The 143271-nt window shown below is 32.7% G+C and overlaps 14 protein-coding genes across 19 annotated transcripts in view; 10 read left to right on the top strand and 4 right to left on the bottom strand.

Moving 5' to 3' along the window:
• Positions 1-11988, top strand: part of LOC144545768 (P-loop containing nucleoside triphosphate hydrolases superfamily protein) — a 19163-nt gene extending 7175 nt beyond the window's left edge. The window contains exons 19-45 of one of the 2 annotated variants that reach the window (XM_078294326.1): positions 133-222; positions 472-621; positions 828-941; positions 1249-1335; positions 2067-2246; positions 2558-2644; positions 2863-2949; positions 3143-3229; positions 3729-3905; positions 4215-4301; positions 4489-4575; positions 4754-4840; positions 5303-5506; positions 6046-6153; positions 6807-7013; positions 7368-7457; positions 8016-8153; positions 8352-8417; positions 8692-8763; positions 8912-9031; positions 9273-9344; positions 9511-9630; positions 9930-10001; positions 10139-10258; positions 10566-10637; positions 11344-11608; positions 11917-11988. In XM_078294326.1, coding sequence (XP_078150452.1) covers positions 133-222; positions 472-621; positions 828-941; positions 1249-1335; positions 2067-2246; positions 2558-2644; positions 2863-2949; positions 3143-3229; positions 3729-3905; positions 4215-4301; positions 4489-4575; positions 4754-4840; positions 5303-5506; positions 6046-6153; positions 6807-7013; positions 7368-7457; positions 8016-8153; positions 8352-8417; positions 8692-8763; positions 8912-9031; positions 9273-9344; positions 9511-9630; positions 9930-10001; positions 10139-10258; positions 10566-10637; positions 11344-11604 — 3042 coding nt within the window. In that variant the 3' untranslated portion in view covers positions 11605-11608; positions 11917-11988. The remainder of the gene's footprint in view (positions 1-132; positions 223-471; positions 622-827; positions 942-1248; positions 1336-2066; positions 2247-2557; positions 2645-2862; positions 2950-3142; positions 3230-3728; positions 3906-4214; positions 4302-4488; positions 4576-4753; positions 4841-5302; positions 5507-6045; positions 6154-6806; positions 7014-7367; positions 7458-8015; positions 8154-8351; positions 8418-8691; positions 8764-8911; positions 9032-9272; positions 9345-9510; positions 9631-9929; positions 10002-10138; positions 10259-10565; positions 10638-11343; positions 11609-11916) is intronic. The other variant, XM_078294327.1, reaches the window with a different exon arrangement.
• Positions 11989-12740: 752 nt separating this feature from the next.
• On the bottom strand, positions 12741-14945 carry LOC144546011 (LIM domain-containing protein HDR3-like). The gene is made up of 8 exons (XM_078294563.1): positions 14817-14945; positions 14618-14738; positions 14420-14503; positions 13974-14306; positions 13830-13892; positions 13594-13709; positions 13440-13498; positions 12741-13234 (listed from the first exon to the last, which is right to left on the bottom strand). The coding sequence occupies exons 1-8, from the start codon at positions 14885-14887 to the stop codon at positions 12915-12917; spliced, it is 1167 nt and encodes a 388-aa protein (XP_078150689.1). The 5' UTR covers positions 14888-14945; the 3' UTR covers positions 12741-12914.
• An 8-nt stretch (positions 14946-14953) lies between these two features.
• LOC144546013 (LIM domain-containing protein HDR3-like) lies at positions 14954-16214 on the bottom strand. Its single transcript, XM_078294564.1, has 3 exons — positions 16154-16214; positions 15223-15371; positions 14954-15098 (listed from the first exon to the last, which is right to left on the bottom strand). The coding sequence occupies exons 1-3, from the start codon at positions 16188-16190 to the stop codon at positions 14991-14993; spliced, it is 294 nt and encodes a 97-aa protein (XP_078150690.1). The 5' UTR covers positions 16191-16214; the 3' UTR covers positions 14954-14990.
• An 8019-nt stretch (positions 16215-24233) lies between these two features.
• LOC144545737 (Tetratricopeptide repeat (TPR)-like superfamily protein) lies at positions 24234-26046 on the top strand. The gene has a single exon (XM_078294285.1). The coding sequence runs from the start codon at positions 24388-24390 to the stop codon at positions 25804-25806; it is 1419 nt and encodes a 472-aa protein (XP_078150411.1). The 5' UTR covers positions 24234-24387; the 3' UTR covers positions 25807-26046.
• Positions 26047-49132: 23086 nt separating this feature from the next.
• LOC144545966 (phototropic-responsive NPH3 family protein NPY1-like) lies at positions 49133-53683 on the top strand. Its single transcript, XM_078294517.1, has 4 exons — positions 49133-49604; positions 50744-50813; positions 51465-52634; positions 52872-53683. Exons 1-4 carry the CDS (start codon positions 49543-49545, stop codon positions 53397-53399), a joined length of 1830 nt encoding a protein of 609 aa, XP_078150643.1. The 5' UTR covers positions 49133-49542; the 3' UTR covers positions 53400-53683.
• A 1859-nt stretch (positions 53684-55542) lies between these two features.
• LOC144545962 (ubiquitin-NEDD8-like protein RUB1) lies at positions 55543-57940 on the bottom strand. The gene is made up of 3 exons (XM_078294510.1): positions 57719-57940; positions 56738-56997; positions 55543-55841 (listed from the first exon to the last, which is right to left on the bottom strand). The coding sequence occupies exons 1-3, from the start codon at positions 57809-57811 to the stop codon at positions 55733-55735; spliced, it is 462 nt and encodes a 153-aa protein (XP_078150636.1). The 5' UTR covers positions 57812-57940; the 3' UTR covers positions 55543-55732.
• Positions 57941-64797: 6857 nt separating this feature from the next.
• Positions 64798-68870, top strand: LOC144545961 (putative disease resistance RPP13-like protein 3). The gene is made up of 4 exons (XM_078294509.1): positions 64798-64834; positions 64979-65618; positions 66348-67142; positions 67464-68870. Exons 2-4 carry the CDS (start codon positions 65008-65010, stop codon positions 67978-67980), a joined length of 1923 nt encoding a protein of 640 aa, XP_078150635.1. The 5' UTR covers positions 64798-64834; positions 64979-65007; the 3' UTR covers positions 67981-68870.
• Positions 68871-69023: 153 nt separating this feature from the next.
• On the top strand, positions 69024-89349 carry LOC144545964 (cryptochrome DASH, chloroplastic/mitochondrial-like). Of its 3 annotated transcripts, XM_078294512.1 has the most exons (6): positions 69024-69427; positions 69571-69714; positions 70259-70478; positions 70932-71069; positions 71791-71857; positions 72035-72314. In XM_078294512.1, exons 3-5 carry the CDS (start codon positions 70410-70412, stop codon positions 71812-71814), a joined length of 231 nt encoding a protein of 76 aa, XP_078150638.1. In that variant the 5' UTR covers positions 69024-69427; positions 69571-69714; positions 70259-70409; the 3' UTR covers positions 71815-71857; positions 72035-72314. The 3 variants fall into 3 exon arrangements, with proteins under 3 accessions (XP_078150638.1, XP_078150640.1, XP_078150641.1); XM_078294514.1 differs by lacking the exons at positions 71791-71857; positions 72035-72314 and adding an exon at positions 89298-89349; XM_078294515.1 differs by lacking the exons at positions 69024-69427; positions 69571-69714 and having other exon boundaries at positions 69724-70478.
• LOC144545442 (putative disease resistance protein RGA4) lies at positions 76277-81321 on the top strand. The gene is made up of 3 exons (XM_078294020.1): positions 76277-77740; positions 77782-79764; positions 80828-81321. The coding sequence occupies exons 1-3, from the start codon at positions 76277-76279 to the stop codon at positions 80834-80836; spliced, it is 3456 nt and encodes a 1151-aa protein (XP_078150146.1). The 3' UTR covers positions 80837-81321.
• Positions 89350-90697: 1348 nt separating the features above from the next.
• LOC144545960 (putative disease resistance protein RGA4) lies at positions 90698-126244 on the top strand. Of its 2 annotated transcripts, XM_078294506.1 has the most exons (11): positions 90698-94428; positions 94641-95450; positions 95524-95637; positions 95816-95917; positions 96280-96599; positions 96935-97004; positions 97462-97875; positions 98075-98318; positions 98746-99151; positions 99273-99769; positions 99817-99893. In XM_078294506.1, the coding sequence occupies exons 1-2, from the start codon at positions 90808-90810 to the stop codon at positions 94686-94688; spliced, it is 3669 nt and encodes a 1222-aa protein (XP_078150632.1). In that variant the 5' UTR covers positions 90698-90807; the 3' UTR covers positions 94689-95450; positions 95524-95637; positions 95816-95917; positions 96280-96599; positions 96935-97004; positions 97462-97875; positions 98075-98318; positions 98746-99151; positions 99273-99769; positions 99817-99893. The 2 variants fall into 2 exon arrangements, with proteins under 2 accessions (XP_078150632.1, XP_078150633.1); XM_078294507.1 differs by lacking the exons at positions 95816-95917; positions 96280-96599; positions 96935-97004; ... (3 more) ...; positions 99273-99769; positions 99817-99893 and adding exons at positions 125122-125230; positions 125320-125413; positions 125639-125876; positions 126003-126244 and having other exon boundaries at positions 95566-95637.
• Positions 105446-111298, top strand: LOC144545959 (disease resistance protein RGA2-like). 2 transcript variants are annotated; one of them, XR_013508649.1, is made up of 4 exons: positions 105448-109161; positions 109795-110016; positions 110421-110766; positions 110890-111028. XR_013508649.1 is itself a non-coding variant. In XM_078294505.1 (3 exons), exons 1-2 carry the CDS (start codon positions 105586-105588, stop codon positions 111051-111053), a joined length of 3774 nt encoding a protein of 1257 aa, XP_078150631.1. In that variant the 5' UTR covers positions 105446-105585; the 3' UTR covers positions 111106-111298. The 2 variants fall into 2 exon arrangements, 1 of the variants encoding a protein (XP_078150631.1); XM_078294505.1 differs by lacking the exons at positions 109795-110016; positions 110421-110766 and adding an exon at positions 111106-111298 and having other exon boundaries at positions 105446-109195; positions 110890-111053.
• LOC144545965 (disease resistance protein RGA2-like) lies at positions 120316-124732 on the top strand. Its single transcript, XM_078294516.1, has 2 exons — positions 120316-124046; positions 124265-124732. Exons 1-2 carry the CDS (start codon positions 120417-120419, stop codon positions 124370-124372), a joined length of 3738 nt encoding a protein of 1245 aa, XP_078150642.1. The 5' UTR covers positions 120316-120416; the 3' UTR covers positions 124373-124732.
• Positions 126245-133522: 7278 nt separating the features above from the next.
• LOC144545963 (ubiquitin-NEDD8-like protein RUB1) lies at positions 133523-137039 on the bottom strand. The gene is made up of 4 exons (XM_078294511.1): positions 136947-137039; positions 135783-136042; positions 134889-134989; positions 133523-133542 (listed from the first exon to the last, which is right to left on the bottom strand). Exons 1-4 carry the CDS (start codon positions 137037-137039, stop codon positions 133523-133525), a joined length of 474 nt encoding a protein of 157 aa, XP_078150637.1.
• A 441-nt stretch (positions 137040-137480) lies between these two features.
• On the top strand, positions 137481-139742 carry LOC144545499 (vacuolar protein sorting-associated protein 36-like). The gene is given in 9 exon segments (XM_078294068.1): positions 137481-137486; positions 137598-137744; positions 137945-138148; positions 138619-138664; positions 138667-138711; positions 139019-139076; positions 139198-139267; positions 139378-139513; positions 139654-139742. Coding segments are annotated over 9 exon segments (801 nt in total).
• Positions 139743-143271: the final 3529 nt, after the last annotated feature.

Raw genomic sequence — 143271 nt, 5'->3', positions numbered from 1 at the left:
TTGGATTCAGCTTCATTTAATGGATTTGGAAGCTCTCAAGCTTCTTTTCTATTACAATTTGCAAATATATCCTTTTGCATTGCTGTGCTTCCTTAGTCTTTGAGAATAAATTTTTGTTGTTGTTTGATATAGATGCAGCAAGAAGTAGTTAAGGCACATGAGGAGGCTAGGATTGCTCAAGAAAAAGTTTCTTTGGCAAAATCATTTGAAGAAACCTCACTAGTATAATTTCTCTTTTACCTTCTTCTATAACACATACCCTCTATAACACATACCCATATAGTTGCAGATGCAATTTTGAAAATTTTCTCTGTTGTTACCAACTTACCAATGTGGTCTTGATTTAGTGATCTGTGCAATTATCTTACTTATATTTTTTGGGTTTTTTAGTATGCTTTCATGTGGTAACATCTACACAACTTGAGAAAACAATGATTTATTCTGAAAACTGGCTCTACCATAACTTTTCAGGAAAATGTGGGTCCCATCCACGTTGAAGTATTAGAAGCAGTTCAAGGGCTAGAGTTACTTGTGGGTCAATCGAAACACTCAACAGATGGTCTGGTCTCCTTTGTTGAGGAGCTTTTCCAGAATTTCTCCACCTTGTCAAAGATGCTGCAGGTACTAATAGATGTATATGTCTTTGTAAAATTCGTAACATATATGCTCCCCTTTATCTTTTCTGCACGATTCTCAAAGCATGATAATACTGGTTCCCCTGCATTTTGAGATATCTCAGAGGATACAGACTCCTATCTGGTTGGTTTGTTTACTAAAATGTGATTCATAGTTTGTCGTCTAACACTTCTGAATATTATGCTTTTTAGGAGGTCAAATCATCTGCTGATGGAGATATCTTGGAATTCAAAACTGTATTAAGTGAATCTGAGATGCTCACTATACAATTGTCTGGGAAAGCTAAGGACCTTAATTTAGAGAAGGTGATTATTACTGTCATAATTTTTTACCATTTCAGATTCCAAATAGTAGTCTACTGTTGAGGTCAATTTGCAGTCCTTGCACCACTACAGGTCATGATTTGATATGAGTCGGTTGGGTTTTTCTCAATATGGGGTGATCGAATGAGCAGGTTAATTTTGCACAACACCTTTTGATTGGTGTAGACTATCTCTGTGTTTCTGCAGGCACCTTTATGTAGTTTTCTTGGGTCTGGTTTTACCTTCTCTAACTTCATATAGAGATGTCTATTTTCCATATTTTATGATATTTTTTTTCTGTTAAATGCAGAGACTTTTGGAAGGTCAGTTGATTGATTGTCAAAATGAAAATGAAAAGTTAAAGTGTGTTATAAATAGCAGTGAGAAGACCATGGCTGTAAGCTTTTTTTCTTTTGTTAAAAATTCATTTCTTTTTTTTTTTTTTTTTGCTCGAAGAATTTCTTTTGTATCTATGTATTGAAGATGTCCCTCGCTATTTTTTGCGAAGATCTATCTTTTCAGGTTGTTGACTGTATGCTATATACATGATTAATGATTTTCCTCTTGAAATTGTGCAATTAAACTTGCACAAACCTGGTTCAAAACATGTCCAACAAGAGGAGGAAAAGGAAAAATAAGCTAAAAGCTTGATATATCTGTTCAATGAAGCCTCAATTGCTAAAAACCCAGCCACCCAAGTGCAAAAATCTGAATTTTATTTTGGAACTATCATTGTATATATATCTTTCAAATTCTTCGCAGAGCCTATTTTATGTATTCTTTATTGTAAATTTAGTCTAGGAGGTAGTTTCACATAAATGTAACTCGTACAACCCTCCAAGAGGTAAAGATCACCTTTGCATTATCAAGAAATATAGAAATGCCATGCAGAACCTAAAAAGCACAGAGTATCCTGTATGTAGCTTCCCTTTATTTATGACAGATTATATCCACATCTATGGGGAAAAAAGATAATTTAGTCACTTTTTGGGAGACTTCCTTGATTAAGAGGATTATATGGAATGCTTCTTGTTTTGCAATGGATGTGTATTGCAATTTTTGGTGATTTTTAAGGGTATACAAGTTATTTTACTTCTTATCTCTAATTGTTCAAGAAAATGCTGACAGGAGGTGAAAGAACAACATGAATTTGAGAAACAAGAATTGTGTAATCAGCTGGTGATGATGCAGAATGAGATTGCAGTTCTTTCATCCTCTTCTCTCATACGTGAAATTGAGTCTCTTAGTGAATCTGAGATGATTACTATACAGATGTCTGGAAAAGCTAAGGACCTTAATATAGAGAAGGTAATATTATTGTCATAATTATTTACTATTTCAGCTTTCAAATAAAAGTAGTCTACTGTTGACATCAATTTGCAGTCCATGGGTCACTAAAGGTCGTGACACAATATGGGCCGGTCGGGTTTTTCTCAATATGGGGTGGATCTAATTAGCAGGTTAATTTTGCATAGTACCTTTTAGTTGGTGTAGGCTCTATCTTTGTGTGCCTTCAGGCACCCTTATGTAGTTTTGTCGGGTCTGGTTTTACCATCTCTGACTTCATATATAGATGTCTATTTTCCATGTTTTTGATATTTTATTTCTGTCAATTTCAGAGCCACTTGGAAGGTCAGTTGAAGGATTGTCAAAATGAAATTGACAAGTTGAAATGTGATGTAAATAGCCGTGAGAAGACCATGGATGTAAGTTTTTTTTTTCCTAGTTTGTTAAAAATTCATTTCCTTTTCCTTTTTATTGTTTGAAGGATTTTTTGTATCTTTTTCCTTTTATTGGTGTAGGCTATCTTTGTGCACCATCAGGCATCGTTATGTAGTTTTGTTGGTGTCTGGTTTTATAATATCTAAATTCATATAGAGATGTCTTTTCTATGTTTTTGATATTTCCTTTCTGTCAATTGCAGAACCTCTTGCAAGGTCAATTGATTGATTGTCAAAGTCAAATGGAATATTTGAAGTGTGATATAAATATCCGTGAGAAGACCATGGCTGTAAGTTTTGTTTTATTTTGGTAGAAATTCATTTGCTTTTTCTTTTATTATTATAAGAATTTCTTTCTCTTTGATATTAAAGATGTCCCTCCTTGCTATTTTTGTGAAGATCTACTTTGTTAGGTTGTTTGACTGTATGCTATGTGCAATATGCATTGTTAATGATTTGATATTTTTTTTCCATCAATTGCAGAGCCTCTTGAAAGGTCAGTTGATTGATTGTCAAAATGAAATGGAAAAGTTAAAGTGTGATATAAAAGACCGTGAGAAGATCATGGATGTAAGCTTTGTTTTCTTTTGTTAAAAATTCATTTCTTTTTTATTGTTAGAAGAATTTCTCTGTGTTTGGTATTAAAATTGTCCCTCGCTATTTGTATGAAAATCTTTCTCTTTCTTGAAATTATGCAACCCAAGTGTGAAAGTCAGAATTTGTTTTCTTAGAACTATCATTTTGTATATTACTTATTGTATAATTTAGTCTAGAAAGTTGTTTCACATAAATATATCACGTACACCCTGAAAGGGAGATAAAGATCACCTTTGAATTCTGATGAAATAATAAATAGAAATGTCATGCATAGCGTAAAAAGCACATAGTATCCTCTATGTATCTCCCTTTTTTGTGGTTGTTTATTTCCACATCTTTCGTCACTTTTTGTGAGACTCCCTTGATTAAGACGATTTTATAAAATGCTTCTTGTATGAAAATTATTGGTGATTTTTAAGGGCATACAAGTTATTTATTTCCTATCTCTAATTGTTTAAGAAAATGGTAACAGGAGATGAATGAACAACACCAATTAGAGAGAGAAGAATTGTGTAAAAAGCTGGTGCTGATGCAAAATGAGATTGCAGTTCTTTCATCCTCTCTCATTCGCGAAATTGAGTCTCTAAGTGAATCCGAGATGCTAACTATACAATTGTCTGGAAAAGCTAAGGACCTTAATTTTGAGAAGGTAATATTACTGTCATAATTTTTTACCATTTCAGGTTCCAAATAAAATTAGTCTACTATTGTGGTCTATGGGTTGGTCGGGTTTTTCTTAATATGGCGTTGATCAAATTAGCAGGTTAATTTTGCATAATACCTTTTGGTTGGTGTAGACTCTATCATTGTGCATCTTCAGGCACATTTTTGTAGTTTTGTTTGGTCTGGTTTTACCATCTCTAAAAACGAACCTTGAACCCGACTAGACCCAAACCTTATTTCATATAGAGATGTCTATTTTCCATTTTTTCTGATATTTCCTCTCTGTCAATTGCAGAGCCTCTTGGAAGGTCAGTTGATTGATTGTCAAAGAGAAAATGAAAAGTTGAAATGTGATATAAATAGCCGTGAGAAGATCATAGCTGTAAGCTTTGTTTTCTTTTGTTAAAAATTCATTTTTTTATTGTTAGAAGAATTTCTTTGTATTTGGTATTAAAGATGTCAGGTTGTTTGACTGTATGCTATATACATTGTTATGATTTTATATTTTGTTTCTGTGCCTCTGCGAAGGTTTTAAAAAAATATATATATTTTGTTTCTGTCAATTGCAGAGCTTTTTGGAAGGTCAGTTGAATGATAGTCAAACTGAAATTGAAAATTTGAAGTGTGATATAAATATCCGTGAGAAGACCATGGCTGTAAGCTTTGTTTTCTTTTGTTGAAAATTCATTTTTTTGTTGTTGTTAGAATAATTTCTTTGTATTTGGTATTAAATATGTCCGTTGATATTTTTTGTGAAGATCTATCTCATCAGGTTGTTGGACTTTATGCTATATACATTATTAATGATTTCATATTTTGTTCCGTCAATTGCAGAGCCTCTTGAAAGGTCAGTTTATTGGTTGTCAAAGTGAAATGGAAAAGATAAAGTGTGATATAAAAGACCGTGAGAAGACCATGGATGTAAGCTTTGTTTTCTTTTGTTAAATTTTTTTTTTTTTTGTTATTGTAAAAGAATTTCTTTGTATTTGGTATTAAAGATCCACCTCTTTCTTGACATTATGCAACCAGAATTGCACAACCTAGTGGATTATCATTTTATATATTCTTTATTGTATAATTTAGTCTAGGAGGCAGTTTCACATAAATGTATCATGTATAGCCTAAAAACCCTAAAATATATATAAAGATCACCTTTGCATTATGAAGAAATATAGAAATGCCATGCATAGCCTAAAAAACACACAGTATCCTCTATGTAGCTCCCCTTTTTTGTGGCAGTTTAATTCCAAATCTATGGTGAAGAAAGTTATTTTAGTCACTTTTTGTGAGACTCCCTTGCTTAAGAGGATTATATGGAATCCCAATTTTGGGCATACAAGTTATGTACTTCATATTGCTAATTGTTTAAGAAAATGCTAACAGGAGATGAAAGAACAACACGAATTAGAGAAAGAAGAATTGTGTACTCAGCTGGTGATGATGCAAAATGAGATTGCAATTCTTTCATCCTCTTCTCTCATACGAGAAATTGAGTCTCTAAGGAAAGAACTTGACCGTATAAAGACCAGACTCAAGGATACAGAAGCTAAGCTCAAGACCTCCATACATGAGAAAATTAAACTTGAGGTGACGTTACTATTTTTTTGTGTTGTTCTTTATTTTTCTTAGGTTTTATTTTTTTATTTTTGCAACGTATATCCAACAACTTAGCCGTTTGTTCTGTCTAATATTATTGGTGTACTGAATAAAACTAGAATCAAGCAAACAACAGTTTTGGTGGTAGGTTCTTTAGATAACAAGTTATGGAGTGATTTGTTCTTCCTCAAAGAATTGGAGTCAAACTTGGAATTAGTGGTTTTGGTTTCAGCTGCAGATAGATAAAAAAGGAAAATTACGGTTTTAGCTGTAAATTGGAGAAATTCACTGTGTTACCTGCATATGGTGATATTTGGTTTATAAAATCAGAAAGTGACGACAATTCATTTCTTTTGTGTTGATGTTTAAGCACTATTGAGGCTAATAACCCAATATGTTTTCTCTTGGGGTTTAATGTGGTTTAATTGGTGCATTACTGATCTCAACAGCCTGTATTTTATTGATATCAGAATTTTATTAAAGTTGAATCCAAAAAATAGGCGACTTTCTGAATTTGAGTCTATTTTTAGGGCGAGAAAGTGCAGGCCGCAAAAGAAATAAAGGAGCTGACTAACAAAAGGGCACTTCTGGAACGTGATATCAGGAAGCAAGAATCAAAGCACGAATCAAAGCTCACTGTACTCTCTCTCTCTCTTCTCTGCTCCCAACACCCCCCCCCAATAAAATAGAAGCAAAAATAAAAAGAGCACATAGGGAGCTACACAATATTGTAAGGGTAAATAGGTTCTGAATTAGTCCTATTTCCGTGTTGGTCCCAAGTGTTGAAGAATTCCGCTCTGGTTTTGACATTAGTCCAATTATTACAACCTGACTCATTTCACTAAGGCACAGACCAATATTTCTATTTGTTTATGGATGGAAATATGATGGTATTGACAAAACGAGTATATGTTGGTGTTAGGATCAAAATATGAACTTTGATTGGGGACCACAACCGGAATAAATATATTTTGAGGGCCATTTCTGTAATCGGATTGAAACTTGTGTAAATTTTAATGTTATTTAACTCTTTGCATTATTTACTATACTTACACTGGTACCCCTTCTAAACCCTAAATATAATATGTTCCTGAGAATCATGGAAAATTTGAATTCGAGCCTTCCCCCAGTTTCTTCAGATTGTATCCAAGTGACCTTTCTATTCAGCTCTGTTAATTTTGAAAGAAGGTGAAGAATGAATATACGATCTTGTTTGCATATTTTGAATATAATGAAATGAGGCATTGAATGCCCTTAATCCCTACAAATTGTGATCCCTTTATGCTTACAGAGGGAGTACCAGAACCTTCAGATGCATGCAGTTGAAATGGAGAGAGAGCTTGCTTCGTTGGAGGAGACTCTGATGAACACTATAGCAGAAAAAGAAGAGGCACTCACTCGGCTTGATATTGTGACTTCTGAGCTTGAGGAACTTTCTAAAATTATGAGCTCAACAGAATCAGAAATAGGATCATTGAAGGATGAGGTTGCAAACAAGGTATATAGTTATCTGAGTGAGGCTAGAGTACTATGCATAGCGCATAATGGTCTGTACTATGGATCAATATCTATATTTTCAAAGTTCAAACAATCAATCTGAACTGTTCAACACGATCCCCATATGAAAATATACTAGTAGATCCAAATTTACATTTTTTAGAATTTTTTTAGATAGGTAGAAAATCACTTAGTCTAAAGATTCTAGATCATTCAAAAGAGTCTTTACCAGTTATACCGCATCAGAGTACATACTGATATGCTTGGATTGGCTCGGTGATTCTTGGTCTATGCTTGTAGTTCCTAATTTTTACATAAATTATTCTCTTTTGCTAAAAATTCTTTCGTGTTGCAGGCACAGAAGCTAAAAGAGGCAGAATCTTCAATTCAAAGTTTGGAATCTTGTTGTGAGTCGTCACAAAAAGAAAAGGAAGAACTGGAAATGGTACTATTGAACCTATTATTTTTTTCACTCTCAAGTATTTCTTACATTTCATATGGTTGAGGATGTGACCACTTTAAATTGCTTGATGTCCAAAACTGCAAATGCAATTCTTACATTTCAAACTTGCAAGGTCGGTTTGGTAATCTGAATTGAGGTGCTACAGTTCCAAAAAAGGGTTCAGTTAACCTTTTAAAGGGACATGATGATCTGACGATAAAATTATTTGATAATCTTGACAATATTTCTCAAATCGATTCAAAAAATCTTGAAAACTAAATTTGAACTTTATAAGTATGTTTTTGGACATATAGATATTATATCTTTCAAATTTCATGTGATTTGAGTATGGTCTAATTATAAATCAATGATAATTAAACTTATCTTAGTGGTAGTTCTGTGAAGTTAAATATGCACCAAATCTCATTATTGTCTATAGCGATGATATATGTACCATGTAGATATTGTCTAAAGTGTTGGATTTCTTATTTAAACTTTGCTTTTGATGATTGTCTACGATGGATGCTAACCCCTTTTTAAATATTTATTGTATAAATACAGCAACTCACTAACGCCCTTCTAGAAGCAGAAATGCAAAAATCAATGTGCCTATCGAAGGAAAGGACAATTATTCAAGTAATTGAGCAAACAAAGATATCTGGCAAGGAGATTCAGAGATTATCCAAAGATTTGTCGGAGGTATTTTAATGTGAATAAGTTGATGTTCAAAATTAGTAGTAGCACCTCATGTTTTCTGAAAAATGTCTTTCAGGTTTGGGTTATTTTGCATAATGCATAGGGGAGTATTTATAATTTGAGATTGGGATTTTTTTGTACATTTAAAATATTTTCTCCTATAAAAACTTCTTTTGATCCATGGTTTCAATGTTTGTTTAGGCCGAACTTAAACTGGAGGCTTACAGAGAAGAAAATAAGCTTCTAAAGAAGAGTTCTGATGACATGGTGATCCATGCTTCCTTTTCCACTCATTCGCTTGTGCAAATAAGTTATATCTAAATCAGTAACCCTTGGATTTGAAATTAGTCTTTTACTTTCAAATGCTGCATCAGTAAATCTCCAATGGCTTTGTGCCTTTAAATCTGTTTTGCTCGAAAGAAATGAACAGCAAAGACATCAAACAACACTCAAATAGCACGTGGTATCAGAGCCTGAATTATGTTTCTTGCTTATTTAAAGATCATCTTCAAATAAATCTCTGCTCTTTCTTTGTATTTAGATGTCTCAATTAAAAATGGAGAAAGACAACCTCATGGCAAATATCACTGCCCTTGAAGCCAAGATATGTGATGTAAGTATCATTACTGAGTTATACTTTCATATCTTATTTTTTTTCAAATGTTTTTTTAGAATTGGAGGCACACCGGACACATATGAACCCTCTTGTACTGGATGGTTTTAAATTTGATAGGAAGAAAATATACTGGTTTTATTTCTAGGATTTGGAGCGTCAGCTGGCCATTGTGACAAAAGAAAGGGATTCTTTCATGTGTACAAATGAAAAATTGTCCTTGAAAATTAATGAGGCGGAAGTTCTTAGAAGGAATTTTGATCACACAGTAATTTACCTCAAAATCAAAATTCAGTTTAACACAGTTTATCCTCAAAAACAAAATTTTGTGATTGAAGTGAAAACTTGAAGTAAATGAACAGCAAAGACATCAAACAGCACTCAAATAGCACATCTTGAGCATATGGTAGTATTATAATACCTAGACGGTATCAAAGCCCGAAATATGGTTCTTGATTGTTTGATGATCATCATGTTCAAATCAATCTTTGCTCTTTCTTTGTTCTTAGATATCACAATTAGAAAGGGAGAAAGGCAACCTCATGGCAAAGATCACTGCTCTTGAAGCCAAGATATATGATGTAAGTGTCATTACTGAATTATACTTTCATATCCTTTTTTTTAACTGGCAACTTGGCAAATATTACTACTGTTATTTTTAGTACAAGCTGCACTCCCTGAACTTACCATGCTGTATTCCAATTGATGGTTTAAATTTTACTTGAAGAAAATATACTGGTTTTGTAGGATTTGGAGCCTCAGCTGGTCACCGTGACAAAAGAAAAGGATTCTTTGATGGGTACAAAGGAAAAGTTGTGCTTGAAATTAAACGAGGCAGAAAAACTTAGAAGGAATTCTGATCACATGGTAATTTACTTTACTTTTTTTTCATTTTATTAGACACTTATTAACTATGAATTAAGCCCAATCAATTACAGATTACTGTCAGTTACCCTCAATTTAACTATAAAATTAGCATTGTTTGTCCTCAAAAACAAAATTTTGTTATTGAAGAAATGAAAAACTGAAGTAAATGAACAGAAAAGACATCAAACAGCACTCAAATAGCACATGTTATCTAGAGAGTATCTAAGACCAAATTATGGTTCTTGCTTGTTTGATGAGCATCGTCCTCACATAAATCTTTGCTCTTTATTTGTGTTTAGATTTCACAATTAAAAACAGAGAAAGACAACCTCATGGCAAATATCACTGCCCTGGAATCCAAGATACGTGATGTAAGTATCATTATAAATTATATTTTTCATATCTCATGGCAAATATCACTGCCATTAAGTGCTTACTGTATGAATAAATGCACAGCATCAAGGATAAACAATATAAATAGGTAATAATTAAAACTGTCTATTTATAGGATTTGCAGTGTCAGCTTGTTGCAATTACGGAAGAAAAGGATGCTTTGAGGTGTACAAATGAAAAGATGCGCTTGGAAATAAATGAGGGTGAAATTCTTAGGCAAAGTTCTGATCGAATGGTAATTAACTTTCTTTTACTGTCTTTCTAATAGGATATTTACATGCAAATTAAGCCCAGTTAATTGCACTTCTCTAACTAAAAAAATTTGGCCTTTACATTCAATTATGCAATTATGTTGAATCATGCATCAGTTTAACACAAGTTGTCAATTTTTGATTGAAGAAGACTTATGAGAATAATTACACAAACAGGAAAAAATGTCATATGTTACAAATAGATTATGTCCAATACATGTTTCTCTCATAACTTGTCGGTATCAAGCCAAAATTTTGGTCGTTACTTATTGAGGATTTGTATCTCGACAGGTATTGAATGCAAAAATGGAAAGAGATGAATTGGCAACAAGAATTTCTTCCATGGAAGCAAAAATGCTGGATGTAAGTGTTAGTCTATACATTTTTTATTTTTGTGATTTGCATGTTCAACTCTATGTTATAATAGGTACCTAAAACCATTTAGAGTTAATACCCAACCTTTGTGCGTTAACCTGTACCATACATTCGAAGATATTGTATTCTACTTTGAGTGAGGCTATGGTACTATGCATAGCACGGATTGGTCCATACTATGGATCAATATTTTTGTTTTCAAAGTCCAAATAGTCAATCTGAACCATTCAACATGATTTCTTTATGAAAATGTACGTGCAGATTATATTTTGCATTTTTTAGAATATTTTTATTATTTTTTAGATATAAAATCTTTACATCAAGTGATTTTGTACCTATAAAAAATAATAGTAATTTTTTTTTAAAAAAGTAAAAATTGATTCAAAAGTACATTTTCAAATGGAGAACATGTCGGACGGTTCAAATCGATTGTTTGGACTTTGAAAATGAAAATATTGATCCATAGTACATACCAATATGCGCTATGCATAGTACCTTAGCCTCACTTCTACTTTTATTGGTTAGATAAGCAAGTCCCTCACTCGTTTCCCTTTTGTATGAATCAACAAAAATAAGATCGGAAAAGATTCTCTACATCAGTTTATCTTGTTAGCAATTAGATGCACAAATTCGCGAGCTACCATCTGACACATATATATATTATAATTTGTTGTTAAAATCTTATATGGAACAGGATAAATTGAGATACGAGACAGAGCTCACAAACTGTCAGAGTAGATACTGTTCGACACAAGAAAAGCTTGATGAGTACAAAAAGAAATGTGTAATATTAGACAAGAAACACAAGATCATGCATCAAAAGTTCACTGAGGCTTCTGACGAATTAAAAAATAAGCTACGCACGTACGGGCTTGAAATTTTGAAATTAAAGAAAGAACTTGCAAACATCAAAGGCAGCAGTAGTGGTGGTTGTGCAAGCACCAGTGCACAATAACTAGGTACTTTTGGTTGTAGTTTACTTTACACTGTGCATTATTTGCTAGGTTTATTGCACTAAGGTTAATTAGGTTATGCCAATACAGACCAGAAAATTTATAGAACAAAATTTATACTTGCGGGTATGGACCGCTGAGTTTGGTGAGATGAACTGTTGAAAGAAATTGTCTGTTCATTTGATTGAAACATCTCATGGCCTACTTATCAACTTAATCTAACCCAAAATATGAATTTTAGAAGTGAGAACTGACAAGAATATGAATATGGTGTTGTTCATTTTTCATTTTATCTATGTTTCAATATTGAACAGGAAATTCCAGTGATAGAGATTGAAGATGATGAGTGAGAAGTAGATATGTTGAGAGGAACATAACTATTTTGTATAAAATTGATATGATGCTGTAATATAGTAGTAAGTTAAACTAGGGATGCTTAACCTGGTAGAAAGTACCTGAGGGCGTATTTGAGTAGACAGCTAGTTTACAGTCTAATATGCCCTTCATTGAAATTATTATAAGGATAATGTGATTACCTAGCAGACTTTAATGTAAGTTCAAATTCTATGCTTATTTAATGGAACATTCACTTGTTGCATTTTAAAAAAACAAAAACTTGATCTAACCAGCAAAAGAAATGCAATTCAGCCATCTGTGCTATATAGAACAACATCACCGTTTTGAATTAATTCTGCTTGAATGCATGTCAGATGTAGCGGATAAAAAATTATTAAATACTACTAACACAATACTTATTTTGAATAAAAGTTAGAGATCTAGCCACTCAACATTTTAATCTCATTCTGCTTTTTAGTCCTCTCAAGTTGTTCATATTCACCGACCATATTTTTCTTGTTTAGAAAAAAAAATGACAAGGTAAGTTCCAAGTTGGAAAAAAATTGTCCATATATTAATACTTTTGTTTGGAGGAATCCGATTTTTTTTATTAATCGAAAATAAAATAAAAAATCACAATAGGATAATGTTTCTGTTGGAAATCAAAATATAGGTAAAACAGAATCGCTTATTCCGTCTCACGGCAAGGGACAATTTATTCCGTTCTACTAATTCAAATCCATAACCCCGCTAATCTAATTAACTAATCTGAGAAAAACAATTGTTTCTACACATCAAGGTCAACTTTAGTGCTTCAACAACTTATTTCATAACAATACAACAATTTGGCCTCTTTTTCACTCAAGAAAGCCAACAAATAAACTGATTATAACATTTTCTTTGTGCAACACTAAATCTCGATATCATTTTCTTTTCGCATAAATGGTACACTTTTAATACTCGAGGGTATGTTAAATTAAATAGGGCATCGTCCGGTGTAACGAATGCGATCGAGTGTGCGGCGCAGGCCGTATTTGGTGACGGATGCATATGCTGTTCTGAAGCCTTCACCATAAGCAGATGATGTGTCATGTTGGATCTGATGCTTGAAAAATTCCCCGAGTTTCTTCTCCATCGCCGATGTGCCTCCTTTCTCTGACGAGGTCGATGATGATGGAGCAGAACTGGAGGAAGATGCCCCATTATGTGTGTCCGGCACAATTTCAGACTCAAGCCATAGGTAAGATAGCACTTGACATATACCTTCCTCTACTTCTGGGCTTAGATTGTGGTATCCTAATTCACATAAAGGGAATAAAAATCTGAGTTTGTTTCACATTTTCAAAACTAAAAGCAAGTAACTAAACCAAGAGAAGAAACTGTAATTTTTTAGATAGAGGATGCTGGTAAATTAATGAGAATCTTCTTAGTTGAGCACAACATCTATTGATAATCTCTTTGACTAGGTTTGTCCTGATATATTGGTAAATGCAGTAAATACCTTTGAGGCGTAGCCAGCCATGCATAAGTTCGTGAGCAAGAATGGAACCCGTTAGAAGCCTAAATAAAAAGAAAATTCCCGAAGATCTGTCAAATATTTCATGTTTGTGTGATAATCTCAATGGAATAGTAATAATGTTAAACAGTAAACTAACCGGGGAAGGCCATACAAAACTAGAATTGCTGTCACTTCACATCTGCGGGTTAGTTTTTGTGGGTAGGTCCTCATGTCAAGTATTCTATTCCCGCCTATTCTTGGCCGCCTTTGTATCTGTATAATATAAAAGAAAAGGTTAGTGGTGAAAGCTTAAGAAAAAAGTTAATTACAAAAGCTGATATCATATTGTCAATTTTCTTTCAATCTAAACTGTTCTTCAGGCAAATTACTCACACTGCTGACAGTCTGCTCCTCAGAGATACACAATCCCCTTGTTTTAGTTATGTGATGTGTGCCCTAAAGAAGAAAAAATAAAGATTAAGAAAATCACAAAAATAAGTAAAACTTGTAAATTTAATTATGGATAGATTATATTACATCCTTTTCTCCTTCCATGGCATCATTGAGTGCTTGCCTCTCAACCAAAAGCATAGGAATTTGTTGATCTATTCTCATATTCATCCCCTCGTAATAATCTCTTATTGAATGGTACAACGGCTGACAATCGCCTGTATCCATTATTGCCGAGTCGAGGCACTCTAGACACAAACTCCTTCCATCTCCAAGTGCAATGTACTTTATGCTCCTTGACTCCATCCTTTCGCAACTGCAGCAGCGGGGGGTGTTGTCATGCTCGTGCGAAGGACAGTACTTCTGACCCCAAAATGGATGCGCTCTGTACTCTATCAACCCTGTCGTATTTGTTGGTATCTGCCAATAAACCAAACACATCTTCTCTTCATTTCCAAACTTATCATTTCATGTATCATACATTCAGAATCATAAACATGTGTGTTACTCAAGAGAATGGGTATGATTCTTACAAACTGATGGCACACATCGCATTTCGGGTGATGCAGCTCCTTGTAGCACAGTTTGTGGTACGTGTCAATCCCTAACAATGTAAACTGCAACACCAAAGCCACAAGAGGATTTTATATACCCGTCATAAGATAATTGGATTAGAAGAAAAGCATATAAAATACAACATACGATCCTATATTTCATACAAATGAGTATACCTTAGTCTCACGAATTGCATGGCCACACGAAGAGCAGCGGAAACACTGAGTGTGCCAAAAATTACCCATGCAGCTTAGGTAATGGCCATATCCTATTTCTCGTTGACAAGCCGCACACACTCTGTAAAATGCAGTTCTCATTTAAATGACCCGAAATATTAACTTGCCAGTTAAATGAAGGACAAAAAAAAATATGTACCTGTGTCCCCTTGGCAATAATTGTATAGGTGCATTTGGGTAATAAGCCGATGGTCCCAAGCTCTGTTGCATTTCTCTGGCGAGTTCTTCATCAGTTTTCCCTGATGCATTTTGACCTTCAAGTCAAACATATTGAAAAAGATTAGTCCATCACTGTAAGTTTTGAGTTTTAAAACTAAGAACTATGGAGAAAGTATTTGCCTTTGGGATGCTTATTCTCCTCTGCAAGAGAAAGTGCAATGGCACGGTCCAGTTCTTCATTGTCGGCTTTAGACTGATCATCCTGAAAATTTAATTACACGAACCAATTTAAGCATTCCTTGATCTCTTTTGAAATTAATCTTTACTCCAGGATACAAGACAAAGGTGAAAGAGCAATTTCAGGGTAATGAAAGGGAAGAGATTACTCTTGATTTGTTGGGTTCTTGCCAGAGCATGTTTTCTTTGCAAACAAGACGAGGTAGCCGCCTCCCACCGGATTCGGCATGATTCCTTCCTCTGAGTAGTTTGCACAGCCTCTTTATTAAACCAGATCTTCTACTTGAACATGACGTATCTGCCATGAAATCAATTCAGCTCCAAATTGATAAGCCAGAATGAGTTTATCATCCCTCCTAGGTTATATATTTACTTCTTTTTTAAATTTGAAGGGGGAAAAAGGAAAACAGATCATGCAAGTTAACACGGTGATACTCTTAGGTCTTAACAGCAAATTTCATACAATATAATATTTTGGTGACTAAAGTACATCATTCAACCCCAATTTTGTCCATCATCAGCAGCCTACTGGTTTATTGATTGTGAGTTTGAAAAATACAACAATGAGCATGATCCTAATTATTGTGTAATATAATTAATGTTCTGTCTTTCGGATGAAAACAAGAAAATTGAACTTGTGGAAAGCATCTACGACTCGAAGGTGATTGTTTAACATCTTTTGTGGATTATAAATTGCAATATTACCAAAAAATCACATTTAATTGATTGGATTATTGTTCTCTTTTTTCTTTTTTTTTTAAATTCAGATGCGTAAGCAAGTTGCAGAGTGTAATACTTCGTAGGATAATAAGTAATGTAATAATGGGGGAAAGAAAAAAGGAAATTATATATTATACTATATAAATTCTGAATGGCCCTAGCTACAGTAATTCTACAGAGAATGAATCTCAACCGTTCATCTTTCTATACGATTTGAGTTGACCTTTCAAATTCAGTTTTGTGTTGTCATTGCCTCTTGGTAAAACTAATCACAAACTTCAACACTTGGCAGCGGAGCACTAACTGCCTATAGTGGGAACAAAAGGGTAAGAATTGAGAGAGAAGGAAGGAGATACATACCGTGGATGCAGGAAGGGGAGAACGAGGAGGAGGCCATGGGGGCAGTAATTGGAGCTGATCCCACCAATAGGTTAAGGTTGAATTAACGGACCAGGTAGAGCAGGGGGAGAGTGAGCTCGGTGACTCGGCCGGTAGCGTTGCAGGAAATGCCGGACCATCGACAGGGAATGAAATCAGCAAGGTTCCAATCAGAAAGTGCGTCGGGATTGAGCAGTGTGGTTTTCCAGGAGAGCAGGGTCTGGCCTTGGGGGTTGATGGCCGCAGCGGTGGTTAGGTGGGGAATGTGGAGCAAGAGAAAGAGGACTGTTAACGTTGCTGTTGCAGTTGGTTTTGAGAAGAAGATTGTCATGTCATCTCATGGGATCAAGCTCAACTCGAAAATAGGAATTGATGTTGCTTGCTGTTAATTGTATGTCTCAACTTAACTGTCTTTGTGTACTGTGCAAGTGTAATATATTTATTTAATTGTGCTTAATTATGAGTGAGGAAATCTCCTCTTGGCCCTCGCTGGTATATAAATGCCTACTCTAGCAACTTTACTCATTCTATAAATCATGATATAATTGCTAGCATTTCTATATTTGTTTGGTTCTGTACATATATCATATCAGTTTTTTTAAAGGGGAAACAAAACAGAGAAACAACATCATATCATCTCGGTTACTGGTAAGTGATAACTTGTTGTGGTGAAGTTATGGGTTGTTGGTTAGCATATGTTGACAACCATGGCAATAAAAAAATGTATTACAAAAAAGGAAGGTAACAAGTTGAAAGCATAAGAGTAGTTGGCATTGGTAAGTGGTAAGAGGCAGACAGTAGAGATTATTCCCTTAATTTAAGGTAGAATAGAATGGGTTAATGGGACTAATGGCTCCTTCTCTAATTAATATTTTTATTCTTTACCATAGTAGGAATTATCGGTATTGGGATTGGGATCGGTCCTGGCCGATACCGATACGGGATCGGGGTATCGGATCGGTATCGGCTCAGGATCGGGGTTTCTTTTTTCTTTTTCTTTATGATTACGTGAGGATCGGCTCAGGATCGGATCGGGGTAGGCCGATACTGATACGTATCGGCCGATCTGTATCGGTATTGGCCGATATTTCCTACTATGTTCTTTACTTACGCCAGTGAGTTTGCTGTAGAGTTGAATTACTCTGGGGATTGGATGCATGACATTACAATTCTTCTAATAAAATGTACATGCTTCTATAATTATTGCTTATTGATGTTTTGATGAGTAAGCTGCTAAGTATGATTGTTACTTAATGCTGTAATTGATAAAGTCACCTAAACTTACCGAGGAGAGCTTAGTTTAATAAGGAAGAAAATGAAATGAGAGGTATATAATTAAAGGGAAAAGGAGCTGAGGTAACTTTCCTCGCACGGGAGATGACAACAATGAGACAGTATTCATGAGGGTAAAATGTGACTTTTCACGACGGAGTACCATCATTGTTGTGTTTTTTCTATTCGTGACGGTACTTTTCGCGAGGGAGTACCGTCATAAATGTGTTTTTTCTCTCGCGAATACTGTCTACTTTGTTGTTGAGGCGCACACGATACTTGCAGTTGTAGATCTAATTGTCCCTATTTTAAAGCTTTAATTAAATATTAACAGAGTTTAATTTAACATCACCATCTCTTACCACCCTGCACTGCATGTGTTATATGTGTAGTCTTATAGTCTAGGGAGGAAACCACCATTTAGGGGTTAAAAGTTCCTCTTAATTAATTAAAGGAAGCCATTTAAGCCAGTTACATGTACAGATCTAGATCTAACCACTCCCTCCCACCTTCTCAAATTAACTATTAACTATCCAGTTTAATTAAAAATTAAAATTAAAAGGATATCTCTGGTACAACTGTTAAAACAGACCTCCAATTACCTCTTCAATTGTCAAGTTTGATACTCTTTTCAACTCTCAACTCAACAGCACCAATTCTCATGAAAAAAAAAGGACCTGGAAGGTGAGTTGATGGGAATTAATTATGTGTTTTATTTTTAAAATGTATATGTGACTATTGTTGAATATATATTTAGTTTTTGCATTAATACATATTTATTTTGTTTAAAACAAAGTTGATCAAGATCAGTTCGTATTTGCTTGCAATATAGGAGAGATAAGAATAAAAGTAAAAAAGAAAAGAAAAAAAAGATGCAGCTAGAATCGCCAAGTGAAATCTTTAAACCCGTTAACCGCGCGCTATAGAAACCAAGAACTATATTTTATTTTTTAGTATAGTTGTTGCACTCTTGTGTTTTTCTTTGCATGAAATTCTGGTCCCAAAATATAAAAATAAGTGTTTATTTTTTAACTTTGATGAAACACAAGTAATTAACTTACGGATTGGAGCGGAAAATAAAATAATTATATGAAGCAGTGTTAGCTAGTATGCCACGTGTTATCATTTACCAGCTCAGCTCAGCTCAGCTCTCACCAATACAAAAAAATCCAAATCATCACTGCATAACTCAAAAAACCAAAAACAAAATCTCAAGTATATAAATTCAGATGGTTAAGTTTGAAATTTTTGAAATCTGAATTCAAACGATACAATCCATATCTCAAATAGTCTGTGTTTTGACTAGTCAAACATGCTAAACCAAATCAGTTAGAATATAAGATATCTCAGAGGATGCGAATTCATATAATGCAGTGTTGAAGTCCTGAAAAATCTTAGATCAAATGAGATTATAATCTTGTAACTCTCCGTGTTGTGGACAATTAAATAACTCATTGAGCGCTTCTACACACAAGCTGCCCAAAAAAGATAAAGATTAAATCCGAAACATTATTAATGCGAGGAATTGTTGGATTTTTTTTTAATGAAAATCGTTGGATTCGTTTGTTCCGACTTTCTCCATGCCGTGCGGAAAATATTTCACGGAGTAAAAAATTTTGTGATTCGAGAATAATTCGTGTATAATTGAAAATTATATACTGGAAGAAGAAAAAAATTCTCACAAGAGAGTAAACAAAAAAACATGCAAAAAAATTGTGAATAATTTACAAATAATTAGGGGAAAATTTGAGAAACTGAATAATATATGGATTGATTCGTTAACGGTTCAAAACCGAATAACTCGTGGATCTTGTTACCATGGTTCTCACTCATCGGCATAATGACAACTTAATAGTTCGGGAAAGGTTCGGCAGAGTTAAAAATTCATGATTCGGGTATAATTCGGGTATAATTCGGAAATAATTCGTTTTTGTAAACAACAAATCAGTATAATTCGGGTATAATTCGGGAATAATTCGTTTTTGTACACACCAAATAATATACTAAAATACTAAAGTTGTAAAAAAAAAAAATTTCGTTCATTTTAATTTTTTTTTATTAGTTTAAAAATAGAAATTTTTACATAGACATGTTTATTTAATTCTATTCTATAAGTTCTATCAATTTTATAGCTCAGTTTAACAAAAAATCAGCATAGTAAGCAAGAATGGATTTTAGGATTACCGTAATCATTCACCAAAATTTTAAAATAATAAAAATTTAAATACATATTGTTATTATGAAGGATTAGTGAGAAATCATGCCACTGCCAAAAATTTCATATACAGTTTGATCTTATTAAAAGCAGCAAATGATCCAAAGGCTCAGATTTATCCCTTTCACACGAAATCGTACAGCAATTGTAGTCAAAATATATATATTGAGTCCGAACCAAAAATCTTAGTCTCAAAATAAAATACAAAATATATATATCAAACTAAACTTGTATAAAAGTCGCTAGTAATTCAATTATACGCTAATTACAAATTGATCAGTCATATTTCATTTATTGTTGAATTAATATTGATTATCATTTTTGAGGCGTGAATTTCCATAAAAAAATTGGGAACATAAACTGTGAGGAATTCATAAGATGTTGCTTGGTTTTATAGTAATTTGATCAAATATCAAGGGCAAATTTATAAGTAGAGGTGTAAAAACAGGGGCCAGTGCATAGGGAGTTGGAGTAGGCTTGCTTTTTTTGTCTTTTTCTACTTTTCCTGCCGCATCACGCGAATGCTACGCGTTTAATTCGTAAAATTCGCGAATAGTTCGGGAAAAATTCGTTTAGCCGATTAAGACGCGCATTCGTTCGGCTCAGGCTCAAATACGATTTATTCGCAAATCATGTTACTATGCTCATCGGGGCCTTCTCCTAACCTGTTACACACTAGGCTGCAGAGAAGTATTAACAGAAATCCGAATCAATTATCAGGTGAGGTTCAGAAAGCTAATATAGGTGTTTTGTTTAATTATAACCTAATAATGAGATTTAATTGTAAGCTAATGGTTGCATTTGAACCCAAATTGTGTCACTAGATTCACAGAAGGCCATTTTTCATGATTGAAAATTGCAGAATCTGAATTTTTCAGAGTGAGCGATATTATTCTTTTTTAATCTAAAATAAAAAAATATTTTTATTTAACAAGTTTCATATATGATTTGTACTGTGCTTCAAGCTCTTTTGTTTTGAGTTTGATTGTATCTAATTTGAAATACTTAATGTTTGTGATTTTAAGAACATAAATTATATAGTCCTTTGATCTGATAACAATAGAGAATTATTTTCGTGTGAGAGATGGCAGGTTCAAAATTCGAATGAAAAATCTATTATAAATATTTAAAAATAATATTAGATGACTTAATCCCCAACCCTCTCACTTTAAAAAAGAAATCTATAGTGATATTCTCTACAAAGTTTCATATGCATACAAAATAAAAAAGATTTCACATCCTATTACATTTCATAGATAATAATTGCTAACATAATATAAGACAAGACAAAAAAGAAAACATAAAATCAGAATTTGCATCAAAATTCCATCTTGTATATATGTAATGTAACTTCATTAAATTAAGAAATCAACTAACTACACAAAAAATAAATTCATAGTCACCTAAAACACAACAACAAAAGTTTATGATTAAACCATTCATTTACTAAAAAAACACTGAATGAAAACATGATTCCTTCAATAATTAAATGATATTATTAATCAAGCAACTTTTTTGCCACCACTAGGGCCGGGAATGTCGGATTTCGAGGGCTTTGATACGACAGTGAAGTATCCGATGAGACCAACAACGACGAGTCCTCCAATCACCATTCCGGTGGGACCTCCGGGTGCACGGCTACGTCCGTGCAATACCGCTCCTTGAGGCGGCTTAGGATGCGGTTGCTTTGCCATGTCATCAGTCATGTCTCTCTCTCTCTCTCTCCTCCTCTACTCAAGAGATTTTCTTCTTCTTCTTGTTTTTTTAATTGGGGTGTTGGGATTTTTTTTTATGATATATAATTTGTGGCACTTATTTATAGAAATTTTTTAAATCTAAATGATGTTTAAATTTGGGAAAATGTTTTGCTTTGACATGATAATTACCGCTAGTTTCTTGAGGACAATGAACGGCTATCTCAAAATCAAATTTACAACTGATTGAAATGGAATCTAAATTTTCTAAAAATATGAATAACTGCATCATGTCAAACTTAGATGATGACACTGATTTGTTCATGATTATTAGAAAAAGGTCAACATAAATAAAAATAAAAAGGAACTTTATAGGTATGTTAATTAAAATATATTGATAGTTATCAAATGTGTTCATACAATTTAAGTATTGTTTGATAAATGTATCAAGTACTGTTAGTTTCAAACCGTTGTAATTTCACATTACTTGATGTGCAATGAGACATATACCAAATCTGATCATATTTTGTTTGTAGACATGATATATGTGGAATTTTTTTTTTAGTAAAACTAATTTTAAATATTTTACCAGAACAAGCATCATTGATTTATTTTTTATAAAAAAATAGTTCCACCGCTGCAGGATCGGTGTAGACATAAACATGTTTGTAGGATCGGTAGAGCTATTTACTATTGATTTATGTGGTTAGATTGTTCAGATGGGTCATAAAATGCCTCAGCAAACATGCTTGTACCTCCACCGATCCTACGGATCGATAGAGCTGTTTTTTGTAGAATCCAAATTAATGGTGCTTGTTTTATTAAAAATATCAAATTTGGTGCAATTTAAAAAAAAAAAAAAATCATATATGTTAATAGTACAAAGCATGTCTAAAATATTGAATCTTATATTAAATTGTACATGGGCTCAAATTGAGACTGGGCCTGTCCAGCCCAAGAAAAATTTGTGAATTAATCATCCAATAACAAATTTCTTTTTCGTAGTAGCACTAGAAGTCTTCAATGGCAAATGGAATTCTCTGTATCATTTATTTTTTTCTAAGAGAATCATCAAAAAGGAAGGTGAATTAAGATTTCCTAAATTAATTTAAAATTTGAATTCGAATTAGGATCTGAATTAGTCAGAATTCTGATCTGATGGTGTCAATTTCAAATGCAAAATTTGAGTTATTTTAAAGGCATTCTGTTGAACAAACACCTGCTGGAGGGTCTCATAATTTTTTTCACCCTCCACCGTAGCACTGCTTCGGTGGAGCTGCTTTTCAGAAATACAACACCTTGATGTTTCTTTCGTTTAAATTGATTTATTTTTTTCTATTTAAAAAAATAATTATTTTTGCTTCAAATAGTGAACTTTGTCCAAAAAAAAAAGATTGGTTCATAAATTAGGTTATAAATTAACAGGCTGACAATATTGACTAGACAGGAAAGGGACAATTAATGTGCCATAATTGCAAAGCCACAATTCAAGGGACAAGATAGGATCCGGATCCCTACATTAATTAATCAACTAAATTGGGACAAAATTGAATAGTTTCTTGAGTACAAGCCACACGTTGATCCAAATTTATTGCTAACACATGCATATGATAGGTGCAATATTTTTAATCTGATATTGACATCAAAATATTTTGGTAGCCAATTTTTATTTGTAGCATTTTAAACAATTAAAATTAAAAAAAAGTTGCTTGCAATTTTAAAAATCTCAAAATCTAGCAACACGCAGATTCAATCTGCGTGTCACCAGGAACTTGATATGTCACACTGATATGAACTTCAAACTCCTGGTTTGTATCGAAAATGACACGTTAGCTTCTTAAAATGCAAGCATGTCATTGAATACTGCTACTGAGTGTCGATCTTTACCGTCTAACAAAGTAAAAGGTATGTGTGTTACTCAAAAGGGAAATAAATATGTTGTTATTTCAAAGGAATAACATAAACCTGTTATTCCGATCCAAACCGTTGAGATCTGCATATAAAAAACTTTTTTATTTTAAGATCTGTGCATGGAAAAATTTAAACAGTTGGAATAAGAATAAGAGGTTCCTGATTTTTTTCCATTCAAAGGTCTCTTAGCTCATGCGCATACTAGATTTATGTGTCACCTCGTGAGAGAGGTAGACTTACTAGGTTTCAAAAATAATTAAAATTGCAGGAATATTTTTATTTTTTAGTAAAGTTGAAGGTCAAGTCATCCAACTATTTTTAATATCCATAAAAGATCTCCTATCCAAATTTTAAACTTGCGAGCTCTCTATTTTTATTTTAAATTTTATAAAAATGCTACAAATAAAATATTCGGATTTAGGTATAGGGGTGTCAACGGGTACGATATGGGTCGGGTGGAGATATTTTCATACCCGTACCCGTTATGATAACAAAAAAAAATCTTTACCTTTACCCGTATTTTCGAATACGATACGGGTTGGGTAAACGGATAAAAAAGTGCTATTAGCATTTCAATTTGTGTTTTCGATTAAATATTTTTCAAAATAAGACAAAAATAATAATGAATACAACTAATTTGTATTATGAAAATTTAATAAAATACAAAAACTTTATTGTATATCATCTTCATACAAATATATATCTATATATAATTTTTTTTAAAAATTATCTTATACGAAAATGAGTAAGATAATGAAAAAGAATCATTACCCTTATCCGTACCCGATTAGCTAACCGAAAAAAAAATCTTACCCTTATCCGTGTTTTCGGATACAATATGAGTCGGATAAACAAGTAAAAAGGTGCCATTGAAACCCCTATTTAGGTATCTTGCCTTGAAAAGTAGATTTATCTTTTATTGTCCGCAACGATTCCAACACTTACATTTTCTGAGGCTCTATCAGTTTTTTTTTTTTTTTTTTTTTTTTATTTTCTGAGGGCTAATTTGTAAATCTGATTTTTTTGACAACAAACATTAATTTCAAACTATTCCATGGCATACATGCAAAAGTTCCACAAAAAACAGTGTTGCCCTTGCACAGCACAGGTAATGGCGCAGTGCAATGCAAACAAATCAACAAACATCTAGCGTGCATTGCTCCGAACCCTCTTCTCTCCGCCATTGCATCTCTCTTCTCCAAACATGCACCAAATCCCTCTCCATTTTCAAGCAGATACACGCGCACGCTCTCCGCACGTGCATACCCATCTCCCACCCTCTTCTCGCCAGGCACCTTATCTTCTCCTTAGTCTCCCTCTCACCATCCCCGCTTCGCTACGTTCACGCCATTTTCTCTCAGTTAACACACCCCACGGTGTTCATATGTAATACCATGATCCGGGTCTATGCAGAGAGTGCTCACCCTGCTCCTGCTCTTGATGTCCATCGAAAGATGCTCCATGCTGGGGTTTCACCCGACATGCACACGTATCCTTTTCTGTTAAAGGCGTGCGCCAAGCTCATGTCATTGAGAGATGGGGAGGTGGTGCAAGGAAAGGTGGTACGACTTGGGATGGAAAGACTGGTCTTTGTGCAAAATGCCTTGGTGCATTTTTACTGTTCATGTGGTATTCTCGAGAGCGCTTACAAGGTGTTCGAGGGAATTACTGAGAGAACCCTTGTTACATGGAATTCTATAATTAATGGGTTCTCGGCAAATGGCCGAGCTAATGAGGTTTTAGCCTTATATAGGGAAATGATCATTGCGGGTCGGGTTGACCCTAACGGGTTTACCATGGTTGGTTTGTTAACCGCATGTGCCGAGCTAGGTGCGCTTCCGTTAGGTAAAAGAGTGCATGTGTATTTGATAAAATCAGGTTTAAATAGGAACTCATATGTAGGAAATGCGCTTATAGACTTGTATGGGAAATGTGGGTTGTTCGATGAAGCCCACAAGGTGTTTGATGAAATGGGAAGGTATAGAAATGTTGTTTCATGGAATTCTTTAATTGTCGGTTTGGCAGTAAATGGGTACGGCAAACAAGCCCTCGACTTGTTTGCACAAATGGAGAGGGAGGGCTTGGTACCGACTGATATTACCATGATCGGGGTTCTTTATGCATGTAGTCATTGTGGGTTGGTAGATGATGGTTTTATGTATTTCGAACAAATGAAAAGCAGGTACAACATAACACCACAGATCGAACACTTTGGCTGCATGGTTGATTTGTTGGGGCGATCCGGCAAGGTCAATGAAGCATACAATTACATTTTGAAAATGCCGATTGAACCCAGTGCCGTGGTATGGAGAACCTTACTTGGCACATGTACAATGCACAAGAAACTTGAAATGGGCCTGACAGCCTGGGCCCGGTTGGTTGAGGTAGACCCGGGGCATAGTGGAGACTATGTACTTCTTTCCAATCTCTACGCAGCCGTTGGCCAGTGGAGCCAGGTGCACAAGCTAAGAAAAGAGATGCTAAGTGGAGGTGTGAGAAAGAACCCAGGACGCACATGCTCGATGAAATGTCTAAGAGACTGAGCTTGAAGGTTACACAGCTTGTTGAGATCGGTAAAAGGTGTAACTATTAGGGTTGTGAAGAACTTGAAGGTTTGTGCTGATTGTCATAATGCCATTGAAATGATATCGAACGTTTATACACGGGATATTGTTGAGCAAGATCGGAGTCGGTTTCATTACATTAGAGGAGGTTCATGTTCTTGTAATGATTACTGGTAAAAGAGGATCATTTTAATGGATATATGCACTGTTTAACACCTCTTTCTTTTAGGTTTTCCATTTATTTTATTTTCTTACAAAAAAAAGTTGTAAAACAATTATATAAACATCCTCAAAACTTAATGCATCTTCAATAAAATAAAATAAAATAAAATAACATATAGGGTATTTTTAGGGGTGTCAATGGTACCCTTTTAGCTGTTTATGCGACCCGTACCGTATTCGATAAGGCGGGTATGGGTAAGGTTTTTTTTCGTTAGCTTGTTGGGTATGGGCAGTGTTCTAAATAGCGCGCAATAGCGCCGCTATAGCGTTTTTGGAGACCAAATGCTATGCTATGGCATTAAAACACGCTATTTGCGCTACAGACGCTATAGCGGTAATAGCGGTAATAGCGGTCCGCTATAGCGTATAGCGTGTAGCGCAAATAGCGCGCGCTATGCAACATTTGCTGTTTTTTTTTTCAATTTATATGAGCTTTAAAATAAATAAATGGTGAAGATATTGTTTAATTTTGATGAATATTACATTATATCAAATTCAAGTCCGCTATAATAATTTTTTCATTTTGCTCTTGGTTTTTTTTTAACTGATGATAAATCAAATAAATAATTGCTAAATTATGAAAATTTTAGGGACTAACAAGAATTTCTTCAAGGATCATCTGTTTATTTTACTAGAAGTATGATTTTTTTTTCTTTTCAATTTCTAGGTTATTTTGAAATTTAAATAGAAAAAAAGATAAATTATGTTATGATGGTGAAGATATTTTAAATAGAAAAAGATCGATAGTTTATGATATTAGTATTACTATAGATATTTTGAGTCGCAATTTGGACTTTGTATTGGTTCAATATGAATATTATAATTTTTTAATCAATTTGATATTATTTATTGTTCTATGAGACTAAATAATGTTGATATTTAGTACAAATATATAATATAATTTTTATAAAAATAAAAAACGTTATTTGGAATAGCTTTCGCTATAGCGTCGCTATTCGCTATAGCTTTTGTTGGAGGCTCCCCGCTATGATGCGATAAACGCTATTTAGAACCTTGGGTATGGGTAAGGATTTTTTTTCATTAGCTAAATGAGTAAGGGTACAGGTAAAGGCTATTCCGTACACGTTACCCTATAGGGTAATTATATAAAATATAAAAATATGATAATGATTGAGTACTTTTGTGAGTACTATTAGTGAGTACTTTTGTTATTTAGTGTATTGTTTTTGTTGTAAGAAAAATATTAAGCATATTATTTTTATTTGTATGCCTTGTTTCTTAATTAAATAATTAAATTTGTGAGAAGATATATTTTTATTTTTGAATTCTCTTGTTTTATAAAAAATACAATTTAGTTGAAATTGATTGCACATTTATTTTTATTTTTATTAGTAATATCATTGCATATGTGCAAAATAAATGAATTTTGATATTTTATTTGTAAAATATAATAAAACTAATTACTATAGTAGTATTATTTGTTATTCATCCGTTACCGTTTCGTTATCCGGTAATTTTAGCGGGTAAGAATAGGATAGGGTAAGGTCAAATCTTAATGGGTAATAGTAGAGTATGGATAAAGTCATTCTTAGTGGGTATGGATATGAAAATGCTTCCACCCTACCCGTATCGTACCCATTGACACCTCTAGGTATTTTGCTCTAAGCTAATTAAATTATATACAATCAACAACAAAAATACTTGCCTCTGTATCAGGGCATCATATCTTTCAAATAGAGTCATTGGTATGTGTCATTGTCTTTGTACAAAGATTTAAGTCAAGTGGGCCCACTGGACAGTGAAATAACATCTCCCTATGAATAAATTCATGTGAAACATCAAATTTTAAACAAGTGGCATTTATTTGAAGTTTGGATTGATAGGTGGCCTATGAAAGAAGTTGGGCCTGGTAGTAGCCTGAGGAAAATGATAGAAGATTGTGGGCCTAAGTGCAAAAATTGATGTACCACCAAATAAAAAAAAAGAATCAAATCTAATCACCTCTCAACTTTAGTGCGTAAAACAAACACTGCTTTCTGTTTGTTATTGCTATCAAATCATGAAGAGGTAGGTCGCCTAATTAATCCATTCAGGTCATCTTTCCCTTTTGCTGATAACCTTACCTACTGTTTGTGTTTTGCTTATTTCTGCTTCTTCCAATAATAACTGTCATTATCTCTCACCATTTCTGTCTCCAAAAATAAAATAAAAAACTAACAAAAAAAAAAGTAAAAATAAAAATTCCCATGTGATTGAGGTGAGTTGAAATATTAACATATACAGTGGCGTAGTCATAATTTGAGTCATGGATGAGCAGAAATCGGGTTCGGGTATTTTTTCTAAACGGGTTCGGATTCGAATCGCCTCGATAATTATCTTCCTGCCTCCACCCGCCTACCAAATTGCATCTCTGCCTATCGAATCAGTTGTAATTTTTAATAAATTACTAATTGATACCAAAAATACTAAAATAATTACTTGTAATTTCTAAAACAATTTGTATTAATTGAGTGGAGGGGAATCGCTACTCCGAATTGAACCAAGATTTAAAAATACCTTTCTTTCCTAATAAAATTAAACGACTCAAAAACCATTTCTGAAGTCTGAACTGTCAATCGCTACTCCGAATTGTATCCAGAGGTAGGCAAAATCAAATCCAAAAGTAGGCAAGACCCATTGAATAACCTAGTCAAAAGAAACAAAAAAATCTGCCACTGAACATATAGGATATGTAGGAAGGAATCAAATATCTTGCCTACATGGTCTATCTATCCATCTATCTATGATCAGAACAGTCATAATTATAGTATGAGTTTATATATCTTCTCGAACTCTAATACTATTTATATTTCATTTATGACCGTTCAAATTATGAATGAATGAATGGACAGATGGACCTGTTGGCAGAAATTTCCTACCCACATATAAGAATTCATATCCTGTGAGATAACAAAATGTTCAAGTTTGGATTCGGACCGTCCGATCAACATTTAGGTAATCCGGTCTGAGATGGAATGCTCAGGGCCCCTTTAATGTTTGTGCTAGAGCATGCAGATGATTGGACGGTCTAGATACAAACTCAAAATTCCTGTTAGTTCAAGGTGATATGAATTCGGATATGGAGAGTGGGGAACGAAGAGGTCCGGTGAGCATCAGATCAAATTCGGCCTGATGTACAGTCTAAGCCGTTCAATTCGGGTCGAGATTCAGTTTAGATTCATAAGGCGATTTATAATTTTTATTTTCGCATGAATCTAGATGTAAATCGAACAGTTCTAATATCATACCAAATTTGATCTGATGTCCATTGGAGTCTCCCAACTCCCATGCAGAGTGACATGAATTTTACCTGAAAAAAGGTGATTTTGACCTTAAATAATATCTCCTTAATTGCATAATACAGATAGCCTAATAGTAAATGCTTAATGTACAACCACTAGCTTTATGAAAAGGTTCAAGATAAGCTTTGAGCCCTTAGTGTTGTCTTGTTGTCTGTTCTAAAATCAAATCTATGACCTCATCTTTACAAGAATTCAAACACATATATTATTACAAGAGACACATATTGTTTAATTATATAAATATTATATATTGAGACACATATTGTATAAATATTATACTTCAGAAAGGGATCACAGATCATTATATTTATATGAAGTGATTCATCCAAATAAAGTTGGCTATATACAGGACAAGAAACAAATATTAAATGATCAATAATTTGAAAAGACTGGCAAAAGACAAACAAGAAAATGCACCTAATTATTATCCTCCTTTTATTAAATTATATTTAATTAAACTAGATTCCAAGCTAGAAACTAACACCTTGTTTGGATGGAGAGTAGAGGAAGGGAGAGAATGGAAAGAAAATAAAATTTTTCGTCGAATCGTGTTTAGTTGACAAAAATATGTCGGAGATAAAGATACAGAAGGTGAAAGGTTTAATCTTGTATCATTATAATCAATAGAATTGGTTTCCCTCACAATTTGAGATGTAACAGATGAAAATAAATCTTGTTACAAATATTCTTAAAAAAAATAATGCAAATGCGTAACCTTATATCTTACCTATATAATTCTTATACAAGTTTTTTGTCACAATCCTACAACAACCACCGAATTTCTCGTTAACCTTATAAATTTTAATTAACCAAACAAGAAATAAAACGGAAAAGAAAGTTAAATTTATTTTTCCTCATTAATCATCCAAACACAAAAAGATTAAATATGTTAATCTTCTTTTTTATTCCATTCCATTCCCTACTATTCTTCACCTCCCCTTACTTTCTCTACTCTCCATCGATCCAAACTGGGCGTAAGGTGTAGGTTCATGATGAAAGCTTTTAATGAAAATTTAAATATATGGAATCTAGAAAAAGCTAGATATTGTGTCAAATAAATAAATGTATAGAAATAATAAAAGAAATATATATATACTAAACAAAGGAGTATTTTATAACATCACAAGTGAAATTGTCTACTCAAACTAAGAACACTTTCTGTGGGCAAAAACAATTCTCCTTTTGAAACTTGAGTGAATGAATAAATGACCTAACACATCCACCAAGGTTTTATTTTGGTTTTTCAAGGGTATGAAAAGACACAATCATGATCACTATGTTCCATCCAAAAGAGGTCCCAGATTTGTGGAAAGGAATATTACTAAAACATGATCAAATTGTATATTCTTGCAAAAGTAAACAAAGCAATGACTTGCATCTTTCAAGAGGCATATATGTTTGCTTTGTTTGATGCTCTCTTATTAACTATAAAATAGATATCACATCTTTATATCCTTTTAAAAATTTCCGTTTTGGTCATAGAGAGAAGGATAGAAACAAAGAGAAAAAAATGAATATGGACAAGTTTAACAATAGGAAAAGTTAGGTCAAGTGTTCATGTCTTATTAGCTGTATATAGATAACAAATTAAGATAAAAGGTGGTGGTTGGTAGTAATTTGATAGAGATTAAACTCAATAAAGAGACAAGCACAAACCCAAAAGCATGGTAATTAAGCTTCATTGGTTTCATCCAAGTTAGGAAAGGTTGCTAATTAAAACTATATATATTACAAACAATTTAAATTGAAACAATAGCAACAAAAAAAACCTCTTCTTGACAAAACTTGGTTAACCTTCCAAGACACAAAATCAGATATGACGATAATATATAACAAAGTTATATTGAATATATAGTTCCATATAATAATTGCAACCAAAAATTGCTAGGAGAATTATGAATATCTGATGCTTCAAATAATGCATGTTAAAGAGCAATCAATCAACATCTAGGTATGTTTTTTTTCTAATGGTAGATTCTTACTAGTTGCTACTATGAGTATATACTTATCTGCTATCACCTTTTTCTCAAAAAAGTGTATACTTATCTTTCCATATTGACAAGATTCCTTATATATATATATAGTATATGCTTATTCTTTAGAATATAATCATACTAAAGAGTACCACAGTTGCCATTGAAATACTATGATCTAGATTCCTCTTCTTTGAAAAAATATAGGTTCTCATTTATGATAAGAAAGTTGAAAGAGAATCATATCATATACAAAAAGGTAGAACACAAAATCAAAAGGCTTGCTCTCTTTTGCTCATACTTTATCAGCAGGTATGGATAGAGATGAAAACTTGTAATACATTGTGGGATAGAGATGAAAACTAAATTTAATTTATTCTTATTTAATGTGAGAGAGAAATGTGTATGTTTATGTTTAAAAAAGTATGTATATATAAGTGATAGTGTAAATAAAAAAGCAAAAAAATATAAAATAATTTGGAAAAAAAAAAAGATCTGTAACAATGTGGTGTGTGGATGTTAATTAGTGTGGCCGAATTAATATGTCTTCTTCATGAAAGCATATCTGATTGAGACTTAACATAGTGAGTAACATCATAACAATATCTGTAGGAAAATTTGAAAATTTTATAAAAGGTGATAATTATGGTTGGGTTTCATTTTGAGAATATAATATATGTGGGGATTGTAAATTTAGCAAACTGACACTCTGATATATATATGTCATGATTGGGACACAGATTAGACTGATTTGATGCATTACTACAAAGAAATATGAGGATATTTTGAGGGATAATTGAATAAAATTTATGGTGATGGAATATGATGAGGCTTATATATATGTTTTTTTGGTGGATAATTAATTGTGTGTGTATATGTTGCTAGGATATTCAATTCATATAGATAATTATATTTGTTAATACATATGTGATACTCATACTATAAATATTAATCATATCTAGATTTTGTTTAGTAGTTCAAATTTTAAGAACCAGTATTGTAAAAAATATTTGTTTAGGCCGATTAATCGGTTGATTAGTCGTTGGCAGTGATCAAATCATCATGAATTTTTCTGACTAATCGATCGATTATTTCTGATTATGACCGATTATTCTTGATTATTCCCGATTAATCACTTCGCAGTACCTTATCCGTCCGACGACCGCATACCATTATTTAAAACACTGATAATTAAGAACAGTGCTAATACCAGAAATAAATCTATTCTTAGAGTGATCCAAACATAAAATTTAAAAATAAATAAAAAATAAAAAAACCTAACTTCATTCTATTCTTCACGAACCAAACGCACTCACAATGAAAGCCGACTAACAGCCCCACAATTGACCTGTCATGTAAGCAAAACAGGGCTGTGAAAGTAACAGTCCCAAATAGGACATGCCTAAATAAATAATTTCTTTTTAATAATCCGAATATTAATTTGTAAATAAAGAGTTATGATTACGATATTTTTGATGTATTAGAAGGGACCATAACATTGATACGATTCTTCTCTTTAAATTTATATATTTTTATAATCATACCTTAAAATCATGTGAAACTTAAAGAAACCTAAGCATTGCATGGTTCCTTTAGATGCCTTTTCTTATTTTTATTTTTAGATTTTATGTTGTATGATTATAAGAATGAATAAATATTTAAAAATAGTAAGAATCAATCTTTGATCTAGTAGTAAAATGTAACGTTTTTGTGTGGGAGGTTGTGGGTTGAAACCAGTGTTGTAAATAATGGTATGCGGTCGTCGGACAGATATAGTACCGTCAAGTGATTAAAAATAATCAGCCATAATCAGAAATAATCGACCGAGTAGTCAAAAAAAATCTGTCACAATTTGATCGCCGTCAACGATTAATCGGTCGATTAATCAGCCTAAACGGTCACTTGATTGAAACCCAAATGGAGAATTTTTTATGCACATTTAAATGAAAGTTGATACTTAGTGTGTGCTCTAGTCGGGGGTAGAAGTCCCTCATTAAAGGGAGGGGAGCGAGGGGAGACGCGCTCAGCCCGCTACTGCCCGCCTCGTTTACTTGCTCCAAAAACGAGGAGATTGGAGAGGAGAGAAGGGGAGACGGCACTGTGGTAGGGGTAAATCAAGCGTAGAAAGTTACAAAATTCGTACCCCCCGATTCGGAGTGTAGACGGAGTAACACGATCGCGTTCCTCATCCTTCCTCTCCCGTCCCCTTCCTCTGTGCGACAGACTTCTGGAGCACACCCTTAGTAGACTAAAACTCCTATATTTCTATCTCAAAAAATATCTAGAAACAAAAAAAAAAGTTTTTTTCTTAAAACATGTAAAAATAATAATATCAAAATCATATATGTTATTAAAAATAAGTTTTTAAAATACTTGAAATAAAAAAAAATTGGTCAAATATTGCTGCTAGTGGGGACACCACAACCTTGTGCTTCCAGCCTTCCACACGTTGATGAATGGTGTTACCTAAAAGAGGAGAATTAATTGTGAGAGAGAAAGGAATGTCCCTTTTGGCATCCATCCGATTTTGCTTGATGGACCACATGCACTAGGATCTAATCTAGCTAGGGTTTCCTCTGATCAGACCTAAGACACTGTTTTGTGGGCCCATGTTTGGTTTTGTAGTGTCTGGTTAGATTAGACTTTAGAGGCTTGATTTGGAGGTACCCAATGGGGCCCTCTTTGTACAAATGTGGTATAGGCTTTGGTGTTCATGGGCCCAAATCTAAACAACCAAGTTTATTTTGTAAGGTTCTACTGAGCAGATATTATCCAATTTAGTACAGACATAATAATATTTTTATAATATTTTTCTTCATTTTTTTTTATTAATTTAAAAGAAGTTGATTCTGTTTTCATGGATTGGAAGTATGGTGTGTAAAGGAGGGTAGAGTAGGATGAGTTGCCATCAATTAATTGCATGACAAGGGTACATTTGGATGGATATGTTGAAGGTGATGATGAGTTGTATATATCAAGTTTTAAATTAAATTATAGCACTCAAACTGTTTATGTTACTGTATTTGGTCTAAATATTTTGGAAGAATTATGTGGTCATTGTTAGATTGAATGTTTACAAGAGATTAAAAAAAAATTAAGATAAAAATAGAGGATAAACTTCTCACCTTTAAACCTTTAAATATGTACAGTAAATTTTTCATCCAGATGTTGAATATTTAATATTCTGTGTAAATAATATTATTTTTCTAACAATAAATCAAATACTAGTTCTCATTGTAATAAAAATGTTAATCTAATCTTTTTATTTATCCGTATAATATATAATACTCAACTATTTACTCAGACAATTATTTAATCAGACAATGTGTTAACATAATCATAGCACGTCAAATATTTAAGATCAGGAGCAGATCCAAGATTTTCGTCAGAGAGAGACAAAAAAAATAATGAATCAAGTTCAAACTAAGTTCAAATTAAACTGTCGGCACGAACCAAACGAATTAGATCAAAAATTGAACATATTTTGATCAGATGTCTCTCCAAATGCATGAATGATTGAATGAAGATCTACTTTGTGAGTTAGACGACGAAAAAAACACCCTAGCAAATGCTAAAAAAAAAAAAAAAAAAAAAAATCTAGAAACAAAAAAACAAAAATGTTTAGATCCACGTGGATAATGTTGCAATGTAGCCTAGCCATGCCATATAAGATGAGAGAAAAAGGAAGCTGTGCAATCGTCAGGATAGGAGACTGAATGGCCCCATGAAATTGGGACAATTTGGGTGGCATTTAGCGCAGGTGACAAGATAAGGGGACAACTTGGAGGAGGGAAAGAGCCAAAGAATGGGGATGGAATCAAGTATGATCCTGACTGGATCAATTGGAGCTTAGTTCCATCTAAGTTTGTTTGATGGAAATCGAATCAATATCACCTTTTTCAGGCCCCACCTTTTCTTCTTTGCTATTATAGATTTATCCACATGGCTTTTTTACACTTTTATCATAGAATGGTCATATTGCAATTTAACCCTTATAAAAACTATTTCAAGTCTAATGTTCAAACTAGAGGTGTCAAGGCTTGATCCGAGCTAGGTTCTAGCTTAGCTTGTTAATTCTGGACTGAGTTACAGTCGAACGAGGTTGTATATTGGACAAATATGTGTGTTTTTATAATTTGCAAGGATAAATATGTAATTATTGATTTTTGAGTGATAAGTACGTAATATTAAAACTTTTGAGGGAGATATATGAAATTCCTCCTATATTGAGGGATGTACTAATATATTGTCCATATTTAAATGTTATTTTCTTCTACCAAACATAAACTAAGATCATTTTTTTAACTGTGAGATAAAATTATATTCAAATTAAACTTGACAGACTGACAGTACAATATTACAAACTTGCATGGAAGAATAATATTTATTGGAGCCTAATGCTTGTTTAAGTATATATCTTCCAATCAACCACTAACATGTTAATATATATGAATAATATGCAACATATGCATATATATATAGCATTCAGATTCAAATTAAATTATAAAATATTTATAAAAATAGGAAAAAGTTCTAAAAAAAATTCAAGTTAAAATATTAACGACTCAATATTCATGGGCTATTTTTTTTATTCAACATGCATGGCAAGATTTAAAATTAAATTATATATCCACTTTTCTTCTTTCTTCTTTTTTATATTGATCGTCAACATAAAAATTTGTCAAAAATAAAACTAAAATAATGTATTTATTTTTAATTTAGAAAACTTAACAAATTTTGTGCATTTTTAAAAATCGCACCAATTGAAAGTCATCAATTTGAAGCTTTGGATCATTGAATTTTTGAATTGCTTGTCGATTTTCACATTATTCTAAATTAGACACCGAGTGATTCAAACCATAAGAAATCAATCAACAATTTTATACTTTCTTTTTATGTATTGAGAACAGTCCAAGACATGTCACCAGTGTTAAATGTTTACATATTAATTTATTTAATATCTGTTTAATCTTATTATTATTACAAGTTTACAGAATATTATTTAACAATATTGAATATCTATTAACAATGTTCAAGGTTAGGGGTATTCAAACATTTCGGTTTTCAACCGAATCGAGAAATTTCGGTTTAAATGGTTCAGTTTTTCGGTTTAAATGGATCGGTTCGGTTGAATTTTTGAATTATTTTGGTTTAAATAGTTCAGTTCGGTTTAGACTTTTCAAAACCGACTAAACCGAACCAACCAAATTATATTGGTTCAAGTATGATTTATATTTTGTTTGGTTCAATCATTGTTTACTTTTTTCATTTTAGTTTAAATTTTTTTTAACATCTATGTATTTTGTAAAGAATTGAACAACTTATGTACAAACATGTTTAATTTTTATTAATAATGGCACCAATATGTTTACTTCGGTTTGTTCAGTTCGGTTCTTAATCGGTTTGGTTCAATTCTATTTTTAAAAACTGAAAAAAAAAATGGTTTGGTTTTTTTTAGTTCGATTTCAACCTAACGGACCAATTGAACATCCTTGATTAGGTTACTTTATACAATTAACTGTAATAGGACCGACATTTTTATTTTTACTCAATTAAAAAAATAATTTAATAATAATAACCATGATCCAAGAATATTATTAAAACTACCCAACCCGTAGAATTTTTCCACGGTTCCAACCTCTTTTTTTTTTTTTACAAAACAAATTTTTTCTTTTTTTAATTGAAATATTAGAAATATTGAATATATTTCTTTAAAAATAGATGAAATACAATATAATTTAATTTATTAGAAAGATTGTAACAAATAACTCGGATCAATATTTTTCAGGCCGGATTTTTCACGGCTGTAAGAAAAATTAATATATTTCTTTATGTGTTATTGGAAAAAAAATAAAAATACTTAGATTCTGAGTTATTGATGCCGGTTCAAAAGTCACTTCTAGGTAATTCAGAAAATATTGTGATCTTTCTAATACATTTAATTTATAAAAAGTTATATCTATTTTGAGAATTATTTTTGAAAAACAATTATTAAATAAATTAAAGTTTTTATTTTTTTTTCAAAAATAGATACAACTTTTTATAAATTAAATGTATTAGAAAGATCACAATATTTTCTGGATTACCTAGAAGTGACTTTTGAACCGGGATCAATAACTCAGAATCTAAGTATTTTTATTTTTTTCCAATAACACATAAAAAAATATATTAATTTTTCTTACAGCCGTGAAAAATCCGACCTGAAAAATATTGATCCGAATTATTTGTTACAGTCTTTCTAATAAATTAAATTATATTGTATTTCATCTATTTTTAAAGAAATATATTCAACATTTCTAATATTTCAATTCAAAAAATAAAAATTTCTGTTTTGTAATAAAAAGAAAAAAAAAAGAGATTGGAACCGTGAAAAAATTTCACGGGTTGGGTAGTTTTAATAATGTTCTTGAATCATGGTTATTATTATTAAATTATTTATTTAATTGAGTAAAAATAAAAATGTCGGCTAATAGGAAGAACAATTTTTTAAACAAACTTTTGCCCTTTTTTCTATTTTCAAAAGTAGAATGAAGTGAATGAACTGTATTTTGACTATTTTCCTCTTATCCGAATTGGAAGAACACGCAAATGGCGAGACAGGTTCTGACATGTTATTTTTTTCGAAACAGAGTTGACATGGTGACTTGACACGATGACTTGGATGTGTAAACCGGGATCAAAGCCATTTAATGCAAGGTGCCTTGTACAGAGAGCAACCCACCGGTATCAATTCAATTGAAGGGTTGTAATTGTAAAAGTGCCATTAATTCTCTCTCTCCCTCTCCCCCTCTTTCTATTGTCTTCGTATCTTCTGCAACTAATACTAACTATAATATGTGTAGCGGGTCATAACAATCTCACTAAGGTGGATCTAGAATTTTTGTCGGAGAGCAAAAAAATATCAAATCGAGTTTAAACCCATTAATTAATTAAGTACTTGATAAAAAACAATGCTTTAACTTATGCTTTCCAATAAGCTGACTTGTAATTTCTGATTCTTTATAATCTATAATTCTAATTACCAATCATAATTCAAGAAATTTATTTTAATTTTAACTCTAAATTTAATCTAAATTACAAATTAAACATTCAGATGGGGGCAAAAAAAATTCAGGAGGAGAGGCAAAGTCATATCGAAACGTCCCGATCTCACTAAAACTCAACTGCCTCCCCCCTCCCCCCCGGTTCACCTCTGCTCACATTCCCATCAAAATTGTGTATAATTTTGAGGTTATAAACAAGTTGAGCTAGACAAAGCTTGAACTCGGCTTGTGGCATGGACGAAGCCACATTCAATCAAGATTAGGTCGTTTGTCTACTTTTAGATTTGAAAAGCCGATATGAATCTCATATGAATATGGATTGCTAGCTAACCCTGTAAAAGAAATTGTCTACACCTTGACATTTTTGTCTATCTCTAATAAAATTTCTGGCTACGCCCTTGGCTCGTGGTAGAACAAGCTGAGCCGAGCTAGATTTTAGTTGAGTTGATTGCTAGCCAACTCGATCCAGCTCGTTCATGCTGTTAGTTGCACGTGAATCAAAGATTTTTGATGATTTGAGCTACATATAGACTATGAGCAGGGAAAGAGTTTCGTCTTTTTCTTGTAATGAGTTTCATCCTCTTATGATGACACAAATATAGTGAAAAAAATCGAAAAAAAAACTTCTCATTTTTGCAACAAGCTGAGAAATGAACCAAACAAGCACAAGCTGAGTTGAGTCCAGCTTGATGAATCCACTATGTGTCAAGCCAAAATCTAACAAGCTAATTACAAACTTTTTCTAGTTGATCTCGTGGCTCGCACGAGTTACTGTTTTTTTTCAGCTAATTATCAGTAAATTATTACCTAAGATAAAAAAAAAATTATGTTTAGATCTGTATTGTCTAATCAGAATCTGCACGAATATTAAAATAGGTCCGTGCATTCCACTGCAGACCAAATTGATCTGGATTCTAATCAGACGGTTTGGATCTAAAGATAAAAAAAAATTGTTACCTCAGAAGATTTGTACTCATTGTCGATCACATGCCATATATTTCGTGTGTTAATAACTGCACCAGGGAATCTTAGTTTGATTTCCCCCAGACTTGAACAAATCAGAGTGCTAAGCGCATGGTAAGTTGGTAACATGGCATTTATATGCTCTTATATATATATATATATTTGGAGATTTAGTACGAACTCGCCAATCGCACTGTTATGATTTTTAGAGGCGGTGATATTTTATTTATTAGGATCTGATTACTGACCGTTTAGACTGGACTGAAAAGTGCAGGGGCGGAGCCAGACTTTCAAATTATGGGGATCAAGCATATAAATTTTTTCTAGTATAAATGAGATCAATTTCACACTATCTAAAATATTAACCTTTAAATTATATTAAAAATAAGGTATATATATGTAAAAAAAATGAAATTGAATGGGTCAATTGACCCCATTCAATCAAGGTAGATTCGCCTCTGGGAAAGTGTTACATAATTGGCTGTTTCAGAAATTATAAAGGGATGAATCTGATTTAAAATTTGTGATCATTTGTTGATCTCTAATTAAAAGATGTATCTAGCATGTGAACAAGATTGATTTTCCTATTAATAAAGAGAAGGGATCTGATTAGTGTCCGAAAATTTTAAATTTGATAGATGAATTAAATAATAATGAAATTTTAAAAATTCGACATTTTATACAGCAACAACTTGATGTTGTGCACAGAAGTAAAGCTAGCGTCTGCTATGCTCATCAAGCCAATCGGGAAGCTCAAATTGAGTTAAAAGTTAAAAGATGATGCAAAAAATCATAAATGTATGTCCGTTATTTATTATGGTTGCGGCTATGTTAAATATGAAATTATCAGAAATTCATGATTATTTAGTTTATCTATTTTATTTTAATGTCAAATTTAAAAATTTCGGGATTAGTGTTTATGTGATCTAAGATAAGCACGATTTTTGATGCACTACTGTAGATTATGAGGTAGGTAATGACTTCAAATGTGGGTACGATACATATTTGGGGGAATTTCATGTATACCCTTCAAAAACATTAAAATTAAATATTTCTCGATCTTAATTTCATCACATCATATTTAACCTTCTCAAATTTAAAAACTCACTAATTTACTCAATTAATTGTATTTTTAATTAAAACTCATTTTAATTTTATAAAGTAATTGTTTACTCTTTATTAAGAAATTTAAAAAATGTAGGGGGAATTTCACGTATACCCCTCAAAAACTTCAAAATTACGTATTTCCCCCTCTAAAGTTTGAAATTACGTATTTCCCCCTCTAAACTTCAAAAACTCACAAATTTACCCATTTTATTATATTTTATATTAAAACTCATTCTAAAATCTTAAAATACCCATTTTACCCTTTATTAAAAGCATATAAAGCTCATCAAACTCAAATTTAAATCTAAAGGGTTCCTCTACCGTTTGATTATGTGCATCACATTAAGATCTGTGCATAGTGCTTCAATTTCGTGTTGATCTAGCATGCACGGATCTTAAAGCAATATTGATGGGTGCGCATCGCATTAAGATCTGTGCACGTCACATCAATATACGTGCGTGTTCGCATCAAGATTCGTGCTGATCTTGCACATGCTTATTTAAAAGCAGTTTGGACGGTAGAAAAATTGTTCAGATTCAATTTTGAGTTTGATAGGCTTTATATATACTTTTAATAAAAGAGTAAAATAGGTATTTTATAAATTTAAAATAAGTTTTAATATAAAAGACAATAAAATGGGTAAATTTGTGAGTATTTGAAGTTTAGAGGGGGAAATATGTAATTTCAAACTTTAGAGGGGGAAATATGTAATTTTGAAGTTTTTGAGGGGTATACGTGAAATTCCCCCAAAAATGTATAACATGTTTATGAGAAATGTACAGTCTTTTAATTGGTCGATTCGAGAGGAAAATTGTTTATTTTTTTACTAGTGACGTACACATAAGCAAATTTTTTTTGAGGAAACACACAAGTATATGTCTAAATATTATTGTTTATGCGTCACAAATAGATAATTTTTTTTAAGGTTGTCACAAGTGGAGAATTGAGTCATTTGTCCTGAGAAACTGGTAAATTAGAAGACTGGATATTTTTCTTTCAGATGCCATACAATTTTATTTTTTAATAAAGAATAATATATATTTTCCTCCTTCCTTTTCCTCTGCTCTCCATCTAAACAAAGTGTAAAAAAACTTGGTTTATTGTAAAATTGCTCTGTTAGAAAATGGAGAAAATTTTAATCTGGCTAGTGGTAGTTGTACATATAATTTTATATCATAATTAGAAAATCAATCATATTTAATTCATGTATTATTATTTTTTTTTTTTGAAACAAATTTCATGTTTTATTAGTTAATTAATTGATATTGATCCAATCTCAACCTGGTCGGTAAGCAAGTAATTAATGCAATAAAATAAAGGGCAAACATGGCAAATTGGCACCTCTTGTCTCACCATCACCTGATGTGGTACCTTATGACCATTAAATATTGTCAAACCTTGTTCTTTGACTGTTAATATTTCATTAATTTCATGTTATATTGTGTCTCCACTAAGCAGGAACAAACCTGTGAAGGTTCCAATCTCTATTCATACAACCAAGAGATCTTTCTCTCTCTTAACAACTCTACAAAATCAAATAATGATATTGATGAGAAGCTTCAAAATCTATCGGATTGATTTCAAATGACGAATTTAAATTGTTGAATCCGATCTACTTGACGAGTGATGTATATGCATACAAAATATTGATTTCATTTAGTATAAAATCAAGCGGTAAAAAATAGTTAAAAATAAATACATTAAAATAACTTATAAAACTATTTTTCATCACTTTTTTATGTTTAACTTTGAACTAAATAAGTTTGAAATTTTCAAAATTTTGTATCTACAGACAATACTCGTGAATTATGTTGGTTTCATCAGTTTGGATTTGTTGTTTGAAGTCAATCCAATAGATTTTGAGTTATGCTCACCAAATGAGGTGAGCATAACACGCACTAGCTTTGCTCTGATATATCAATACTCTGGCTATATTTGAGAATTTTTTATTTTATTTATTTTTTTTAGCATGAGCTGAGAATCAAAGTTTTTAACTCAACTTAAGTACAAATAATAACTTTGTTTGAGAGTTAGAATATATAATCATAAGAGGATAAAATTATAGGAGGTGAAATAAGAATATAAGATGAAGGGAGGATGGAGATAATCTCTATATTTATTTAATTTTAAAAAGTTATCCTATTTTAATTTGAAGGATTAAAAAAAAAAGCTAATCTCCTCTTCATTTTCTTTGATTCTCTTTAATTTGTTTCTCTAATTAACTCAAGAGCATATACTTAATCACCCAATTAAAAAGTTGACAACATGCTTATAATATAAAAATTGCAACTAAATAATTAAATTAGCATTGTATTCCTTGCTTGGTGTTTGACTAGATTCTCTTTCTCATATAATTAGTATAATAAAGGTACACTGACACTTGTGTAGTTGCAGTGTTATACAATTATACAATACAAGCTACCAAAAGCATGCATGAAGGCTGATGATTCCCACAATCTCAAGCCATAATTGGGAAAAAATAATAATATTATTTATGTAATAACTACGGCTGGTGGGTTCTACTTCCAAGTATCTTTTGCCAAATAGCCCCTAAAAATGTTAAAATTACTCAATTAAAAAGATATATAATTATCAGATTTAAATCAAAATGTAGTACTAATGGTGATGAATTTTGCCTCTCTACTGAGAAACATAGTTGAATTCTTGCATGAGCTATTTAAAAATATGTATGAAAAATTAACTTGAACATTTCAAAATTATATAAAAATATTGGATCTGTCAAGAGCGTAATTAGCATTTTTTTTCAGAAGTAGGTAAAAATATCTAGGGGTAGAAAATACCTTGTACCGGAATAGGCAACAACTCATATTCACATGAATTTATACTTTCCTTTTAAATTCAGAAGTAGGCAAGTGCTTATCCTAATTCAACATAGACCCGTCCCTAGGATCAATGTTGTAATTTGTATAGAAATATGTGAAAAATACTACGCTTTGAATATTTTAGAAGAAATTACACTTATTATGAAGAAATTGCTAGACAAACCGTATAACTATTCTAGAAAATTATACATGAAGTTCTAGTAGCACAAATTATAAATTCGAGAATCAGTCTTTAGTCTAGTTACAAAAAATAATATTTTATATACTTGAAATCCGAATAAAAAATTCTCTGTGAATATTAAGCAGTTAAATGGCTTAATTGACTCTAGCTAACCTGTTCTTGAACAAAAAAAAACACAAATCACAAATCCACCCACAATTTTAAAAGAAATTGCACTTGTAATGACAAAATGGCTAAGCAAACTTAATATAACTATTCTATGCTAGTGGAGAGGAGCGTGCTTCAAGATAAATTCTACGTAGAACTATTGTAGAGGAATTGCACCAATGATCGCTGCATATAAATGTACAACCTTTAATATAATTAAGTTACCTATCATATTATTTGTCAAGTGTTTGAATATTTGATCCTCTCGTTAACATTTAACAATGATAAGCAACACATGGGTCGATCATGCCATCCCATGGTAATTGATGGCACAAGGTTGGTGATTTTTTGTGGCATGGATGTGTAAACATATGTGGCAAAAGATGTATAGATTTAAAAATGTTACACTAAGCATGCATAGATGTGAACTTCTTGTTAAATATGATTAAATAAAGAATGAGGAGGATTTTAAATGTTTTTATTTTTAATATCTTCGTTATGCCTCTATTTTCTAATTTCTTTAATTATAAAAGTATATAATGGAAATGACAGAATAAATATGATATTTTGACTTTATTTTAGTGGGTGCCGACAACTTGCGAACTTAATATCTCGAAGTTGTCGACATTTGTATCTTTTTTCTTTTTGCAAATTGTTTATGACAATCAAAACAAATTTTTTTATATCTTATGTTTTTGCAAGTACAAATTGTCATAAATTATATCTAATAATTTTATTTTGATATTTTAGTTATTAAAATTTTAAAATAATAATATAATGGTGACATAAAAAATTAAATCGTTTGAATATTTCTTAGCATATGTTCTGCTATATTATTTTCTCATTAATATATAGCTTAATCGACTAAAAATTATGATAATCAAACTTTATGTTAGCATTTTGACTAAAACTTGTTTTGAACTGTTCTTCCATCTTTAAAAAAAAAAAAAAAAAAACTTTTTGGCTCCTAGAAATTTAAAAGCATCTCATATTACCTTATTCACTCTTTCTATATTGTTATCTTCATCATAATCATCTGTTGGGGTTTCCACGCGGTGCTTACCGGAAACCCGTTTAGGCTTAAGTTGCGGAATGACCGTAGAACAAAAATTTCTACGGCCAACTTAAGCTCAGGATTAAACGGGGTATGTCAGGAAACTTTCCAAGGCGGTCCACCTTCAGTATTCCTTTGGCATCAAAACCCAATTTAATCCTTTTACAGATCTACTCCATGATTGATTTCTAAAACTTTAATCTACTTACAAATTAAATAGATTAATATAACATATTTATACCTTGTTTCCAAATCACAGTTGGAATGCAGACCGAGCGAGTAGAGCCTCACCAGGGAAGGAATCGACTCGGAACGGAGCATCAGACGTCTGATGCCTCTATCGGTTATCCACCAGGACTAACCGGAGAGCGGTTTATTTCTTCTGCCAGAAATACCGTAAACCGCGGAATTCTGCAAAAACACTATTCACGGGGAAAAGACGAAAACCCGTAAACACGAATTTTCGGTTGCTCAGTTTCATCAATATGTAAAACTGACATACCGCTAAATTCGGTAAAACACTATTCATCGATCCCGTAAATATACTCCACAACAACCCGCAAGATTATACGTCAAGTACGTATAACTTTCTTTTCTCAACCGAAATACTATTTGGGAGAGAAACCGAGAAAGAGAGAAAATACCGATTCGTTTCTGCACGAAAAGATACATGTGAATGTGCATATGTATATATGTGAATATCTCTTTCTCTCTCTACCCCTCCACCCCTATTTATAGTGTTTAGATTCGGTTGCAAAAGACCAAAATGCCCTCCAAGTTCGGCCTATTTACAAGATATGCCATTGACACCTCATCCTTTTATATGTGAAATGACCAAAATACCCCTTCCACACCCTTCCACATTCTTCTCCATGCTTCTACACATGCAAGGTGGCATAGGTGTGAAATGACCATTTTGCCCTTGTGGATAGGATTGATGACATGTCATCTGGATAGGATCAATGACGTGTCATGCGGATAAGCACGAATCTGAAAAGACCCGAATGCCCTCGGCCCGAACACAAATAATATTCGTATAATTATTCTGAACAATTATATATATATTTTTCTTTCGGTTATTTGTTTCGGTATCGATGACGTGTCATCTGGATAGGATCGATGACGTGTCATGCGGATAAGGACGAATCTGAAAAGACTCGAATGCCCTCGGCCCGAACACAAATAATATTTGTATAATTATTCTGAATAATTATATATATTTTTCTTGCGGTTATTTGTTGTTTCGATAATTTATACAATGTGTCCTGCACATTTATAAATTAACCGGTTAACTTTTATACAACGTGTCATACACGTTTATAAATTAACCAATGTTTTTGCTTGTTATTTTTACATAACATTTATAATTTAATTATAACACGTATAATTAATTATAACCATCTTAATATTAATTATAATCAATTTATAATTAATCAGTAAGATTCTCCGAGTAGCTCCTATATGGTGTGACCTAATAGGATCTGTGTTATGTTGGTAAACAGAGTTAAAACTGTTTTAACTTCTGTTAGTCATGGGTGGCATCTGGCAACACATCATGACCATCCAATTACACAGATGATGCTGTACTGTACAATATCACGATCCAGTAAACAATTTACTTGTGTCTGTTCTTCTGTCTCATAGCTATCAGATTAGTTTCAAGGTAGATGTGTGTCATCCTTGCTAACTTAATCTTTTCTTGATCTTGAGCAGATTATCAAATATAATTACTCTTGTAATTATACCGCTAGCAGATAATCTTACTCTATCAAGGGGCCCAGTGATGCTATAGCTCGTATAGAGATACGAGGGACAAATAGTATTCTTGGTAAACTATCACTTCCTGAGCTAAGCTATACATATGGAAAAGCTACCGTTATGACTGCTTTTTACGGACAGCGGTGGATAACAATCACACATACATATTTCTCAGTGGGAACGATAAATACCTCATACTGTAGAACGTGACACTGAATGAAAACATAAATGACACGAACACAATTCTATTTAATGTTTCATTCGGGGTCTGTCAAATACCATGTTTCTAAAACATGTATCTATGTGATTAAAATGACATCTCGTGTCAGGTGGTTTGTAAAACTTAACCATCTTTTAATCCACATACTAACCTTATCGCGGTAATTAGTGTTCCTGCTAATTACCTTGGTCAGTGACCTTTTAAGAGTATATATCATCTATATTATGGAGTTTCACAATTTCAGTCATGAACTCGAAATGATCCATAAATTCAATAATACTCAAGGCAACAAAATGCTATATAAATAAACATTCAATTCATGAACAAAGCTTTATGATAAATTATCGTATTATTGACTTCTAGATTATTACAAACTAACATCATCATGATCATGATGGTTTCTCATGAGTCATCTTTTTTGGGTAATATTATATTAATATATTATTATAAAGGGTTCTAAAGCTACATACTTGAATGCATTTTAAATTTCCAACTTTTTGAATAAACTCTTGTTGAACATAAAAGTTTGAGAAGAAAAGAAAAGAAAAGCTAGATTCCATGTTCTTTTTCTTAACTATAGTTTTGGTCAAGCACATTCATAGACCATAGTGTGTGGCCACAAATTTCAAAAGGTGCAAACTTTTTGTGAGGTTCCCCAAATTACATAAGAATGTCAAAACATGATCTCATCCAAATTCAATTCAAATTTGTCTAGAAACCATTTGTGGATATATATATATATATATATATATTTCTGATAACACATGCAAAAACTTGTGACACACGGTGAGTTGGGTTATGGATAAATGGATCATGATCTTCCAAGTAGATTATTTGATAGTACCATAGATATTTTTTGGTGAAATTTTGTTTATATATATATTTTTTTAATTTTGAAGTTTTGTATTTATATCAATAAAATTATTATATTATATTATCTAAATATTTAATTTTTTTTCATAGGTATCCTTCTCAAATTTTAAATTACATATTCCCTGTCAAATATTAAGAATTTCATATTTATCTTTACAAGTACATAAAATACAAAGGTCTTATTATATTTAAGTACATAAATTTTAAATGTTAAATATAAAATTTTGTATTACGATATTTGTACAATTTGTAAATATATTGATATAATTATCAAATTGACTCTGAAAATTTGATTGATCGTCCACATAACATATACTATTTTTAGATAATAATATTGGAAATTATCAAAGAAGCAATCATAACTATTTTATATAAAGCAAGTGCAGAACTCTCTAAAATTTATATACATTATAAAACATTGTCTTGAATATTATTCATTTGAATGCAGAAAAACACTATTTTATTAAAAGAAAAATCTACTCTTTGTTCCTACATTTTATGTGAATAATGTGCCACTCTTATTCCACCATTTTTTCTTAAATATTATTAGCCATTAAAATAAAATAAAAACAAAAAAAGGCAAAAGAAAAAATGTTGTTTTAAAATATATATATATATATATATTATAGGCCGCAATAACGTTGGATAGTTGAATACAGTTCAAGTCATAAACTCATAATAGGCACCTGTCTAGAGTTCGGATTTATTGTGCCAAAGCTGGTGTACATGACCATATGGTATATCTCTGACATATAACAATTTACATAAAGTTCTCCCAATTGATGACTCGCCACACACAATGACAATATGCATTCGTCACAACGGACTCAAATTGCACGGTCCCAACCCGGATCCGTTATCTTTAATTTCTCTACGCACACCACTACCACCACCAGCACATACAGTATCTGTCCTTTTTAATAGAGAGTGCACAAAAATAATATCAGATTTTAGAATAAAAAAAAAGATTGATAAAGTTTTTTTTTTTTTTTTTAAGAGAAGGTTGATAAAGTTTTTACAATTAACTTCTAGAGTCAGAGAGGTCCGTGCTGCTGTTTCCTCTCTCCATTTCTAATCCCTCCATTGATTATAGAATTTCAAATTCTCACTTGATTGAAAAATTACACACTTTTTATGAGCGTTGTAAAAAAAGTTGTTTAGGCCAATTAATCATTGAATTAGTCATTGACGGTGATCAGACTTTCACAGATTTTTTCGACTAATTAATTGATTATTTCTGATTAATCGCTTGGAGGTACTCTGTCCGTCCGATAAGTGCACAACGTTATTTACAACACTGTTTTTTTATATGATATTTTGGAAGAAGAAAAACAAAACCAAAGTTGTGATTAAAAATAAAATAAAATTTATATCTTATTCTAATTTTGAAAAATAAATCTTACCTCTAATTTTCTTCTTTCTTTAGGCATTTCTTGCACATAATTTTACAAATAAACAAAGCAATGGATATGTCCTGTTCAGTTTGGAATGGAGAAGAGGTTTAGTCTGCACAGCGCCGCACCACCGAAAGCGACGTCTCCTTGGAGCAAAATCTCTTTATTCTCTTCAAACCTCCCACACTTCTCATAAATCGCATTTAAGCCCTCTCCTTTAAAATACTACTACTATTATTATACTACCCCAAAACAGAGAGAGAGAAGAAAGAAGAGGAGAAGAGACGAGAAGAGAAAGTTGAAACTTGAAAGTACTGTAATTATTACACCTTTGAAGTAAAGAGAAGAGAAAGAGAGAGACAGGCGGCTAGAGAAGATCTCTATCTTTATCTCTCTCTCTCCTCTTCCCAACACCTTTCTCTGTTTAGGCGATCATAGCTGATCAAAGCTGGTACAGGAAAACCCAACAAAGTTCTCAACTTTTAATACAACACCTCTTCTTCTTCTTCCCTTGGTTCTCTCTTTGCTCAGCTTTTGATGCAGTGCTCTGTTTTAGTCTCAGTTGAGAATTGGGTTTTTGTCTCTTCGCTTGATTCTCTCTCTGTGCTCTGATTTTCTGCTCAAATTGGATTAAATGAAGTTTATGAAGTTGGGATCCAAACCGGATTCCTTTCAGTCTAACGGGAGTGATATTAGGTATGAACTAAAACCTTGAAAAAAAAACTTTGTTCTCTCCTTCTTTTAGTTTTTTTTAGAAATATGGTTTTACTGGTAAAGTTGGGATTTTGAGCATTTTGCACTTTTTTTTATCTCTGTTTTTTTTTTCTCCCATTAGGTAAAAATCTGTAGAGCATTTGAATTCCATTTTAGATCCGCTTGAATCATTTTCTTTGTATGAGTCTCTTTCCTTCTACGCAAGCTTTTGCATACATACCCTTGTAAAAATAATGTATTATTTGTTTAGCATTGTGTCAGATTTGAGAGGTTGTCAAAGCCATAAAAAGGATAAAAAAGTTACTTTTTTGACAATGGTGTCTGAGCCTCTGAGCAATATGTGATTAATTATAATAATTATCTTTTGTATCCTTTTAACTATCTCTTTCTTACCTTACTTTTATTTTGTCTTTATATAATTATATTCCCAAAAACTATTTTGGGTCAGTCAACAAAAGGTTTTTTGGTTTCAGTGTTACCATAGACTTTTAATTAAATATTTTGTATGAAGATTTTGAGAGAATATTCAAGCAAATTAAATTTAGATGGTATATGATTAGTTGTAAATTAGGGGAATAAAAAGTGAAATGGAATAAAAGTTGTGCCTTTGTGAGAGATCCAATACTAGAAAAATAAATGTCTACAAAAATATTTATTGTGGGTTGGTACAATACCCACATGTTTTCTTAATATATATATTATTTCTTTTAGTGTTCTTTAGCTATATGGTACACATAAATTGTTAGCTGTTGTATTTATTTTACTTAGTATACTATTGACCGGTATTGTTTCTGTTTTATATAAAAATGTTGTTGTTCATTTTGCTCTTATATTTGTGGCTTTCTATATCTTTTTTCAAATAAGAAATGGATTTATACGCAATGTACTTTTTGCAGCAAACATCATAACCCACTTTTGTTGGATCTTTCTTTAAAGTATTTGTTGAATATAAAACAGATATCATAATTATTTTTTCACTATTGCTCCTCAAGTTTATTTGCATCTTTAGCTTACCAATTTTTTTTTTTTTTTTTCACGAAGTAGGACCATAAGAAAATACAGTTGTTATATTTTCTTGCTGGTAATAATGTACAATTTTTTTCACTATTGTACAAATTCAGGTTTGTGGCATCAGATTTGGCAACAGATGTGGTGGTACAAGTCGGCGAAGTTAAATTTTTTTTACACAAGGTTAGTTTTGTCTTTCTCTTTACTATCAATTCAATTGATCATGTAACATGTAACCAGTCTGTATGATACTGGTTTAATTGGTTTGTACCGGTAATGTGTCTAAATTTGGGATATTATCAAAAGTTCAAAACCCTACTTAGTCAGGAATTTGCATGCTCCTATATATCTCAAACGTTGAGTTGATCTAGGAAAAATTCGGACCATTCAGATCCTTTTTGCACGAATCTCAAAGCACAATAATATTAGCCCTCTGCATTCCAAATAGGCGCAAAAAAAATTTGGCCCGGCTTTAGATAAACTGAAAATTTGAGATTTCTCAGAGGATACGGACCCATCATTTCTGGTACCCGGTCGAACTAGTCTTATAGTGACATTGCACATTGGAATTTTTATGAGTCATTAAGTACTGGTACCATCTGGTATCGGTTCTGTACCGTACTGGTACGGAACTGACAGGTACGGTTTAAGTATGTAACTATACCATGCATTAACTCACCTTCCTACCAACAAATACTTCGAGCAACTCCATGGTACCATTTGTTTTACCTGTAATTTCCAGTACAATTTTTGCACCATGCCAGTATCTAACATGGATGACATCGTACCAGTATCAAGCACGCTAATCCGCCAAACGCTGTCTTTTTTTTTCAGTTTCCTCTCTTATCTAAGAGCAGCAAGCTCCAAAAGCTGGTGCTGCAGGCCACCTCTGACGGTACTGACGAGATCTCGCTCCCTGATTTTCCTGGTGGGCCCAAGGCCTTCGACATCTGTGCCAAATTCTGCTATGGCATGGTTGTCACTCTAAACCCTTACAATGTGGTCCCCACTCGATGCGCAGCAGAGTATCTAGAAATGACAGAAACCGTAGAAAAAGGCAACCTCATTTTCAAAATCGAAGTGTTTCTCAACTCAAGCATTTTTAGAAGCTGGAAAGACACCATAATAGTTTTACAAAGTGCGAAAAATTTGTTACCCTGGTCAGAGGATTTAAAAATTGTTGGCCGGTGCATCGATTCGATCGCTTCTAAGACCTCGGTTGATCCGTCTAATGTAACCTGGTCATACAGTTACAGTAAAAAGATGAATTTGACTGATGAAATTGTGGAAACCGTAGATCGAAGAATACCACCGAAAGATTGGTGGATTGAGGATTTGTGTGAATTGGATGTTGATTTTTACAAACGGGTTATGGTTGCAATCAAATCGAAAGGGAGAATGTCGGCGGATTTGATTGGAGAGGCACTGAGAGCGTATGCTGTCAGGTGGTTGCCTGATAGATATGACGCCTTAGTAGGAGAAGATTATGCAAAGAGAAATAGGGTTATGGTCGAGACGATTATTTGGCTGTTGCCGTCTGACAAGGGGCCCAGTGGTTGTTCGTGTCGGTTTTTATTGAAATTGCTCAAAGTTGCAATCTTGGTAGGTGCCGGAGAGGGTCTAAAAGAGGAATTGATACATAGAATTAGTATTTTATTGCACCAAGCTTCGGCAAAGGACTTGTTGTTACCGGTTAGGTCAAGTGAGGAGGATGGTGTCGGTGCAAATACAATATATGATGTGGGGCTTGTTATTGAGCTTGTGAGGAGATATATGGCGAGAAATGGAGATGTGCATTGTGATGATGGAAAGGAGATGATCGAGCTCAGTTTTGAGCGGGAGAATTTGTTGGCTTTGGGGGAGTTGGTTGATGGATTCTTGTGTGAGGTGGCGTCAGATCCGAATCTAGGGATTGATAGTTTTGTCGAGCTGGCGACTGCTATTCCTGAGATGGGTCGACCCGTTCATGATGGGTTGTACACTGCCATTGATATATATCTCAAGGTATGTGCTTTGCTAAACACCAATAAACCCAACAAAAGTTAAAAAAAATAAATAAATGAATATTGCCATTGATATATATCTCATTGTACTCTTTTTATTTGGTTGATGAAAATTAGTGGGCTATATACAGAGAAAAGAGCAAGAATGATACTTTGAAGTATTTTTCTTAACATAGAGTTCTATTTTTTTTTTTTTAATGTAATGCTTCTCAATTCTATGTTTTTCTCATTTTTATAGGAGCATCCTGATATGACGAAATCTGACAAGAAGCGCATTTGTGGGCTAATGGATGTGAGAAAACTCTCGACCGAGGGCTCAATACATGCGGCCCAAAATGACCGCCTTCCTCTACGTGTGGTAGTGCAAGTGCTTTTCTTTGAACAGCAACGTACTGCCACTTCCACCCCACTTCCCGGAAAACTAAATTCCATTCTAGAGGAATCTGACCATGACCCCGCACCGCAACCAGTGGACCCACAGCCAATCTCTTTGACACTGTCGAAAGAGGAGAGACAGAGAAGTAAGGCTAGGAATAGTATGACTAGTCTCATGACAGGTCGGGTTGCCAATCGGGCCGACCGTTTGTTGCTTCCTTCGAGATCAAGGAGGATATTTGACAAGTTGTGGGTAGGGAAGGGGGAGAGGGAGAATGGTAAGGGAGAATCAGAGACTTCGGGTAGTTCACAGAGCCCTCCAGTCTCAACAAAGACTGGAGAGGTCAAGTCATTGGGTTCTTCTCGGAATAGGAGATACTCGGTTTCTTAGAAAGGTTATTAACTCGTCTTGTATAGCGAAAAAGGAGATGGATTGGCTCGGTAGAGGTTGGTTCTCGGTGATAAGCTAACTACGGTCGATCGTTTGTTTTCTTTCTTTCTTTTTTTTTTTTTTTTTTTTTTGCCTTTTTGTGTTATAAGAAAATGGGTTAGATAGGGGGTTTGAGCAAGAGAGAAGATTTGTATGAATATTTTGTCTAACCTAGTATAATGTAATTTGAAAGGATTTGTGTTAGGCTATTTTGGAAATGCATCTTATCTAGCAAATTTATTTTCTTTTTGTTGTTGCCTACTTGAAGGGTGCTCAAGATTATAACTTTATTGAAACAATTGTAAATGTTTAAGAATTGAATATGATTGGCTTGAAATCAGAAATGAAGCAAGCAGGCATTCAAATTATATATTTCTGAAAACTTTATTTTCGATTCATCTATATACATAAAAGGTCTTGTTATTTGCAAGTGTTCAACATAGAGACTAGAGAGTATTTCTAATGGTAAAGAATTTAACAGAGCAGTTTTTATTTTATGCAGCGCACAAGCCATATGAGCGGTGTTTGATTCTATAGTATGTGCACTGCATGAAGCCAAAACTGCTCTGTTAAAATACTTCTGATTAGCCAGTGTCCCGGTTTATAATGTTTAGATTAAAATCATTGTCTAACAGATATTTAATTATTATAAAAGATATACTTGTTTATTTTAATTTAGACATAATTATTAATAATTGTTTGAAATTCAAACAAACTTTTTTTTTTGTTTAGGTTGTTGGTAGTTATCATCATATATTTTGACGTTCTTTTTAAGGAAAGTTTTAACTTTTTTTTTTGTGATGAAAACTTGTATGTCACTCAAGTCCTTTGTTAGATAAAGATGAGTAATCTCCTTATTTATAAATATTTATAAAAATGCTTCATTCGAATTTCAAATTCGTAATCTTTCACACAAAAATCATATTTTTAACCACTAGATCACGAAAGCAGGGTGTGTCCGATGGGCATTGGATCCAAATCAGTCCGATACCTGCTCGGAACCATTCGATTCACTTCATGATCCGTATATGCTTGATCTGCACGCACAAATATTGAAGTGGGCAATAAGCAAATCGGACGGTTTCGAGCAGAAACTGAACCGATTTGAGTCCGATGTCCATTAGATGAGCCGTGCACCCGTAGACCACATGATGGTTCTCGCATCTTGATGTTATTATAATTATTTTAAATTTTTTAGATTTAATCCTACCAAATGTGCACTTGATTATTAGATAATACATATGTTATTTTGAACTTTCACATTCAATATGTTAATCACTTCTAAAATACATGTTTAATTAATGCATCATAGACATACATATTTGATTACTATATATACATCCAATTTGTACACATTTATTTAATTTACAAAAATAAATTGAAAATTAATGGAAGATGTTGAGAACTTTTAAAAAAAATGTACACTTTATATTATGAATTTATGAATAAAGTGGAAATCATTAACCATACCATCTTAATTTGCATTTAACATTTAGATTCAGAGAAGATCAGATTACCAGTTTTATTTTACCTGATTCATCCAAATATGTAACATTCTACTGAGAAATCAAAGAATATGGCAATTCAAGCAATAAGATAAATTTATACGGAAGCTCTGTGCATTAATTAATAATTTAGAGAACTAGCATTAGGCATCTGACAATATAACAGGAACATATTCAATCAAACTGAATTGGATTATACTTGTGTATTAACAAATTTCATTAGACTCGAAGGCCCCAACTAAACATCGATCTTCAGGTTTATTGCAGCCGGCTGCAATCAGACCCGTTAACTGACCCATTTGCATCTCGAGTTTTGACTTCATGCAGCACACAAACCATATACAATGTTGTTTTGATTCTATAGTCTGTACACTGCATGTAGCCAAAACTGCTCTGTTAAATCTATACCCCTTCTTTAAGGGACCAAGGGTAAACTTCTTCAACCAGCAAAATAAACAATTTCTCAGCATTTCTTTTGACAAAGTTTGTCAATACAAAGGCAAAATAAACCAAAGGACTATCAAAGTTTTAACCCAATATTCTTTTTTCAAGCTTGCAAAATCAGATGCAAATTAAAATGAAACAAGACACCACAAGCATTATAATCCAGGACCTTCCATAATTCCATTACCAATTGAAACTAAATCAACAATCTGTGAAAGACATTCTGGCATAATAGAGCATGAGATTACACCATTTATCACACTTTGCAGAAATTTATAACACTTTTTTGAGTTATTCAATCTCAAATACCAGAATCACATTACAAAGACATATAGATGCAGTGCATCAGAAACCACCACGGAGCGCTAACACAAGATGGAGAACGGATCCACCTTCGATATTGTAATCCTTTGCGGTTTTGTCGTCAGCCAACTGCTTTCCCGCATAAATAAGTCTTTAATGAAAAAAAAAATTTAGGTGAGAAAAATATATCTTTAGCAATCATTAGATGAAACTAGTATGTTTCCATCTCTAGGTTCATGTTTACCTCATATTTGCATTATTTTGTGATTATCCTTCCCACAAACAGGGTTTAAATGGGTATGAATTCTTATTTTTTAAATTGAGTGATATTACAGAGTGGCCTGTGCTATGGACTCGTATCTCAGCTTTCAAAGTCCAAATAATCGATCCGAACTGCCCCACATAATCTCTATATAAAAATTTACTTGCAGATCCAATTTTCTATTTTTTTTTATATATATTTTTGTTACTATTTTTTTAATAGATAAAATTTACTTGATTTAAAAATTTTGGACAACCCAAAAATAAGTGTTTTTCTGCCTATCTAAAAAAATAGTAAAAAATTCTAAAAAAGTGTGAAATTTGGTCTTTTGAGTACATTTTCATATGGAGATCTTGCTTAACAGATCAACTATTTGAACTTTAAAAATAGAGATATTGATCCATAGCACGGGTCAATCCGTAATATACATATTACCATAGCCTCACTCATTTAATATATAAATAATGTAATACTGGATTATGTAAACATCTGTGCTGTGGAAACAGTTGGTACCAGTGTCGTAGCAATTTTTTGAAGAAAGAAAGAAAAGTTAAAAACTTTCCAACGGGATCTTTTTATCCTATTCTACCACTGGTGAAAAATACCACCATACCAGTAATATAAACATAAGGGTCCTTGAATTATTCTTAAAAATCAGGTGCATGAGCACTTGGTACCACTGCACCAGAAATAAAATGATTAAAATAACACGAAAAATACAAGACACATGGTTCTTTGCAAAATTTTAAAAAAGAAACAAAGTATAAAATGAAGCTGTAGTTTACCTCTGCTGCACGGGAGGGATGCCTTCCTTCTCCTCAACACGCTCCTTGATGCGGTCGATGGTGTCAGTGGGCTCAATGTCGATCTCAATCTCTTTGCCAGTTAGGGTTTTGACCTTGATCATGGTACCACCCCTGAGACGGAGCACCAGGTGCAGTGTCGACTCCTTTTGGATGTTGTAATCGGCCAAGGTGCGCCCATCCTCCAGCTGCTTACCAGCAAATATCAGCCTCTGCTGATCAGGCGGGATCCCCTCCTTATCCTATTGTACCAACCAACATATTTTTTCAGATAAAGATTTTCACAAAAAGTAGAGGTAGCTACAGCTTAAAATATATTGAAACCGAAAAATAAAAAAGCTTTTGAGTTCGAAGCCACCAGTTTCAGCAATTACAATATACTGACGGGCATGACTCGTGGGGTTATATTATAAATTGGATCTGCTTTCAGTGCTGGTAAGATGCACCTCTAAGGAACTGGGAAGAGAAACTGTTACATAGAACATGTGACAGAGGATTCGGGTTTAATGCATATGGCCAAAATAAAAAACAAAGAAACATTTTGGGTATTTAACCCTTGCATCTCCATACCAGTATCCATATTTCGAACTGATACAATACTAATGCTTTCTGGTATCTACAGAAAGAGGGATATCAAAAAAAGATTCTTTCTTGTTTTGATACACACAAAGTTTTCAGGTTTAATGTATATGGCCAAAATAAAAAAAACAAAGAAACATTTTGTGTATTTAACCCTTGCATCTACATACCAGTATCCATATTTCGAACTGATACCATACTAATGCTTTCTGGTAACTACAGAAAGAGGGATATAAAAAAGATTCTTTCTTGTTTTGATACACACAAAGTTTTCTCCATGTACAAACTTTGCAATTCTAAACTAAATCATAAAAAAACCAAATTTAGACAAAACCCTAGGTATTCAACAAGATCAAGGGAAAAGAGAGATGGATGAATCGGGACCTGAATCTTGGCCTTGACATTGTCGATGGTGTCGCTGCTCTCTACTTCGAGAGTGATCGTCTTCCCAGTTAGGGTTTTCACGAAAATCTGCATCTTCTCTTCTCTTCTCTTTCGCTTCTCTCCCTTTCTCGCGCGAATTAAGAGAGAAAGTGAAGATGCCTTCTTGTTTCTGTTCTCTCTTTTTTTCTCTTTTTTGTGAATGGTTTTGCACCGATGGATTTATACAAGGGGGAATTTTCTCTTTTGACCCAGACTGGAAATCAGAATTTTTTCTTTAGAGAAATTATATAAAATAATATAAGATATTGGATAGATTGTGTTGATATTTTCATTTCATGGAAAAAACTAGGTTTTTTAGAGGCGTATTGTTTTTATACAATGGTATATCAATAGAATAAAATTTGATTCTTTTGATGTACACAATACAAAACATCGACATTACATTATTGTTTCTTCTTTTGCAATAATACATGAATACACTGCTCCTGAGATCATAGTCACAAGATTCGCAAATTATATTCGAATAATTCGTTTTTTGGGTGATGCCGAATTGAACGCCGAATTAATTGATTGACCAAACTTTGACCGAATTAAACCCGAATTATTCGCGAATTTTACGAATTTTTCCGAATTTTACGAATTATTAGCAAATTTTTTCCATAACATTTTTTTGTTTTATTTTTTTTGCTCTCTTATAGGACTGAGATTTTTGGTCCGAATAATTTCGAATAATTTCCGAATTATATCCAAATCACGAATTTTTAACATCGCCGAACAGCCAAACCGAACCCAAATAATTCCTTTGTTACTATGGCTGAGATAACTCAATGTACAAAACATCGCCACCATCATTTTTTATAATGATAAATCGATACAAAATGATGTGACGCCAATGTATTGTACATTGGGTATTCTCAGAAACAATACATTAATGTAGTGTTGCAAAAAAAAAAAATGACGTGACGCAAATATTTTGTACAACAGTGCATCTATGTATCATTACAAAAATAAATAAAGTCGCACATATGTTTTGTAATTCAGATGTTCTCGGTAGTAATGCATTGATTTATTATTTTAAAAAGAAATATCTCTAATGGAATTAAACTTTCTTTTCCGGTTTCTTTAAAAAAAAATAGTTTCATCTATGAGATCAAAATATGAAATCAATTAATCTAATACTCTATATAAATTTTATATAATTTCTAGAAACAAATAATTTTGTCCGAAGGGCTCAAGAAATATAAAGTAAGACAGACTGTCGAATTTAGTCAGCTGGTGTAGCATTAAATGGTAGACCGGAAAAGGCCGAAGGTTTCTGATTCAGTACTCCCATTTTTTTTTGTTTTTTTTATTCTCTTTTTGTTTTTCCATTTTTTTATTTTAAAGCCCTTTATACATTTTATTTCTAATAGGACATCAATGTTTATTCCGTAATTTTTTTCTTACCACCCATTAAATCAGAATTAAATGAGTACCACCCGTTTATTCAGAATTGAGATTCCGCCACGAACTCGGACCCAATCCGCGCACGGATCCCAAATCCAAACTCACACTGGATATGCGGACTGATCCAAACTCGGACCCAGTGTGAGTTCGGATTTCAAACTGCTATATTGGAGCAAAATTTCAGAAAAAAAAGAAACTAATTCTTGATCGTGAGATTGGAGCAAAATTTCATTCACAATCTCTATTCCTTGTGGGAAACAAAATTAATTTCAACCAAATTATTTTTATCCCAATATGTTGTTAGATTTCTTATTATATATTATATCGAAGATACACTAGTTCCTGTAGGTGATTAGTATAGAACATGTATTGTATTTTATTAGTATAGAAATGAAAAAGTTTTTGAGAGTAGAACATGTATTGATTAATTACTCGTTCAGACTCTATTTGAGTATTTTATCTTACAAATTAATTTATAGAATCTCACATTCAAAAGATTGCACAATAATAGTTACGATATTTGTTAGAATTTTGAGAGATAGAGACTGAAATTAGAGAGAAACAGAAAATTATATTCCACTGATTTGAATTATATGAAGTATGGTGACTTATAACAATACATATTTTTAAATAAAAAACTAACAAAAATATTATTAAAAAAATCTAATATAATAAATACAGAACATTTTGTTCTTTAATTGAGCTTGAAAAATTCTAAGTGTCTTTAATTTAGCCTTACAAATTGAAAATTTTAAAATGTCAGGTACAAACCTGTTGTAAATAAATGGTGCAATGAGCGACCAAACTTTTGTAGAAATGATTGTTTGGTTGTATCTCGGAAACATTTTTTTTAAATATAATGCATGTATATATTCAAAATACATATGTAGAGAGCTTGTATCAACACACCTGCCTGGCTGCCTTGATTAGTATAGAAATATAACCATCTTAATTTGTTAAAATATAATACACACTCAGACTCAATCAGAAAAAATGAATCTAAGTTAACATGTGTCCGCTTAATAATTTAAATAACATTTTCCTCAAAAATAAATTATAAAACATTTTTTTTCAGTTTGATCTAGATTTAATTTTATTAGAAACTCACACAGGATAAAAAAATTCATGAGTTGACGTATCCAGATGCATATTCATCTGCGATATAATATATAATAAGAAAGCTAACAACATATTGGGATAAAAATAATTTGGTTGAAATTAAATTTTTTTTCCCCATCATTTTGTGAGGAATAGAGATTGTGAATGAAATTTTGCTCCAATCCCATGACCAAGAATTAGTTTCTTTTTTTTTTTCTGAAATTTTGCTCCAATATAGCAGTTTGAAATCCGAACTCACACTGGGTCCGAGTTCGGATCGGTCCGCATATCCAGTGTGAGTTCGGATTTGGGATCCGTGCGCGGATTGGGTCCGAGTTCGTGGCGGAATCTCAATTCTGAATAAACAGGTGGTATTCATTTAATTCTGATTTAATGGGGTGGTAAGAAAAAAAATTACGGATGTTTATTAAACTTTCACAAAAAAAAATTAATTTTACGCGAATATGATTTTTACAATATCATCCTGTGTTGCACTCACCATGTAAAATTTGTTACAAATGCCATTCTAATTTGCTCAATACAATGGACCAATTCAGATTCTGGAGAATTCACATTTTTTTTTTAAAGTAGCAGTGATGTGTTGCCAATTTCATTAAAATATTAATTATCAACAAAATGATAAAGGTTTTTTTTTTTTCATTTATCAAACTTTTATGTTTGCTAAATTATATTTTAAAGAAAACAAGTGTAATTATTACAAGAAATATAATCTTGTCGGCTTTGTATAGCTATTATCATATGATCTATAACAATAATTTTATTGTGTTATAAGTAGTTTAGGTCTCAATTTTGAATTGGTCCTAAGTAATTTTCATAGTACTATCTAGAATATATGTATATGAATATTACTATATTTTTAGTGTAAATATATAATTCAGTCCAATAAAACTAAAATTTGTGAATTTTCAATTCAAATCAATTTTGTTTGGATAATTATCAGTTTTAGATATTAGATTACTCGTAATTTAGGTAAATTACTATTATTGATACTTTAGAATTGGGGATTTAATCATATTTGGATTTTCACAAGTTGAAAAAAAAATGATTTTCTATTTTGTCATAGACAAATCAAATTTTGATGTTGGATGTATTGAACTATTCTTTTTCAATATATTCATATATAATTAATAACTGTGGTAACACTTTTGCATCTTTTCAAAATAATTTAACATTGAACAAATAATTTATTTTTATCTAATATAAATAATAGACATTGCTTAATCTTGCAGGACTTAAGAATTTGAAGCCATTGAAATTGGCTCAAAATTATTATTCCATAAACTCGTCTCACTGTAAAAACATTAAAAAACTGGGACCTTTTTGTAACTTCATCAATAGTTGCTGTTGCAAAAGCTTATTTTTATAGGTTGTTTTTGTAAAGTTTCTGATATTCTCGTGGGTCCCACCCTCATAGATTCGCGTGCCGAATTTTTGTGGTCCCATCCCAACCATTTGAATGTTGCAGATTTAAAAATTAAAAATAAAGTTCAACAATTCAAAAAAGTAATGCTCAAAAGTCAATTATACTTTATAATTTATACTCTATTTTATTAGGGACTTCTCTGTAAAGTCTTGGGCTTTTCTTAGAATATTATTTTTGGTATTTTGATGGGTACATAAAAGTTTTGTTGAAACCTTTAGAAATCACAAAATTTGTTAATGGACTCTTTTAAATCCAAAAATAAGATGAGACAATAAAAATCTAATGATGTTGTTGTGTGCGGTCTAATGTGTAGAATGAGATCTGCGTCGTCTGTTGTAACCTGACACGAATCTTAAAGCCAACCCTAATCAAAATAGTTATCAAAATAATTTTGTTAGTTGGAGGAAAGTTGATTTTGAGAAAGAACGGCTTATTTCTGATTAAGGGTGGCAAAAAAGCTCGTAACTCGTGACTCGATCGTGACTCGTACCTGACTCGCTCGCTAACAACTTGTTATTAGCTCGGTTCAGAATTAACGAGTTCAAACTGGAGTCTAACTTGCTCACTAGCTCGCGGGCTAACTTGACTAGACATCAATTTGTGAATTTGTGTGCATTTTATATTGTCTAACTCGATCTAGCCCGGTTCAGCTTAATCCAAAAAGTTTGCTTAATTTATTTTCTTCTTAAACCAAGATCCAGCCAGACCCAATGAACCAGCTCGTCAGCTCGCGAGCTAGCTCGAGTTGGCTTGTCACGAGTTCAAGCTTAGGTTTTAGCTTGGATACCCTAGGTCCAGCTCGCTCGGCTGTAGCTCGGTCAAGAATTAACAAGCCGAGTTAGAACCTAGCTTGGACCGAGCCAGCTCGTTGCCACCACTAGATCTGATTGAATTAGAGGATTTGTTAGGAGATTACAGAAGAGAAAATAAACTAGTTCATACATGCACCTTGTCTTTGGGGGTAAAGAATAACATAGCTAGTTTGACTTTATGTAGCACACTAATTATATATTTTTATTGATCATGCGCTGTGTGAAGTCAAACTAACTTTGTCAATATCTTTAATAGTCTTTGTCTTCAGTCTTTACTTGTACTAGAACGATAAGAATCATATTTTCCTCAAATTAAGTATTACTAAATTTGCTACTGATAGTAAAATGATTCTTATATCCTTCAATAATCGACTATTTTGAAATTTTGAATGTTAACATGAGATATTCAGATGTATAGTTAAACATTGTCTTGAGATTACAGCTATTAACACAACAGTGAACGGTTTGGATTTGAATTGGTTCCAACAAAGAATCTAACAAATCAAATGATTTAAATGTTGATCTCCATCAATTAATTTAATTTAGTGCATATCAGATGGGATTTGGGTATATTTTGAATTTCTCCACCTTATTAGACTTTTTGGACATAGGATTGTCAGATATTTGTCATATTAAATTCAGATCCGAATTCAATAATATAATACATTCATGAACATATTTAATTCAATAATATAACACATGCATGTTCATTCAAATAATGGACAAAGTTATAGAATTATGAATTTTAATACCAATATTTTTTTAAAATTTTTTTTATAACAATAAACAGAGACAGACATGTAAACATTTCTATTGAAACTATCTCATCTAAAATTACAAACATGAAATACTACAATTCATATTCAACGTAAAATGCTACAATACAGAATTCTGCTGAGTTTGTAAGAGAGGAGAGAGAAACAAAATTTTTAGTGCAAAAAAGCAAAAAAAAAAAAAATGAAAAAACCCAAGTCACAGAAAATTCCTACGACTTGAGACCCTTATTCTTAAATAAGTCGTAGAAAATTAATAATTTTAATAAAGGAAGCTGATATGAGTACCCGCGCTACAGTACCCACACCTAAACTGCCATAACTGTTTGTGGGGACCAGACTGCCATAACTGCACTTCAGATCTATAACTTTTTTTTTTAATATTAATAGTCAAATCTTGAAGTATGTAGTCCAAAGAACACAAGTATTTATATCTATATAGTAAACAATGTAAATGATAAATTAATTATTTTTAAATAATCGTACCTGCACTTTTTTTGAAATTTCTGATATCGTACCCGCACCTAAATTGCCATAATTGCTTGTGGGATCATAATTGTTCCAGATCTGTAACTTTATTTTAAAATATTAATAGTAAATCTTGAAATATATAGTTCAAAGAACACAAGTATTTATATCGATATAGTAAACAATGTAAATGATAAATTAATTATTTTTAAATAATCGTACCAGCACCTTATTTTGAAATTTCTGACGTCGTATTGGCACCTAAACTGCCATAATTCCTTGTGGGGATCACAACCGTTCCAGATCTATAACTTTTTTTTTTTTTTTATATTAATAGTCAAATATTGAAGTATATAGTTCAAAGAACACAAGTATTTATATATATATAGTAAACAATGTTGTAATTTTTACACAATTGCTTGTGGGAACTTAAACTGCTATAATGTTGTAATTGGATCTCTCCTCTTTTTACATATGACACTGAAAACATTAATATCTAAGTATTGAAAGTATTTATATCTATGCATTGAAGTATTTATTTTTATGAGGCCAACTATTTTTGTTAGAGAAATATTGACGCGAAATTAGTGCCGAGACTTTGAAAGGTTGCTGCTGGGATTTTAGAATAATAATTAGTTGAGACTATATAATATCTTTTTAGAATAATAATTAGTGGACACAATATAATTAGTGGGGATCATAATACATTATTCCTCTAAATGCAGTTACTGTAGCGTGGGTACAAAAATAATTATACTTTAATAAAACCTCAAAGACCTAAAATATATTAAATAATGGATATAAATAAAAATGTCGGCAGCCGCACGCTTTCAAACATTTTCAAAGGATTCAACATTTACAGACTTTGAGTTTGAGTGCCCAAGTTGCTAAATGCAGTGGCCCACTTGTCATAGGAACATCTGTTTTAATGACACCGGTCTCTAATTGTTGGATGGGTCCCAGTCCCACCCATAGTCAGTCTTATCTTTATTTTTTTTGCTGCCTCCCTCTTCTATGATTCTATCCCTTTCACCGAGTCAAAATTGAACCCTAGCTGCTAAAATATCGACCAAAGGTGAGCATCTTGGATTTCATTCTGTGCTGATTTTATTAGTGGTTTTTTGATTTCATCACACGTTGTTTCTTGGATTTGGTATCAATTGTACTGGTAAATTATTGCTTTTGGGTTCTGAACTGCATCTAATTTTGCTTGTTTCAGCTGACAAACACAACAGAGAATTAAGCTGGATGGCTGAGACAATTGTAAATTTGGTGCTCAGCAAGCTGGCTGATGTTGTAGTTAAGGAGGTTTTACACTTATACAGTGTCAATAAGCAAGTTGAGAAAGTCGGCCGTGAACTCGAAAGGATTCAGGCTTTTCTGAAGGATTCAGACAGGAAGCAGGTAACAGACGAAAGGCAGAAAAATTGGGTGAAAGAGGTCAGAGATGTTGCTCACTCTATAGAAGATGTCATAGACACCTTTCTCATGGATATCCCACAAAAATCGGGTATGAGGGAGAACATAAAAAACTTGCTAACAAAGACCAAAAATCTACCAACTGTACACATCCTTGTAGATGAGATAAACCAGATCCAAGAAAAGATGAAAGAGATTGAAGAGAGTAGAGTTAGATATGGGATAAATAATTTGGGTGAGGGCAGTACTGGAGATATCAAACTACCTGTCAGGCCAACGGTACTATCTAATGTTGATCCCGATATTGTTGGCTTCAAGGCAGATCAGGACCGCATTGTCAAGGAGTTGCTTGATGAGACCACACATAGGCGTTCTGTGGTCTCAATTTGCGGGACCGGTGGACTCGGAAAAACTACTCTTGCACAAAAAGTGTACAATTGGTAAGCGCTTTTTTTTTATTTTCTAAATTGTGTCATTTACTATCAATTTGATTCAAATTCACCTTTCTCCCTATTTTAAATTTTTTCACTAATTTCGTTTATAAAAATTACACACTTTAGTTCAGATAAACTTTTGTCTTGTAACAATTTGGCTCCTTAATTTTTTAATTTGACAATCACCTTCCAAACTATGCAATCAGTGTCAAACACTCTGGTCAGTTAATCTGGTACTTATTGCTTAATTTTAAATAATAAAATGCCCATATATCCTTGATAAATTTATCCTTTTTGAAATTAATATAATTCTGAGGTTTGCGTAAAAAAAGTCGAAAAATTAATATATATGTTAATCCACTTTAGTATATTATATCGAGTTTATTAAATTGATTTTAATTGTGTACATATATGCTTATGTGCATATCTGAATTCACACTTTTACATGGGTTTTTTACGCAAGGCTCAACAAGATCAACAGCTAGAATTGGGAAGGTCAAGTATTTCAGTAGTCTCGTCAATAGCTTTTTGAAACGTCGTGATAAGAACAAAAGAAAATTGAAGAAGAGAAAAGTAGAAAACCCTTCTGACCCCTGTTGGCCCAACCCTAACCTGATAGATTGGCAATGAAAATCATAATTTTCAATTTACCCACTTTTCCATATTCACTTTTTATGGAGTTCATCTTCGCATTTTGGTTATATTAATGTCTAATATAATATTTTATTTTCACAGCAATGATGTCAAAGGACAGTTTGGAGTTTGCATATGGGTAGCTATTTCTGAAAAGTTCGAAATAATTGATGTATCGAAAAAGATATTGTTGAAGATAATGCAACAATTTGATCCTTCTATAAAATTGAGTGATCTGCCAAATGAAATGGAAGTGATTCTTACAGACATTCACAAATCTCTTAGAGGCAAAAAATACCTCATAGTCATAGATGATGTCTGGACAATCGATCTATGGACTCAAATTGGTGCAGCATTTCCAGATGAAAACATTGGGAGCAGAGTACTTGTAACCACTAGGTTCACTGATGTTCCTAAGGGCATGGATCCCATAAGTGAACCATACAAGCTCCAGTTCTTAACTGAGGAGTTAAGCCGAGAGCTTTTGTTAAAAAGAGTTTTTCCTAATCATGATCCAAATAAAATATCTTTTGATGATCTTTCTGATATCTTAGATCAATTTGTCCACAAGTGTTGTGGGCTGCCTCTTGCATTGGTGATTTTAGGTGGTCTCTTATTAAAGAAGCCTCGCAGCTATGCTGCTTGGAGTAGCATGTTCCGGACAATGAGTTGGCATGTTGAAGGAAAAAATTGTAGCGAGATTATAGGCACTAGTTATGAGGACTTGCCATTTGCTCTCAAGTCATGTTTTATGTACTTTGCTGCATTTCCCGAAGACTATTCTATCGAGGCCCCATCCTTACTTCGAATGTGGATTGCAGAGGGCTTCATACCACAAGAAGATAACAGAACATTGAAAGAAACTGCGGAGAGTTTCTTAGAAGATCTTGTACAAAGGTATTACATCTTCATTTAATGATTTGTAAATAATGTAACATGCTGGTTTTAATTGAATAGTATCAGCATCTACAACTTATGTATACAACATTAAACTAGATTGTTTTGATACTAGCTATTTTCTGTATGATATCTTTAATCATTGTACTTAAATTTCATAAACATTTATATTATGTCACATAAACAATAGTTTCTTTTAAGTGCTTAGCTTGAAATTTTTGGGTCACAATATGCAAGCTATACATTTAAGACCACTTCAAAGTCCAACCTGATGGGCTTGACCATTTATTTATTTATTTATTTTTTTTCATTTTATGCTAGGAGCATGGTTCAAGTAGATAGCAGATCGTTGTTGGATGGTTCCATCACAACTCTACGCATACATGATCTACTACGAGATCTTGCTCTCCAAAAAGCCGAGGAGGAAAACTTTCTCTTGGTGTATTCAAAACCAGATGATAAAATGAGCTTGAGCAGGGCACACCGTGTGGCAATTCACAATCCAGAATGTGATCAACTTATAATGAGCCCAAACCTCCACACTCTTTTGTTCTTTTCTAACGGGAGAATGCTGAATTGTTCTAAGCAAAGACTGCTCAAAGTGGTAAGCAATGAAGACACTCATATAGGGGAGAACATAATAGAGTTGGGGATGTTTCTGGGATTGACTCAGTTAAGATATCTGAGTCTTAGAGGGAGGGTAAGTGACAAGCGTGATCAAGAATTCTTTGAGAAAGTGATAGGCAGAATGAAATTTCTGCAAACCCTTGAAGTCTCATGGCTAACAGTTATGGCGACCATGAGTTTCCTAAGAGTGCATGGAATATCAAGACACTGAGGCATGTCTATGAGACAAGTGGTTTGGAACCCCCAACATCCACAAAATTAACAAATTTTCAAACTATTGGATTACTGAGGGCCACACAATCATGGGAGATAGAAATACCTCATATACCCAATTTGCGTTCATTAGAATTAGATGCCGAATTATGTACATCGAAGGCAGTTGTCACTTTTCTGTCCACATTAGAACACCTAAAAAATCTCGATATTTATGGTGTACTGGACATTTTGGACATGAGAGGTTTCCCATTTTATAAGCATTTACAATCTCTCAAACTTTCTTACTTTAGCCCCACTAAATTGACCCAGGTGCTTCATGAGGATATGCTCCCCTGTCACCTCATTTATCTCTCTATTCTGGGTTACCAGTTCCAGCAGGATATAATGCCAGTATTGGAGAAGATCTGCTGCCTTAAGGTTCTAGAACTTGCTGAAACATGCGAAAGTCGAAAAATGAGCTGTTCCTCTGGAGGCTTTAGCCAGTTAGAAGTCTTGAAGATTGAGGACTTATCAATGGAGGAATGGGAGATAGAGAAGGGTGCAATGTCCATTCTTAAACAACTCGAGATTCATAAGTGTGGTGAATTGGGTGTGCCTCAAGGGCTACAATACCTTACCAACCTTCAAAAACTGATCATGTGGCCATAAGTGGCTGATTCCACGGCTAATTTGATCCGTGATTTATGCCAACATGTCCATTCAATTGATTTGGGATCATGGTCAGATGATGAGTAGAGCTATGGACTCCAGTGCGTATTTTACTCTTCCTATTTAATACATGTCATTGTCTTCTCTTATGTTTTTTGTATGTTTGCTATGTATCATTAATTTACTGTCATATATATTTTTCCCTTTAGATAAATAAAAGAACATTGTTCGATGATTTTAGTTGAGTTTTTTAAACTAGTACGTAACACAAGGCTCCAACATTGGCAACTTAATTTCTCTCTTCCCTAAAAATTTTCTAAAGATAAACAGCAATGCCAGTTCCAATTCAATTCCTCCAATCCCTGTCTAAGTCTAACCATGAGTAGTCGACCCAGTTCTTCTTCCCGGAAATACTACATGGTACCTGGAATTACCTCCGAAGAGGTCTCAATTGCGTCATAGGAGGCATTTAAGAGGTATCAGAACCCCAATTTGAAGAGAAATGGCAATGGTAATGGGAATGGGGTGGTGATAGTATGGTTCAGAAATTATCTACGTGTACTTGATAATAAGGTACTCATCAGAGAGGTTGGGCTGCATTGCAATTCGTGCTGCCGGTGTATTGTGTGGATCTGCGCTTGTTCGGTACCACGTATTATTTTGGATTCCCAAAGACTGGAGGCAGCCAGAAATGTTCTTCTAAATTGCTTTGTAATTACAGTTTATGGATTTAGTTATGATCATTTACATCCCTGTAATAGCCTTGCATTATTTTGGATTCCCAAAGACTGGAGGTAGCCTTCAAATAATATCACCCCCCAATTTCTTTTTACATCCCTGAAATAGCCTTGCAAAAATAATTACAATTACTTGATTATTTATGTAATTTATAAATGTTATATTCTATCTATTTGATTAAATTAATTTCCTTGTGCAGCATAGAGAGCCAAGTTTTTGATAGAATGTCTTAGTGACCTTAAAAAGAACCTGTTAAGTAAAGGTTTAGACCTGCTAGTGAGACATGGCAGACCTGAAGATATTATTTCTTCACTTGCTAAAGCTTAATTGTGGTGCACATACAGTTAAGTCTCTCTCTCTATCTCTTTCTATCTATTGGTGTATCCTTTCTCTTTCTCTCTCAAACATCTGTAGACAATACTAGAGGTGGCAATTAATGCACTGGGCCAGTAATGGCTTACAAAGAAATAAAATATAAGCTCAGATCCAATGTACCAGTGTGTTAGAAAATGCCAAATATTAATAGACCCAACCAGGTCCATCTATGAATCAGCATGAGCACTTGATTTTATTTTGTTATAATTTTTTTCTATTTAGTTAATGAAACCACTGCTTTCTTTTTGGCCCCTAAATTCCAAAATCGAACTCTGATTTGATCATCAAGTTGTTACTGAATTCAATTTTTGGTCCCCACTGATATAAGTTTCTGCAAAATGTAATACCATGTCTTTAGGTTAATCATTCTTCAGTTAAACAAGTCACAAAATTGTTAGACAGCAAAAAGTTAAAATGTTTAGGGACCAAAATCAGAATCTTCATAGATATCCAGTGCATGCCAAAGGGTTAATATATTATTGTATCTTAGATATCCAGTCTTCCTTAATTAGGTATATGCGCATAAAGGGACATGCTCTGAGGAGATTCTAGTGGAACAGCTGGTACAAAAGAGGTTGAAAGAAGTGGGGGTAACCTCAAACGGGCTTGCCTGAGCAGAATAAGACCCAAAACCCGATATTGCAACTTATATGGGGAAGGACAATGTACCATATTGATTACCTCCCTTTCAACACGGGGGATTTGCCAGATGTGAATACACAATTTCGCAAGGTAAGAAGGAAGGGCAAGGATGTTCATATTTTGAAATAGGATATAAAGGGTATTTTTGTCTTTCATGAACCCCTTCACTAACTCTATGTGGAAAGTTTGAGGCAAAGCAGATATAGAAATGCTATTATAACAAAGGTTCTGTACAATCAAATCGATGTTTCAGCTGCTTTATATTAAGTGTTACTTAAATTGTCTTGGACATGAATTGCATCTTAGAAACATTTGGTGATTAAATTAAATAAATTAGTTAAGTAATAAGCAAATTTGAACATTGAACTTCAATTTATATACAAAAGTTTATAAAGAACACTGCAATATAATATTAAATCATACTAAAGTAGTTGAGAAATTTATAAAATTAAGTTTCACAACATTCTTAAAATATGGTATCAGCGCATCAAATTTGAGCACAACGTTGATCCTTTTTATGATTATTGTTTATTAATGATACAGGCGGTTGAATCCAAGTGTTCAAGTAGGAGCTGTTTTAAGTTGCTACAATCCCTTGCACCAATAAGTACAACTTGGAATGAGATAGCCGGTTGGGGCACCTTGCCTACTCTAGTTCAACTTGGCCTTGATGAAACAAAGGCAAGCGATTTCTATTCCCATTTAATACTGACAGCTGAGTGATTGCAACTGTAAATACTAAATTAGAGATTAAGAAAGCGAGATGGGTCATTATTCTTCATTGGTAGGGGTGTCAACGAGTACGAAACGGGTCGGGTGGATGCATTTTCATATCCTCATCCGTTAAGTTAACGAAAGGAAAACTTTACCCTTACACGTACTTGTACCCGTACCCGTACCCGTACCCGTACCCGTACCCGTACTCGTACTTGTTCTCAATAAGCTAATGAAAAAAAAACCTTATCCATCTTATCAAATACGGTATGGGTCAGCTAAATGGATAATATGGTGCCACAAAATAAAACTATATCAAATCACGCATCATCCCCATATAAATATATATCTATATATACAATTTTATAATTTTTATTTTTATTAATTACTGTATAGGGTAACGGATACGAAATAGTCTTTATCCGTACCATTACCTGTTATGTTAACGAAAGGGTACCATCAACTCCCCTATGCATTTGCAATATGATACTCACAAAGTACTAATTTTTTTCTTTATTAGTAAATGTATATCTGCCTTATTGCTTAACTGTCAAAATTTAAGTTAGAACTATAGTGTTTAGATTGAATATAAATGTGCTTCTGGCACAAAGCAATAGTTTGTGAGCTCTGTACTGCTTTGAATTTTTGGTCTAAATTCTAATTTATAACTTTCTAAACTTCATGACAGAGGGATGTATTTCATGGGAGGTGAAAGTGGGGCCCTTGCCAGAGTAAAAGAGTACCTCTGGATCAATGTACAATTTTCATAAACCATTTATTTGACAATTTACTTGTGAAATATAGCCAGTACTTATTTTCTCTTCATGCATATGATTTAGTCACAGAAGTGACATGCTTTGCAATTTTGAAATTTGTTTCTTCTTCGTGTATACAATTAAATGTCATATAAAAGTAAAATTTTGTTGGTGCAGGATAAATCGAAGACGTATAAAGAAACAAGAAATGGTTATCTTTTGGCACAGTCTCCATGATACATTGTTGAAAGTAAAGAAGAAATATAGAAGATTGATCTCAGACACTCATCATAGATCAAGAGGTCAAGAATAAACAAAATAGGAAATAGACTTTTATGTTTATAAAATAAACGGTAACGTGTACTGTAAACGGTAACTTAGAGAAGCTTTTAGTATAAATAGATGTAGGAACTTGTAATAAATCATTACTTCATATTCAATAAATATTATCCCTTCAGAATTCATAAAATCAACATACATCTATGAAGAGGTCCCTATTTTCTTACTCTTTGTATATGAGGCTTTTTCACAAATAGAAGCAAAATAATTTTTCTATTGCATTGTTGTCATTCGAGAATAATAAAATCACTAACAAATATGCACATATAATAAAAATAAGTATTTTAAATATATAGTAAAATAAACATTTAAAATAAGAGAATGATATGAAGATACATATATTAGTTGATTTTCATAGTAGATGACAAGGGTATTTGTACATCATGGTATTAAAAAATAGATCAAAAATTGATTGTATATATAATTCGGAGGTAACAAAATGCTAATTGACAGCATAAATGTTCAAGCTTCCTTTTTTATAGTCTCTATGTTTTTGTATCATGAAAATGTCATTTACATGTTTCATGGGATTTCTATTTAAGACTCATGCATTTCTCTCTGTTGTGGTCCAATTGTTTTATTTGAGACTTATTATATCGTTTGTTTTCAATTGTGTTAAACTTCTTTTTCTTAGCTCTTCTTCTGTATTTCACTAATTTTAATTGTCCATGGTTATTCTCTTAATATTAACAGTTTCGTAATATTAGAATTTAAAATATTAGAGAAATCAAGAAATTGGAGAAAACAAAAATATTTAGGTGTTATAAAAAAATATTTTTAACGTTACCATAATTGGTTTATGCTTGACATAATACTTGAGTAAATATGATATATTTTGGTAAGTGCATGAACTTTAAACTGATAAAGCTAGCTCATAATTCTTTAATAGTTATAAATCAAATCAACACTTATTTTAGTTTTATATCTATGTTAAATATAAATTTACATACTTTGCATTTGTGGATCTTAATAAAATATTTGACAAGATCTTAAAGCATGGAAAATAAGTTTTTTATTTTCCATGCTTTAATGCATGTTATGACATAATTATAATTCTTCAAAGTTATAATTTTTTTTATTAAATCTCAAAATCTTGAGAGGCTACACAATAACTATATCTATCGAACATTAAGTTATTCTAAACGCAAGTAAAAAAAAAAATAGTCAAAAAGCATGAAAAGTTATTACCTACAAAAACAAAATGTCCAACGACCAATAAAGATGTTTGCTAAAATAAGAAATATCCAGTGAGAACTTTTTTTTTTTTAATTTCTAAATTGTTCTGTTGTTTCTGGGGATGCAAAAAGCTTGTAGTTTTTGATTCGAAAAAAAAAAAAGAAATTCGGTTCAAAACGAGTCAAACCAGCTCGGTTCTGAAACAAATCAAATTTAGCTTGGTTCAAACTTGGCTCAAGTCAAACTCGAACTGAGTCTAACTCGGTTCAAAACTCTTCTTTTTAGTTCTAAATCATGCTTCAATTTCGAACTGATTTGGTTCGAAACTAGTTCGAATTGTACTGAATCAAACTCGAACTCTTCTTTTTAGTTTGAAATCCTACTTCAATTTCGAACCAGTTCGGTTCAAAATTAGTTCAAACTCGAACTGGGTTAAGTTCGATTCGATTCATTTGCAGCCCTAATTAGCATAAATAATGTACATTTCATTAGAACCAGCTTTTGGATGAAATTATGTAATTGTGATTCTTAATTACAGTTTTATTATTTTTTTCTTAAGAGGGAATATTAATATACCGTTTTATAACATTAAGCAGGAATAAACATGGAAATATATCAATATAATATCCAAATTAATTGTATAAATAATTTAGAGGCGGTCAAATGCAACATATATATAATGTTCAATTTTCGTCTTTTAAAAGCTAAAATAGTCTCTTATCTGTGTATCATGGAAAAATCATTTGCATGTTCATGTGATTTTTATTTAAAACTCATGCATATTCTCTGATGGGGTCCAATTATTTAATTTACGGCTTGTTATATTGTTTTTTTTTTTTCCAAATTGTGTTTAACTTCCTTTCCGAACTCCATGTGTATGTTGCTAATTTTATTTGCAACTGTTCATTTCGTTTATATTAGAATTTATAATATTAGAGAATTCAAGATATTGGAGAAAACACAAATATTAAGGAAATATGATTATAAAATTTTATTTTTAATATTTTTTACTTGAATTATCAGACTTAGCACATAATATAAGGCAATAATACATGTTTATATTCATAATTACATAAGTTTTGTTTAATAAATAGTTATTTTTTTTTAACAAATTTGAATACTAGTTATATGTAACTATTAATCTAATATTTAAAAGTATGCGGTATCAAAATTTTATTTTTTGTCTAAAATATTAAATATTTCTCAAATATTTTCATCCTTATTGATACATGCTTAATATAATATTTGAGATAAAATTGTGAAATATTGATCTAATAATCTATCTCTGAGTTATCAGTTAGCTTATTATTTTTGAATCACTAGATTCGATTGACAACTATTTTTCTTTAACCATTTAAAATAAAACATAAAAATAGCTAAGTCATTTTAATCTAAAAGAAACTTATAATATTTTAGAGAGCATCCAAGTATCTCAACTTTCATATTCAGATTTGTTTTCTTAGTTCTTTTATTATTGACAGTTAATCTTTGATACTTAAAAAAAAATTAGAAAAAACACAAGAATCAACGCCCCACACAGTTGTCTATGGGCTCAATAATCAAAATTAATATCCAAATTAATTGTTTATATAATTGAGAGGAAAATTTTACAAAACACCTTTTTTTTTTAAATCATCAAAAAAATACATCTCTTCTAAAGTTATTAACAAAAATTTCTTATGGTCCCTATTCCCACATATGAGGGAAGCATAAAAAATATTGGCATTTAAACCCTAGCTTAGAAGGGCACGATTAAAAAGCTTAAATGCACAATCTATTTTGTTGGAATATGGATGGTATTTTTACTACAATACATATGTCATTTGTTTTAACCATAATTATGCAATGAGATAACTTTAATGGTTCATTTCTCTATTTGTGACAAACACACGGTGACATATAAACATATATTTGTGTGTGCATGTCACCAATAGAAACATGAATTCTTCCCTTTTAAATTTAAAACGAGTCTTAGTAAATAAAACATAAAAAATGGGATGAAGTTGCAATTTTTGAAATTTAGAAATGTAAATATAATAGTATAAACTTAGAAGGAAAATTTGTAATTTAAATTTTTTTAAATAAATCTTTGTCGCTCATGTCTTATCATCTAGTAGTGTAATGTTTTTGCAGCGATCTCATTTGAAGATACTTTAACTGATTTCAAAGGACCAAACCTGAAATTGATTTACAAATAATAGCCAAAGAGATTTTCAAAGTATAACTATGTTGGTAATAATATTATCTCTTCTATATTAATTTGAAACAAAACAAATTGAAAATTATCTCATCGTATGGTCCCGGCCCAAATATCAATATGACAGTCTTGATAATTAAATGGACAAAGGCCCGTTGCTAAATTATGAATTTGAGGCCCATTACTCATTAATTGGTCAATATCCATTGCTTAGTTGTAAGGTCTAAATGCAATCATGCAAAGCTCCAATCAATGCAAATGGAGGTGGCTTAATACAATTTTCAATTAATATTTTGCTGCTATATTATTTATAAAGCCAATTACTTCGGACCGAACAAAAACAGGAAGAGAAGAAAAAAAAAAAACTTAAAACAAAATATTCAGATATAATGTTTTGCTCTTACCAATTATAATTGCTTTGAAATACTGTTGCTGTAATTTAATGAGATGCATCACCGAAAAAAGATAGGTGATTGTCTCAATTAATCTATTACATCATATGAGATGCATACTTTTCTAAAGATATTAATTACTGGGTGATTTCAGGATCCACATATTTCTCTGAACTTCTATATCCACATATTTCTCCACAGATATCCCCTCTCCTTCCCTGTAACTCTTTCTTCCCCATACACTCCATTGACCACAACCTTCCTTATCCCTTAGTTCCTTCCCCTCTCTTTTCTTTGCTGCTTGTTTCTCTTAAAATGACAGGAGCTGAGCTGTTTATTGGCGGGAGGTTCGCATCTGCCATCATTACCAAGGTGGTCAATATGGGATATTCCTACCTCCGTGACAACAAAGATCTGCACACCGGGACTAAGGATATGCTCACAAAATTGGGGATCCAACTTCCCCGTATCCAAAGCGTGATTGAAGCAGCCGATCAGCGGCAAATTACTGATAGGGGTCTAGTGGAATCACTGGAGCTGATAAAAAATGCTGCATATGAGGCAGAAGATATTATGGATAAGTTTGAGGCCAAAAGGATTCGTGAGAGTATCAAGGGAAAGGGTAAGGTAAGGGAAATTGCCTCCTCATCTGGTAAGATGGTTAAAAATATGTTTTCTACTGATAAAGAATTGAAGGAGTTGAAGTCTCTTGTTAATAAGCTTGATGAGCTGTGCAAGGGGGATTTCAAAACAACTTTTGAATTAATTCGTAGTGAGAAAATGAAAGAACATTGGGGCAATCTTGGTAGAGAAACAAGCTCCTCCTTACCGCCTGGTGTAGAAATAATTGGCCGCAATATAGAAATCAAGTTAATCTTGGACATGATATTTAACCTTTTAGTTTTATATGGAGGTTTTAGCAATTCACAACAGGGAATAGGAGCAGTGAGTAGCAGCTCTAGGCCAAAACCAGGGAAATCAATGGTTAGTGAGACAGCTATAAAGGGTAATGCACCAGAACCTAATTCCATCAGCAATCAGAAACCAGAGATAATTTCCATTGTTGGTGTAGGTGGAGTTGGGAAAACTGCCGTTGCTAAAATGATCTATAACAAGGAGGGAGTGAAAAAGCATTTTGCTCTTAGAGCCTGGGTCTATGTCTCAGAAAATTGTGATGCTAAGAAAATAATGTGTGACATATTATGTTCTTTTGATGGTGGTATGAATGACTACTCACAGATGAATTTGGAAAATGTTGGAAAGAAGCTTAAAGAAAAAATAAAAAATCACAGATTCTTAATTATCTTAGATGATTTGAGGGACATGACAAACCTCGATTGGAGAGAGCTGGTGTCTGTGCTATATTATGGGGAGATTGGAAGTGTTGTTGTTGTAACCACCCAGAGCACAACCATTGCAAATGCAATAAGAACTGTGCCTGAAGTAACACTGGAACTTTTGCAAAAAGAATCCTTTCTGAAACTTTTTGAACATTACACATTTGCTGGTTTCAAAACAGGGGAATCAAAGAAGCATCCCTCAAAACAACAGGAAGTGTTTAACTTGAAACCTATTGGTGAAAAGATTGCTGCAAAGTTGAATGGGTTGCCTTTAGCAGGTGAGGTAATTGGGACCTTGCTGAGTAAAAAGTTGGAAAGAGAATTCTGGAAACGTATTCTTAGAAGTGATTGGTGGAACATTGAAGATGCCTGCAAGGACATCCTTCCATCTATTGGCATTGGCTATAATTATTTGGATCCTGAGCTAAAGCAGTGCTTTGTATTTTGTTCCATATTTCCAAAACAGTATGTATTTGACAGGGAAAGATTGGTTCAGATGTGGATTGCACATGGCTTTATAGGAAGGGTAGGCTTGACAGAGGGGAAACCAGATTAGAAGATATAGGAAGGGAGTGGTTCCATAAACTCGTAGACAGGTCTTTCTTGCAGCCAACATTATGTGACAGCAAGTATGTCATGCATGATCTAGTGCGGGACTTGGCCATTGCTGTTTCCTCTAATGAATTTTGTTTCGTTAAAAGCCACAATAATCAGCTCCCATTGTTAGCCCGCCACATGGGAATAGATTGTGATAATTCAACGGTAGAGAGGGAATGCCAGAATAGTACAAGACTACGGACTGTGATTTTGTTTGGTAATTGGACAAACTGCAGTGCCAAATCCATCAGCAATATCTTTGCCAAATACAATGGTCTACGTTTGTTGGATTTATCTTATATCTTTCTTGAAACAAATGAACCCATTAATGTCGCATGCCAATTATCCCATCTCCGATTTGTGGATCTCTCTTTCACTGGTATTAAATCGATTCCTGATGAATTTTGTACCTTGTGCCACCTTGAGGTGCTAGATGTGCGAGGTTGTAAATTTGATAAGTTACCTGAAGGAATGAATCAACTTGTAAACATGCAGCATTTATATGCAAGCACCGACACTATTTCTCTAATATCCAGTATAGGGAAACTAACCAAACTCCAAGGGCTTGAGGAATTCCGTGTAGAAAAGAGCAAAGGGCATATGATCAATGAGTTGAGGGATATGAATGAAATCAGTGGGCACCTTCTTCTAACTAACCTCCATAATGTATCTAGTAAAGAAGAAGCAGTTAAATGTCAACTAGACAAGAAAAAGTACCTGAAAAGTTTAGAGTTGAGATTTGAGTACAGTGAACGTGAACCAACAACCGAGGTGAAAATGGAGGTTCTTAATGCTCTAAACCCAACCCCCAGTTTAGAAATTCTAAAACTCGGGGGCTGCAAATCTTTTCCAGGTTGGGTTTTCTTACCTCATCCAGGTTTATGCAATCTAAAGGTCATTCATGTGTACTGCTTTTGGATGGAAAGGCTTCCTGCTTTTGGGGAGCTCCCTTTCCTCGAAGTTCTAAGCTTTCATGATTTACCATTAATTGATACGGTCGGTGAAGAATTTTATGGTTGCTCCGATGTGGCTTTTCCATCTTTGAGCGAGTTGACATTCTCTGAAATGTCATCATGGAAAGTTTGGGAGGGTGTAAGGCCTAGCATGTTTCCAGACATCAAAAAGCTTCACTTGAAAGGGTGTAGGGAATTGTACAGTCTGCCAATTGATTTTTTCCCCTCATCAAATGTAGAGCTTATATTGTCAGAGTGTCCTCACCTTCAACATTTTGATATTGAAGAAGCAATACATAGGATGCCTTCCCTTTCTCACTTGAGCATAACTCATGTCTGCAACCATTTGGTTTTAGGTAGTAGTCCCTTAAATTCCCTTGTGGTTATGCACCTTTCGGGTATAAAAGAACTTTCCATTGTTGGAGAATTTATTAACCTGAGAAAGTTAGTACTAATAGATACTTATTTGATTAATAAACAACAAATATGTTTTCCACTTTTAACTTACCTGCACCTAGGCAGCAATAGAATTTGGAGCCTCTCAAGAGTAGGAGGACTGCCATCACTGCGTACGCTTTTGATAACAGACTACCCTGGATTAGAATATACGATAGTTGAAGAAAGATGGTTCAACCAATTAACATCCCTCGAAAAGCTCGAGTTCCGTGATTGTTTTGAGTTGAGATGCCTTCCTTCCCTTTTACATAGGCTCACTTCTTTGAAGAATCTACACATTAATTGTTGCCCTGAGATTCTTTCATTACCGAAAGGTTTACCACAAAACCTTGAAGAACTATACATCGACAAATGTCCAAATCTAATATGCCGATGCCAACCAATTCTAGGTCAAGATTGGTATAAGATAATTCATATTCCATTCCTCCACTTGGATTCTGAGATGGGAACAGTACAGGTACGATCTTGCTACTCTGTTTTGTGTTGATCAACAGTGAATAATAAAACAACTAAGGAAACAAATCTGGAGGATTAGAAAATTGACATACTTGGAAGCTATCTAAGAATTTATAAAAATAAAATTAGATAAAAGGACTAGGCTATTTTTGGGTTTTTATTATAAATGGTTAAAAAAAATTTAAAATAGTTGTCGATCCAATCTATATTTATTCAAGAATCATAAGCTAATAACTATTTAACTCAGAAATAAATGTTGGATAGCCAAAATTTTAGTCTTCTCTCAAGTATTATATCAAGCATGTGTTAAGCAAACAATATTTGAAAATAATTAATATTTAAGAGAGAAAAACAAATTTGTATGCGGTGGACTTTTATATATTCGATTAATAGTTACATGCAACTACTATTAATGTTTGTTAAACAAAAATTATTGATTAAAAACAATTTTAAATATCAATATAAAAATGTATTATCTATTCCTTTTTATTATATAGCAAGTGGCAAATCCAAATATATAAGTTATTAAAAAATGAAATTTTATAATCATAGCTCTTTTTACAATGATCAATATCCTTATTTGTTTTTCATTAATTACTAGCAATCCAGACATTAGGATTTCTTAGGTGTTTGTTAATAATAAAATACACATTTAATTTAGGAGGTAATTAGTTAGCATTTATCTATCTGAATAAAATATACTACAAATACAGTTTTCTGATTTTTCCTTTCAAACCAACATGACAAGTTAGAGTGGAAACGTGCATCAATTTTATGTAAAATCATGTTATGTTTGGTTAGATTTTAGTGGAATGAAATACTTTATTAAAAATGAAATTTTATAATCATATATCCATAATATTTGTGTTTTCTCCATTATTTTGAATTCTTCAATATTTTAAATTATAATATAAACAAAATGAACAGTTGCAAATAAAATTAGCAACATACACATGGAGTTAGGGAAAAAAAAGTGGTTATGATGAGATCAGCATAATCATTGTGCGCGCGGACACCAAATATTTATTGTTTTATTACAAAATTCCTTCTCTCTCTCTTGTTAGGATCAGTAGTTATGGTTGTGAAGATGAATTACTTGGAAATGCTACCGGTGCAGAGACTCCTAGTCAACAGAATGGTAGCGATGGCGGTGGTGATGATGGCGACCACAAGGATATATAAACATACACAGTGATGGTGGTAATGATGATGTTGATCATGAGGGTAGTCTACTTGGGTGGGTGGTCCAGGCAAGAAGAGGAAACATGACAGTGCCATTTGTTAGCTTTATTAGAGGAATTTGAGCATCTAATGAAAAATCATGGGGCTGAGAATTGGAAAAGCAAGAAATTAAGAAGAGAAAGAAGTCAAATTGAAATGTGTTCTGTTATAATGAGTTAGTCAAGACAAGCTAAGAGATTCATAATTAAGTAACAATTACCCAAAATTTAGGCAATTCGGTAATTTGGCAATGCTATTCCAGGCAATTTTCCAGTTTTGTAGTGGCAGTACGTATATTTGATAATATTATTTGTTGTAATTTGAATGTAACTCAGTATATGAGAAGCAGGTGTGTTATGCAGATTTGTAGTATATTATAATGTAACTCAGTATTTGAGGATAGGCACAGATTGAAGCTTAAGTGAGCTAAATTATCTCATGTATCCTCACGGGGGAAATATCACTATTGCTAAAGGCCCATTACTAAATTAATTAAATGGATAAAGGCCCATTTGCAAAATTATCAATTTAAGACACATTACTGATCCTGTAAGTAACGGCCCATTATATATTCGCAAACTCTTTAGTCTGTCAAGATCCCATTGCTTAGTTATAAGGTCCAAATGCAATCATGAAAGGCCCATTATAGAATTCAAGATGTTAGGGAAAACAAAAATATTTATAATTTTTAAGAAGAAGTATTTTTGTGAGAAAATTAATCAATACTTTTGAGGACGTTCCGTCACGTGTAATACATTTTAATATTTTAGATAGTCGTAAACTATAGGGATTCCATAAGTTCGCATTTCTGTAGAAAAATGCAAAAAGGTAACACAGAAAAAAAAGAAATAACAAATTACAAGCTTCATTCTATCTTCTTTTATCTCTAAGCAAATCTAATGATCCCAGCTCTACATGCTTGACAAAATCTATTGTTTTGTTCCTCAACTAACTTATATGATGACATTACACACACACACACACACACACATAAACGAAAAGGGAACTAGTCAAAGAAGACAGACAATTAGGCTTGACATCAAATTAATTCTTACTTTTCCCAGCTGGAGGCATCACATCAAAATTATTATCATTTTTTAAATTCCAATTAAGCTACCCGATTTATATATTTGATATATGCCTATATCATATATATAAATGGCTGCCACTTGCTTTGGGTCCGAGACTAATAATTCCAATTCCAATTCCAACTCCAACTAATTAATTAATAGTTCCAATTATTGATCTAGTTTGTGCCTTCCCATGTTTTTCTGTAGAATAGAATAAATTTACGCTGACCTAAATTGCTTATTTTAAGTTAGATCGACCTAAAATGTTTTCGTTTGGTTGCAGAATAGAATTAGCTGATCTAAATTAAGCAGGAGAGAGAAAATAGCAAAAATATTCTTTAATTTACTAGCAGCAAATTCTACTGATGAAATAGGTAACATTTAGATAGATGATTTAAAGTTAAACTTACGCCATCTTATAACCGTCTAATAAATTTGTATTTGAAGTCTTAAGTTAGGATTAAGCATACTAATAATTAGAAACCGAATTGCTTGGTGAGAGAGTATTAATTTCAAGACATTCCAAGTCCATACAAATGGGTGCTCTCCTCTAAGCTTGAATGCACCTAAAGGAAGTGGCTCCTGCCTCAGTAGACACGGGAAAGCCGAATGCAAGTACTTTTTCGGCTAGTATGATATTAATGTCATTTTAATTTATTAAACTCTTTTCTTTAAAACACACACTATATTAGCGTGTAATATTTTACATAATAATATTATAAATACATTTATTAAACTCATGTACTTTTATTAAACACCTACTCCTCTATTTTGCTATTTTGGTTGTCCATATCATCCAATTTAAAATAATTGACTAGTGGCAAGAAAATGCATGGAGGAGTAGGTGTGTTTCTTTTTCTATAAGATATAATTTATTACAAGTTGCTTTATTTTCTTTTATTGGTGGCTTTCTAGGATGATTCCTGTACTATAATTATTTCTCTTGAAATTTTAATCATAGAAATGCTATGTAATTGTAATTTGAAACTGCAAAATTTACAAAAAATTGACAGAAATGAATGATTTTATATTTTAATCAGGATAGATGAATAGTACCCTTTATTTCAAGTAAAAACTTATTGGCATGATGATCTATTCAGGTCAGTCAACATGTTCCATTTTTTTATCGTTGCTTTCAAAAGATAAAAGTGTTTATATTTTAATCGGGATCAATTTATTCAGTTAAGTAAAAGTAAAAATCGAATGAAGCGATCATAAATAACACCTAAAAGCGAACCAAATTGAATGTTAAAATTTAAAACAATGTTGGTTTCAATGATTATCCGAACATTTTTATTAATATCCAACATTAATTAAAAATTAATAATAATGCCCACCTTTTTTGGGTAAATTTTTAAAAATGTCCAAACCGGTCATTAAATAGCCCGGACAGTAGAGGAAATAAAGGAGAGAAAGAAAAAAGAGATTCCCTAACATAAAAATGGAAACAAGGAAAAACAAGTTTTCCAAGTGGGCTCAAATGGGAGGTAAGTGGGAGAAGGTAGGACCCTTCTCCCACTTGAAAAGAAAGGCAAACGCTGCCGATGCCTTTCACATAAAAAAATAATGATAAGATTAACATGTCATATGGGTTCCCTTGTCTATTTTTCAAAATAAATCCTTGATTAATTTAATTTAAATACATAGTCTAATTCTTATATATTTGTGTGTGTATATTGAATTCAGAATTTTAAAATTGGCACATATGTATTTTTGAGTAATGCTAGTTATGAGAATAGAATCCAGATTGCACATAATAAATACTTATTGTATTATTTTTTAAATGTCAAATAGAGCAAGATGGTGACGGATCCTCTCATTCTATTCTAACCACTCTATGTGCAGTGTTTACTAAATTAACTTTGAAGTTTTTTTTGGTCTTTCTTTTTGTCTTTCTTACTTGAAATACCTGCAAATGTCAAACAGAGCAAGTTGGGAAGCGCATATGTTTATTCGAGATATGTGTGGATGTCCGACCACATCGTTAGTTACTTACATATCAAATTTAAAATTACATATGCGGTTGAGATCTTGTGTCCCGTGGTCGGATACCAGACCAATGTGCTGATATTTTCCTGTATCATCTGTGGAAACTTGGACTGAGCTAGCTCCTCGTCCAAGTCCGAGCGAGTCATCACATCTGGGGTGTGTTTTGTACCACATGATGATGTCATACTAAAAAATTTACAAGTATTGTTTTTAGTAACAATTTGGTACAAATTTGGTCCAATTTAATTTAAATATGGTTCAATTTGGTCTAAATTAACAAGCAGGTTAGTTTTGTTATTAGTTTTGTTATTACATATATTTTCTCTTCAAATTTAGAATACAAACAACAAATCTCATTGAATAGGTAAATTATAAATCTCATGATTATGTGTGATGCAATTTAATTAAAGCTTGCTTGTTGCGTAGCTGTGTGCTTTAAAAGTCATGGTACACAAATGTTTGAAAATCCGTTTTAAAAATCCATGAACCCATCCAACGATGAAAACTTCTTTAATTTGTGGCAGAAACCAATCATTAATTTACATGGAGGGAATAAATCTAGTACATAGTGACTCACCTCGAGGCAGATCTGAGGTGCCTTCATCTTATTTTGTTGGGAGAATTTCACGTATACCCTTCAAAACTTCAAAATTACTTATTCCCCCCTCTAAATTTTGAAATTACATATTTACCCCTCTAAACTTCAAAAACTCCCATATTCCTCCCTTTGATTGTCTTTTATATTAAAACACATTCTAAATTTATCAAATACATATTTTACTATTTTATTAAAAAGCATAAACCTCCCATCTGACTCCAATTTGAATTTGAATTTCTCTACCGTCTGAATTGCTTTAAGATATGTCCGCATTAAATCATCACGAATCTTGAAGCAACATGCACAGATCTTAATGCAATGCACGCATAACAAAATTACTTTGAGATTTGTGTGCGCTAGATTAGCATGAATAGTGAAACAAACACGGATTAATCTTATTGCGATACGCGCATATCGGAAGGTAGAGGAACCCTCCACTAGATTCAAATTTGACTTCGATGGAGTTTTTTATACCTTTAATTAAGGGTAAAATAGGTATTTTATCAATTTAGAATGAGTTTTAATATAAAAGATAATAAAATGGGTAAATATGTGAGTTTTTGAAGTTTAGAGGGGGAAATATATAATTTCAAAAATTAGAGGAAATATGTCATTTTGATGTTTTTGAGGGATATAGGTAAAATTCCCCCTATTTTGTTTAATTAATTCATGGTGCACTGCCCAACTGCTCATTTGCATTTGACTCATTAGTCAAACTAATGGCATGCAGATCTCGACATTTACTCACTTTTCATTTGTTTAATTCAGTTTGATTTATTCGAGTTCCGACCGCATATATATCTGCACTAAGTTGTCAATATGTATACTTAATTAACAAGAACAGGAAATTAATGAGTTGTTCGATGTATGAATAATTTTCCCTATCTTACAAATAAAACCCAAGTACGTACTTCATAAGTTCAAAACTCATAAGTTTTCTAAGATTCATGCATCTTTTCTATATGATGTGGTCCAATTGTTTTATTTGCAACTTATTATATCGTCTGTTTTCAATTGTGTTAAACTTCTTTTTCTTAGCTCTATGTATATATTTCACAAATTTTAATTGTCCACAGTTATTCTCTTAATATTAACAGTTTCGTAATATTATAATTTAAAATATTAGAGAAATCAAGAAATTAGAGAAAACAAAAATATTTAGGAGGTGTTATAAAAAATATTTTTACTAAACGTTACTATAATTGATTTATGCTTGACATAATACTTGAATAAATATCATACGTTTTGGTAAGTGAACTTTCAACTTATAAAGCTAGCTCATAATTCTTCAATTGAGAGTGCTATATTGAGGACATATATTATAATTTTGAGAGCTAAGATATTTATTTACATTATAATATCTAATTTACCCTCGCTGTGATATCTTTATTCTTTAATACGCTCATTTTCTTTTTAATTTCTATATATGTCTAGAATCATTAATAGCTGCACACTTAACATAAAAGGAAACAATTAAATGAGTAAATTGTAAAGCTAGCTGGCGTGTTGATGGACCGATCTATGATTGAAATTGGGGCTGAAGGAAACGAAAAACAATCAAATATTCACATTGCACCTCCGTTATTTCTCCTTTGTCCCTCGAAATTCTCTGAACGTCCCTTAAAGTTTGTTTGAATTTTTCTATAGTTCTGTATTAGAAAACTTTTAGTGCGCACTCTGTTGCTTTTAATAATCTCTATCTTTGTGCATAACACATGTTTGAAATTATCATTTATATCCAGTGAATTGTGAATTATCTTGGAAGTACCCTTAGAAGTTATAACTTGTGAATATCTTTTCTCATACATAATATACATCATATTGGAAAGATCACACATATTTTATTCTTCAATTATTATTTTTTTAGATATAATACTCCTCAAGTCTTTGTAATTACATTTGTTTTAGAGAAAAATATTACTAATACACAACAAGAACAGAGCGCACACAACTTGTTTTTTTTCCTTTGCTGCAATATGAAACTTTTATAGGGCATGTCTCTTTTATTTTTTCTCATTTCTCTAAGTAATATAGGAGGTTTTAGGTACTCTGGTACTGACTGGTACACAGGCTACGTTGTCAGTTGTTTTCTGGTTTGGTAGGAGCTGATTTTTTCTCTTGGTAGGAAGTAATTGATGTATGTCATTAAATAAACTATACATATGGCGATAAAAAAAATGAGCACCAGCACGTCTCAGCACTAGTATTTTTGTCACCATTAATCTCTGGCGGTTTTACCGCGGAGAACTTTCCTTTTATTTGGGTTAGAGAGAAAAATGGGTCAGTTCCTTTATTTGGTCAGAGGAAACTTTCCTTTATTTTTTTTTAATTAATTGGATAAGAGAGAAAAAGAGAAGGATAAAATTAGTATTTAGAGAAAAAAAACTCTCTTAGCTCTCAAAATTAGAATAGATGCCCTCAATATAGCACCCCCCTTCTTCAATAGCTATAAATTAAATCAACAATTATATGATTAAAAATATAATAAATAAATAAATATATATTAAAAATATAATAAATATATATATAGAGGAGGGTTCAAATGCCTCCATTTTTTGTGCCTCCATCATGCCTCCATTTTTGAAAACTTTAATAACTCAAAATTTAAAACTTAAATATATGTCAAAATAAAACCGTTAGATGTGATCTATATTATTTTCTCTATGCGTCAATAAAAAATTATCACATTTTGATTTTGCTTTTATATGAATCAATAAGTTGAAAAATCAACGTCTATAAATTATCCACATTAGTATACATATTTACAAGCTCAAGATGATAATCAAAACAAAGTTGAAATGCCATAATTTTTTACACGTACATAGATAAAATGATGTAGTTCATATCCAACGGTTTTATTTTGAATTTTAAGATTTAAATTTTGAGTTATTAAAGTTTTTAAAAATGGAGGCATGATGGAGGCACAAAAAATGGAGGCATTTGAACCCTCCTCATATATATATATATATATATATTAAATACATCATGTACCGAATACCACAAAATATAAAAAATTCTAATTTTTTATTTTTTTATCCCTTAATATTAAAAGATATAAATTATTAATTAAATAAAATGATAAAGTATAGTATAAATCAATCTAATTATAAATTACTAAATAAAAAAAACTTTATAAAATGTTTGATAAATATTTTTTTTATACTAGAATACTAAATAAAAGATTATATGAAATGTAATGTAAATCAATCTAATCATAATAATGAAGTTATATAGTTATATGTATAAATAAAAAATATCATATGTAACTTTATATTTATTAATTATACTTTAGGGAAAACTCTTACACAAAATGTTACATAACAAACTAATGAAAAGAAAATCTTATTCACATCCGCTTATACTGATTGGATAAACAATTAAAAAAAATATCATTGATACCCTTACAATATTTATTATTTTGAACAAACCAAACTGGTCATCCTTGTTCCTGCCCTTCACATTCGCTTTGATTTAAATCCCTATTATCACCAAAAAAATAAAAAAACAAACCTTCCACATAGGACAATTCCGTTAAATATAGCTGATATATTTTGTTTTATTGTATAGTAAATCTAATATAAATAAATTAAAGGGAAATCTAATACCCGCACTACTTTATAAAAAGCAGGATTCCATCGATCAATGTGCGCGTTCAAGTTTTGCACATGGCGCCCATAGAAGTTGGAATATTAAGTATTATGGGTATGGCTTAAGCATATTTTTTTAGTTTCTTTCTACTCCAAAATGTAATGCTTATGTACAGCAGGCACAAACTTGAGACCGAGTAAAGGCTAACACTACTACAAAAAACATTTTTCCAATCACTCCTTTATCATCGAATGTGCTTCTGCACAGATGGTGTATGTTACAAGTGGTAGCGCTGTAATTATGTTGAACTTTTTACCGTCTTTTCTGAATAACAAACCGATGGCATTGATGGACCCCCTCCTAACTCTCGCTTGTGCCACTGGTTAAATTTCACGAACAGTTAATATTGAGCGACTCTTCAACATCGGCTCGGCTAACCGGCTGATGGCACTGAATGATTCAGGACAAAAGTCGACAACGACTTAAAAAAGAAACAACAGCACTTTAAAAAAGAAAAAGAAAAAAAAAAGAAAAAAAAAAAAAAAGAGAAAAGAAACGACAGGCTATCTCATAGTTTGTATGATGTAGCCTAGACGGACTTAGTTTACCTACGAATATTGACAATTTCGACACATGTTACATGGGAATTGGAGACTGAAAGGAGATCAAACGAATTCCACCTGGCACATGTACATGCCAAAATGATAACGCAGTAAGATCTGTGGAGTGCATTTCCACTGTTTCTACTTCAAAAAAACAGAGGCACGGTTTTCCATTTTCCTTTAATTTTTATGTCTCTGCGTCCACGGATTATTGTTTTCTTATAATGTTTGTGGACCATCGATTCAGATCCAACGACTGGGAATAATAGGATCATTTTGACTCTATTCAAATTATCAACTGTCAAAATCTGCCTTATTGCTTAATGTCAAAATTTAGAAGTTAGACCTACAGTGTTTAGATTGCATATATATGTGCTTCTGGCACAAAGCAATAGTTTGTGAGCTCTGTACTGCTTTGAATTTTTGGTCTAAATTCCAATTTATAACTTTCAAAACTTCATGACAGAGGGATGTATTTCATCGGTGGTGAAAGTGGGGCCTTGGCCAGAGCAAAAGAGTACTTCTGGATCAATGTACAATTTTCATAAACCATTTATTTTCTCTTCATGTATATGATTTAGTCACAGAATTGATATGCTTTACAATTTTGAAATTAGTTTCTTCTTCATGTATACAATTAAATGTCATATGAAAGTAAAATTTTGTTGGTGCTGAAGATGTATAAAGAAACAAGAAATGATTATCTTTTGGCACTGTCCCTATTTTTATACTCTATGTCTATGAGGCTTTTTCACAGATAGAAGCAAAATCATTTTTGTTGTCATTAGAGAATAATAAAATTACTAACAAATTTGCACATATAATAAAAATAAATATTTTAGAATAGTAAAATAAACATTTAAAAAAAGAGAATGCAAAACATGAGGATATTTTTTTACATCATGGTATTAAACAATAGATCACAGGATAGGAAGTATATAATTCAGAGGTCACGGAATATTCAGAGATCACAACATGGTATTTGTACATCATGGTATTAAAAAATAGATCACAAATTAATTGTGTATATAATTCAGAGGTCACAAAATGCTAATTGACAACATAAATGTTCAACGTTCCTTTTTCATAGTATCCGGAATTTTTATTAATATTCAAAATTAATAATTAATTTCAAAAACTATCTCCTTTGCGTTGGAATTCGAAATCTGCCCAAACAAGTATTTTTTTTTTCCGGTTTCTGGCTAACTTTATGGAAATAAAGTTTCTGGTTTGAAGCTTGTCAAAACCGGTAGAAAAATAACCGGATTCTAACACCGGTGATAAAATTGCCGGTTTCTAAGTTTTTTTTTTGTTTTACAAAACAAAAATGTTATAATTTATTTATTTTTTTGTATTGAAATATTAGAAATATTTCATATATTTATTTGAAAATAGATGAAATACTATATAATTTGATTTACTAGAAAGACAGCGACAAGTAACTCGGATCAACATTTTTCAAGATAGATTTTTCGTGACAGTAAGAAAAATTAAAATATTTATTTATGTGTTATTGGAAAAAAATAAAAATATTTTGAATCTGAGTTGTTGATCCCGGTTCAAAAGTCACTTCCAGATAAATACAGAAAATATTGTAATCCTTCTATTTTTGAAAAAAATAAAAACTTGAAGTTATTTAATATCCAATTTGTCAGAGACTTTTTTGTTTAAAAAAAAAACAAAAAGAGAAGAAAAAAAACTAAAAACAAAATATTCAGATATAATGTTTTGCTCTTACGTACGATCTTACCTAAATTATCAACTGTTGCTGTAATTTAATTCGGATTCACTTGTTCAATGAGATGCTCCACTGAAAAAAGAGAGGTGCCCACATATCTTGAAAGGTGATTTTTCTGGATCCACATATTTCTCCTTCCCTGTAACTCTTTCTTCCCCCGTACACTCCATTGACCACAACCTTCTTTATCCCTTAGTTCCTTCCCCTCTCTTTTTCTTTGCTGCTTGTTTCTCTTAAAATGACTGGAGCTGAGCTGTTTATTGGAGGGAGGTCTGCAATTGCCATCATTGGCAAGGTGGTTGATCTGGGATACTCCTACCTCCGCGACAACAAAGATCTGCACACCAAGACCGAGGAGATGCTCACAAACTTGGGGATTCAACTTCCCCGCATCCAAAGCGTGATTGAAGCAGCCGAGAAGCGGCAAATTACTGGTACGGGTCTGACGAACTGGCTGGAGCAGCTAAAAAATGCTGCATATGAGGCAGAAGATGCTCTGGATAACTTTGAGGCCAAGAGTATTCGTGAGAGTATCAAGGGAAAGGGTAAGGTTAGTGAAATTGTTTCCTCATCTGTTAAGATGGTTAAAACTCTGATTTTTTCTGATAACGATTTGACGGAGTTGAAATCTGTTGTGAATAAGCTTGATAAGGTGTGCATGGGCGTGGGAGATTTCATTAAATTAATTGATAGTAATAAAGGGAAAGAACATTTGGACAATCTTGGTTTGGAAACAAGCTCCAAATTAGCCTCTGGTGTAAAAATAATTGGCCGCGATAGAGAAATCAGGTTAATCTTGGACATGATATTTAACCTTTTAGTTTTATATGGAGGTTTTAACAATGAGGATTTAGATGATCCTAATTCACAACAGGCAATAGGAGAAGCGAGTAGCCGCTCCAGGTCATATTTGCACATGTTATTCAACATATTTAAAGGAAGAGGAGAAGCAAGTAGCAGCTCTCGGGCAACAATTGGCAAATCAAAGGTTAGTGAGACAGCTATACATGGTAATGCGCCAGAACCTATTTCCATCATCAATCAGAAACCAGAGATATTTTCCATTGTTGGTGTAGGTGGAGTTGGGAAAACTGCCATTGCTAAAAAGATCTATAACAATGACAAAGTGGAAGAGCATTTTGTTCTTAGAGCCTGGGTCTATGTCTCAGAAAATAGTGATGCTAAGAAAATCATGCGAGACATATTATGTTCTTTTGATGGTGGTATGGTTGACTCATTGATGAATTTAGAAAATGTTGGAAAGAAGCTTAAAGAAACAATAAAAAATCACAGATTCTTAATAATCTTAGATGACTTGAGGGATATGACAAAGCTCAATTGGAGTGAGCTGGTGTCTGTGCTAAATTATGGGGAGATTGGAAGTGTTGTTGTTGTAACCACCCAGAGCACAACCATTGCAAACACAATAAGAACTGTGCCTGAAGTAACACTGGAACTTATGCAAAAAGAATCCTTTCTGGAACTTTTTGAACATTACGCATTTGCTGGTTTCAAAATAGGGGAATCAAAGATGCATCCCTCAAAACAACAGGAATTGTTTAACTTGAAACTTATTGGTAAAAAGATTGCTGAAAAGTTGAATGGGTTGCCTTTAGCAGGTGAGGTTATTGGGACCTTGCTGAATAAAAAGTTAGAAAGAAAATTCTGGGAAGATATTCTTAGAAGTGATTGGTGGAACATAGAAGAGGCCTGCAAGGGCATCCTTCCATCGATTGGCGTTGGCTATAATTATTTGGATCCTGAGCTAAAGCAGTGCTTTGTATTTTGTTCCATATTTCCAAAACAGTATGTATTTCAAACGGAAAGATTGGTTCAGATGTGGATTGCACATGGGTTTATTCAACCCGGTGAAGTAGACACGGGTAGGCTTGACAGAGGGGAAACCAGATTAGAAGATATAGGAAGGGAGTGGTTTCATAAACTCGTAGACAGATCCTTCTTTCAGCCAACATTATGTGACGGTAAATACGTCATGCATGATCTGGTGCGGGAATTGGCTATTGCTGTTTCCTCTAATGAATTTTGTTTTGTAAAAAGCCATGATAATCAGCTCCCATTGTTAGCCCGCCACATGGGAATAGATTGTGATAATTCAGCGGTAGAGGGGGAATGCCAGAATAGTACAAGACTACGGACTGTAATTTTGTTTGGTAATTGGACAAACTGCAGTGCCAAATCCATCAGCAATATCTTTGCCAAATACAATGGTCTACATTTGTTGGATTTATCTTATATCTTGCTTGAAACAAATGAACCCATTAATGTTGCATGTCAATTATCCCATCTCCGATTTGTGGATTTTTCTTTCACTGGTATTAAATCGATTCCAGATGAATTTTGTGCCTTGTGCCATCTTGAGGTGCTAGATGTGCGAGGCTGCAACTTTAAAAAGTTACCTGAAGGAATGAATCAACTTGTAAACATGCAGCATTTATATGCTAGCGCCAACACTATTTCTCTAATATCGAGTATAGGGAAACTAATTAAACTCCAAGGGCTTGAGGAATTCCGTGTAGAAAGGAGCAAAGGGCATATGATCAGTGAGCTGAGGGATATGAATGAAATCAGTGGGCACCTTCTTCTAACTAACCTCCATAATATATCTAGTAAAGAAGAAGCAGTTAGATGTCAACTAGACAAGAAAAAGTACCTGAAAAGTTTAGAGTTGAGATATGAGTACAGTGAACATGGACCAAAATGGGAGATTCTCAATGCTCTAAAGCCAACCCCCAGTTTAGAAATTCTAAAAGTAGGGGGCTGCAGATTGGAATCTTTTCCAAGTTGGCTCTTGCCTCATCCAGATTGGGTGTTCTCACCTCATCTTGGTTTATGGAATCTAAAGGTTATTCATGTATACTGCTTTTGGATAAAGAGGCTTCCTGCTTTTGGAGAGCTCCCTTTCCTCGAAGTTCTAAGCTTTCATGATTTACCATTAATTGATACGGTCAGTGAAGAATTTTATGGTCTCTCCGATGTGGCTTTTCCATCTTTGAGGGAGTTGACATTCTTTGAAATGTCATCATGGGAATCCTGGGGGGATGCAGGGCCTAGCAAGCCGATATTTCCACACCTCAAAAAGCTTCACTTGAAAGAGTGCAGTGTATTGAACACACTGCCTATTGATTCTTTCCCCTCATCAGTGGTAGAGCTTATATTGTCAGAGTGTCCTTACCTTAGTGATTATTTTAATCAAAATGTATCAGTTAGGATGCCTTCCCTTCATCACTTGAGCATAACTCATGTCTGGAACGTTTTGTCTTTAAGCTATACTTCCTTAAATTCCCTTGAGGTTATGCACCTTTCGGGTATTAAAGAACTCTTTGTTGGAGGATCAATGTCCCTTATTAACCTGAGAAAGTTAGTAATAATAGATATTGATGATATTTATCAAGCAAAAAATGGAGAGCAATGTTTTCCAGCTTTAACTTACCTGCACGTAGGCAACAGTAGAATTGGGAGGCTCTCAACCATAGGAATTATGCCATCACTGCATACACTGTTGATAACAGACTACCGTGGAATAGAATATACCAGAGACGAAGACAGTTGGTTCAACCAATTAACATCCCTCAAAAAGCTCGAGTTTCGTGATTGTTTCGAGCTGAGATGCCTTCCTTCCCAATTACATACTCTCACTTCCTTGAAGAGTCTACACATTAATTGTTGCCCTGGGATGTTTTCATTACCGAAAAAGGGTTTACCACAAAACCTTGCAGAACTATACATCGACAAATGCCCAAGTCTAATACACCGATGCCAACCCAATCAAGGAGCAGATTGGCAAAAGATATCTCATATTCCATTCCTCCACTTGGATGCAGAGATGGGAGCAACGCAGGTATGATCTCTTTACTCTGTTTTATCTTTCAAAGGTGTGTATTATCAATATATATATGCAAATTCTTCTTTCTATTTTTGCTTATTTATGTTCTTTTCAATATTATGGAGAACGTATATTTTGATCTGCATTAGGCATACATAAAATCTGCACTAAATTCATTATGGCTTCTCTTTAATTCACACAATTGGATTTCATATCCTTCTATACAGATCCCAAGACCAGATCAAACACTACACCGTCGCCGGTGGCTGTCCTAAAAAAAAAACCACAAAAATTAGATGCGACAAAAAAAATAGAAACCCATCGCGCCTTAGGGTCAAAACCATAGTAGGAAATATCGGCCGATACCGATCCGTATCGGCCGTGACCGATCCGTATCGGCCGATACATATCGGTATCAGCCGTGACTGATCCGATACTGGTCCGATATTTGTGATAGTGTGTTAAGCTCCAATCTATGGTATTGGCCGATACTAGTCCGATACTGGTCTGATACATATCGGTATCGCCTGTGACCGATCCTGATACCGATACCGATATTTCCTACTATGGTCAAAACCCTCCCGCCGACCCAATAGGCCAATACCTTTCTCTCTCGCTCTCTCACCTCAAATCCCAACGTCATCATCACCTTAGACCCACCCTAAACCCTCTCTCTCTCCTGAGCCACCATTTCCTTCCTCCTCTCTCTCTACCGAGCACCGAGCCCAAAACCTCGCCCCATTGTCTCTCTCTCTCTGACCCCAAGCACCGAGCACTGTACTCAACCCGTACCAACTTGGCCGAGAGCTTGGTAGCGGTGAATTTGGTACAATTGCTATTACTCCCTTATACAATTATTTCTTTTTGAGTTGATTCATGAATTTATGTTAATTTTTTTGCGGTACAAGCTATTATCAGATCAGTAATTGATTTTAGAAGAGAACCCTGGTCTAGGGTTTCTAACAATGCAAATGATCTGGTACAAGAGATGCTAAATCCTGAAACAAAGAAGATTTTGACAGCTCATCAAGTTCTTGGTACGAAAGTCTTATTCAGTAAAACTATAGTTTCTTATATAGTAAATTTATTCTGACGAAAATGCACTTGTAGATCATCCTTGGTAAAACTATTCTGACGAAAATGCCCTTGTAGATCATCGTTGCTGGCAAAATTGTCGAGGTGGACCAACTAATTTACACAATAAGAGATTCTAATCCTCGTGAGGTTTGTAAACTATCTTCTGTTGTTAGTTTACAATTATTTGATTTATTTGGTGTAAATTTTGTAAGCTGAGGTAAAGTGAGGCTAAATTGTTTATATTGATGGAAAAATTGAGGGTTAATTGAGGATCAATTGTACAATTGATCGATTTAATTAAAGTATTTGATCTTTTCTTAAGTAGCTCGACCAAGTTGTGGTTGAAAATGTGCTTTCATCAACCAGAGAGCAAGAAGGCTGCCTTGATGATGGTTTTCTCTCCGAGGTTAATGCACAGTTACAACAGGTTTGTATTAGTGTCAATTATGAAATTAATTGTCACAAATATTAAAGAAGTTTGGTTGTAATGTATTTGTTTTTCATGTTTATATAAGAAAAAGGAGGAATCACTTGATAAATATTCTTATGGACAATTATAAATGAAATCAACACTAAGGAACAATAAAGATCATGCATCTTTTCGTGACTGGGTACAGCAGTCTTTGCTTCAAAATCTTCAATATTTAACTATGATTATTTTTCTGTCAAGCTATCTTTTATGTCAATCTGAGCATCAAGCACTTTGTTAAATTAGATGCTTGGATGATTTTATTATTGTTTCTGCATTTCTTTTATTTTTATTCAATGTTTATTTTGGGGTTTGTTCAGGGAAAGAAAAAGGGAAAGAGGTCGACTAGTGGCGAACCAAAGGGGACTAAACTGGAGCAACGAATGCTGATTTTATTTCAGTGATTTGCAATGTTAGCATGATGAAGCAACAAATGATGGAGATAGGTAATCAAATTTTTCAAAACAAAATTCAGAGATTCCATCAGTTCGAAAACTCTCTCGTTGTACGATTGCTTTTTTTTTCTTAATTTAATTGACACAATATATGTTAGTGGTGGCAATTGGACGGGTCTGGTCCAGATCAGTTTTAGGTTAGTTTGACTTCGAATGATTGTCGGATTTGGGTTATCATGGGTCAGGTCGGGTTTCAGGTTGTCACCTCTAACAGATACCGAAGAGAAGGATGAGTGTGGATTTGAAATATAGATACTGTAACCTTTATGGTTCCACTGATGCTGGTTGCCTGCGATTTCCTCATTTTAATTCATATCCCATCAAAATCCGCACAGGCTATAATTCTTAGAAGCTACCATTAGGAAAGCTTAGCAAATCTACAATACTAAAGGTTATGATTTGGAATTAGTATACATATAGCTCAAGTCTCTATTTGAGATTATGTTATTTGGTACATTACCAAAATACATTTTTTTATTCTTTCGTATATGTTTGAATACTTACAATGGCATCTATACAGGGATATGAAGTATTAAAGATAATTTCAGATTGGCAATTCTAGAAGATCAACACTTGGAACAATTGAGCAGGTATTTTTTTCTCTCCTTGTACTGGGAAAAATACCAGACAGTACTTGCTGGTCCTTAGTGAAATATTTTTTTATTGCTTTTATTGATGCTTAACTTGACATAAAACCTCTATCTAGCTTCCGGCTCCTTACAACTGTCTAGTACCCCTGTAACTGCTTGTACTGAATCCAATTTACATGATGCTCAATCTCTTAGTTTAGACTTGTTAAAAATTTCACTATTTAATTTTCATAGTTATACAGTAATAACTCGTGTTTGCAACTTTTTGCTCTTAGATCGTACTCCCTTAAATTCCCCTGAGGTTATGTACCTTTTGGGTGTTACAAGAATTTGCTTTGTTGGAAGGTTAAAGGCCCTTATTAATATGAGAAAGTACTAATAGATATTGATAGGATTTATCAAGAAGAAAATGAAGAGCAATGTTTTCCAGCTTTAACTTACCTGTACTATTTTCCAGCTTTAACTTACCTGCACCTAGGCAGCAGTAGAATTCGGAGCCTCTCAAACATAGGAATGCTGCCATCACTACGTACGCTTTTCATAACAGACTACCGTAGAAAGAAATATACGAGACATGAAGAAAGTTGGTTCAACCAATTAACATCCCTCAAAAGGCTCAAGTTCCGTGATTGTTTCGTGCTGGGATGCCTTCCTTCCCAATTACATATGCTCACTTCCTTAAAGAATCTACACATTAATTGTTGCCCTGAGATGCTTTCATTACCGGAAAAGGGTTTACCAAAAAACCTTGCAGAACTATACATCGACAAATGCCCAAATCTAATACACTGATGCGAACCCAATCAAGGAGAAGATCGGCATAAGATATCTCATATTCCTCCACTTGGATGCAGAGATGGGAGCAATACAGGTACGATCTCGCTACTCTGTTTTATCTAATATATATATGCAAATTCTTCTAACTCTTTCTATTTTTGATTATTTATGTTCTTTTCAATATTATGGAGAATGTATATTTAGATCTGCATTAGGCATACATCAAATCTGCACTAAATTCATTATGGCTTCTCTTTAATTCACACAATTGGATTTCTTATCCTTTTATACAGATCCCAAGACCAGATCAAACACTATAGCAAATCAGGGCATCAGCTACCGATACCATTGCCGGTCGCTGAAAGTATTTTTCCCCAATAGGCCAACACCTTTCTCTCTCGCTCTCTCAGCTCAGACCCCGACCTCATCGCCATCTTAGACCCCACCCTAAACCTTCGCACCATCCTTTCCCTCTCTCCCGAGCAAAGAGCCCAAAACCTCCCCCCGCTGTCTCTCTCTCTGAGCCCGAGCGCCAAGGTAAAATGATTTAGTATTAATGAAATATTTTCTATTGTATTCTTATCTTATTATATCTATTTTAATGATTCTAAGATTTAAAGTTGCTTTATATTAATCTTGTGTCTAAACATAATTTTTTGAAAATTATTTGTTTTGTATATTTCTATCTTTTCCTATTTTTTTAAAAAATAACTTTTTTGAAAAAATCCAGGATACGATTCAGTGCAGCAGATTCATAATGATTCACCCGATTCCAATTTCATATTCAATTTATCAATTCCGCTTCCAATTTTGATATACAAAGCCATGTAATTTATCATGAATTGCTTTATCAGCATCATAAAATGAATGTTACAGCCCATGGGTAGACATCATCCTTTATCCAATGATTTCCATCCATATATACATTCTAATATAGTTTGACTTTCTTTTCAATTGCAATTAGCTGTTCTTAGTAATGATCGAGCCAATGCAACCAAATAAAGGAGATCGACCTTAGTGCACCTCGTACTTGCAGACATGGTCCGCTGGATCCACGTGTGCCTACATTTTATTTAATGCTCGGTCCCTTTGGATAGAAAAGATGCTCCGTTAAATTTTGTGAACAAAAGTGGCTTAAGAAACCACAAATCTTAGAAGGCCATGGTTGATGATGAGGAAGATACAGATGATGACCGTTTATTGGACTGTGATGCGGATGCCCTAGGAGACAGTGAGGAGGGTGAAGAAGAGGAGAATGCTGAGATTGATGAGATGCTGGGTGCATCCATCATGTCACATCAAGAAGAGGGGATGCTGGGCGCATCTGTCAAGTTAGGTCGGGAGGCGAATGATTATGCTGATCTTAACAGGTAATCTTCGGTATTGTGGGATAATATATATTGTTAATTATGTACTGGTAATTGCAGAAAGTGTTAACTATTTTGTTTTTGCATGTTAGGTTTACAAAATTCCTTCTCTCTCTTTTGTTAGGATCAATGGTTGAAGATGAATTACATGGAAATGCTACCGATGAAGAGACTCCTGGTCAACATAATGGTAGCGATGGTGGTAGTGATGATGATGATGACAATGATATAAACATACAGTGATGGTGGTAATGATGATGTCGATCATGATGGATGGTCTACTTAGGTAGGTGGTCCAGGCAAGAAGAGAAACATGGCTGTGCCATTTGCTAGCTTAGAGGAATGTGAGAATCTAATAAAAAATGATGGGTCTTAGAATTGGAATAGCAAGAAATTGAAGGGTAAACCGGTAAAGAGATAAATAGGAATAAAAATAAGAGTACAATGAACGATTAAACAAAAAAAAAGAAAGAAGTCTAATTGAAATGTGTTATGTTATAAGAGATTGGGATAAGTAACATTACCCAAAATTTAGGCAATTCGGTCATTTGGCGATGCTATTCCAGACAATTTTCTTTGTTTTGCAGTGCCAGTACGTTGCTTTTTGTTGTGACTTTGTAAGTATTTGATAATATCTTTTTTTTTTAAGGTTAGTGGCTTTAAATGAGTATTTGATAATATTATTTGTTGTAATTTGAATGTAACTCAGTATATGAGAAGCAGGTGTTTTATACAGATTTGTAGTATATTATATAATGTAACTCAGTATTTTAGGATAGGCACAGATGGAAGCCTAAGTGAGCTAAATTATCTCATGTATCCTCACGGGGAAATATCACTATTGCTAAAGGCCCATTTCTAAAATAATTAAATGGATAAAGGCCCATTGCTAAATTATAAGGTCAAGATCCCCATTGCTTAATTATAAGGTCTAAATGCAATCATGCAAAACCCCAATCAATGCAAATGGAGGATTAATGGTATTGATTCATGATGAAATGTATTCCAAAAGGATTAACTCAATGAATCAACCAATGACATGCGTAAGAGTTATATATAATAGGTGGCTCATCAATTACTCTTCTTAATTACCAATATGAAAATATATGATATTCAATTAATTAAAATAATTCCTCAAAATCTTTTAACATAAATATGAAAATTGATAAAATTTCTAACTACAGGTAATCAAACTTCAAAACATTAATTGTCTTAAAATTAGAGCTATCTACAGAACAGTTACTTGGATTGATTCAGATGTAGATCCCTGAATTAATTTATTGCATATCAGATGGGATTTAGGTATATTTTACATTTCTCCACCCTATTAGACTTTTTGAACATAATGTACATCAAATCCTTTGTTCATTTTTTTGAATTAGCATAGAATTATCAGATTTTGGTCATATTAAATCCAGATCCAAATTCAATAATATATTAGGTACATCTATAAGATTCATGTACAGATTAATAGTTTCCAATATGATTTTTACCATATATACATGCAAATTCATTCGAATAATGGACAAAGTTATAGAATGACGAATTTTAGTTATAGTTTTTATTTTTATTTTTTTAGCAGGAAATAGTAATATACAGTCTTATAACAATAAGCAGGGATAAATTTGGAAACATTCCTATATATTATCCAAATTAATTGTATATATCATTCAGAGTAGGGGTGTAAACGGTCGGATACGGATCGGATAGTGGTCTTACCATATCAGTATCTGTTATAATTTTCAGATACGGATATGGATAAGGATAGTCTCGGATACGGATACGGATCGGATATTAAATGTTACGGATATGGATCGGATACTAGACGGATAAGGATATTTTCATAATTAACTTGTTGGTTACAAAACATCTATTATATTATTAAAATATTAGTCACTAATTATGTCATAGTATTATATTATTCATCAAAATATATATTTATATGCAATTTAATAAATTATTGGTACAATATGCAATTTAATAAATAAATTTAAGAACATATAGCACATTTCTTATGGTTTAAGAGTGTAAACGTCGGATATAGATAGTTAAAAGTCTTATTGTATCCTTATCGGTTATAATTTTTTGGATACGGATATGAATAGTCTTAGATATAGATACGGAACGGATAATTTAGATAATTTTCTAGATTCGGACAATATCCGATCCGTTTACACCCCTAATTCAGAGGCGGTCAAATGCTAATTGATGACAACATAATGTTCAACTTTCCTCTTTTAAAAGCTAAAATAGTCTCTATGTTTTGTATCATCGAAAAGTCATTTTTACATGTTTCATGCGATTTTTATTTTAGACTCATGCAATTGTGTTCCCAATTATTTTACTTGCGGGTTATTATATAGTTTGTTTCCACCTTGGTCTTTACTTTTACAAACTTTCCTCCAAGTTACTAAGTGATATTTTTTCCTTGTGGAATTTCCCTCATGCCAAAGAAATTTACGTCTAATTTTATCTATCTTATTCCTAATTTTTGCGGGTAATCTATACATAGACATATAATATAATGGGATTGCAGATAACACAAAATTTAGGAGGGTGACTCTACCTCCTAAAGAGAGTAAAAACCATTTCCAACTTTGAAGTCTCTTTTCAATCTTATCTATTAAAAGTTGCCAATCTATATCAGTTAAGGCTTTGTTATTAATGGGTACCCCTAAATAGGTAAGTTGTAAAGAAGCTACTTTGCATTCTAAAATAGTAGCCAATTCCTCACATTCTAAATTAGTTAAATTGAGAGGGTACATTTCACTTTTATCATAATTTATTTTAAGACCTGAAACATTCTCAAAGGCTAAAAGAAGCCATTTAATATGCAATAGAACCGACTCAAGCTTTGGACCTTCTGAAGCTATTATACTTTTTGAACATAATGTACATCAAATCCTTTGTTCATTTTTTTGAATTAGCATAGAATTATCATATTTTGGTCATATTTTTATGTCAAAATTTAGAAGGTAGAACTACAGTGTTTAGAATTGAATATAAATGTGCTTCTGGCACAAAGCATTAGTTTGTGAGGTCTGTACTGCTTTGAATTTTTGGTCTAAATTCTAATTTATGACTTTCTAAACTTCATGACAGAGGGATGTATTTAATGGGAGGTGAAAGTGGGACCCTTGCCATAGTAAAAGAGTACTTCTGGATCAATGTACAATTTTCATAAACCATTTATTTTCTCTTCATGTACAATTTAGTCGAGTAGAACTAGGGTGTTCTTAAGGTCACCAAGTCCCTTGGTGAATTCAAGTCTAAAACCCGTCAAATTGGCTTTAAATGACGAATCCAAACCGTTGAAACCCGCATACTTTACGAGTGATGCGTCTACGTGTGAAAATTTTAAACATTCAAATTAATTTAGTATAAAGTCAAGCAGTCAAAAAAATGTTCAAAAAATGAATGCATTAAAATTAGTTTATTAACTTTCTAATTTTGACCGATTGACTTTATATGAAATTAATTCGAATGATTAAAATTTTCACATGTAGATGCATCACTCGTAAGGTAGGTGGATTTCAATTGTTTCGATTCGTCATTTGAAACTGATTTGATGGATTTTAGACTTAAGTTCAGAACTTAAGAACACCCTAGTTCTACTTGATTTAGTCACAGAATTGATATGCTTTACAATTTTGAAATTAGTTTCTTCTTCATGTATACAATTAAATGTCATATAAAAGTAAAATTTTGTTGGTGCAGGATAAATGGAAGATGTATAAAGAAACAATAAATGATTGTCTTTTGGCACTGTCCCTATTTTTCTACTCTTTGTATATGAGGCTTTTTCACAAATAGAAGCAAAATCATTTTTCTGTTGCATTGTTGTCATTCGAGAATAATAAAATTACTAACAAATATGCACATATAATAAAAATAAGTATTTTAGAATAGTAAAATAAACATTTAAAATAAGAGAATGATATGAACATACATATATTAGTTGATTTTCATAATGGAGGACAACAAGCATGCAAAACATGAGCGTATTTTTTACATCACGGTATTAAAAAATGAGAAATGTTCTGGTAACCCAAGCCACTATACCCCATCTAGTTTTCTAACCAGCCCAAGCCACTATACATCATGGTATTAAAAAATGAGAAATGTTCTGGTGGGTTAAGTTTGTTTCGATTCGTTTGCAGCCCTAGTTGCTCCGATCATATATAATTAGCATAAATAATGTACATTTCATTAGAACCAGCTTTTGGATGAAGTTATGTAATTGTGATTCTTAATTACAGTTTTATTATTTTTTTCTTAAGAGGGAATATTAATATACCGTTTTATAACATTAAGCAGGAATGAACATGGAAATATATCAATATAATATCCAAATTAATTGTATAAATAATTCAGAGGCGGTCAAATACAACATATATATAATGTTCAATTTTCGTCTTTTAAATGCTAAAATAGTCTCTTATCTTTGTGTATCATGGAAAAATCATTTGCATGTTCATGTGATTTTTATTTAAAACTCATGCATATTCTCTGATGGGGTCCAATTATTTAATTTACGGCTTGTTATGTTTTTTTTTTTTTTTCAAATTGTGTTTAACTTCTTTCCGAACTCCGTGTGTATGTTGCTAATTTTATTTGCAACTGTTCATTTCGTTTATATTAGAATTTATAATATTAGAGAATTCAAGATATTGGAGAAAACACAAATATTAAGGAAATATGATTATAAAATTTTATTTTTAATATTTTTTACTTGAATTAGCAGACTTAGCACATAATATAAGGCAATAATACATGTTTATATTCATAATTACATAAGTTTTGTTTAATAAATAGTTTTTTTTTTAAACAAATTTGAATACTAGTAATATGTAACTATTAATATAATATTTAAAGGTATGCGGTATAAAATTTTATTTTTTGTCCAAAATATTAAATATTTCTCAAATATTTTCATACTTGATACATGCTTAATATAATAGTTGAGAGAAAATTGTGAAATATTGATCTAATAATCTATCTCTGAGTTATCAGTTAGCTTATGATTTTTGAATCACTAGATTCGATTGACAACTATTTTTCTTTAACCATTTAAAATAAAACCCAAAAATAGCTAAGTCATTTTAATCTAAAAGAAACTTATAATATTTTAGAGAGTATCCAAGTATCTCAACTTTTCCCACACATACACATGGAGTTCACATGGAATTTGAGATACAATTTGAAAACAAATCTTATGGTCCCTATTCCCACACATGAGTATTTTGTTGGAATATGGATGGTCTTTTACTACAATACATATGTCATTTGTTTTAACCATAATTATGCAATGAGATAACTTTAATGGTTCATTTCTTTATTTGTGACAAATACACAGTGACTTCGACATATATTTGTGTGTGCATGTCACCAATAGAAACATGAATTCTTCTCTTTTAAATTTAAAACGAGTCTTAGTAAATAAAACATAAAAAATGGGATGAAGTTGCAATTTTTAAAATTTAGAAATGTAAATATAATAGTATAAACTTAGAAGGAAAATTTGTAATTTTTTTTTTTAAATAAATCTTTGTCGCTCATGTCTTATCATGTAGTAGTGTAATGTTTTTGCGGCGATCTCATTTCAAGAAACTTCATCTGATTTGAGGGAGCAAATCTGAAATTGATTTACAAATAATAGCAAAGAGATTTTAAAAGTATAACTATGTTGGTAATAATATTATCTCTTCTATATTAATTTGAAACAAAACAAATTGAAAATTATCTCATCTATGGTCCCGGCCCAAATATCAGTATGATAGTCTTGATAATTAAATGGACAAAGGCCCGTTGCTAAATTATGAATTTGAGGCCCATTACACATTAATTGGTCAATATCCATTGCTTAATTGTAAGGTCTAAATGCAATCATGCAAAGCTCCAATCAATCCAAATGGAGGAGGATTAATACAATTTTCAATTAATATTTAATTTGCTGCTATATTATTTATAAAAGCCAATTCCTTCGGACCGAACAAAAACAGGAATATAAGAAAAAAAAAAGAGAAAACATAAAACAAAATATTCAGATATAATGTTTTGCTCTTACTTACGGTCTTACCAATATATACATGATAAAATAAGGTAGTTCAATACCATAACGTTGTAATTGCTTTGAAGTACTGTTGCTGTAATTTAATGAGATGTATCACCGAAAAAAGAGATGAGCCACATATGCATCACCAAAAAAAGAGATGAGCCACATATCATATGAGATGCATACTTTTCTAAAGACATTAATTACTCTGTGATTTCTGAATCCACATATTTCTCTCAACTTCTATATCCACATATTTCTCCTCTGATATCCCCTCTCCATCCCTGTAACTCTTTTTTCCCCATGCAATCCATTGACCACAACCTTCCTCATCCCTTAGTTCCTTCCCCTCTCTTTTTCTTTGCTGCTTGTTTCTCTTAAAATGACAGGAGCTGAGCTGTTTATTGGTGGGAGATTCGCATCTACCATCATTACTAAGGTGGTTGATCTGGGAAAGTCCTACCTCCGTGACAACAAAGATCTGCACACCGGGACCAAGGAGATGCTCACAAAATTGGGGATTCAACTTCCCCGTATCCAAAGTGTGATTGAAGCAGCCGAGGAGCGGCAAATAACCAACAAGGGTCTAGTGCAATCACTGGAGCTGCTCAAAGATGCTGCTTATGAGGCAGAAGATGTTATGGATAAATTTGAGGCCAAAAGGATTCGTGAGAATATCAAGGGAAAGGGTAAGGTTAGTGAAATTGTCTCCTCCTCTGTTAAGATGGTTAAAACTCTGTTTTTTTCAGACAATGATTTGAAGGAGTTGAAATCTCTTGTTAATAAGCTTGATGAGCTGTGCAAGGAGTATTTCATTACAACTTATAAATTAATTCGTAGTGAGAAAATGAAAGAACATTGGGGCAATCTTGGTAGAGAAACAAGCTCCTCCTTAGCCCCTGGTGTAGAAATATTTGGTCGCGAAAGAGAAATCGGGTTAATCTTGGACATGATATTTAACGTTTTAATTTTATATGGAGGTTTTAACAATGAGGATTTAGATGATCGTAATTCACAACAGGGAAAAGGAGAAGCGAGTAGCAGCTCTGGGGCAATACCAGGGAAATCAAAGGTTAGTGAGGCAGCTATAAAGGGTAATGTGCCAGAATCTCATTCCATCAGCAATCAGAAACCAGAGATAATTTCCATTGTTGGTTTAGGTGGAGTTGGGAAAACCGCCATTGCTAAAAAGATCTATAACAATGACAGAATGATAAAACATTTTTCTCTTATAGCCTGGGTCTATGTCTCAGAAAATTTTGATGCTAAGAAAATAATGCGAGACATATTATGTTCTTTTGATGGTGGTATGATTGACTCACAGATAAATTTGGAAAATGTTGGAAAGATGCTTAAAGAAACAATAAAAAATAACAGATTCTTTATTATCTTGGATGATTTGAGGGACATGACAATGCACAATTGGAGAGAGCTGATGTCTGTGCTATATAATGGGGAGATTGGAAGTGTCGTTGTTGTAACCACCCAGAGCACAACCATTGCAAACACAATAAGCACTATTCCTGAAGTAACACTGGATATTTTGCAACCAGAATCCTTTTGGCAACTTTTTCAACATTACGCATTTGCTGGATTCAAATTAAAGGAATCGAATAAGTTTCCCTCAGAACAACCGAAAGTGTTTAAGTTATTATCTATTGGGAAAGAGATTGCTGAAAAATTGCATGGGTTGCCTTTAGCTGGTGAGGTTATTGGGACTTTGCTGAGTAAAGAGATAAAAAGAGAACGCTGGGAACATATTCTTAGTAGCGATTGGTGGAACATTGAAGAAGCCTGCAAGGGCATCCTTCCATCTATTGGTGTTGGGTATAATTATTTGGATTCTGAGCTAAAGCAGTGCTTTGTATTTTGTTCCATATTTCCAAAACAATATGTATTTGAAAGGGAAAGATTGGTTCACATGTGGATTGCACATGGCTTTATTCAACCCTGTGAAGTAGACACGGGTAGGCTTGACAGAGGGGAAATTAGACTAGAAGATATAGGAAAGGAGTGGTTCGATGAACTCGTAGACAGATCCTTCTTTCAGCCAACATTATGTGACGGCAAGTACGTCATGCATGATCTAGTGCGAGACTTGGCTATTGCTGTTTCCTCTAATGAATTTTGTTTCATTAAAAGACACAATAATCATCTCCCATTGTTGGCCCATCACATGGGAATAGATTGTGATAATTCAGCAGCAATATCTTTGCCAAATACAATGTGGGAATGCCATAATAGTACAAAACTACGGACTGTGATTTTGTTTGGTAATTGGACAAACTGCAGTGACAAATCCATCAGCAATATCTTTGCCAAATACAATGGTCTACGTTTGTTGGATTTATCTTATATCTTGCTTGAAACAAATGAATCCATTAATGTCGCGTGTCAATTATCCCATCTCCGATTTGTGGATCTCTCTTTCACTGGTATTAAATCGATTCCTGATGAATTTTGTGCCTTGTGCCACCTTGAGGTGCTAGATGTGCGAGGCTGTAACTTTGATAAGTTACCTGAAGGAATGAATCAACTTGTAAACATGCGGCATTTACATGCAAGCGCCAACACTATTTCTCTAATATCCAGTATAGGGAAACTGACCAAACTCCAAGGGCTTGAGGAATTCCGTGTAGAAAGGAGAAAAGGGCATAGGATCAGTGAGTTGAGGGATATGAATGAAATCAGTGGGCACCTTCTTCTAACTAACCTCCATAATGTATCTAGTAAAGAAGAAGCAGTTAAATGTCAACTAGACAAGAAAAAGTACCTCAAAAGTGTAGAGTTGAGATTTGATTATAGTGAACGTGGACCAATGACCGAGGTGAAAATTGAGGTTCTTAATGCTCTAAAGCCAACCCCCAGTTTAGAAATTCTAAAAGTCGGGGGCTGCAGATGGAAATCTTTTCCAGGTTGGGTTTTCTTACCTCATCCAGGTTTATGCAATCTAAAGGTCATTCATGTATACTGCTTTTGGATAGAAAGGATTCCTGCTTTTGGGGAGCTCCCTTTCCTCGAATTTCTAAGCTTTCATGATTTACCATTAATTGATACGGTTGGTGAAGAATTTTATGGTCACTCCGATGTGGCTTTTCCATCTTTGAGGGAGTTGACATTCTCTGAAATGTCATCATGGAAATTCTGGGAGGGTGCATGGCCTAGCAAGTCGATGTTTCCACACCTCAAAAAGCTTCACTTGAAAGGGTGTAGGGACTTGTACAGACTGCCTGATGCTTCTGTCCTCTCATCAGTGGTAGAGCTTATATTGTCAGAGTGTCCTCACTTGAACATAACTCATGATATTGAAAATGTATTGCATAGGATGCCTTCCCTTTCTCACTTGAGCATAACTCATGCCTGCGACTATTTGTCTTTAGGTCGTACTCCCTTAAATTCTCTTGAGGTTATGCACCTTTCGGGTATTAAAGAACTTCTCTTTGTTGGAGGGTCAATGTCCCGTATTAACCTGAGAAAGTTAGAACTAATAGATATTGATAGGATTTATCTAGACGAAAATGAAGAGCAATGTTTTCCAGCTTTAACTTACCTGCACCTAGGCAGCAGTAGAATTCGGAGCCTCTCAAACATGGGAATGCTGCGATCACTGTGCACGCTTTTGATAACAGACTACCGTGAACTAGAATATACGAGACAAGAAGAAAGTTGGTTCAACCAATTAACATCCCTCAAAAAGCTTGAGTTCCATGATTGTTTTGTACTGAGATGCCTTCCTTCCCAATTACATATGCTCACTTCCTTGAAGAATCTACATATTAATTGTTGCCCTGAGATGCTTTCATTACCGGAAAACGGTTTACCACAAAACCTTGCAGAACTATACATCGACAAATGCCCAAATCTAATACGTCGATGCCAACCCAATCAAGGAGAAGATTGGCATAAGATAACTCATATTCCATTCCTCCACTTGGGTGCAGAGATGGGAGCAATACAGGTACGATCTCGCTACTTTGTTTTTTCTTTCAAAGGTGTGTATTATCAATGAGGAGGGTTCAAATGCACCATGATTATTGTGCTCCAATATGCTCCATATTCTTTATCTCCGTTTTCAAAATCCGAACAGTTGATTCAAACCGCTCAATATAATCTTCATGATAAAATATTATTGGAGACCAAATTTTTTACTTTTTAGAATTTTTTTACTATTTTTTAACATAGGTACAATATCACTTTATCGGAAGGTCCAGAATCTCCTTAAAACAGTGACTTTGTACCTATCTAAAAAAGTAGTAAATAAATTCTAAAAAATATAAAATTTGGTCTCCAAGCATATTTTATTATGAAGATTATGTTAAGCGGTTTGAATTGACTGTTTGGACTTTGAAAACGGAGATAAAAGATGTGGAGCATATTGGAGCACAAAAGTTGTGGTGCATTTGAACCCTCCTCATTATCAATATATATATGCAAATTCTTCTAACTCTTTCTATTTTTACTTATTTATGTTCTTTTCAATATTATGGAGAGCGTATATTTTTATCTGCATTAGGCAAACATAAAATCTGCACTAAATTCATTATGGCTTCTCTTTAATTCACACAATTGGATTTCATATCCTTTTATACAGATCCCAAGACCTGATCAAACACTATAGCAAATCAGGGCATCAGTGACCGATACCATTGCCAGTCGCTGAAAGTATTTTTCCCCAATAGGCCAACACCTCTCTCTCGCTCTCTCGCCATCTTAGACCCCACCCTAAACCCTCTCCGCACCATCCTTTCCCTCTCTCTCGAGCAACGATCCCAAAACCTCCCCCCGCTGTCTTTCTTTGAGCCCGAGCACCGAGGTAAAATGATTTAATATTAATGAAATATTTTCTATTATATTCTTATCTTCGCTTATATCTATTTCAATGATTCTAAGATTTAAAATTGATTTATATTAATCTTTTGTCTAAACATAATTTTTTGGATTTTTTTTTTGTATATTTCTATATTTTCTTATTATTTAAAAAAACAACTTTAAAAAAAAAATCCGGGATATGATTCACCCAATTCCAATTTCATATTCAATTTATCAATTCCGCTTCCAATATTTCGATATACAAAACCATGTAATTTATCATGAATTGCTCTATCAGCATCATAAAATGAATGTTACAGCCCATGTGTAGACATCATCCTTCATCCAATGATTTCCATCCATATATACATTCTAATATAGTTTGACTTTCTTTTCAATTGCAATTAGCTGTTCTTAGTAAGGATCAAGCCAATACAACCAAATAAAGGAGATCGACCTTAGTGCACCTCGTACTTGCAGACACGGTCCGCTGCATCCACATGCGCCTAAATTTTATTTAATGCTCGGTCCCTTTGGATAGGAAAGATGATCTGTTAAATTTTGTGAAAAAAAGTGGCTTAAGAAACCGCAAATCTTAAAAGGCCATGGCTGATGATGAGCAAGATAGATGACGACCGTATATTGGACTGTGATGCGGATGCCATAGGAGACAGTGAGGAGGGTGAAGAAGAGGGGATGCTGGGCGCGTCCGTCAGTTAGGTCAGGAGAGGAATGATTATGCTGATCTTAACTGGTAATGTTCGGTATTGTGGGATAATATTTATTGTAAATTATGTACTGGTAATTGCAGAAAGTGTTAGCTATATTTTGTTTTTGCTTGTTAGTTTTACAAAATTCCTTCTCTCTCTTTTGTTAGGATTAATGGTTGAAGATGAATTACTTGGAAATGCTACCGATGCAGAGACTCCTGGTAAACAAAATGGTAGCGATGGTGGTAGTGATGACGACGACGACAATGATATAAACATAGACAGTGATGGGGGTAATGATGATGTCGATCATGATGGTGGGTCTACTTAGGTAGGTGCATGGTCCGGGCAAGAAGGGGAAACAAGGCGGTGCCATTTGCTAGCTTAGAGGAATGTGAGCATCTAATAAAAAATGATGGGTCTTAGAATTGGAATAGGAAGAAATTGAAGGGTAAAGAGATAAATAGGAATAAAAATAAGAGTACAATGAATGATTAAACTAAGAAGAGAAAGAAGTCTAATTGAAATGTTCTGTTATATATGATGAGTTAGTCAAGACAAGCTAAGAGATTGGGATAAGTAACACCTTGCATAAATAGTAAAAAAAAAAGGTTTTTTTGACCCTCCCTCTCTATCTAAGCAAGGGATGGAAGGGCAGAGGCCTTTGGTGCTCCTTACAGTCAAGAATTGGGGCCTCACAATCATTCATTAGCCAATATGTTCTTCTCTCATGCCTTTGTTCATGGTTCGATATTCTAACTTAGGCAATTCGGTAATTTGGCGATGCAATTCCAGGCATTTTTCCAGTTTTATATAGTGGCAGTGTTACTCTTTGTTGTGATTATTTGATAATATATATTTTTTTGTTGTAATTTAAATGTAACTCAGTATATGAGAAGCAGGTGTGTTATGCAGATTTGTAGTATATTATAATGTAACTCAGTATTTGAGGATAGGCACAGATGGAAGCTTAACTTAAGTGAGCTAAATTATCTCATGTATCCTCACGGGGTAAATATCACTATTGCTGAAGGCCCATTACTAAATTAAGTAAATGCATAAAGGCACATTAATAAATTATCAATTTAAGACATTACTGTTCTGTAAGTAACGACCCATTATTTATTAGCAGACTCTTTAGTCGGTCAAGATCCCATTGCTTAGTTATAAGGTCCAAATGCAATCATACAAGGCCCATTATAGAATTCAAGATGTTAAAGAAAACAAAAATATTTATAATTTTTAAGAAGGAAGTATTTTTGTGAGAAAACTAATCAATACTTATGAGGATTGAGGACGTTTCCTGTAATACATTTTAATATTTTAGATAGTCATAAACTATAGGGATTTCATAAGTTCGCATTTATGTAGAAAAATGCAAAAGGTAACACAGAACAAAAAAAAAAAACAAATTACAAGCTTCATTCTATCTTCTTTATCTCTAAGCAAATCTAATGATCCCAGCTCTACATGCTTGACACAAATTCTATTGTTTTGTTCCTCAACTAACGTATATGACGACATTAATAAATATATATGAACGAAACGGGAAGTAGTCAATGTTGAAAATTAATTCAAATTGATTAAAGCATGTACAAATCAGTTTTTAACAGCATAAAAAACTGCATTGGTTATTTTGGGCATTGGTTATTTTAAGCATAGTTATTTTCGGACTAGTTAGCGTAGTGGTTAGTTATTTTTAGTATGTTGTGTAGTGGGTGCTTAATTTAGGGAAGTTGTGGGTGCTTATTTTAGGAACATTGTATTGCTTTAAATACTGCATAACTTTATGTAATTGAGTAAGAGAGAAAGGAAATAAAGCATTGTTTCTATTCAGAAAAATATTCTTCTCTCTTCAATTCTTTGCATACTGGCACAAAGCAGTGCAGTATTGCTGAGTTTATCCCAACAGTCAAAGAAGACAAACAATTATGCTTGACATCAAATCCTTACTTTTCCCAGCTGGGGATATCGAATTCATATATATCCTCTCAGGTTACCATACTGAGTACAATTAAATCAAACGGCCGAATATTATTCTTTTTAACTTGGCACGAATCTCAAAGCACAAATAATATTGCTCTCTGCGCCATCTCGAGCAAGCACCGGCTGAGAGTAAATCTGAGCCGTCTGTTTCAATTATGTTAAGTCAGGTACCTGGGAGGATATACGGATCGGGAGATATCAAATCGAAATTATTATTATTTTTTTTCATTCCAAGCTACCCGAATTATATATTTGATATGCATATATATATATGGCTGCCACTTGCTTTGGGTGCGAGACTAATAATTCCAATTCCAACTAATTAATAGTTCCAATTAATATTGATCTAGTTGTTCCTTCCCATGTTATGCTGTAGAATATAATAAATATACACTGACCTAAATTGTTTATTTTAAGTTAGATATATGGACCTAAAATCGTTTGGTTGCGGAATAAAATTAGCTGATCTAAATTAAGCAGGAGAGAGAAAATAGCAAAATCTTCTTTAATTTACTAACTGCAAATTCTACTGATGAAATAGGTAACATTTAGATAGATGATTTAACTTAGGTTGATTTAAAGTTAAACTTACGTACGTCATCTTATAACCGTCTAATAAATTTGCATTTGACGACTTAAGTAAGGATTAAGCATACTAATTAAAAACCGAGTTGCTTGGTGAGAGAGTATATATTTCAAGACATATTGCAAGTCCATACAAATGGGTGCTCTCCTTTAAGCTTGGATGCACCTAAAGGAAGTGGCCCCTGCCTCAGTACACTCGGGAAAGTTGAATGCAAGTACTTTTATGGATAGTATGATATCAGTGTCATTCTAATCTATATAATACGAGATTCAAAATATATCGAATCGATTTCAAATGATGAATCTAAACCGATCTACTTAATTTATTAGTTGTGTGTTTACATCTAAATTTAAATTTTTTTGAACTTTTTAATATCAAGTTAAGGGGTCAAATGTGGGAGTTCCTAAAGTTAATTTTAATATATTTATTTTTTAACATTTTTAACCATTTTACTTGGTACTAAAAGAACTTGAAAAATATAAATTTGCATATAAACACATAACACATAGTAAATTGGTTTGAGAGGTTTGAATTTGTCATTTGAAATCTATCTAATAAATTTTGAAATTGATATCATATGATACCGATATTATACTAGCCCAAAAAAAGGCCACACATATAAACCCAATCAGCTTCAGTGCCTGATTCATTCGTCGAACTCGAACAGATGGATTAATATGTTGGATTTACTAAATGGATAGCATAAGGCTATCGTGTCACAATTTTAAAAATTTATTATATAATTTTCAAATTTTAATTTAGATAGCTCAGTAAATTGGTTATATAGTTATAAAAAATAAGCATGTACATATATAATATAAAAAATATTTTTAAAATATCATCATAAAATCTCAAAAATAACTCTAGAATGTTCTTAGGAGTAGTATAAATAGAGGTGCCATGTACTTAGATGTAACCAACAAACTAAGAAGAAACAAAACAAGTCTTTCAAGAGTATCTTGTGTCTCTCTTTCACATACTTCCTCAAACTCCACCAAACAGATAAACACAATAGTACCTCATAATTTCAAAACAATACTTTTGCTCATAGGTATCCATACATGCGTGCATCAGTTATAATTTTTTTTAAATATAAGTGGTCCTCCAAGTAATTAGTGGTCCCCAACTCCCCATTGAATACTAGTAATTATCAAATAAATTGATAGCATATATAATTTAATTAAAAATATAATAAATAAATATATATTATATATATCATGTACCGAATACCACAAAATATAAAAAAATTCTATGTTTTTATTTTTTATCCCTTAATATTAAAAGATATAAATTATTAATTAAATAAATGATAAAGTATAGTATAAATCGATCTAATTATAAATTACTAAATAAAAAAAACTTTATAAAATGTTTGATAAATATTTTTTTTATAATAATATACTAAGTAAAAGATTTTATGAAATGTAATGTAAATCAATCTAATCATAATAATGAAGTTATATAGTTATATATACAAATAAAAAATATCATATGTAACTTTATATTTATTAATTATACTATAGGGAAAACTCTTACACAAAATGTTACAAAAAATAAATCTTATTCACATCCGCCTTATCAAATACGGTACTGATTGGATAAACAATTAAAAAAAAATATCATTGATACCCTTACAATGTTTATTATTTTGAACAAACCAAACTGGTCATCCTTGTTCCTGCCCTTCATATTCGCTTTGATTTAAATCCCTATTATCACCATGTCCGCATAATATTGGTCCTTTAAATAAAGGGAAATCTAATACCCGCACTACTTTATAAAAAGCAGGATTCCATCAATGTGCGCGTTAAGTTTTGCACATGGCGCCCAATGAAGTTGGACATATTTTTTTAGTTTCTTTCTACTCCAAAATGTAATATTGGTTATGTACAGCAGGCACAAACTTGAGACCGAGTAAAGGCTAACCAGCAAGCCCCTATTAAACTAGAAGAACCCGGGAGTTCTTCCAAAAAAGAAAATTAAATAAAAAACAAATCAGAGCAAAGATGATGGACTCCATGGAAAAATTATGGAACAAACTTGACATCAGGGGGCTGGTGATAAACAGCCTCGGCCGCCTTCAGATATTGCTCCTTGCCTTCCCTGGCTTTCGGAAGCATCTAATTTCATTCCGGTGGGCTGAAACTACTTGAAAGGTTTACATAGTTGAAAATCGGCACTTTAGAGTTGTGTAGCAAGGTTTACATACTTAAAAATTTGAATTTAAATTATTGGATGTAACAGATAGCGCCAGATCTAAAAAAATGAAATTCATAGATAACTTGTTAGGTTTACAGGCTAGAAATTAACACTTTCAGGAATAGTGTAGTAAAGTTTACAAACTTGAAAGTTTGGATTAAAATAATTGGATGTAGCAGCTAGCACTAGATATGATAAGATAAAGATTTTGTAATACTTATTATGTTTATAAATTTGAAATCGGCACTTTACAGACCTCTGGAGCAAGGTTTACAAACTTGAAATCAAGTATATAAAACTAGCAGATCAAGTCTGTACCTAACAAATAAAGTCTGTAAACCGAGCTGATCAATTATGTAAATCTAGTAGATCAATTATGTATACCTAACAGCTAAAGTCGAGTATATACATGAAAAAAAATAACATAGCAAATAGAAACCAAAAGTATTTCAATATCGATCTAATTTGATAGAAAAAATTCACTACAAGACGTTGGTGGCTTTAGATACGCAAGATTGAACAAAGGGAAAAAAAAATGGATGGGTGATGAGAAAAAAAAAAGGAGAAATCACTTATTTTATTGGAGAGAGAAATAAAGTAAGTTCAAAAAATAAAAGTGGACTTGAGGGGACATATTGGGAAATTGAGCCTGTAGAGCAGTTAGCACAGAGGATGAGATATGTGTATAGAATGGGGTCAATTGACCTCAATTTTTTTTTTCCAAGGCCGGTAATGAAGTATATTATTATTCTATAATTTATAGAAAAATGCGACATGTGCAAGAAACTTGACCCCATATTTTTGTAAGATTTTATACTCCATTTAAAAAAAATGACTTGTTTATATTTTGGGAAAGTTAACAATTTAGAACTTTTTAAATAAAAAAAAATCAAAAGTTCACATGTGAGAATAATCATGACACTTCTTATTTTATATTATGTCTTCTGTATTGTCTCTCTTTCTCCGTACTTATTACTGAAAAATAAAAATTAGCACGTGTTTGACCCCATTGAGTAAATTTTAGCACGCGCTAGTCTAGCAGGTCTCATATAATAATACGGAGAGTCGACGCACAGGCAGTTAGGATTATGGAATTTTACTTTAAAGCCTTTAGAAATATTATATTGCATAATAGTTTTTTAAAATTTCAATATACATAATTTAAAAATTTAAAATTATAAGGGTGACTAAATAAAATTTTGATAAAGTTAGTTCCAAATTGTTTAATTTAAATTAGCGCAACCTTTAAAATGGACTCCTTTTAACTTAAATAGGCTATATTTTTTTATTAAGTCCAGTCTTTATAAAGTGAACTTTTAAGTGGATCCCTTATGTTGCCATATACTGTTGATATGTCCGGCTTTTATAAAGACTTGACAGAAACTATGTATAAAAGTTTGCATATGTCGATATAAAAACTTGCACACACTAACTAGCGTTAGTGTCCTTCTAGAAAATTAATCCGGACAAAAATCAATAACTATTTAAAAAAGAAACAATAGAACTTAAAAAAAAAAAAAAAACACTCATAACTTGTAAACATATAGTGTCAAGATGTGTTACAATAAAATTGTATAATTGAATCCCTCCTCTTAAAAATATTAAAATTATGAGGGTGACTAAATAAAGTTAAAATAAAGTCAGATCCAAATTGTTTAATTTAAATTATCACAAACTTTATAGTGAACTTCTTTTAATTTAAATAGGCTAGAAATTTTTATTAAGTCCAGTTTTTGTAAAGTGAACTTTTAGGTGGACCTCTTATATTTCCATATATTGTTGATATTTTCGGTTTTTATAAAAACTTGGTATGTTAGATATTAAGACTTCATATGTTATAAAAATTTACATATGCATGTATAAAAACTTGCAGCACTCCTAGAAAATGATTCAAGACAAAAGTCCACAATGACTTAAAAAAAGAAACGACAGCACTTTAAAAAAGAAAAAGAAAAAGAAAAAGGCTCCATCGACTAAAGAAAAGTACACAGGTAAGGCTATCTGATAGTTTGTATGATGTAGCGTAGACTGACTTAGTTTACCTACGAATATTGACAATATTGACACATGTTACGTGGGAATTGGAGACTGAAAGGAGATCAAACGAATTCCACCTGGCACATGTACATGCCAAAATGATAACGCAGTAAGATATCTGTGGAGTGCATTTCCACTGTTTCTACTTCAAAAAAGCAGAGGCACGGTTTTCCATTTTCCTTTAATTTTTATGTCTCTGCGTCCACGGATTATGGCTTTCTTATAATGTTTGTGGACCATCGATTCAGATCCAACGACTGAGAATAATAGGGTCATTTTGAGTCTATTCAAATTATGGTTAAATAACAGGATCGTTTAGTCTTTGTAGGTCATATTTATAGATAAACTTTAAAAAAAATAAAACAAACGCACATGATTATATCGCCGAGACAATCCATTGATGTTCACCTTAAATAATTATGGTTAAATGGAAAACAAATGGAAAAGTGAAAAATAATGTGATCACACATCTAAGTAAGGTTACAAACTCTTGCAATCAACCATCCACTGCATGTAAATATAAAGTTTATTAGGATTTAATATGAAAAGTAAACCATCCCCCAGAATATATATGAAGGCATGCAATTCATAGAAAATGGATAAAATGGTGCCACATAAATATATATCTACATATACAATTTTATAATTTTTATTTTTATTAATTACTGTATAGGATAACGAGTACAAAATAGTCTTTACCAGTACCATTACTCATTATGTTAACGAAAGGGTACCATCAAGTCCCCTATGCATTGGCAATATGATACTCAGATTAATAGAATTTAAAGGCATATTACCGAAGTACTAATTTTTTTCTTTATTAGTAAATTCTTGGACTAACCAAAGTACTACAGTGTTAAAATTAAGGTGTAGTAATCAAGGTCACTCCAGGCTCCAATAGAAACCTCCAACCATCAAAGTACATAAAAATATTATTCAATGTATATCTGCCTTATTGCTTTACTGTCAAAATTTAGAAGTTAGAACTACAGTGTTTAGATTGAATATAAATGTGCTTCTGGCACAAAGCAATAATTTGTGAGCTCTGTACTGCTTTGAATTTTTGGTCTAGATTCTAATTTATAACTTTCAAAACTTCATGACAGAGGGATGTATTTCATCGGTGGTGAAAGTGGGGCCTTTGCCAGAGCAAAAGAGTACTTCTGGATCAATGTACAATTTTCATAAACCATTTATTTTCTCTTCATGTATATGATTTAGTCACAGAATTGATATGCTTTACAACTTTGAAATTAGTTTCTTCTTCATGTATACAATTAAATGTCATATGAAAGTAAAATTTTGTTGGTGCAGGATAAATTGAAGATGTATAAAGAAACAAGAAATGGTTATCTTTTGGTACTGTCTCTATTTTTCTACTCTTTGTATTGAGGCTTTTTCACAAATAGAAGCAAAATCATTTTTCCGTTGCATTGTTGTTATTAGAGAAGTAATATAATTACTCACAAATATGCACATATAATAAAAATAAGTATTTTAGAATAGTAAAATAAACATTTAAAAAAAGAGAATGATATGAACATACATATATTAGTGGATTTTCATAATGGAGGACAACAAGCATGCAAAACATGAGGGTATTTTTTACATTTTTTTTTTTTTTGACAAGTTTAAAGCCCGTAGGCTAGTACATCCCTCCAATATTCCCTATTACATATCTGTCTTTCTGGAAGAATAAAAGCAAGTTGTATCCTAGCTATCCAGTAAACATAAAAGTTTGCTGTATTTTTTACATCATGGTATTAAAAAATAGATCACAGGATAGGAAGTATATAATTCAGAGGTCACAGAATATTCAGAGATCACAACATGGTATTTGTACATCATGATATTAAAAAATATATCACAAATTAATTGTGTATATAATTCAGAGGTCACAAAATGCTAATTGACAACATAAATGTTCAACGTTCCTTTTTCATAGTCTCTATCTTTTTGTATCCGAAATCTTTATTAATATTCAAAATTAATAATTAATTTCAAAACTACTCCCTTTTCGTTGGAATTCAAAATCTGTCCAAACCAGTATTTTTTTTTTCTGATTTCTAGCTAACTTTATGGAAATAAAGTTTCCGGTTTGAAGCTTGTCAAAACCGGTAGAAAAATAACCGGATTCTAACACCGGTGATAAAATTGCCGGTTTTTAAGTTTTTTTTTTTACAAAACAAAAATGTTATAATTTATCTATTTTTTGTATTGAAATATTAGAAATATTTTATATATTTCTTTGAAAATAGATGAAATACTATATAATTTGATTTACTAGAAAGATAGCGACAAATAACCCGGATCAACATTTTTCATGATGGATTTTTCGCGACTGTAAGAAAAATTAAAATATTTCTTTTTGTTATTGGAAAAAAAGAAAAATATTTTGAATCTGAGTTGTTGATCCCGGTTCAAAAGTTACTTCTAGATAAATACAAAAAATATTGTAATCCTTTTATTTTTGAAAAAAACAAAAACTTGAAGTTATTTAATATCCAATTTGTCAGAGACTATTTTGTTTGTAAAACAAAAACAGCAAGAGAAGAAAAAAAATACTTAAAACAAAATATTCAGATATAATGTTTTGCTCTTACGTACGGTCTTACCAACACATGATAAAATAAGGTAGTTAGAATATTATTACATTTTAATTGCTTTTAAGTACTGTTGCTGTAATTTAATTCAGATTCACTTGTTCAATGAGATGCTCCACTGAAAAAAGATAGGTGCCCACATATCTTGAAAGGTGATTTTTCTGGATCCACATATTTCTCCTTCCCTGTAACTCTTTCTTCCCCATACACTCCATTGACCACAACCTTCCTTATCCCTTAGGTCCTTCCCCTCTCTTTTTCTTTGCTGCTTGTTTCTCTTAAAATGACCGGAGCTGAGCTGTTTATTGGAGGGAGGTCTGCAATTGCCATCATTGGCAAGGTGGTTGATCTGGGATACTCCTACCTCCGTGACAACAAAGGTCTGCACACCAAGACCGAGGAGATGCTCACAAACTTGGAGATTCAACTTCCCCGCATCCAAAGTGTGATTGAAGTAGCTGAGAAGCGGCAAATTACTGGTACGGGTCTGAAGAACTGGCTGGAGCTTCTAAAAAATGCTGCATATGAGGCAGAAGATGTTTTGGATAACTTTGAGGCCAAGAGTATTCGTGAGAGTATCAAGGGAAAGGGTAAGGTTAGTGAAATTGTTTCTTCATCTGTTAAGATGGTTAAAACTCTGATTTTTTCTGATAAGGATTTGAAGGAGTTGAAATCTGTTGTGAATAAGCTTGATAAGGTGTGCATGGGCGTGGGGGATTTCATTAAATTAATTGATAGTGATAAAGGGAAAGAACATTGGGACAATCTTGGTTTCGAAACAACCTCCAACTTAGCCCCTGGTGTAAAAATAATTGGCCGCGATAGGGAAATCGGGTTAATCTTGGACATTATTTTGAACGTTTTATATGGAGGTTTTAACAATGAGGCTCTAGATGATCCTAACTCACAACAGGGAATAGGAGAAGCGAGTAGCAGCTCTGGGGCAATACTAAGGAAATCAAAGGTTAGTGAGATAGTTATAAGGGGTAAACCAGAGATAATTTCCATTGTTGGTGTAGGTGGAGTTGGGAAAACTGCTGTTGCTAAAAAGATCTATAACAATGAGAGAGTGAAAGAGCATTTTGCTCGTAGAGCCTGGGTCTATGTCTCAGAAAATTGTGATTGTAAGAAAATAATGTGCGACATATTATGTTCTTTTGATGGTTGTATGATAGACTCACTGATGAATTTGGAAAATGTTGGAAAGAAGCTTACAGAAATAATAAAAAATCACAGATTCTTAATTATCTTAGATGATTTGAGGGACATAACAAAGCTCAATTGGAGAGAGCTGGTGTCTGTGCTATATAATGGGGAGATTGGAAGCGTTGTTGTTGTAACCACCCAGAGCACAACCATTGCAAACACAATAAGAACTGTGCCTGAAGTAACACTGGAACTTTTGCAAAAAGAATCCTTTCTAAAACTTTTTGAACATTACGCATTTGCTGGTTTCAAAATAGGGGAATCAAAGATGCATCCCTCAAAACAACAGGAAGTGTATAACATGAAACCTATTGGTAAAAAGATTGCTGAAAAGTTGAATGGGTTGCCATTAGCAGGTGAGGTTATTGGGACATTGCTGAATAAAAACTTAGAAAGAAAATTCTGGGAAGATATTCTTGAATGTGAGTGGTGGGACATTGAAGATGCCCACAAAAATATCATTCCATCTATTAGCATTGGTTATAATTATTTGGATCCTGAGCTAAAGCAGTGCTTTGTATTTTGCTCCATATTTCCAAAACAGTATGTATTTGACAGGGAAATATTGGTTCAGATGTGGATTGCACACGGCTTTATTCAACCCGATGTAGTAGACACAGGTAGGCTTGACAGAGGCCAAACTAGATTAGAAGATATAGGAAGGGAGTGGTTTGATAAACTCATAGACAGATCCTTCTTTCAGCCAACGTTATGTGACGGCAAGTATGTCATGCATGATCTAGTGCGGGACTTGGCGATTGCTGTTTCCTCTAATGAATTTTGTTTCGTTAAAAGCCATGACAATCATCTCCCATTGTTAGCCCGCCACATGGGAATAGATTGTGATAATTCAGCGGTAGAGAGGGAATTCCAGAATAGTACAAGACTACGGACTGTGATTTTGTTTGGTAATTGGACAAACTGCAGTGCCAAATCCATCAGCAATATCTTTGCCAAATACAATGGTCTACGTTTGTTGGATTTATCTTATATATTACTTGAAACAAATGAACCCGTTAACGTTGCGTGTCAATTATCCCATCTCCGATTTGTGGATCTCTCTTTCACTGGTATTAAATTGATTCCTGATGAATTTTGTGCCTTGTACCATCTTGAGGTGCTAGATGTTCGAGGCTGTAACTTTGATAAGTTACCTGAAGGAATGAATCAACTTGTAAACATGCGGCATTTACATGCAAGCGCCAACACTATTTCCCTGATATCCTGTGTAGGAAAACTAACCAAACTCCAAGGGCTTAAGGAATTCCGTGTAGAAAGGAGTAAAGGGCATATGATCAGTGAGTTGAGGGATATGAATGAAATCAGTGGGCACCTTCTTCTAACTAACCTCCAGAATGTATCTAGTGAAGAAGAAGCAGTTAAATGTCAACTAGACAAGAAAAAATACCTGAAAAGTTTAGAGTTGAGATTTGAGTGCAGTGAACTGGGAAATATAATTTCTGACAGCCACTGTCCGTATTTTCAAAAAGAAGAGTACAGTGAACGTGCAAATATAATTTCTGACAGCCACTGTCCGTATTTTCAAAAAGAAGAGTACAGTGAACGTGCACCAACAACCGAGGTGAAAATGGAGGTTCTTAATGCTCTAAAGCCAAGCCCCAGTTTAGAAATTCTAAAAGTCGGGGGCTGCAAATGTAAATCTTTTCCAGGTTGGGTTTTCTTACCTCATCCAGGTTTATGCAATCTAAAAGTCATTCATGTATACCGCTTTTGGATAGAAAGGCTTCCTGCTTTTGGGGAGCTCCCTTTCCTCGAAGTTCTCAGCTTTGATGATTTACCATTAATTGAAAGGGTTGATGAAGAATTTTATGGCCGCTCTGATGTGGCTTTTCCATCTTTGAGGGAGTTGACATTCTCTAAAATGTCATCATGGAGATTGTGGATGCATGCATCACAGGGTAAAAGGTCGATGTTTCCAGAACTCAAGAAGCTTCACTTGAGTGGGTGCAGTGTATTGGAAACACTTCCTATTGGTTCTTTCCCCTCATCAGTGGTAGAGTTTAGATTGTCAGGGTGTCATAGCCTTGGTAATATTGAAACAGTTCTGAAAGGGATGCCTTCACTTTCTCACTTGAGAATAGCTAATGTCTTCCACCTTTTGGATTTAAGAGATACCCCCTTAAATTCCCTTGAGGTTATGCACCTTTCGGGTATTAAAAAACTTTACTTTGTTAGAGGGTCAGAGTCCCTTATTAACCTGAGAAAGTTAGTACTAAAAGATATTTATAAGATTTATCAAGAAAATGAAGAGCAATGTTTTCCACTTTTAACATACCTGCACCTAGGCAGCAGTAGTATTCGAAGATTCTCAAGAGTAGTAGGAAAGCTGCCATCACTGTGTACACTTTTGATAACAAAGTACTGTGGATTAGAATATACGAGAGATGAAGAAAGTTGGTTCAACCAATTAACATCCCTCAAAAAGCTCGAGTTCCATGATTGTTTCCAGCTGACATCCCTTCCTTCCCAATTACATACGCTCACTTCCTTGAAAAAGCTACACATTGGTTCTTGCCCTCAGGTTTTTTCATTACCGGTTGACGGTTTACCACAAAATCTTGCAGAACTATACATCGAAAAATGCCCAAGTCTAATCCACCGATGCCGACCCAATGAAGGAGAAGATTGGCATAAGATAACTCATATTCCATTCCTCCACTTGGATGCAGATATGGGAGCAATACAGGTACAATCTTACTACTCTGTTTTATCTTTTATTCAAAGGTGTGTATTATCAATATAGGCAAATTCTTCTAACTCTTTCTATTTTTGCTTATTTATGTTATTTTCAATATTTTGGAGAGCGTATATTTTGATCTGCATTAGGCATACATAAAATCTGCACTAAATTTATTATGGCTTCTCTTTAATTCACACAATTGGATTTCATATCCATCTATACAGGACCCAAGACCATATCAAATACTACACCATCGTCGCCGGTCAAAAACCATTCTCGCTCGCTCTCTCGTCTCACACGCCAACCTCAACCTCACCTTAGACCCACCCTAAACCCTCTCCACACCATCCTCTCTCTCTCCCGAGCCACCATTTCCTTCCTCCTATCTCTCTACTAAGCACCGAGCCCAAAACCTCGCCCCACTGTCTCTCTCTCTGAGCCCAAGCACCAAGCACTGTACTCAATTTGTACCAACTTGGCCGAGAGCTTGGTCGTGGTGAATTTGGTACAATTGCTATTACTCCCTTCTCCAATTATTTCTTTTTGAGTTGATTCATGAATTTATGTTAATTTTTCTGTGGTGCAAGCTATTATCAAATCAGTAATTGATTTTAGAAGAGAACCCTGGTCTAGGGTTTCTGACAATGCAAAGGATCTGGTACAAGAGATGCTAAATCCTGAAACAAAGAAAATTCTGACAGCTCATCAAGTTCTTGGTACGAAAGTCTTATTCAGTAAAACTATAGTTTCTGAAACAGTAAACCTATTCTGACAAAAATGCACTTGCAGATCATCCTTGGTAAAACTATTCTGACGAAAATGCCCTTGTAGATCATCGTTGCTGGCAAAACTGTCGAGGTGGACCAACTAATTTACACAATGAGAGATTCTAATCCCCGTGAGGCTTGTAAGCTATCTTCTGTTGTTAGTTTACAATTATTTGATTTATTTGGTGTAAATTTTGTAAGTTGGGGTAAGGTGAGGCTAAATTGTTTATATTGATGGAAAAATCGAGGGTTAATTGAGGATCAATTGTACAATTGATCGGTTTAATTAACGTACTTGGTCTTGTCTTAAGTAGCTCGAGCAAGTTGTGGTTAAAAATGTGCTTTCATCAACCAGAGAGCAAGAAGGCCACCTTGATGAAGGTTTTCTCTCCAAAGTTAATGCACAGTTACGACTTACGACAGGTTAGTGTTATTTTCAATATTTTGACATTAATTGTCATAATTATTAAAGAAGTTTGGTTGTAATGTATTTCTTTTTCGTGTTTATATAGGAAAAGAAGGAGGAATCACTTGCTAATTGTTCTTATTGACAATTATACAAATAGACTTTAAATCTGAAATCAACACTTAGGCGCAATATAATGAGTAAGTTTCACATTTTTAAATGTTTAAATTTACTTTTGTTGTTTTTAAACCTCAAGTTTTTGTAGTATAACTTGAGACTTTTGAAATGGCATGTGAGTTTGTCATCGATACCCCCCCAAAAAAAATACTAATTTTATATTTATTTTTCCAAGTTAATGGTAGGGTTATCATTGACTACAATTGATTTTATGTTTATGTTAATTAATTCTCGGTCCCTTTCAATAGAAAAGAAGCTCCATTAAATTAAATTTTATGAACAAAAGTGGCTTAAGAAACCGCAAATCTAAGGAAGCCATGGCCGATGATGAGAAGAGACTGATGGCGACCATCTATTGGACTGTGATGCTGTTGCCCCTGGAGACAGTGAGGAGAGTGAAGAAGAGGATGATGCTGAGATTGATGAGATCCTGGGTGCATCCATCATGTCAGATCAAGAGGAGCATGATTATGCTAACCTTGACAGGTAATGTTTTTAGTATTGTGGGATAATATATATTGTTATTATGTACTGATAACTGCAGCAAGTATTAGTTGTTTTGTTTTCTCATGCGTGTTAGTTTTACAAAATTCCTTCTCTCTCTTTTGTTAGGATCAGTGGTTATGGTTGTGAAGGTGAATTACATGGAAATGCTACTGGTGTAGAGACTCCTAGTCAACAAAACGGTAGCAATGGTGGTGGTGATGATGATGATGATGGCGATGACAAGGATATAAACGTAGATAGTGATGGTTGTAATGATGATGTTGATCATGATGGTGGGCCTACTTAGGTGGGTGGTCCGGGAAAGAAGAGGAAACCTGACAGTGCCAATTTGTTGGCTCAATTAGAGGAATTTGAGCTTCTAATGAAAGGTCATGGTGCTGAGAATTGGAAAAGCAAGAAATTAATAAGAGAAAGAAGTATAATTGAAATGTGTTCTGTTATAGTGAGTTAGTCAAGACAAGCCAAGATATTGGGATAAGTAACAACTGCCCAAAATTTAGGCAATTCGGTAATTCGGCAATGCTATTCCAGCCAATTTTCCAGTTTTGTAGGGGCAGTACGTATTTGATAATATTATTTGTAGTAATTTGAATGTAACTCAGTATATAAGAAGCAGGTGTTTCATACAGATTTGTAGTATATTATAATGTAACTCAGTAGTTGAGGATAGGCACAGATGGAAGCCTAAGTGAGCAAAATTATCTCATGTATCCTCACGGGTAAAAATCACTATTGCTAAAGGCCCATTACTAAATTAAGTAAATGGATAAAGCCCATTAATAAATTATCAATATAATTTAAGACACATTACTGATCAGGTAAGAGTAACGGCCCATTATATATTAACAATTTTTTTAATCGGTCAAGAACCAATGCTTAGTTAAAGGTCTAAATGAAATCATGCAAAGCCTCAATCAATGCAAATGGAGGAGGATTAATGGTATTGATTCCTGATGAAATGTATTCCAAAAGGAATAACTCAATGAATCAACCAATGGCACTTGACTTAAAGGTCATGTGATTAAGAAAAAGAGTAGCAAGGGGTCCTTGTAGATCCTATAAAATAAACAATTGAATTTCCATATTAATTTCTAAACTAACATGAGTAAGAGTTATATGTAATAGGTGGCCCACCAATTACTCTTCTTAATTACCAATATGAAAATAAATGATATTGAATTAATTATTTTAATTCCTCAAATTTTTTAACATAAATATATAAATTGATGCAATTTCTAACTACAGGTAATCAAACTTTAAGACATTGTCTTAAAATTAGAGCTATCTACAGAACAGTTACTTGGAATGATCCCAACAAAGAATTTAACAAATCAATTGATTCAGATGAAGATCCCATGAATTAATTTAGTGCAGATCAGATGAGATTTAGGTAAATTTTGAATTTCTCCACCCTATTAGACTTTTTGAACATAATGTACATCAAATCCCATTGTTCATTTTTTTGAATTAGCATACAATTGTCATATTTTGGTCGTATTAAATCCAGATCCGAATTCAATAATATATTAGGTACATCTATAAGATTCATGTACAGATTAATAATTTATCCAATATGATTTTACATATACACATGAAAATTCATTCGAATAATGGACAAAGTTATAGAACTATATATAAATTTCAATTACATTTTTATATTTTTTTTAGCAGGGCATTTAATAAACCGTTTTATAACAATAAGCTAGCAGGGATAAACTTGGAAACAATTCTATATAATATCCAAATTAATTGTATATATAATTTAGAGACGGTCAAATGGCAACATAATGGTCAAATTTACTCTTTTAAAAGCTATAAATAGTTGATCCTGAATCAGTGGACCGTTTATTTGTGCAGTGTTCTTTTGTTAGAAATATTTGATATTGGATAGTTGATTACAACAATTTTGAATTATATATACATCATGACCATAGAAGAACTTTAATTTATTGACACTTTTATCCCTCTTAAAAACATGTTTTTGATTGAGTTAGCTGTACTATGGATTATATGGCTGACAAGGAATAAATTATACTCTTTCAAGGATCTCAACTTCACTTAGATTTATAGGTTCACAAATTATTTCATTAGCGCAATTTTGGGTGACTTCCTTTTTTTTGATAAAGCTGATAGTGGCTATCAGAAGTTACAACATTACAAACATGCCTTAGAAGGTATGTACAGCATTATGCATCAAATAAAACCCCTCCGAACCAGTAAAAAAGAAGAAACATCAGAAAAAACACAAGTAGAAAACCAGTAAAAAACCAAGAAAAAATTCAAACACAGTGTGGAAGATATGATCATGGTCAACAGAACTTCCTCCATAGATTCGCTTCTTTGATGGAGTGATGTGCAATCCATTTTGGATCTGTTTCAACTCCTTCAAAAATCTTCTTGTTTCGGCCTCGCCAAATAAACCAACACACTCCAAAGAACACTGTTCCCCATTGCATTCTTGAAGTTCTTTGTTGACATATCCTTCCCGAGCTATATGCCACTCCTTGACCTGTGTCTCCATTTGCCCGGATGTTGAAGCCTAACAATTCACTAACTCTTATCCAAACCCGCCTCGCATGGTTACATTGAAAGAATAGGTTGTTTGCCGTTTCAAATGGACACTTTTTTTTTTGGGTGACTTCCTAAAGAGAGTAATAAATGGAGAAGTTTCTTTTGTACCATGGAAAAATAATTTCCATGTTTCATGCGATTTTTATCTAAGAGTCATACATCTTCTGATGAGGTCCAATTATTTAAGACTCGTGCATTTTTCTCTTTTAAAACTAAAATAGTCTCTATCTTTCCTAACTCGATGTGTATGTTGCTAATTTTATTTGCAAGTGTTTATTTCGTTTATATTAGAATTTAGAATATTAGAGAATTCAAGATATTGGAGAAAACACAAATATTAAGGAGATATGATTAAAAAATTTAATTTTTAATAAACCGCTCTTGGCCGGGTATGAATATCCAGCAACATTGTGAAATGTGTCGGAACTGCCCTATCGAATCCGTCCTGCACCTTTTATATTTATGCCCGTATGCAGTTAGTGTTTGGTTTGAGGTTGCACAAATAATGCATATGGAATTTATGGTGTCGACAATGACAGTAAGGCAGATATGGGATGCTTCATACCACAAGGCACGCACACGTGGAAAGAAGGGGTTGGAAATTTGGGGTGTTATGTTTATTGGTGTGGCATGGGCTATATGGAGACAACGCAATGCAGTGATCTTTAGCGAACAGCAACTACCGGCGAAGTTGGTGGCAGAAAGATGCACCCAAGAAGTGAGATTATCGCTTAAGTACTGTTAAATAGATGCTCAATAGTGGTTCTTTGTTTCTTTATTATGTATTCTGCTTTAGAGGCTTTGGCCTACCATTATAGCAAATATTACTTTCGTAGGACTTGTTTCACATGCAAAACAGTGCCATGAATGATGGGAGCCTATGTTGTATATCTATCCTGTAACTCTTTTGTATTAATATAAACAACTTGCCAGTCGCTGGCAAGGTTTCAAAAAAAAAATAAACCGCTCTTGGAAATTTATGGAATAGACACATATAATAGAAGGAGATAATACATATTTATATTTATATATGATTTTAGAATTGTTGTTGTTAATCAGTAATTATGTTTTATTTTTTTATTTTAACAAATTTGAATACTAGTTATATATAACCATTAATCTAATATTTAAAAATTCACAATATACAAATTTGAGTTTCTTTTTTAAATATTGATTATTTATCAAATATTTTCATATTTGACACGTTTGATATAATACTTGAGAAAAGATTAAAATTTTGGTCATCTAACATTCTTATATCTTAAGTTAAACAACTAGCTTATAGTTCTTGAATGACTATAGGTTAGATCAACAACTATTTTAATTTTTATTACCATTTAAAAATAAAACTCAAAAACTAGCCAAGTCCTTTCTATCTAAAAGAACTAGCTATGTTCTTTATTTAATTAGAGTGCGTCTCCACATTAATCATCTTACAGATTTTTTTTCTTAATTGTTTTATTATATACGGTTGATCTTTGATATATACTTGAAAAATAGAAAAAACATAAGCGTCCACGCCCTACTTGGGTGGTGTGCGATCAGAAATTCAGTCCAATACAACTCGTGGTAGAATGTACAAATCCCTTTAATATTTGTGTCAGAGTTGATCGGATGGTCCGGATCCAAACTCAAAATTTGAGGTACTTTAGGAGATCCAAATTCACTTGGAGTGTCTGCTTGCCCAATAATCGAAATTAATATCCAAATTAATTGATATGTAATTTAGAGGGATATTTAACAAAATGCTCTTCTTTCGAAATAATCAAACAAAATATTTATTTTCAAAATTATTAACAAAATGTTTTTGTGGATCTCAAAGTTTTCAGAGTTATTTTGTTTTAATTTTGTCCGTATAATTTTCTTTCTTGCAAAGAGAGTTTAAATGCTTCTATTTTTTGTGTCTCCATTATGCTTCAATTTTTTAAATTTTAATGACTAAAAATTAAAAAAACGAATGTCAAAATAAAACCGTTGGATCTAATCCATATTATTTTCTCTATGAACATGTGAAAGATTTCAAATTTGTTTTATTGATATAAAGAGCTTGCAAAAAAACACTGGTGTTGATAATTTATGGACGTTGATTTATTTATTTAAAACCAAAATGATAATTTTTTATATGCATGTAAAGGAAATAATACATATCACTTCTAACTGTTTTGTTTGACATATAAATTTTAAAATTTTTGCTATTAAAATATTTTGAAGGCACGAGGGGAAAAATAAATGAAGACATTACAAAAAATGCAGACTGTTAAACTCTAGCTTAGAATAATATGATGAAGCTACAGATGGGCATGACTAAAAGGCTTCATTGAATGCACAATCATATATATAGTCCTTTTTGGTTGGAATATTGAACGATTTCTTTTACAGTTTTGGTTTTGTTTTTTTTTTTTTCTCTATTTATGACACATGTAATTTATATTTATGTGTGTGTCATGAGTAGAAAAATATGTAGAAAGATAAATATATATAGTATGAACTTTAGAAAGAAAATATGTAATGTTAAAGTTTTTAAAGATATTCATTAAATATTTTTTTAAATAAATTACAAACTAAATCTTGTCGCTCGATCTTGTCTTATCGTCGATCTAGTTTATTAAATAGCGTTCAAACTTGTCATTGAAGTTCATAGTACAAAGTAGAAAATGTATCCATTAAGTCATGAATACCGTCTTTAGGCAATTAATTATCATGTAGCTTTTAAATATCTTATGTCTTTGATGCTTTATCATTTTTCGCATTGTTTATCTTTATTTTTAAAGTTTAAATAATCGATCTAAGTTGTTCAATTAAAATGATCTCCATATTTAAATGTGCTTGGAGATCAAATTTAAATACCTTTTGGAACTTTTGTACTAACTTTTTAGATAGCTACAAAATTACTGTTTTTGGTTGTCCAAAAACCAATGATTTTTGTACCTATATAAAGAAATGGTAAAAAATAAAAATAAATATATAAAATTTGGTCTCTAAACATATAATGATCATGTTGAGCAGTTCAAATTGACTATTTGGACTTTAAAAACGAAAATAAAAGATGTGAGGCACAATGAGGCATAAATGACACGGGGCATTTGAACCCTAAACTTCAACTGATTTGAAGGAGCAAACCTGAAATTGATTTACAATAATGGCCAAAGAGATTGTGAAAGTATAACTATGTTGGTAATATATTTTCTCTTTTCTATTTTAATTTGAAACAAAACAAATTGAAAATTATCTCATGTATTGTCCCGGCCCAAATATAACTATGATAGTCTTGATAATTAAATGGACAAAGACCCGGTGCTAAATTATGAATTTAAGGCCCATTATTTATTAATTGGTTAAGATCCATTGCTTAATTATAAGGTCTAAATGCAATCATGCAAAGCTCCAATCAATGCAAATGGAGGAGGATTAATGGTATTGATTTCTGAAATGATTTCCAAAATAATTTATTAGAATGAATAAGTAATTAAAAAAAAGAGTAGCAAGGGATGAGGTGTCCTTGTTGATCAAATATAATAAACAATTGAATTTCCAAATTAATTTATAATAAAGAATCTAACAAATCAAATGAAATGAATCTAATTGCAAGAAAACTGGGGTCCTTACAAAGAATCTATCAATCAAATGATTCAAATTAAATCCCAGTCACATAATTAATTTAAGTGCATATCAGATCTGATTTGGGTATATTCCGAATTCCTTCACCCTATTAGCCTTTTTGGGCATACTGTGTATCAAATCCATTATGGATTTATTGGATTGACAACGGATTGTCAGAAGAGAAGGGGGTGTTGTTCTTTTATTTTTATTTTTTTAAGATTCTGAAGTTGTAAACACATCTATTATTGTACACCCGGTAGTCGCTACCTGGATATCAAAAAAAAGGACAACGGATTGTTAGAATTTGCTCATATTAATTATCCGAATCAAATAATTGTTAGAATTTGCTCATATTTTTTAATTACAGTTTTTTTTTTTGGAGCTGGGAAGATTGATATATCGTTTTATAAATATAAAGAGGCTGGGAAAAGTTATAAACATGTAAACAATTCTATTTAATATCCAAATTAAATATTCAGAGTCTGCAAAATGCTAAAGAACATATTGTTAAAACTCATTTTTTTAAAAAGCTAAAATTGTAATTTTTTTGTATCATGAAAAAGGTATTCACATGTTTCATGCAACTTTTATTTTAGACTCATGCATTTTCTCTGATGTGGTCCAATTGTTCTATTTGCAACTTTTTATATCGTTTGTTTTCAATTGTGTTAAACTTATTTTTCTAAGCCCCTCATATGTATTTTACTAATTTTAGTTTCCAACTGTTCTTTTGATAATATTATAATTTATAATATTATATAATTCAAGATGTTGGAGAAAACAAACATATTTATTATGAGTTGTTTTACAATTTTATTTTGACAATAATATTTTTGGGTTTATCAGTTTATTATATTTAATACTAATAGCAGTTGTAACAATTAATTTAATATAAAATTTCATTTTATTAAATTTGATTTTCTTTTCTAAACATTTAATTATCTATTTTTAAATATTATCATATTTTACGCTCCTCTAATATAGAATTTGGTGAAATTGAGAAAGAAAAAATGGAGACATATAATTAGGTGATGCGATTATTTAGAGGGTTTATATTTTTGAATTTGTTATTTTATTGGAAAACCAATATTCGCAAAATATTTGATGAAAAATTTTAGTTTTAGTTTTTATGTATATATTTTTGGCAAGATTTTGTTAGCTTATTTTACAGTATACTTTAGTGAATAATATAATACAATTTCAAAATAACAAGACATAAATAGCATTATTCTTGGTCATTTATCAGTTAGATCGACAATTATTTTTTTTATTCATGTTATAAATTACCTAATTTACTTTTGTGAACTGTTGTAAAATGTTATAATTTACCTACTTTATTTATTTTGTGTAATTATGGTAAACATATTTAAAATGTTAGTTCTTCGTATTCAATATTTAATTACTTGTTATGCACAATTTCTTGTCATATTTAATTAATCTGTATTGTTTAAGTACTAATGATATATGCAGTATCCTAAAAGAAAATAATGTGGGGAAATGTTTGGCATGTTAAATTTCTACCTAGCTATAGCATTTTCATAATGTCTTGATCCAACATGCAAATAAATTATAAATATTGATGTTACAATTGTAATTTCCAATAAGATTATGACGCAATTCTAAGTGAGGAATCTAATATTTCTAAAAGTTCACTATTTGTAATTACTTTTATTTAGCAATTTCTTGGAGGCAAAATGTTAAATTTGGTATTGTTTAAGTAATAAGTTTAGTATTAATGCTATATATAGTGTCTTAAAGGAAAATAATGTTGAGTAAGTTATATATATAAGGCTTGTTAAAATCTTGTAGCATTTTTATAACATCTTCATCCAACATACAAATAAATTATAAATTACATTTGTAATTTCATATAGGATTGTAAAGCAATTGCTAATATAGCAATCCAATATTTCTAATAGTAAACCATAAAATTCAAAATCCAACTTTATATGCATGAAGATGATGTATATTACGCACACATCATATTAATTTATAATCAATGATAAGATTTTAATATACATCTCATCATAGATTAATTAAGTTACTTGAAATTTCAATATTTTCAAATTAATGATCAGTGAAGTATCATCAAATAATATTTAAATTGCATGAAATTTGCATCCAATAAGGCATTCACAAATTTTTTTTGAGTAAAGGTTGGAGGTCAAGCCATCCAACTATTTAATACCATTGTTATTATAACAAAGGTTTTCTCCTATCCGGGTTTCGAAGTCATGACCTCTCACATAGAGACCATGTGCCTTTGCTACTAGACCAAAGGCTAGTTCTTGGCATTCACAAATTTATATATGTATCAAGTTTAGAACAGTAATTGACTATCTGCTTCTTCTGATGTATTGCTGAGGGAAAAAGTTACATGCTTGCTAGATGTATTGGCTATTTATTATTTTCTGCCTCAGTTATAGAATGAAATTAATTTTAATAATATTTATGTTTCTAAACTTTGTTCTAAAATATTCCAACCCAAGTACTTGCTGCTGAGCAAAAGTACAGGCCCATGTACCTTATTAGTATATATTATAACAAATTTTTACATGACAAAAGACAACATAAAATGCCCAAAATATACTAAAATGAACACAAAAAATAAACAGTTGTTTTCAGCATATATATAATTCTAGACCATTAAAAAACATAGTTTCTATTTGTCTCTATGTTTGTCCTACTTGTTATGAAGATAACATATAAATCATTGCAATATCCTCTAAAAGTTACTGATTAAAAGTTTCTCATTCTACAGTACAAATTGAATACAGTAAAATTAATAGTATGATCATTTTATAATTTAAAGAATAGAACCGCCACGCAAAGCTAGAACAAGATGGAGAACATCTCCACCTTGGATGTTATATTCTGCAGCCGTTTTGTTGTCAGCCATCTGCTTCCCTGTAAAAATCAACCTTTACATAAAGAAAGAGAGAAATATCAGTATATTAAGATTAATTGCTTAATTATACATGCGAAACATACAACAATTGCACTAAAGTACGCATTATTTTAATTTATTGCTGGGATGACACGTACACATATACTCTATACAGATCATGATACCATTAATGACAGTCTATTTCGGATCGATCCGGACTATGAATTATTATTTTCGTTTTCAATGTCCAAACAATTAAATTGAATCATTCAACATGTATTATGTATTAATTTTTTTTTTTTTTTTTTAAGATATGTAGAAAATTATTACTTTTGAACATAGTGACAAATGAATGATTTGGAAAAGATTAGAGAGGACCAAAAGTTCGTAATTCGAAAATAATTCGGAATTATACATTAACTCCGGATCATAAATTTTAGTTCCACAATAGAGGAAAAAAAGTTTATTTCTTTAAGTTCAGGCAAAATTTGAAAAAAAAAAAACATAAAATTCGCAAATTATTCAGAAAAAATTCAGATAACCGAATAATATGTATATTACTTTGGTGAGGATTCAAATCCGAATTATTAGTGAATCCTGTCACTATGTTTTCGAATGGTCTAGAATTTTAAAATTAACTATCTAAAGAAATAGAAACTTTTTTAATAAAATAATGTAAATTTTATCTAAAGTAATTAATTTCCACATGTAGATCATGTTTAACGGTTCAGATCGACTATTTGCACATTAAAAACGAAGATATGGAGATCAGGTTGAACTGTATCTACATGTGCACTTAAATTAAAGGATATATACAAAGATAATACCTCTGCTGGAGGGGAGGGATGCCTTCCTTCTCCTGAACATGCTCCTTGATTTTATCTACGGTGTCAGTGAGCTCGATATCAATCTCAATCTCTTTGCCAGTGAGGGTCTTGACCTTGATCGTGGTGCCACCACTAAGCCTGAGTGTCAGGTGCAGTGTCGAATTCCTTTGGATGTTGTAATCGGCCAAAGTTCTCCCCTCCTCGAGCTGCTTCCCGCCATATATAAGCCTCTGCTGGTTCGCCGAGATTACCAATCCCTCCTCCTGTTCCAGCCCGTTTTTTTTTGTTTTTGTTTTAGTTTTTGGTTGAACAATTCAGGGAGAAGAAAGGTGAACAAAGGAAGAATTATTCAGGGGATGATAAGGATGATAAACTAGATGCAAGTTATTATAATACAGGGTTTGTTGTTTCTATTTTGCACCAATACTTCTTTTAGAAAAAGGTTTCAAATGACTTTAATTTTTGTGCATTTTTTGTGCGGCATGGTGACTCTATTTTTTAACTTATTAATAACAAATATTCTAAAAATAAAAAAATCTAAAGGTTATATTGCCTAAATAATATTTATTTATTCTATATACAGATTACAAAAATATGATTTTTTCGTTTTCAGTTTTGTTATTATGTGAATAATAACTTGAAATTTAACGTCCAATACATCAGTATATCTTTGCAAAATGTATCCACATCATAACCTTTTACATCGATAAAATTTAGATTATATCTAACAGTTTATTTTGACATTTAACTTTTAAATTTTGAGTTACTAGAATTTTAAAGAAGACATTTGAACATATCTTTTAGTTAATTGCTAATACCTAATTACTTCATAAAAAAACATTTGCAACTAATATATGAAGCTTTTTTGGGTTTAGTTGAAAAAATGCCAAATTATGAACGACAAGCAGAACAATTTTTTTTAAGTAAAAGTTGGAGGCCAAGACACGCAACTATTTAATATTCATAAATATTTTTTTCATTTGGATTTTAAACTTGCGACTTCTCATACAGAGGATATTACCTTTGTTGATTCTCCACATAAAACAAAATTGTTTCTAAATTGTGGGTTCTTGTTATGTGTGTGCAAATTGTCTAAAAAACATGAATAATTAATAACCTAATTAAAATAAAATCGTAGAAAACATAGTGTAAATTAAGGAATACCTGAATCCTGCTCTTGATATCTTCAATGGTATCGCTGCTTTGTACCTCAAGCGTAATTGTCTTCCCACGTAGTGTTTTTACAAAAATTTGCATCTCCTCTTAATTAATTAATTAATTAATTGACTTTTCTATCTCTTTCTCTTTCTTCTCAAATATAATAATTTGTGGTTAAAGAACAAATTGGCTGCGTTTGTCGAAGTATATATAAGAGTTATATATATGTCGGTTTGTGTAGTTAATAAATAGAATTAAAGTTTAGAATGAAATATCTAATTGAGGGTAAATAGAAGCCGTTTTTAGTTTTTTACTAAAGAAGCAGTTTTACAAAATGTAACAATTTTAGTGGGGCTTTAAATTTAATACCCAAAAATTAGCACCTCGCTTGCCACGTGTCCATTATTTATATTTCTACATTTTTCTTTTTATCTAAATCAAGGAGAATATATATAAAAAAATGAATGCATATCTTATTGCCCCATGGGGACAACATTTCATCTTTCCTTTTTCTTTTTTTAATAACACTGCTTTCTTCATATGAGAGTAACCTTTGGTTTTGGATCTATACTTCGGCTATTTGAAGGCCCAATAACTCAAAAAGAGAAATACAAATCCTAACTTGTGCCTACTTTCTCATATCCAAAGTGCAAATAGCTTTTATATATATATATATATATATATGATCTAAAAATAACAATGGCTGTGGTGGGCGTTTCTGGGATTCTTAGGAATGAGCAGGAGAGCTGGAAGAGCACGGATAAGAGTCTCCAAGATGCATTTCAGGATCTTAATGCCCTCATGGTTATTGATATTCCTTTTTATTTCCTTTTCTTAATTCCTTTTATTTGCAAGGAGAAGGTTAATTGCTTAGGATGTCACAAAAGAAGAAAATGAGACAGCAAGTACTTAAAAATAAACCCTAATAATATAGTCAAGGTGTTCCTGAGGATGTAAGTAGCTTGGATTATTGAGAAAAATTGAAAAAATTGTTATTTGTACAGAGTAAAGCCAAGGAGATGGTGCAGCTAGCAGAGAAAATGCCCCAAAATCTACTAGCTACATGCTCGAATTCTCAGTGTAATTCAAATGATGAAGAAACGGTTTCAAAACAAGACATGCAAGATTGGTTGTTGATTGTCAGTATTGCATCGCCTGTCACGAAAGAGACAGCTGGCGCTCTGTATCACCAACAACTTTCATGCCAGGTACATGTAGAATTTTCTTTTCTTCAAAAAAGGAAAATAATCATATACTGTCGCAGCATATATGCAAGAACTAATATTTGATCTAGTGGCAAAAGCACATGGTCCTTATGTGAGAGGTCACAGATTTGAAATCCGGATAGGAATAATCCTTTGTTGTATTACAAGGATATTAAATAGTTAAGTGACTTGACTCCAACCTTTACTTAAAAAAAAAATTGTCACAGCATGCATCCCATACATTAAATAAACTAACCATTCAGTGTGTTTTGGAGATGTATGATGTGTAAGCACATGGTTGTGGTATGATGTAATTCATAGGGAAACTAGTATCTTTGTCAGATCCACTTTAGAGAATTTATTAGGTTTTCTTCTGCAGCATTTCTCCTGAAGGACAAAAGAAAATCCAGAAATGTGCAAAATCACTGAATTATTATTTTTTTCTTTTTTTTATATTTTTGGATCTTTGTTAGCTTGCAGACTTTGTTAAGGTATCACTTGAGAAGGCAGGTGGAATGATTACTTGGTTGATGTCTATTGTCTCTTCAACCGAGCTAGAGGAACAGGTATATATCATATTATTGTTAATTCATGCATATTTATATCTACGAATATAAATCCCCTGTTATTCCAATGGAATAGCAGGGTCCTGTTGTTTTGATCTCAACCATTCAAAGTTCTTTATGTGCGAATCTCAATGAAGAAAACTTTTTATGCACGAATAATGATGAAGTTCAATGGTTGGGATCGGAATAACAGAAGATTAATTTCCTTATATCTACCTCTTTGCAACCTTGTGATGGACAATTTAATATCATAAATAGTTCAGTGACCTAGTACTGTCTGCATTTAATTTCCCTTCTATCTTTTCAGAGCTGATGTCACCAGAAGACCTTTTGAAAGCATGTGCCCTATGGGAGAAATTTGACATGTAAGTTCTATTTAAAATTTCAATTGCTCTAAATTTCTCAGCTAATTTTGGGAGGAGAAAAAAAGAAACTTCTTCTTGTTGGTTTCTAAATTCCTCATTTTTTTGGTGTTATGACAACCAGCCCAGTAATGCTGAGAAAGTTTAACAATGGGGTGAAAGTGATTCAAAATAAGTCACACAGTGATGATGAGGTACTGATATTTTTCTTAAATTGTTCCATTAGTTTTTTAGTTGCTTTAAAGTTTAATGAAAAAGAGAAATTCTCTAAAGCTATATTATTTATTTATTTTTTATTTCTTAGGTCTTTGCCATAATATCATCCCTAGCACAGAAGCCTGATGCTCTTAGAAAAGGAATAAGCCCCAGCGATGCAGCATTGACATTAGGGATTGCACCAGCCTTGGCAAAGGAGCATCTTTTAAGTGCTGAAACCAGAGGTACTAGAACTGAGTTGATTTCATATGTTCAAATCTATTGCTTAAAAAGAATTACATGAATTAAAAGAGATAACAGCTGTGTATTCTTGTAAATGTTTGAACATAATTAATTAAACTGTGTATTCTTTCTTACAAACTAGGCCTGCTGTGCAGGGATGTCAGTGCTGAAGGCCTTCACTTCTACATCAATCTGTTCAATGAAATTGATTCAGCTAATATATACTCGTAAGTCTTTGAAGTTTGGTGAAATACTGGTGTTGCATGCCTCTATTAAGTTTTCATCAGATTAAGTTGGTACATATTTTTTAGATAAAAATGAAAATGGCTTTACATATAGCACATATTTTTTAGATTCATTATATGATGACCACTGTAGTTCTTATAAAATTGAAAATGGCTTTACATATAGCATGGTTTATCGATCTTTCACAATTCACATATATGCTGAATATATGTGTGTGACATAAGCTTTTGCTTCCAGGATTAAACCTCACAGGCTACAACTGTATCATGCTGAGGATAACTTTAGTCCATAATTGTATCAAATGTGATATTTTTTTTGTGCTCATCTGATGTACAGCTTAGTCTTTTTTATATTAATTAATACAGCAGGGTTTAGGGTTTAGGGTTCATATTTTTTTAGGCGTCTCTTGGTCTTTTTTAACTTCAGAAATTTTAGATGAAGATTATATATTAATACAGCCGGGAAGAGCCGAATTTGTACAAACGAGCTGAACAACTGAATGAGTTAAAACTGAGCTGATTTTTATTTCGGCTAAAGGCTAAACTTGGCGCTAATTCAAATTTTAAAATAAAAGGAGTAAAATAAGAGTTAAACTAGGAGTAAAATAAATGAAGTGGTGAGTTAATCCGAAGTAAAATAAATGCAGTCAAGTGTTTTTTTTATTTTTATTTTTTAGCAGTATGAATATTTTAGGTACCTCTCAACTGTTTTTATAATATTTTCTCCTTCAAAATTTTAATTTAGTTATTATATATACATTATCAATATTACCTGTGGCCCAAAACACTTATGTACCAGTTTGCCATACTACATCACTAATATTAATTTAGAATAACATTATAACGAAAGTATTAATTTCAACATAAATTTCACAAATACAGTTTTATGAAGTAGTTGCCTAAACAATTATTCAATTAGTGTACATAGTGTAGCCTGAATCCAATTGTAATTCATTCCAATCTATCATCTCAGATCTTGATCTAATGCTCCAAATCAATTTACCAGAAATTTTTATATAATTGTAAATTGCAAATTAGCTTATTGGGTTATCCCAGCCAGAAATTAATAACCATTAAATTTCTCAACAGAAAGATTCTGCTTGTCAAATTTATTGTACATCGCTCATCCTAGTCCTATAACTTCTCTTTATAAAGTATAAACTAAGGATGCAAAAACAGAGAGAAAAATATTTCTAAACATTAAACCCTTCGGCACGAAGGCACTGCTTGTGGGCCTCAATCCATTTTGTGCAAGCATCCTCACCATGCTCTACTACACATTCGTCTCTCAGCCGTTTCGTATCTGGGCATGCACAGCAGATCTTCTTCTTTGGTTTTACATCAGACGCACTTCCAGTTGAATTTCCATTTGCAGTGAATTGTGAGTTTAAAATTAAATGCAATCTGACTTGCTGGTTCTCAGCCATTGTATCAGTAATCTGAAATTTAAGGAAAGGAATGAACAGATTGGAGGATAAATACAGTAAAAACCAGTTTAGACCTGACTGGTACAGTACCAAGCCGGTACAGCAGTTCTGTACCAGAGCAGTATTCATTGACACAGTACCGATTACCAATTAAATCTGAATAAGCCAAAAAAATAAAAAATAAAAGCGGTAAGGGGTATGGGGTAACAGGAAATCACAGGTACCAAAATGGTACAGGATTGTTATACTATTATCCCAATATTAATCATCTTGAGCTCCGAAATACAAATCCAATAGACAATTAGCTAAAAATAAGCACCCTATTGTCGCAACCCAATTTTGTTTTTTTCTATCCAATGATGAGTTTGGGGTGTTTTTTTGGTTAATAGATGAATAATGCACACTTTAATAGAAGTTAAGGATCCAAAATAGAAGAATTGCATACTTTGAAGAAAAGTTATACCAAACACAAAATTACTGAAGAGAGAAGAAATTAGGAAGAAGAATAAATAAAATGTTAGATTAATCATAGCTAGGGTTAACTAATTAACTATACAAAAGCAATTGGGTGTGCAAGGCATGTGAAATTGGGTTGGGAATGTATTTTTGATCTGACATATTTTGTAAAGGGTATTTGTCTTGGTTACCATATTGGTGATTTGGATTTGGTATGGCAAGGAAATCAGAACTGCCATTGACAAATGACAAAGCTCAGGTCACTTTAGATTTGTACCGAACTTTAGATTTGGTATGACAAGTCTACTAGAACTGATTCATTTGTACCAAACTGCCATTGACAAAGCTCGGTGAAATGCTAAGTCAATTTAGCATAAAATGAGTACAACATTGATTTCACTTCAATTTATTGAAAAGGAAATTACTTTACAAATCGAGAAGTTGAATTGAAAAAGAAACGACCATATCATAATTATGTATGACAATTTCTTATATTGTTTAGAAGCAAGCGAATAAATAGAAGTTACAAATTTCAGCAAACTGGTACAAAACCCTAAACCCTAAAATTAAGCACAAAGCAGAAAAAATAGTAGAAATTTGGCCGGAGATTCCAAACCCTAAATTGAATGAGAAAAGAGAGAGAAAGAGGAAGAGATAAATACCTGAACGTAGAGAGACGGAGAGAAGCGAATTTTTTTTTTTTTGGAGGAAGAAAGCGGTACAAGGTAGGAGAAACGAACAGGAAAGACTGGGCCAACTTGTTTACAGGGAAATAGATCTGCTGTTATTCCGATCCCAACCGTTTAAAATGTTGAGATTCGTGCAAGAAAGAACATTTTAATCGAGATTCGCGCATGGAAAAATTTGAACGATTAGATCTGAATAACAGCAGATTTACTTCCGTTTTACAGAGGCCGAGTGAGAACGGAGTGTGAATCCTCTGTGATATCTCAACTTTTGCGTGACTGACGTGTCCGGTGCCTATTCGGGCGTGATGTAGGGGATCAGTATTATGTGTGCTTTGAGATTCGTGCAGAACGTATTTAAACGGTTGCAATTTTTCATAAATCACGCAAAGTTTGAGATACCTCAGAGAATATGAATACGTGAGGACGGAGGACAAATGCTTCAATTACATGAAGGACCCACTCGTCAGTGATACTTTAGCAATTACTGTTATATATTTGTTAGATTACATTAGGAAGGGAATTCAATCCTTTGGGCCGAACCGGGCTGAGTGGGCCGTCTTAGGTTTAATTGTAAGGAGTTCTATTGATATCTACCGAGGGAACTCATATACCGCCGGTCTTTCTCTGTAGCCTATACAAGGTCAGGAAATTTTCTAAACATTAAACCCTTCGGCACGAAGGCACTGCTTGTGGGCCTCGATCCATTTTGTGCAAGCATCCTCACTGTGCTCCACTATGCACTTATCTCTCTTCCTTATTAAGGAAGGATCCTGATTTTTTTTTTTTTTTTTTCGGAATAATGCTTAGCCGTTGAATTTTTAGATCGCACATAGGTGGATTTTTCAAATTATGAGTTTCAACACTTAAGTATGCATTGGTCGCGCCGCATATGATCCCAGTGATGCGCCGCATATGAACCCAGTGCCCGTAGACCGCGTGCCTC

This window comes from Carex rostrata, chromosome 28, assembly GCF_964058835.1.
Source record: "Carex rostrata chromosome 28, lpCarRost1.2, whole genome shotgun sequence".
NCBI lineage: Eukaryota > Viridiplantae > Streptophyta > Magnoliopsida > Poales > Cyperaceae > Carex > Carex rostrata.
This window is presented reverse-complemented; position numbering and strand designations above follow the sequence as displayed.

Excerpts from the sequence above, each read along its gene's own strand:
- LOC144545962 (XM_078294510.1), bottom strand. The coding sequence starts at position 57,811 with ATGCAGATTTTCGTGAAAACCCTAACTGGGAAGACGATCACTCTCGAA. Across the intron at positions 56,998-57,718 it reads ATGTCAAGGCCAAGATTCAG|GATAAGGAGGGGATCCCGCC; the intron begins GTCCCGATTCAT and ends TTGGTACAATAG. Across the intron at positions 55,842-56,737 it reads ATCCCTCCCGTGCAGCAGAG|ACTTATTTATGCGGGAAAGC; the intron begins GTAAACTACAGC and ends TTTTCATTAAAG.
- LOC144545960 (XM_078294507.1), top strand. The coding sequence starts at position 90,808 with ATGACTGGAGCTGAGCTGTTTATTGGAGGGAGGTCTGCAATTGCCATC. Across the intron at positions 94,429-94,640 it reads CAGAGATGGGAGCAACGCAG|ATCCCAAGACCAGATCAAAC; the intron begins GTATGATCTCTT and ends CCTTCTATACAG.
- LOC144546011 (XM_078294563.1), bottom strand. The coding sequence starts at position 14,887 with ATGCAACAGAGCTTGGGACCATCGGCTTATTACCCAAATGCACCTATA. Across the intron at positions 14,739-14,816 it reads TTATTGCCAAGGGGACACAG|AGTGTGTGCGGCTTGTCAAC; the intron begins GTACATATTTTT and ends TGCATTTTACAG. Across the intron at positions 14,504-14,617 it reads ATGCAATTCGTGAGACTAAG|TTTACATTGTTAGGGATTGA; the intron begins GTATACTCATTT and ends TTGGTGTTGCAG.
- LOC144545959 (XM_078294505.1), top strand. The coding sequence starts at position 105,586 with ATGACAGGAGCTGAGCTGTTTATTGGTGGGAGATTCGCATCTACCATC. Across the intron at positions 109,196-110,889 it reads CTTTGTTTTTTCTTTCAAAG|GATTAATGGTTGAAGATGAA; the intron begins GTGTGTATTATC and ends CTCTTTTGTTAG.
- LOC144545442 (XM_078294020.1), top strand. The coding sequence starts at position 76,277 with ATGACAGGAGCTGAGCTGTTTATTGGCGGGAGGTTCGCATCTGCCATC. Across the intron at positions 77,741-77,781 it reads CTGAGCTAAAGCAGTGCTTT|GGAAAGATTGGTTCAGATGT; the intron begins GTATTTTGTTCC and ends TGTATTTGACAG.
- LOC144545965 (XM_078294516.1), top strand. The coding sequence starts at position 120,417 with ATGACCGGAGCTGAGCTGTTTATTGGAGGGAGGTCTGCAATTGCCATC. Across the intron at positions 124,047-124,264 it reads CAGATATGGGAGCAATACAG|GACCCAAGACCATATCAAAT; the intron begins GTACAATCTTAC and ends CCATCTATACAG.
- LOC144545964 (XM_078294514.1), top strand. The coding sequence starts at position 70,410 with ATGTACCATATTGATTACCTCCCTTTCAACACGGGGGATTTGCCAGAT. Across the intron at positions 70,479-70,931 it reads TGAATACACAATTTCGCAAG|GCGGTTGAATCCAAGTGTTC; the intron begins GTAAGAAGGAAG and ends TTAATGATACAG. Across the intron at positions 71,070-89,297 it reads TTGGCCTTGATGAAACAAAG|AGGGATGTATTTCATCGGTG; the intron begins GCAAGCGATTTC and ends ACTTCATGACAG.
- LOC144545963 (XM_078294511.1), bottom strand. The coding sequence starts at position 137,039 with ATGCAAATTTTTGTAAAAACACTACGTGGGAAGACAATTACGCTTGAG. Across the intron at positions 136,043-136,946 it reads ATATCAAGAGCAGGATTCAG|GAGGGATTGGTAATCTCGGC; the intron begins GTATTCCTTAAT and ends CTGGAACAGGAG. Across the intron at positions 134,990-135,782 it reads ATCCCTCCCCTCCAGCAGAG|GTTGATTTTTACAGGGAAGC; the intron begins GTATTATCTTTG and ends CTTTATGTAAAG.
- LOC144545961 (XM_078294509.1), top strand. The coding sequence starts at position 65,008 with ATGGCTGAGACAATTGTAAATTTGGTGCTCAGCAAGCTGGCTGATGTT. Across the intron at positions 65,619-66,347 it reads GCACAAAAAGTGTACAATTG|CAATGATGTCAAAGGACAGT; the intron begins GTAAGCGCTTTT and ends TTATTTTCACAG. Across the intron at positions 67,143-67,463 it reads TTAGAAGATCTTGTACAAAG|GAGCATGGTTCAAGTAGATA; the intron begins GTATTACATCTT and ends ATTTTATGCTAG.
- LOC144545737 (XM_078294285.1), top strand. The coding sequence starts at position 24,388 with ATGCAAACAAATCAACAAACATCTAGCGTGCATTGCTCCGAACCCTCT.
- LOC144545966 (XM_078294517.1), top strand. The coding sequence starts at position 49,543 with ATGAAGTTTATGAAGTTGGGATCCAAACCGGATTCCTTTCAGTCTAAC. Across the intron at positions 49,605-50,743 it reads TCTAACGGGAGTGATATTAG|GTTTGTGGCATCAGATTTGG; the intron begins GTATGAACTAAA and ends GTACAAATTCAG. Across the intron at positions 52,635-52,871 it reads CCATTGATATATATCTCAAG|GAGCATCCTGATATGACGAA; the intron begins GTATGTGCTTTG and ends TCATTTTTATAG.
- LOC144546013 (XM_078294564.1), bottom strand. The coding sequence starts at position 16,190 with ATGGCCTCCTCCTCGTTCTCCCCTTCCTGCATCCACG. Across the intron at positions 15,372-16,153 it reads CTCCCCTTCCTGCATCCACG|ATACGTCATGTTCAAGTAGA; the intron begins GTATGTATCTCC and ends ATTTCATGGCAG. Across the intron at positions 15,099-15,222 it reads AAGAACCCAACAAATCAAGA|GATGATCAGTCTAAAGCCGA; the intron begins GTAATCTCTTCC and ends TTAAATTTTCAG.